The following is a 141,419-nucleotide window of genomic DNA, read 5'->3' on the forward strand; positions in this document are numbered from 1 at the left end:
AAGCTTGAGAGAAGCTGCAGTTACCTCTTCAGATGACTTTATAATGAAGGAAATGGAGAAGAGCCTAATTGATGGAAGATTATTCATGAAGAGGGTGGCATACAATGATTTATAGTAACTGAGATTCAATTATCTTGATTTATTGTTGTTTACAGCAGAGGATAATTTAGAATGTCAAAGCGAAATTAGTAGATGAAGCTTTGTCTTCCAGGTAAGACCACATAAAAATTGGCTAGTAGCTATAGTAAAGCGTAATGCTTTAGATGCCTTGGTTCACAATAACAGCTCGTCCTCACTTTCATTTGTTCCATGTCTTGAAAGCACAGGTCAGAGCGGTTTTCTGATTTCTGGGCACAGGTCCAAGCGGTTATGCCTTTGCCCTGCTGCTTTCTCCCAGAAAACATGCTTTTTAGCGCTAAATTGGAACAAACGGCTATCTGTGGAAAACCTGGTTGCCATTTGTTCTGATTTGGCGCTAAAGCGTGGCTTTTCCTGGGGGAAGGCAGCAGGGCAAATGGAAATGAACCTTAAGTGGTTCCAGTTACAGGTGGGTAGCCGTTTTGGTCTGCCATAGTCAAAACAAAATAAAAAAATTCTTTCCAGTAGCACCTTAGAGACCAACTAAGTTTGTTCTTGGTATGAGCTTTCGTGTGCATGCACACTTGGGGAAATGACACATGTATACATGTGTATTTGTAAGGCGACAAGATAATGTTTCACAAATTTTTGCCAACCAACGTTCACTATTATCTCTCCGCACTCAAGAGGCAAAATATCATGATGTGTTTTTCTTTCTTTTCCTGGCCCCTTGGAAATGGCTGGACACCCACCAATCAAAGTGGCTCACAGAGGACTGGTCGCTTGTGCATCCAGCCCTCCTGTTGGGTCCACTTTCCCACCCTGGAAATCAGATGTGAGCTCTTCCAAGCATCACTAACAATGGCAGGCAGTTAATGGGAGAAATGGGTGCTGGGAGCCCACCCACCTCCAGGGTGCCAGCAGCTGTACACCAGATGTCGTAATCAAGGTATGTCATGCCAAACCTATGACAGGAAACTCCCAGCAGTAAGGAAATACTTCTAGGTCTAGATGGGCCACGGCTCAGTGGGTGAGCATCTGCTTTGACTACAGAAAGTTCCAGGTTCAATCCTGGGCATCTGCAGGTAGGGCTGGGAGAGAACTCTGCTTGAAAACTTGAAGAGCCACTGCCAGTCTAGAGAATACTGAGCTAGTTGGACCATTGCGCTGATTCAGTAGAAGGCAACTTCCTATGATCCTATGAAGCCTATACACACCTAATGCCTTTTTCCTTATCCCCTATATAGTATTCAGTCTTCTTGGTGGGAGGCCTGCATTGTGTCATGGGGCTCTTTCTAGGTCTAGCTTCCCCAAGCTCTTGCTCTCCAGATGTTTTGGGCTCAGCTCTGATCAACCCCAGCTAGCATAGCAAGCACTTGCAGGGCTTCATGCCTTCTGGGTCTTTTGTTGTTGTTGTTGTTCAGTCGTTCAGTCGTGTCCGACTCTTCGTGACCCCATGGACCAGAGCACGCCAGGCACGCCTATCCTTCACTGCCTCTCGCAGTTTGGCCAAACTCATGTTAGTAGCTTCGAGAACACTGTCCAACCATCTCATCCTCTGTCGCCCCCTTCTCCTTGTGCCCTCCATCTTTCCCAACATCAGGGTCTTTTCTAGGGAGTCTTCTCTTCTCATGAGGTGGCCAAAGTACTGGAGCCTCAACTTCAGGATCTGTCCTTCTAGTGAGCACTCAGGGCTGATTTCTTTGAGAATGGATAGGTTTGATCTTCTTGCAGTCTCAAGAGTCTCCTCCAGCACCATTCTGGGTCTTACCCGTGTGAAAAACAGGTGAAAAGTCTTATTATAGCTGCGCTAGTAGGAGCTAATGGGAGTTATAAACAGAGGGCACCAAGTTTTGGGAAGACTGCTCTAGGTGAAAAATCCCTCTTCCTCTCTGCCCCTCCCTTTCCTACCCTGCCCCAAACCTGCCGAAGCCCACAAAAGCAGTTGGGAATTGCAACTGAAAAGACAGCATCAATTGGTGCCTTGCTGCCTTTGAAAGGGTTTATGGCTTTGGGTTTCAATAGACCCCCTGAACTCATCCCCAATTTCCCTGGGTCCTCTATTCATTGAGGATGTAGGCTCTTGGGCCTGCCACTTTGGCCAAAGGGAAATGGAAGTTAGCAAGTACTTGAGAAGGTGTGAAATGGAGGGTGAAGCCATGGGGGAGGGTGCTGGCAGAGGCGTGAGAACCATTTGAGAAGCTGGTCCCTCCGCTAATGACCCCCTGTAAATGCGACAGAGGTGGTTGCATTGCCACCCACCCCCCAATAGTCAGAACTACTCTAACCCTGTCATCATCTCCACCTGAGAGAAGATCCCTAGGCTAAAGCTGATAATGCCAGAAGACATTTTTGCATTACTATAACCTGCCCCACCCCCTCAAATATCACACCATAGGGTGAATAGGGTGGGTGTTTCCCCTCTGCCTTTGATGTGGGCCCATTACATTTGCTGGGAACCAGTGGTGCATAACGTGGGTTTTGTAATAATTCATTATTTTGCACCTAAAGTATAAATCTTGTTAAAATATATGTAGCATGTAGGAGAGGTCAAACACACACACACAAAGGGAAGAAAAGGGGAGAAGCATGCAAATGATAACAAAGCTTTCTGATGCATCCAAATCATATATTATTCCACATTGCAGAAATGAAAATTAGAAATGGCCTCACTGCATCAGGCCACAAGTCCATCATGCCTAGTGTTCTGTCTCCATCAATGGATAGCCAGGCATCCTGAGAAGCTCACAAGCATGGTGGTGTTTCTTCCTTGGCAACTGGAAATAAGAAGTACCAGGCCCCGAACAAGCAACATTTTTTTCAGCCGCTGAAACCTTCTGAATTTCCTTACTCTTCTTTTCATGCTGTTTAAGCTAATAGCCGTCACAGTACGTTTCCGAGCACAATTCAAAGTGTTGGTGCTGACCTTTAAAGCCCTAAATGGCCTCGGTCCAGTATATCTGAAGGAGCGTCTCCACCCCCATTGATCTACCCGGACACTGAGGTCCAGCGCCGAGGGCCTTCTGGCGGTTCCCTCGTTACGAGAAGCCAAGTTACAGGGAACCAGGCAGAGACCAGCCAATGGCTCATCTAGTCATCCTTTTCTCAACCAGATGCCCATAGGAAACTTACAAGCAGGACACAAGCACAAAAGCACTCTTCGCAGCACGTGGTATTCAGAAGCATGCCTGCATTGACCGTGGAGGCAGAGGACAGCCATCATGGCTTGTAGCCATTAATAATATTTTCCTCCATGAGTTTGAATCCCTGGCTGTCCGTGAAGGTCCCTGGGTACCAATATAAGCAATTCAAAAGTCAGATATGTTGAGGATGTTCAACAGCTACAAGCTGTCTGTCCGTGATAGTCAAGACAAGATAAATAGAAGTGGGGTGGGGTGGGGGGGGTGGAACTGATGCTATGCCCACCCAGGTGTGGTTCAAGGAGGCCGCAGAAGGGATGTGTGTCAATGCTCTGGTCTGTTGTGAGTATTTTAGGCTAGAGGCAGGAGTCTCGCCTGCCACACTCTCCTTGCCCTCTGATGGACGGCACTGACCTTTCCTTAACTCCCACCACAGAGTTCATTGCTTAACACTTTTCACCTGCTGACACACACAGGTAAGCCCCAGAGTAGCTTGTAGCCCCAAGGAATGCATTCTGGCTGAGTGCCTAAGAGTGCATTTATAATGGAACACACACATTGACTCTCCACCTGCCAATAAGGGTAAGGTATCCTTAGCAAGCAAATTCCAGAGCCAGGGCACGGAGACGTCCAGTTGCTGGTTACGTTCTAAGACTGGGTTCACACAGGCAAAGTCAAACAGTGTTTGGTGTTTCTGTAGAGGATGGGGCTCTGTGGGAGAATGAATGGGGCAATTAATTAATTAAATTATTAATTATCATGACATTTATATCCCACCTTTCCTCCAAGGAGCTCAAGGTGATATGCATGTCCCCCACCCCGATTTTTATCCTCAGAACCGCCGTGTGAGATGCATTTCAGTTTCTCATTTTCCCAATCTTCAGTTCTCCACATTTCAGCGTGTACGTTTAAAAAAAAGCCAAAGTCCTCATCGAAATTCATTAGAATTTTAGTCCTGATTTCTCCTAACATGCACAATTTTGCATGTAAGTTTGTCTAATCTACACATTTTGTATAGCATTTTCCCCAATATAATGTATTTTTATATGTTATTTATTTTTTTACCAATGAATGCATTCTATGCGCACTTCATCCAGTTTATATGCATTCTTGTGCATATTACTCGGCTCGAGAGCCGCACTGCAAAATTTGGAGAAGTGCGACTTTTGAAAGGGACCAATGGTAGGAGAGGACTATTGCTTAGGGATTTCCCAGAGGCATCTGATGGATGATTGTGAGAAACAGGATATTGGACTAGTGGGAAAGACCCCTGTCTACCTGAGACCCTGGACAGATGCTGCCAATCAAAGGGCTAGATTGGACTGCCCTCATATGTCAGCTTCTTATATTCCAGGGGACTTTAATTGGCTGCTTGCATCAATGGCTACTAGCCATAACTTGAGAGAAAAATATGCAAAACACACAACAAACATAACCGGCTGATAAATTAGTCTCAATATAGCATCATTTTACATATAAACGGTATAATATAGAACTAGAAACCAATATACAAAGATGCAAACATTCTACCGAAATCTGTGACATCAAATGTCAGCACGTCTTGCGCAACCCACATAAATTCAGATAAAAGTTCCAAGGTACAAAGGTTGCTCCTTGTGGCAACTACACTCCTATGTTGCGGACTGGCAAGACTATATAAAACCTTTGTAGAATGTTTGCATCTATGTATATTGGTTTCTAGTTCTATATTATACCGTTCATATGTAAAATGATGCTATATTGAGACTCATTTATCAGCCGGTTACGTTTGTTGTGCGTTTTGCATATTGTTGTACGTGACCTTGGTTTTTTGGGTATTATTCATAACTTGAGAGAATGCACAAGAGGAGAGAGTGCTGTTGTGCTCAGCTCCTGCTTGCCAACTTCCCATGGGGCATCTGGTTGGTGAGTGAGAGAACAGAGTGCTGGGCCAGATGGGCCTTTGGACTGATTCAGCAGCCAGACTCTTCATATGCTCTTAGGTTCTTAACAGGGAGACTGTTGAAAGAGCCAGTGTGGTGTAGTGGTTAAGAGCGGTAGACTTGTAATCTGGTGAACCGGGTTCGCGTCTCTGCTCCTCCACATGCAGCTGCTGGGTGACCTTGGGCTAGTCACACTTCTCTGAAGTCTCTCAGCCCCACTCACCTCACAGAGTGTTTGTTGTGGGGGTGGAAGGGAAAGGAGAATGTGAGCCGCTTTGAGACTCCTTCGGGTAGTGATAAAGCGGGGTATCAAATCCACACTCCTCCTCCTCCTCCTCCTCCTCCTCCTCCTCTTCTTCTTCTTCTTCTTCTTCTTCTTCTTCTTCTTCTTCTTCTGCAACAATAAAGACCATTGATCTACATCAGCATGGCAGTGGGCAGACTTCAAGGCCCAGATGACGTGTGACACTAATCACATAGTTCCTCCTTGAATGGAATGGGATGAGACATCAGTGGTGGTATGATATAACTCTTTGCTTCTGCTGTGAGTCTGATCTGGATTGGGGTCCTGCTGTTCCTACAAATGCATTGTGTGTGTGTGTGTGGGGGGAAGAACCTCTCAGTAGATCAAAGGGGAGTCCCTCATCCAATGCAAATTACAGGTTTGAGGAGGGGGTCTCATCCAGATGAGAACCACAGCAGGGTGCAACCCCCTCCATGCAGACCTTCCAAGTGTCCCTATTTTCCAGGGGCAGTCCCAGATTTACAGAAGCCATCCCGGTTTCTGATTTGATCCCGGAATGTCCTGCTTTCCCATAGGATGTCCCTATTTTCATTGGGACATCCTAAGGGAGGATGAAGGATGGAGGAGGAGGAGGAGGAGAAGGGGACAACAGAGGATGAGATGGTTGGACAGTGTTCTCGAAGCGACTAGCATGAGTTTGGCCAAACTGCGGGAGGCAGTGAAAGACAAGAGTGCCTGGCGTGCTCTGGTCCATGGGGTCACGAAGAGTCAGACACGACTGAACGACTGAACAACAACAACAAATTTTCATTGGAGAAATGTTGAAGGGCATGGTAGGAAATCCCTGTTTTCATTGGAGGAATGTTGGAGGGGACACCTCTATTTTCATCAGAGAAATGTTGGAGGATATGCAGTGTCCTGTTGTGAGCTGGGCCCCAGCACTGGCACTCGAGGCCAAACTAAATGATAAACACCATGTGTATAATTTGGCTTTTAAAACAATATAACTCCTCTGTTTCCCCCCAGTACAATAACTTTTAAGGCAACAAAATTAAAATTAATGCATATTCTTTTAATTTTCATTATAAAGTTAAACACATCTATGAAACATAACTGGTAAAAAAAAAATACAAGACATTGCTAGCAGGTTGTCGGTAAAAAACAGGATAAAAAGACAAGGGGCCACGATCCAGGACTCTGCAGACTGCAACACACAAATGGAAGGGCTCCACTTGAGCAAAGGGTGGCCCACCCCATTTTCAACAGCATTGTACAAGCATCTCCAAAGTGTGCGCAGGATATTTCTAAACACAGGGAAATAGTAGCAGGCCCTGTTCAGGCTGAGTTTCACGTGATCTACTAGATCGCTGCTTACTCAGATGACAAGTCAAGTAGCAGATTGACAACACTGTCCCCAAAGAGTTATTTCTGCAAATATATACTCTTACTAATATATACATTTATTCATAAAATAAATAATCATAAAAAACCCATCAGACTTAACAAAATACCAAGGGGGGGGGGAAGGAGAGAGATAAAGAGACAAAGGTGGCGACTCTTCTTTTGTACAATAGCTTTGGAATTTCAGGATTTGCTTTATTTTTGATAATACGTGGGTAAATAAAGGATAATAAAGGGTGACTCTGAACAGGAAATAGGGGCGACTGCTAAGATGTTCTGAGCTGGGCCAGTCATGAAGCAATGGGAAGCAGCTGCTTGTGGCCACAGATTCCAGATGGGGGTGCCATTTCCCGGCTCAAATCTCTAGATATACATTATATATGTGTGTGTGTGGTGGGTGGGTTTCGGGATTACAGTACATGGAGAAAGTGTTAAACCCCACTGTTCCGTTCACCATGGTCCCATTCCTCGTCCATTGCGGCTGCTAATTCACAGCAACAAAAATAACCAGCATTCCTCCTCTTTATTCAACATTCATCTTGATTTGCTCGCACAAACTTCATGAGGAAGTTAAATTTTATCTGGTCTTTATTGAGTGTCCATTCTGATTTGTTTGCAGGGAGGGCTATACAATAATGGCCATTCATCCTGTGTCTTCCCCATTAGTCATTTGTTCCTCTCACACTTTTTAGTGCATTTAACCATTGCTTTCCTAACTGCACAATTCACTTCCCCCAAAGAAATCTGGGAGCTGTAGTTTACCCTTCACTGAGCTACCATTCTCAGCACCCTTAACAAACCACAGTTCCCAAGATTCCTTTTTGGGGATGGGGGGGTGCTTTTAAATGTATGGTGTGGATTCAGCTCCAGGACAACAAAACTCTTTAATCCCCTTTAATTCTACAAATCTAAATTTGCTGGTATGCACATGAATCCCTCCCGCAAAATACTGACTGGGGACACCCTCCCTACATGCAATCTATATAATCCGTCACTAAGAATGGTAGATTCTTAAGGCTGTGACCTCATTATTCTCACACAGGCAGAAAATTTTTGTATGGGGTCTACCACCTCAGACTTGACTACGTGTCCAGAAGAGGGCAACCAAAATGGTCAAAGGCCTGGAAACGATGCCTTATGAGGAACGGCTTAGGGAGCTGGGTATGTTTAGCCTGGAGAAGAGAAGGTTAAGGGGTGATATGACAGCCATGTTCAAATATATCAAAGGATGTCATATAGAGGAGGGAGAAAGGTTGTTCTCTGCTGCTCCAGAGAAGCGGACATGGGGCAATGGATTCAAACTACAAGAAAGAAGATTCCACCTAAACATTAGGAAGAACTTCCTGACAGTGAGAGCTGTTCGGCAGTGGAATTTGCTGCCAAGGAGTGTGGTGGAGTCTCCTTCTTTGGAGGTCTTTAAGCAGAAGCTTGACAGACATCTGTCAGGAATGCTTTGATGGTGTTTCCTGCTTGACAGGGGGTTGGATTGGATGGCCCTTGTGGTCTCTTCCAACTCTAGGATTCTATGATTCTATACAGTATTACCCCCTATCAGCACACGCACAACACACATATAAACTAGATGTTAAGAGGACATTTTGTGACCCACTCCACCCCACCCTTGCAGTTGCAATGCAGCTTCACCACCTCAATCTAAACCAGGTCTGTGACAGTCCATGTCAGAAATGGAGAACCTGTGACCTTTTAGATGTTGTTGGACTACAGCTCCCATAATCCTTGACCATTAGCAACAAAAAATAGCATCTGGAGGATCGCCGTTTTCTGGTCTTTGTGCTGCCCAGATGTTGTGGACTACAACCCCCTTCTGCCCTGTTTATTGAATATGCTGGAAGAAGCTGGTGGGAGTTGGGCATCTGCCACACTTGGAAGGCACAATGTTGGCTACTCTGTCATAGATCACAACTGTGTGGGCCTAGAGTGGCTGCTAAGCACAAGAGATTTGGTTTATTAAAGTTGCAGAATCAAGGTAGTTCTGCCCATGGTTGCCTGGGAACAGGGTGGGGGGTTCCCCGGGAGCTCCTCATGACCTACAAAGGGCCCCTACAAGGTTGATGCTACATTAAGGCTCCTCATATTCACCCTGAGATGTCTTTCCAGCTAAAGAATAAGGAGCTACTGACTGGGAAAGGCCATTTGTAACAGCGAGAGATGATTCCAAGATGTCAGTTTGTAGGAACAAATAAATACAAAATAAATAGAGTTGAGAATTCTGGAAAAATGGAAACAAAAGGATTTTAAAATGTTTCTCAGCAGGGCTGCTGAGCCTTCTCCAGGGTCCTTTGAAAGCCTCCTGGGACGCTGGAATGAGAGGGAGAGAGATGTCTAATCAAAAGTAAAAGAAACAACCTCACTGAAGAGGACCTCATTCATTTTGAGACTCGGCATATCATATTTCCTCTATGATTGCAGCTGTGTTTCTGCCCTGGGGTGAATACAGAGGGATTCCTAAGCTCTCTACCATTTAAACTACCTGTGATCACTGGAAGAGTGCAGAAAATTCATTTCAAGTCCGTCGAGGGCACTGAAAATATCTATGCCTCTTTACCGCATAGTCCAGCATATATCTACACTTGTGTTGGGGCACAATCCTGCTGACACTGAGAAACTTGTAAAGGAGGGGTCAGCAAACTTTTTCAGCAGGGGGCCGGTCCACTGTCCCTCAGACCATGTGGTGGGCTGGACTATATTTTGAAAAAAAATAAATGAACGAATTCCTATGCCCCACAAATAACCCAGAGATGCATTTTAAATAAAAGCACACATTTTACTCATGTAAAAACACCAGGCAGGCCCCACAAATAACCCAGAGATGCATTTTAAATAAAAGGACACATTCTACTCATGTAAAAACACGCTGATTCCCAGGCCGTCTGTGGGCTGGACTGAGAAGGCGATTGGGCTGCATCCGGCCCCGGGCCTTAGGTTGCGTACCCCTGTTGTAAAGTCTCATTTCAGTAGGAGATAATTAAGTGTGTGCTTAACTTTGTCATGGTTGCAACTTTGACTGGATTCAACTTGTCATATCCCCCCACCCCCGATTCATATCAAACCATTACAGTGGTACCTCAGGTTAAGAACTTAATTCATTCTGGAGGTCCGTTCTTAACCTGAAACTGATCTTAAGCTGAGGTACCACTTTAGCTAATGGGGCCACCGTGCCGCCAGAGCACGATTTCTATTCTCATCCTGAAGCAAAGTTCTTAACCCGAGGTACGATTGCTGGGTTGGCGGAGTCTGTAACCTGAAGCGTCTGTAACCTGAAGCATCTGTAACCCGAGGTACCACTGTAGTTGAGATTATAGAAGACGTGTCGACACCCTCCCCAATAATGCTTTCCCTCCCCTTCTCTGCCTCCCTTTACATGGACTGTAGCTCAGTGGTAGAGCTGACTGGGGTTGCTAGGGGTCGGAGTTCAATAACATTTGGAGACACCAGGTTGGCTGTCCCTGCCACACACACGATAAATCCAGAAATGTGTGGAAAGGCTATTGAGCATATTTTCAGTGGGTTTCTCTGGACACCTTTGCAAGGCTAAGGTAAATGGCTATCTGTCTTCACCCTCAAATACATCTCCACAGCCAACACATCATTCCATCTTGGAAGGGCTTCCATAACTTTTGCTTGAGTGTTTGCAGGGCACACTAGGAACTTGGGGAGTGTGCCAGGGAAAGATAGATACTTCTCCCCCCTCAGAGATCTATGTCCTCAATGTGGGAGGCCAGCTTTGTTGACTGGAGCGACTTCTGTTGGCCCCTGTATATATCAACAAGGAAAACCTCCAACAAGTTATCTGCTGAGGAAATTGAACCATCGGGGTGGGGGTGCGGGGCCCATACCTGTCAAGTTTCGGATTTGAAAATAAGGGATCAGCAGTCTCACCTATCCCGGGGACAGTCACATGTCAGTGGTGGGCGGAGCCAGAAGCAAAAGTGGGCGGAGCAGCAATGTAAACTCCAAGCGGGCTCAGGCTCGGAGCGGAGCAAAGAGGAGGGCAGCCAGCAAAGAGGAGGGCAGCCATGTGCTCCGTGCGATGGAGCCCCATCGTCTTCTTGTCTGATCCCATCAAAACAGGACAGGAAGCAGCAGCTGCTCAAAGGCAGCCAGGCTCCGCCCGCCAGCTAACCCTATTGGCCGGCTGAGGGGCTCGGGGGGAACGGATAGGGGCTGGTGCAGGGGGAGGAATACCCCCCCCCCTGTAAGCACGGGAAATGGCTCCCACTTGCTTTGAGGGCTGAGGCTTTTCTCTCCAAGTAGGCGAGGTCTTCCCACCCAGTCCCTGGTCAGCAGGGGAGGAGCTGCTTCCATTAAAAATGGGAAATTTAAGGGAAATAAAAAATAAGGGAGAGCAGTGGGAAACTGCTTGAAATAAGGGAGAATCCCGGGGAAAACGGGATACTTGACAGCACTGGGGGGGAAGTGTTTGCAATGTCTGCAATTTCAGCCATCTGATCACACAAATAGTCATACAATGAAAAAAAGAGGAAATATGCATCTTTGCCTTGGAAAATGGAAATGGTACAAACTCCCTAGGTTAGCTTTGAAGGATTTTCTTCTGAAAACATGACCTACAGGAAAAAGGAGCCAGTTACCAAGTTTTTTTGGTCTTGTGGGAACTGCAGATACGCCATTCTGGGGTTATGCTTGACGGGGTATGTCTAGATAAAGGACAATTTGCACATATCAGTTGAGAAACTCTGGCTGAAATGGTTTCATTGGTCAGAAACCTGCCTGAACATTCATGATGGCTGCAAAGAATGCCCCTTCAACATTTCACTTCTCATATCGCATGGCTTGGATGAAGACCCAGGGTATGCAGGTGAAAGGGTGTAATTTCCTATCCTCTTGATTACTGCGATTTAATGACATTTAACAATCTATCTACTGCAGTAAGGCCTGGCAGCCATTTTGTCCTCAGAGGCCTGCTGTTGATCCTGAGGGAGCCAACTGTTTAAGTCACAATGTTATATTCCCAGTAGACAGCCCACAACTGTGACATTATTTCCTATGGTAAAAATCCTACCCGGTACAAGTGGGCAAATAAGCAGTGCCTTAACAGTGCCCACTTGAAATTGTGACATGGTGTACATATGTATGTATGTACATATGTAGCAGAGAGAGAGAGAGAGAGAGAGAGAGAGAGAGAGTCTATATATATATATATATATATATATATATATATATATATATACACATACATACTGTTTAACAAGCATAACACACGTGCCACCTCACTTCCTGTTTCCTTCTCCCATAGTAGAAGCATTGTCTGAATCGTCAATCCATTCAGGATTTGAATATATTACAAAGAGTTTGGCAGTTCCACAGAGCGAAGAGTCATTTGCAAGTTCCTCCAGTTCTTGTGAGAGGTTGAACAAGGGCCTTTAAAAAAACAAACAACACACCACCTGTTGTTAATTCTATACATAGAAACTTAGCTACAGGCTGGGCTGGAACATCAAGAGTCATTGCGCTAGAAGCTTCTTCCATGCTCATAATGCACAAATAGGCCATGTTTCAGGAAGACGCACAACATTCAAAGGACACTTAATAGCACGAGTTTTGTCATGTGAGTTGAAAGGAAAGAGCAGAGACTCCAGAACCTTCTGGGAAACCTGCTCGCCATCCGCTATCCAGCTCTATGTTCTTGACTAGTTAAAGAAACCGGTCTCCTGCGGGGCGAAAGGTCAAAAACAGCTGGTTGGCTGGCATCTCGGTTTGTCAGGAATTGCAAGGTTAACATCCAGATGTGATGGTTGAGAAGAAATGATACATATTCTAGCCAACCAATGCTAGCTTCTGCGTGTGTGTGTGTGTGTGTGTATCTCAAGAAGTCAACTTTCTCCTATAGAAAAAAAAGTAATCTTTGATTCTTTTTCCGTGGCCATCCCATCTTACTTGCACGTGTGGACATCATAGACCCGTATGCACTCCTGACAGCTGACGTAGCAGCACCAGTGGAAGATACAATGGCACTTCTCCTTCCTCTTCTCAGTCCGTGTGTTGTGTCCTCGCCCGCAGCACAAGAGGTCGCAACCATCAATCCCATGGGAAGTGACGTTGCAGATCCTGTCGCGGGTGCCAAAGGAGCCAGTCTCAGGGTTTGGCTCGCAGAAGTTGGGCGAGTTCTCGTAATAGACCAAATCCCTCTCGGTCGGTGCTTTGAAGAAGTTATATTTGGGCCGCAGTGTCTCCACCCAGCCGCGGGACTCCCTGTGCTTCTCCACCACCATTTCTGAAGCGCTGTCATATTTGTCCTTGAGGTAGTCACCAATAACCCGGAAGTCAGGCTGGGACCACCAACAGGTCTTTACCTCACAGCTGCCAGACAATCCGTGACACTTGCATTTGAGGTGCATGTGGTCAATAATGGACTGGAAAAGGAAAGGGGGGGAATGGCAAGGAAGGCAGAAGAAGGAGAGACAACATTAGCTTGCAGCATGAGGAAACATTCAATATGGCATTTTTAAACTTTGGAGAGTTGGCAGTTCCGAATTATCCAGTAGTGGTTGGTGGTGCAATGCTGCTTACCTAACCTCCTGTCATTGTCTCTGTGGTTTACCTGGAGGGGGAGCAGAGAGGTGGCAGCACGGTTGCTGCGGTGCAAATGCACCAGCTGGAATGGCAGATTGGCTCCGCTGGTGCATTTGCACCGCACCGACCTCACCCCTTTCCCTTGGTAAACAGCAACGACACTTGTGGCAGGAAGTCAGGCGTGTGCCGCAGCTCTGCCAGTGGCTACAACAAATATCTCAGCATTTTCGGATGCTGGCACAGTACCAGTTTACAGTCTAATATTCGTGCATTTGATGGACCCAGAAATCTTCCCTCACTGTAGTACTTCTGTTATGTCCATGTCCTGAGAGTTGCCAATTGATTTTAAGGTGTAAGGTCAGATTTTGAAGCTCAGTCAGGCAGATTAGGGGTAAAACCCCTTTCAGCTGTACCAGGCTTTTACCTCCCCTGCACCAGATGTCACATATGACAACAGGTGTAAGGCAGGTGGGTGTAGCTTGGACATAATGTCCTCCAGTGTGGTGTAGCCAGTGTGGTGTAGTGGTTAAGAGCGGTAGTCTCGTAATCTGGTGAACCAGGTTCGCGTCTCCTCTCCTCCACATGCAGCTGCTGGGTGACCTTGGGCTAGTCACACTTCTCTGAAGTCTCTCAGCCCCACTCACCTCACAGAGTGTTTGTTGTGGGGGAGGAAGGGAAAGGAGAATGTTAGCCGCTTTGAGACTCCTTCGGGTAGTGATAAAGCGGGATATCAAATCCAAACTCTTCTTCTACTCTTCTTCTCCTGGATGTGCCTAATTAGACCCACAGGCCAGAGGTTCCTCCTTTCTGCTCCACAAAGCAATTTGAATGTTCCTGCCACCATTACTTGTTACTGTTGCAGTTGGCCACCATGGGGATGTCTTTATTGACATTTGGAAGAGCATCTGCTTTGCATGCAGAAGGTCCCTGGCATTTTCAGGTAGGGCTGGGGAAGACTTGTCTGAAATCCTGCTGCCAATGTGGACAATACTGAGCTAGAGGACAAGGGGTCTGACTTGGTATAAGAAGAAGAAGAAGAAGAAGAAGAAGAAGAAGAAGAAGAAGAAGAAGAAGAAGAAGAAGAAGAGTTTGGATTTGATATCCTGCTTTTCACTACCCGAAGTAGTCTCAAAGCGGCTAACATTCTCCTTTCCCATTCCTCCCCCACAACAAACACTCTGTGAGGTGAGTGGGGCTGAGAGACTTCAGAGAAGTGTGACTAGCCCAAGGTCACCCAGCAGCTGCATGTGGAGGAGCGGAGACGCGAACCCGGTTCCTCAGATAACAAGTCTACCGCTCTTAACCACTACACCACACTGGCTCTTCCAGCTTCCAATATGTTTGACAGTAAAACCTCAGCTAGATGTAGAGTAGAAGTATAGTGAAAGCAATGAGATTGTTAGGTGACTATGCAACTTGCTTGTTTTTCCCCCCTTCTTTCCTCCTCTGACCATGGAGCAGAAGTTTGTCAGTCAGACGATTGCCCCCTAGCAGCCTTAAATGGTGCAGTCAAGGAGAACAGGATCAACTGGATTCGCTGATTGTGCAATTTGGTGCCTGCTTTTATACCTGAAGCAAGTTGCTAAATTATTATAGTGTTGCAGTCATCACTGAGGGAATAGAGCAAAACCACGGTTTTCCTTACCGTCCTTCCAGCTTCATTATTGTGTCTGTTCATGGCCGACCGAGCATCTGGCCTGTTCTCTCGTGCATCCGCAAACTCCCGAGACACCATGCTCCCAAACTCCACATCCTCGCTGCAGCCTCCCCATTTCCAGCCTTCTCCCGGAGGACCCTTGTGCCGTGTGTCGCAGCCACAGATGGTGGCCGATCCTTCCGCACAGGATCTGGTCACTGCAAAAGCCACACCAGCAGAGGCAATAGCATGAACGAAGGCTGACTCTCTGGTGGCTGTGGGAAGAAAATTAACATCATGCTCATCATCACCGTTACTCAAGGACAATGGGGTCACTTTCGCAAATATAGCTTGGAGACTGGAAGGTTGGAGTAGAAAATTCATCAGCCACATTGAGAGGAAATTATTTATATATATTAATATTATACACAGGAGTTAAATGTACCAGTTAGAAATACTGGAAGCCAGAATTATTTCCAGTATGCTGCTGGTTGCAGCTCTGGATGAATTACTGCTCTGGGCTTATGTCCAATCAGAATCCACACTCAGGTGTGGACCCTTAACCTTAAGCTCCCCTTTAATATTGGAGGCTGTTCATTAAAAACCTATAGCCAACCCAGGATATGATTGTTTAAGACTCACAGAGCCCTTTTCATGTCTACAGTACAAATTGAATCCAATACCTAACCTGTTTAATAGCTGTGACCTCCAATGAATGAATGAATGAATGAATGAATACCTTAACACAGGGTGGTCCAACATCAGTTTGCATTTACTTAAAAAAATTAAGTCCTCGGGAAAATTCACCAGCATTTCAGTGCTGATTTATCTTTGTTATACACACATTTTGTATGGAATTTTGCCTGATTTACACATTTTTGCAAGGAATTGCCCCTAACACAATGCATTTTCACACATTGTGTTCATTAATATAAGCATGTTAATGTGTGCTTTTTTGTAGTTATTGCGTGCCCACGCTCTGCACTCCTACCTTCCCTGAGTGGTTATGAATGATGGACACAACAACTTAGATTGGATCAAATAATTTCATAGGTTTCCATGAAAATGTAAGCCAAACCAAATTTCTTCCCCACTCCTATCTCTGGAGCAAGCAATCCGGGTTCAGCTTTGACGCAGAGAAGGAGAAGCGGGGAGAGAGAAAAGGCCTCTGAGACTTGTGAATTGTTTCCTATGCCCGATAAAGGGTTTGGCTCTGTCTGTCTAACCCTCCCCTCCCCACACACCACCATCGATGGCTAATAGCTGGCCTGACCCTCTTTAGCTTTGGTGAGCTCACCTGAGGCGTCCTGGGCCTCAGGGCCAAGAGAAAGGCTGGCCTTGGAGATGAAGATAAACAGGAGGAAAAGCACGCACTTGTAATGGAAATGAGGGGTTATTTAGCTGCCATATAAAAATGTAAGAGCCTCAGCCGAGATAAGAGGAGGGAGAGGGAGAATGGCAGGGCTTGTTTTTGTCAGCCAGCCTGGGTGGTTCTTGGTAGCTGCAGAAGAGACAGGCAGCAGGTCGCGACTTGAGAGAGACGAGGCCTTTCTGGAAAGTCAGCTGTCAGTGAACAGAAGTACAGGGAGGAATCCTTACCTAGAGGGAACAGAGAGCATTCCTAACAGAGGAGTGAAAAAGAAAGAGAGAGAAAAGCCAGCCTACACCATTTCACACACCTTGGCGAATTCACAGAGGGAAAGGCTATCAATGGTTACTAGCCACGATGGCTATGTTCTACCTCAAAGGCAACGTGCTTCCATATGCCAGTTGCTAGGAACTGCAGGTGGGGAGAGCAGCTGTGGCACCCAATTCCTGCTTGTGAGCTTCCCATTGGGGCATCTGTTTGGCCACTGTGAGAACAGGATGCTGGACTAGATCAGGCTTCCTCAACCTCGACCCTCCAGATGTTTTGAGACTACAATTTCCATCATCCCTGACCACTGGTCCTGCTAGCTAGGGATCATTAGAGTTGTAGGCCAAATATATCTGGAGGGGCGAGGTTGAGGAAGCCTGGACTAGATGGATCTTTGGCTTGATCAAGCACGATTCTTCTTTAGTTCTCATGAAGCCTCCAAAGGAGCTCCTTCCAGGGCTCTGAGGAAATTTGGGGGTTAACTGAACATCTGTGGGGTGCACTTTATGAAGAGGCTTGGCTGTGGCGATGGAGGGTGAGGCCCTGAAAAGTACAGTCATACCTTGGAAGTCGAATGGAATACGTTCCGGAAGTCCGTTCGACTTCCAAAACTGTCAAAAACCAAATTGCAGCTTCTGATTGGCTGCAGGAAGCTTCTGCAGTCAATCAGAAGCCCTGTTGGAAGTTCGGGTTCCAAAATAACATTCGCAAACCAGAACAATCACTTCCGGGTCTGCAGCGTTCAGGAGCCAAAATGTCCAAGTTCCAGGATGTTCGGGATCCAAGGTACGACTGTACTGGTAACTTGCATCTTACACCAAATACCTGAAAAAAACTTTCTGACAGTAAGAGCTGTTCGACAGTGGAATGGTCTTCCTTGGAAGGTTATGGCCTCTCTTTCCTTGGAGGTTTTTAAGCAGAGGTTGGCTGGCCACCTGTCATGGATACTTTAGCTGAGATTCCTGCATTGCAGGGGGTTGGACTAGATGACCCTCAGTGTCTCTTCCAACTGTACGGTTCTACTTATTTTACTTACGTGATTGCAGCTTTGTGCGGGTTAGGGGGGAAATAAATAAAAGGTGTTTGGAGGAAACTTATTCTTCAATTATTCCCTCCCTAACACCCCCCCACACACACACCAAGCTATGATGGTGGGCTTACCCAGCTTTGCAAAGGACAAAGGCAGTAAGTGAGGAGCTGGGCTTTGGAAAGAAGATGCAAGGTCTCTGCAGGGTCCTAGAGTAGTGCTGTCTCCTCCCCAAAGCCAGTCAACTGCTTACCAGGCTTTGGGAAGGAGGTGGGAAGGCTCTGGGACCATGCCAGAGCCCTTGCGCCTCCTTCCCAAAGCTGAGTAGGCAGCTGTCCACCTGGCACGATGGCGGTTCTGGGAGGTTCCTGGCTTTGCATGTCCTTGCATTTATGTGTGGACATCTGGAACAGAATCCTCACATGAGATGCAAGCTACCTGTATTACAGACCCAGTAGGCGGGCTAGGAGAAGTTAGGCTTGTGAAACTAGTTTGCTTTGGATTGGTAGCATCAGCACCTGGAATTTCTGGGTTGCTTGCTGCACCCCCCAAACTCTAGTAGGGTCCACGGCAGATTTGGGGCTTGGCCTGGTGCTCCAAGCCATTTTAAATTTTGCACAATGCTCCCAATGTGGCAGCAGCACTCTGGAGCATTGTGGACAATTCCAGCGTCAGTGTTGCTGATCCCACAGCCTTTGACAGATAAACCTGACAAGGCCCACCGACAGAGAAGAAGAAGAAGAGTTTGGATTTGATATCCCGCTTTTCACTACCCGAAGGAGTCTCAAAGCGGCTAACATTCTCCTTTCCCTTCCTCCCCCACAACAAACACTCTGTGAGGTGAGTGGGGCTGAGAGACTTCAGAGAAGTGTGACTAGCCCAAGGTCACCCAGCAGCTGCATGTGGAGGAGTGCAGAAACGAACCCGGTTCCCCAGATTACGAGTCTGCCGCTCTTAACCACTACACCAAACTGGCTCTCAGAGGGTACAGTACTTGGCTCATAGCCTTTCAAAAAAGTTTATTCCGCTTTTAAAGTCAGCTATGATAGGGTTGGGGAACCTTGGGCCTAGAGGTCAAGTGCAGCCCTCTGGGCCTCTATTTCCAGCCCTTTGGACTCTCTGCAAGCAAAACCACCAGGACAGGGAACAACCCCTCTTCCCAGATTTCCATTCCTAACCTGTCCTGCTCCCCTTGAGTGCTTTTGAGTGTCCTTGAACTAGGATGATGCCTCTTGCTGGCCTGGATAGAGAGAGGGGTGTATAGGAACCTCTGACTTTTCTGTGGCTGGAATGTAGCTTCTGGATAAAGGTAGTTGTCACATCTGTTGCTCCACCCACTTTTGCCTCTGGCTCCACCCATGCAGCTGCTGGAAAGTTGTCCATAAGACAATGTGGCCCATAGACTTAAAAAGGTTCCCCACCCCTGCTAAAAGCTAATGCTACAGAGAAACCATCCTTGTCACACTATCAGTGGCGTAGTGAGGGCGGGGCGATGGGGGCGGACTGCCCCGGGTACCGCCCTGGAGAGCGTGACACTCTGGGCGCCCTCCCCCGCGATCAGCGACTCCCAAGCTGATCCCAAAACCTCGCTCAGCGTGCGGCGGCGACTGGCTTGTGCTTGCTTGCAGGCTCGCTCGCTCTGCCGGCTCCCGCTTTCCTTTATTTTTTATTTGTTTTTGGGGGGCGCTGGGGTGGGCCCTGGGCAGAGCTGCGTGCTGAGGCGAGGGGTGGGCCAGCGAGGAGGGGCATCACACTTGTGGCTGGCACGACGCCCCTCCTCGCTGGCCCACCCTTCGCCTCAGCACACAGCTCCGCCCAGGGCCCACCCCAGCGCCGAAAAAACCCAAAAAGAACAGAAAAGAGGAAAGCGTGAGCTGAGAGAGTGGGCAAGCAAGCACAAGCCAGCCGCTGCCGCACGCCGTGCAAGGTTTTGGGATTGGTTCTCTCTCTCTGCCGGCTAGCGCTTTCCTTTTTTTTGTTTTTTTTTGGCACTGGGGTGGGCCCTGGGCAGAACTGCACACGGAGATGAGGGGGGGCCAGCGAGGCGGTGTCATGCTTGTGGCCTGTGTGACGCCCCTCGCTGGCCCGCCCCTCGCCTCTGCGGCTCCGCCCAGGGCCCAGCAGCAGGAAGGGAGAGCGCGCGCCGGCTTGCTCGAGCCCCGCCACCTGGCGCGTGCTCTCCCTTCCTGCTGCCGCCTTGCTGGCCCGCCCCTCGCCTCTGCGGCGCATTTGTCATGACATCACGACACACGACGCATGTGTCAGGACGCATGCATGCTGCGGAGCAACGCACCACCCCCAGAGGTGCCTCCGCAGCTTCCTCCGCCCTTGCACAGTATGCAATACCAATGCACCTTGGTGTGCAGTATAATATTCCTTAGATGTACTAGAGATGAGAGAAAAGTTTGATTCAGTTTGCATGTAAAGCTAAACATTTCTAATTTGCATTTTCCAAAACACAATGTGCACTGAAAATTTGAACTTCTTTGAGTTTTGCAAGGCAGTATTCTAGTAATGTGTACAAAAACTAGGGTAAAGTGTGCATAAAAATGCATATATTCATGAAGATAACACAGAAAAAGCATTATTTTAGGGGAAATTGCTTTGCAAAGATGTGTATATTAGGCAAAATTATATTCAAAAAACCCTGTATATTAGGAGAAATTTCTACTAAAATGCTGATGAATTTTCATGAGAATTCAAAATAATAATAATTCACAAACTGAACCTAAGACTGGAAAAATAAGAAACGCAGAGAAACAAATATTGGCAGATTCGCCCAATCCTAGAAGTCAGTCTCAAAAAATATTCTTTAAAATTATTTTTAAAAGCAAGTCTTACGGTTTTCACATAATCAATTTAGAAGCAAAACCCACTAAACAAACAAACAAAATCCCAGATATAGGACTGTTCATAATGTATATACCGTAATGCCTTTGTTTACTTAAAGCAACTCTTTTCGGACTCTGAACTCTTTGCTACCTGTGTTTGGAACTGCTATTTTTAATACTGATTTTATATAATATTTTAAAAATTGCATTGTATTCGTAAGCCATATCAAGTGGCCTTGTAGGACAGCTGTGCAGGATTTGACTACTGTTCACCCAGCCAGCCAATCAGCAATATTTACATCCCATTTATTTAGGTATCCTGAGGCCTCATTCTTTGCCATTTGTGCAGAATTCAAATGATAAAAACCACCCAACTAAAACCATCATAAACTAAATTGCCATATATAAAGCGGAAAACTCCAACTGTAAGAAAACTACGTTACATCACCACTGCTTTAAAGCAAGCTTAAAGAAGATAAAATCAACCAATAGAGAACAATTTCAAAAATAAGCTGCCTTTTAACCTGTTGGCAAAATTCCACCTGAGAATGAGGCTGGTACCACTCCTTGGGAAATGCGTTTCCCTAAATGCTCATGATTAATTTCCCTGGGCCCCACTCACCAAGTCACTAATATGCTCCATTTTCTGTTTTAGAAAACTAGAGGATTGATTGGTGGGTGTCCTATTGCTTCTTTAAGCCCCTTTGTTTAAGCTAATAATAATAATAATAATAATAATAATAATAATAATAATAGTAATTTATTTATTCCCCGCCATACCGGGCTCAGGGCGGCTAACACCAATAAAATCACAACAAAAACATAAAACAATTCATTAAAATACAGATTAAAATACAATTTAAAATTTAATCTAGACTGCAGCCTCATTTTTAAGTAGCCCAGCAATCACACCAAAAGAATGAAACATCAGGGTTAAACTGAAACCAACCCAAAGGCCAGGTGGAACAGCTCCGTCTTGCAGGCCCTGTGGAAAGATGCCAGATCCCGCAGGGCCCTGGTCTCTTGCGACAGACCGTTCCACCAAGTCGGGGCCAGTACTGAGAAGGCCCTGGCCCTAGTTGAAGCCAACCTAGTATCATTGTGGCTTGGGACCTCCAAAAAGTTATTGAGGACCTTAAGGTCCTACCCGGGACAATTGGTATGCAATTGGTTGCTTGATTTCCAGCTGGGCAGCCCCCCAAAAGTGCAAAGTGTGTGTGTGTGTGGATGCATATTTAAAAACAATTTCTATAATTCAAATAGAAATACAATACATCTTATCCTAGCGGAGAAGACTGCGACCAGGTGACCTGCCTACCTGCTACTAACTGTTGATAGGCAACTTCAAGGCCCCTCCTGCCCCTTCCAGCAGTTCATTATCATTAAACTGGACCGCTCAACCCTTCAAATATCTTCAAATGAAGGACTAGCATAACAGCCAATGGCCCAGCCAGTCCAGAATCCTGTTCTCACAGTGGCCAACCAGATTCCTATGGCAAGCCCACAAACAGGACTCAAGTGCATTCATTGTGGTTTCCAGCAACTGGTTTTGAAGGTGTCTTGGGTTGGTTATGGTTAGTGCCCATGCCTCCTGTTGACCATGCATTTGTGAAGGGGCCATACATGCATTGCATATGCCACCTACACACAACCAAAATATGTGTGCAATGGGAAGGTGATGTCTGCAAATGTGCCTTGGCAAGGGTCTGCGGGTAATCTAAACAGTACAACCCTACAAACCCCTCACATGTGCTTTCAGTGTGTGAGGGGGGTGAACCCCCTTTCTGTCTCTCAGACTGCAAACTCTCTCTCTCTCTCTCTCTCTCTCTCTCTCTCTCTCTCTCTCTCTCTCTCTCTCATGCTCATCACATGTCTGCATGCTGTGGAGCAAGCAGATCTAGGTTCTGAATATTGCGTTTTCTGTTCAAAAGCAAATCTAGTAAGATCTGGACAGTCCAAATAATAAAGAGTCCCAAGGGCTAGGTAGAGAGGCCTTGGGGGCAACATTTGGCCCATGAGCCTGAGTTTCCTCACCCCATTCTACAATTATGCCTTGGGGTTTCCCCCCACCTGGTAATGGGCCTGCAGGCCCATGAAAAGCTCCACCTCCCCATCTTGGGTCCTGCATTTCTCACCAGGATTGTCACCATAGAAAAGGCACAGCTCTGAGACAAAGAGAAGAGAAGAGCTTCCTGTGTGAGCACCCTCCACAATCTAGTAGAACTGTCCCGAGGCCCCCATGTAATCGCTTATAATAGTGATGGGCAGTCTGGCTCTCTGCAGATATTGGGACACCACTGATAATCATTCCTGACCATTATCCATGTTGTCTGAGGCTGGTGGGAGTTGGAGGTGACATTCCATATACAAGAAGTGGGATAGTATGTCATGTGAACATTACATCTACAGGATTTACCTCCTTATTTTAACTTGGTCAACTGCAATGGGAGTCACAAGTTTTATGCATTTGAAGAAAAACCGTTCTTCACTTTATTCCAGTTGAGTTCACTACCTCAGTTGAGTTCACCCTAAAAAAGCAGCTTCGTGTCAATATTTGGTTTCCAACGTTCCCAATATTTTTGCCATAAGCGAAGTCAACTTCCCAACAGCTTGGATCTTCCTCTCTTTTTTTGGATGGAAGCAACAGATTACTCCCTTCCCGCCTTTGGGCACTCCCTCCCACACATTCCCAGCATTCTCCATAAATTACATACATGCCAAAGACTTCCAAGTCTCTTCTAACTCTTTTTTTGTTTTGTTTTTTGTTTTCTGGGATGATCTCCATCTCGGCTTGGTGCCCTGCCAAGGTTTAATAGTTTTGATTACCAAACTATCTGTTCCTGTGTAAGCATAAAAGCCTTTAAAAAATACATGTATTCTCTATCTTTGCTATGCCCCAGGAAAAAAAGGTGCCTGGGTGAGGGAATTTCCCATGTACCTTCATGACTTCACAGCCAAATCAATAGGATGTGTACCAGCAAAATATAGCCTTGGGCCTATGAAAGGGGGAAAAAATGGGGTGGTGTATTGACAGGTGGCTTTTAGCTGTAACTTTAGCCAGATCCAGGAAGGACTTCTATCAGATAGATAATCAGAGGTGAGGATGAAGTTTTATGATACTACCTCCACTGTTGGATGCAATATGCCCCTGAATACTAATTGCTAGGAGTTGCTGTTGCAGTCACGAAATTAGAAGACGCCTGCTTCTTGGGAGAAAAGCAATGACAAACCTAGACAGCATCTTAAAAAGCAGAGACATCACCTTGCCGACAAAGGTCCGTATAGTTAAAGCTATGGTTTTCCCAGTAGTAATGTACGGAAGCGAGAGCTGGACCATCAAGAAGGCTGATCGACGAAGAATTGATACTTTTGAATTATGGTGCTGGAGGAGACTCTTGAGAGTCCCATGGACTGCAAGAAGATCAGACCTATCCATTCTTAAAGAAATCAGCCCTGAGTGCTCACTAGAAGGACAAATCCTGAAGTTGAGGCTCCAGTACTTTGGCCACCTCATGAGAAGAGAAGACTCCCTGGGAAAGACCCTGATGTTGGGAAAGATGGAGGGCACAAGGAGAAGGGGGCGACAGAGGATGAGATGGTTGGACAGTGTTCTCGAAGCGACTAGCATGAGTTTGGCCAAACTGCGAGAGGCAGTGAAGGATAGGTGTGCCTGGCGTGCTCTGGTCCATGGGGTCACGAAGAGTCGGACACGACTGAACGACTGAACAACAACAACAAGCTGTTGCATTCAAGTTCTGCTTGCCTGATTCCTACCTGATTGGCCAGTGGGAGGAAAGGGTGCTGGACCTGATGGGCCACAAGTCTGATACAGCAGCCAGACTCTTCTTATGGACCCCTCCCTGGTGTACATTCTGGACCAGCTTTTGAGTCAAGAAGAAAATGAAACCCTGAACCAAGATCCCATGTTTGTGCTCATGAGCTCACCCTTCTTGTGCATGGCAACTCTCTAAAATGTGCAGCGCCTTGTGGTACTCTGACTGAAAACAAGAGATGTTCTTGAGAGCCAGTGTGGTGTAGTGGTTAAGAGCGGTAGACTCGTAAGCTGGGGAACAGGGTTCGCTTCCCCGCTCCTCCACATGCAGCTGCTGGGTGACCTTGGGCTAGTCACACTTCTTTGAAGTCTCTCAGCCCCACTCACCCCACAGAGTGTTTGTTGTGGGGGAGGAAGGGAAAGGAGAATGTGAGCCACTTTGAGACTCCTTCGGGTAGTGATAAAGCGGGATATCAAATCCAAACTCTTCTTCTTATTATTCTACTGTGCATGGGTGACAAATGCCCACTTCAGAGAGCAGTGGTGGGTGATGCCCTTAGGATTTGTAGGGTGAAAGGTAGGGAGATTGACAGTAGGTGGAACCCGAGCCAATGACAGGCAGAGCCACACAACCCCTGACTGCTTGTAAGGAAGAACGCTGGTAGGGTGGGGGGGCTGGTTGAAGGCAGACGAAGCGTGGTGGGGGCTGGGGCAGCTCTCCACGCCTCCTAATGCACCAACCTTCACTGTGAGACTTGTGTAGGGTATTATGAAGATTTCTGCTGGTTTCCAAGTTCCATCTCTGATTTGGTGCCTGCAATTCTTGATAAGGCCTTGTTATGTCTGAGGTCTGAATGCACCAAATTACCCTCAGGAGGCATAATGCTTCCATCAGATAAACAGCCACGCAAATAATTAAGGAAAAAATATTAAGGGAGCAAATCATGCCAGGAATACCACACAGACAATTGACTAAAGATGAGACATATGGTTGGGTTAAAGAGATATCAGTATAAAACATGGGTGGGGGACCCGTGATGCTTCAGATGTAGCTGGGTGACAACTCCCATCATTCCTGACAGTTGGCCATAGTGGTTGAAGGTGGCCATGCTTGCTGGTCAGAGGATCCATCTTCCTGACCACCTGGTTCTCAAGCCCATCTCGTTTTTAAAAAGAACCCATGCATGATAAAAGATCTGTTCAAGCTAAATAAATAAGAATATCTTAAGCCACCTCATAACAAGTCGCAGCATTGGTCCATTTGGCTCAGTATTGTTCCATTGACTAGGCAGAGGATCAGCAGAGTTTCAGGCAATCCTTCACAGCCTTGCCCAGAGATTGAACCTGGGACCTTCTGCATGCAAAGTTGTATGCTCTACCAGTGAGTCATAGCAATTTCTGTGTCATGAATTTCCATATGCTTTGCAGGGAGGGGTTATGGGGCAGCCAATGAAATTGCCAGGCTTTGTGCCCTCGTAGCCCAAGTTAGTAGCCTTGGCAGATCTGAGAGATTGCAATGGGATGTAAGGAATGCTTCAGTTCATGCAATATGCAGGGCCCAGATTGCTTAGGAGTTGTTTTTAAAGTCTGCTGAACATATTTACTTAAGGCAGTAGAAAATGAAGTTTAAATTATAGGAAAATTATATATAATATTAGAAGCCTATAACCAAAATTGTTTTTGTCCATGGAGTTTTCTTGGCAGGGAGTGGCTTGCCAGTTTGAATTATGGTGCTGGAGGAGACTCTTGAGAGTCCCATGGACTGCAAGAAGATCAAACCTATCCATTCTTAAAGAAATCAGCCCTGAGTGCTCTCTAGAAGGACAGATCCTGAAGTGGAGGCTCCAGTACTTTGGCCACCTCATGAGAAGAGAAGACTCCCTGGAAAAGACCCTGATGTTGGGAAAGATGGAGGGCACAAGGAGAAGGGTACGGCAGAGGATGAGATGGTTGGACAGTGTTCTCGAAGCTACTAACATGAGTTTGGCCAAACTGCGGGAGGCAGTGAAGAATAGGCGTGCCTGGCGTGCTCTGGTCCATGGGGTCACGAAGAGTCGGACACGACTGAACGAATGAACAACAACAACAACATAACCAAAATTATTAGTTGGCTCATTCAATATATGAAGTTCCTTTATTTGTCACCTCTGCCCATGTCCTTAAGCATACTTTCACTACACATCCTGTTTCTCAATATGGTGGCTCCTCTGCATCCTCCTTACCGCCACCTTGCTTCTGGGTTTCTTGCCCTTTAGGTCCCCTAACTCCTAGAACCTCTTAACTTTGGCCTGTCCCAGTGCTGTCTCCCAACCAACCACTATTTTCTTCCCTCACAGAAATCAGACTGTAAACATTCTTTGTTCACTGAGAAGTTAGAATGTTTGTGAATATTCTCTACCATCACACCAGCTCAGCCAATCTATATAAGAGACTTTACTGCTCAAAATCACAATATAATATAAGTACTGTATAAGTAACATTTGGGTCCACTTCCAAAGTCTAAGAGGTAGTTCAACAATGGGACAGGCTACCTTGGGAGGTTAGAGAATACACTCCCTGGGAGGTGTCAAGAGAAAAATATGGACAAATAATTGTCAGGGAATACAAAGATAGTTGTGGGGAATGGCATGGGCTACCTGTAGGACACAGTTTCCCATGGGAAAACTTGGTGGATGGGGTTGGTCAAGCTCAGGAACAGGCTCATCATCATATAGGAGCGAGGGTTTCATTTATATATTCTTGGGGGAGTAGGGAGCTGGTGTGTAGCTAAATAAGCAGGAATATGCTGTGCTGAATCATACCAGGGTTCCATCTGGCACAAGGGTGAGGAACCTTTCTCAGCCCAAAGGCTACATCCATTCTCTCCTGGCCAACCATCCAGAGGCAAAAGTGGGTGGAACAAAGAATGCAAATGATACTTTTGTACAGTAGACTATTTTCTACACACACACACACACACACACACACACACACACCCTCCTCCTCCTCCTCTTCCTGACAGTAAGAGCTGTTCGGCAGTGGAATTTGCTGCCAAGGAGTGTGGTGGAGTCTCCTTCTTTGGAGGTCTTTAAGCAGAGGCTTGACAGCCATCTGTCAGGAATGCTTTGATGGTATTTCCTGCTTGGCAGGGGGTTGGACTGGATGGCCCTTGTGGTCTCTTCCAACTCTAGGATTCTATGATTCTATGATTCCTCCTCCTCCAACCAGGCAAGCAAGAGGCATTATCAGAGTTCAAGGGCACATTCCAGAAAGGCAAAAACACAGAAGAAGGGTACAAAGAAAGGGCTAGTCCGGGGAGGTGCTTAGTCCGGGGAGAGGGAGGTGACCTGGGCCTGCTAGAGATGCCTGGAGGGCCACAAACTGCCCCCAGACCTGAGGTTCCCCACTCCTGGCCTAGCACAATGTTTTATTTCTAAAAGTAGCAGCTAGATGGCTTTGGGAAACACACAAGAAGAGCATGCACAGAAGGTCCTTAACTGTATCCCTTGCCCCTGAATCTGATATCCAGAGACACAGTTCTCCTGTAGTGCAACCATTCCCTGGGCTAGGCCACAAAGGGTAGTGGTTGACCGTTTCAGCCCATCAGTTGTTTCCCTTTTTGCCCACCCCACAGGGTTGGAATGAAGACGGAATGAAGGGAGGGGGGATAGTATTTGGAAGGACAGAATATATGGGTAATGAAGGTGGGAGAGAAATTTGGTTTGGTTCACATTTGAAAGCGAACCTATCTGATTTGCAGTTCTCTAAACAACATCAAACATATCCATCCTTAAAGAAATCAGCCCTGAGTGCTCACTGGAAGGACAGATCCTGAAGCTGAGGTTCCAGTACTTTGGCCACCTCATGAGAAGAGAAGACTCCCTGGAAAAGACCCTGATGTTGGGAAAGATGGAGGGCACAAGGAGAAGGAGACGACAGAGGATGAGATGGTTGGACAGTGTTCTCGAAGCGACCAGCATGAGTTTGGCCAAACTGCGGGAGGCAGTGGAGGATAGGGGTGCCTGGTGTGCTCTGGTCCATGGGGTCACGAAGAGTCGGACACGACTGGACAACAACAACAAAACAACATGCATATCAAAAGACTAGCAGCTCTCCAAATTTTGTGATACAATCCTCCAACCAAATGTGTACAAAACTCCATCTATTAAGGGGAAGTGTGCATAAAAATACATATATTAAGGAAACTTCCTTGCAAAAATGTGTACGTCGGGAGAAATACACACTAAAACGCTGGTGATTTTTTTTTAAAAAAATTGCAGACTAATGTGGAAATGTGACTGATTCAACTTAAGGTTGGAAAAACGAGAAACCGAGAGGAACCTAAACTGACAGATTTGCCAATCCCTTGCGTCTAATCCTTTTTAAAAAGCCACTTGAGGTAGAAGCCGCCACCGCAAGGCCATTTTGAAGCCTGGTGATCCTTGTTCTCCCAACCCTTGTGATGCTGGGTAGGGCAGCATCCTGTCCCAGGACAATCTGCATATTTCCAGCCCCATGAGTCTTCCTCTGCAGTTCTTCTGGGGTCTGCACAGCAACTTTAAAAAAACATAATCAAAACAAGAAACCCCCCCAACAACCAACCAGCCAGCCAACCAACCAAAACAATTCCCTTCCCCCATTCATTCTACAGAAAATCATTTTCTGTGATCAGCAGACTCTGGTAAACAAAAGGATCACCCTCAGCCCACCTGAGAACGGAATGCAAGAGCTCCTTCACCCTTGGCATGATCCTTCTTGACAGCCCAGCTTGGTTGGTATGGCAAGTCGTCCTTATTACCTGCTGGGGTGAATGAATCCCCCTTTGTGATGGAGGTGTCACGGCACGTTAGGCTAACAATGGCCCAAGATATTTTATATGAAGTTCGCCCTTGCACTGATTAGCAAGAACCAACCAAGTCATAGCAACCTAGAACTATGCGTTGGGCCGGGCCCCGTTGCCGGCCGCAAGGGAAATCCCTATTCAAGTGGTTTAATAAAACAATCTAAAGGGCGTGTGAATCGTGAAAAGCACTTTCACTTTTTCTCTTTAGCTTAATCTCCTGGTCTCTGGGATATTGTGCTCCTGGCAGACCCCAGCAGGGTGTGGGCTAAGGTCCCCCATCAAGTCCTTTTACGGCCCCTTTTCTCTGCAAGTTAATGATATACTGGTGTGATTGCCTCCCACCGCCAGGAGAAACACGCATTTGATGAAAAGGATGGTCCTACTAACACATCCTAAAAGGCAACAATTTCTCATAGGAAGGTCACAGGTCATAACCTGTGTTTTTTGGGATGTCTGCCAGCCCCCCCCCCCCTTTCAAAAGATGACTGAAGCTCAGAGTTGTTCCCAAGGTCCTGTCTTAAACACACACATCCCTCCTGAAACTCATTTCCGACAATTAATTTCCTTGATCTCCTTTTTATTGCTCTGTTAATTTCTGCCTTTCTGGTAGTGTTTTAAATTTTTTTTTTTCTGGGTGGACTGAATAGTAAAGACCACCAGCACGAACAGCTTTTAAGCAAAATTATTGTGGACAGCAGTCACCAATGACTGTTGGCCCCAATCACTACAAATGGAGCCTCCAGGATCAGAGGCAGTGTACCCCTAATTATTAAATGGTAGAGACAGGCAGCAGAGGATGCTCATCCCATTTCAAGCTCTGTTCAGACTTACATTGGAGACCGGCCTTTGTTCTGACCCACTAGAACTACTCTTAAATTTTTATGGTTCAGTCTGAGGTATCTGGGACGCTATGGAATAGGGTAGGAAGCATTTGTGTAAAAATAACATTAGATGCATTAGATTTCACACCACTGGGCGATTCCTTGGTCTCTACTTGTTCAGCTTTATTTATTGTTTGATTGCTGTTGGTTTATTATGTTTCTTTTCTTTTTTCCATTTTTTTGTATTATTTGATTGTTATATCTTGATCTACCAATAATAATAATAATAATAATAATAATAATAATAGTAATATTTATTATTTGTACCCCACCCATCTGGCTGGATTTCCCCAGCCACTCAGGGCGGCTTCCAACAAAAAACAGATATTTGTTTGTTTGCTTGCTTGCTCATGATTCATATAGGCCAGGCATGTCAGGTAGATTGTGATCTACCAGTAGATCACTGGACATCTGCAGTAGATCACTGGTAGATCATTGGCTCCCCCAAAGAAGCTGAACAACTGTGGCTCCCTTAAAGAAAGCTCAACATTTTACCTCCTCCCTGAAAAAACTCAACAACTTTGACCCGAACCCCCCCCCCAATGGGCCTTCCTCCTTCCTAAAAAAAGCTCAGCAACTATGACCTGAACCCCCCCAAAAGGGGGTAGATCATTGCCAGTTTTTAACTCTGTGAGTAGATCGCAGTCTCTTGGGAGTTGAAACAAAATAGAAAATTCTTTCCAGTAGCACCTTAGAGACCAACTGAGTTTATTCTTGGTGTGAGCTTTCGTGTGCATGCACACTTCTTCAGATACACTGAAACAGAAGTCACCAGATCCTTAAATATAGTGAGGGAGTGGGGAGGGGTATTACTCAGAAGGGTGGTGGGAATGGGTGATCAGCTGATAGGTGTGGAAAACCTGTTGACGACTCTTAACGGCTGCAATTAGTCTTGCAGGGAAAGGCAAGGGGTGAGATGGCTAAAGATAGCTATGTTATGTATAATGAGATAAGAATCCAATGTCTTTGTTCAGACCAGGTTTCTCCATGGTTTTAAGTTTGGTTCAGACCAGGTTTCTCCATGGTTTTAAGTCTTGGGAGTTGGTCATCCCTGCTATATGGGTACCACTTTGGGGTTATTTTTTTATGGAAGGTAGCCTATATCAGGCACATCCAACTCCCAAGAGACTGTGATCTACTCACAATATAAAAAGACTGGCTGTGATCTACCCATTGTCATGCCGTGATCTACCTGGGACACCCCCGCGATCTACTGGTAGATCACGGTCTACCTGTTGGACATGCCTGGCCTATATGAATCATGAGCAAGCAAGCAAGCAAGCAAACAAACAAACAAACAAACAAACAAACACACACATATATTGAAAAGAAATATGGAAAAACACCTAACAGTCCAGTTATACTCTGCATGCTTACTCAAAGCCAAGCCAGTGGGGCCCAATGGGGAAACATGGGGTTGCTTCTTAAGCTTCCATGTGCATCCCACCCCCTCTGATCATTAAGAATTTCTATGGATCTAGATACAGGTAGGTAGACATAGTGTTGGTCTGCCATAGTCAAAACAAAATAAAAAATAAAAATATTCCTTCCAGTAGCACCTTAGAGACCAACTAAGTTTGTTCTTGGTATGAGCTTCCGTGTGCATGCACACTACTTCAGATAGTCTCTGAGAGCCAGTGTGGTGTAGTGGTTAAGAGCGGTAGACTTGTAATCTGGGGAACCGGGTTCGCGTCCCCGCTCCTCCACATGCAGCTGCTGGGTGACCTTGGGCCAGTCACACTTCTCTGAAGTCTCTCAGCCCCACTCACCTCACAGAGTGTTTGTTGTGGGGGAGGAAGGGAAAGGAGAATGTGAGCCGCTTTGAGACTCCTTCGGGTAGTGATAAAGTGGGATATCAAATGCAAACTCTTTCTTCTTGTTCTTCTTGTTCTTCTTGTTCTTGTTCTTCTTGTTCTTCTTCTTCTTGTTCTTCTTCTTCTTCTTCTTCTTCTTCTTCCTTTTTCCTAGCCTGTTTACAACACTCCTTATATATAAGAGAGCATTGCTCATTTGCTTTTCACAAATATCCTGTAGGGAAATGCCCCAACTGCATACAGAAGGTCCCTGTTTAAAACTCTGGCATCCTTAGGTGGGACTGGGAAAGACTCCTGCCTGAGACCCTGAAGAACTGCTGCCACTAAGGGTAGACTACACTGAACCGGATGGCCCAATGGCCTTACACTGTATAAGGCAGCTTCCTATGTGCCTATCTGATGAAGTAGGTTCTCACTTAGAATCATAGAATCCTAGAGTTGGAAGAGACCCCAAGGGCCATCCAGTCCAACCCCCTTCCAAGCAGGAAACACCATCAAAGCATTCCTGACAGATGGCTGTCAAGCCTCCGCTTAAAGACCTCCAAAGAAGGAGACTCCACCACACTCCTTGGCAGCAAATCCCACTGGCCAACAGCTCTCACTGTCAGGAAGTTCTTCCTAATGTTTAGGTGGAATCTTCTTTCTTGTAGTTTGAATCCATTGCCCCGTGTCCGCTTCTCTGGAGCAGCAGAAAACAACCTTTCTCCCTCCTCTATATGACATCCTTTGATATATTTGAACATGGCTATCATATCACCCCTTAACCTTCTCTTCTCCAGGCTAAACCTACCCAGCTCCCTAAGCCGTTCCTCATAAGGCATCACTTGTGATTATTTATTATCATTTAAAACAGGGGTGAGGAACTGCAGGCCTGGGGAGGCGGGAAATGGGCCCTCCAGGATTCTCAGGTGCCTCCTCGGGTCATAAAAGCACAGGTAAAGGGTTAGGATACCTGTTAAAGAGGGGGGGGGGAATGGTTGTGTTAGGATAATACCCAACATTAGTCATACTCAGAGCAGTACCACGGCAATCAGTGGACTTAAGTTGGATATATTACCCTTTGTATTCTGCATAAAATTACCCATTGTTCTGAATGTTCTGTTCCCTAATTAGAATTAATGTTGCAATGACAGGAGTGGTTTCTAAAGTTAGTAAAGCTCACCCCTTGCATATTGCGTGAATCTGTTCAAATAAGGATATATAAAGGGCATCCTGTTGCTCCCCTGTAATTCTGTAGGTGGTGACACTGTGAGAACCACTGCTTTTTCTGGGGGTACGCAGGGGTACGCATACCCCTAAACATTTTGTAAATCTAAGTTTGGCCTCACTGAGGGGCAGTATTTCAATATAAGTAGGAAAATGAGAGTAACCCTAAACATTTTTAAAAAAAAGAAAAAAAGCACTGGTGAGGACCATTCATGGAAGGGTGCACTCATCGCAGTAGGGGACTCCAGGAATTTCTCAAAAACCAATGCAATAAAGTACCATGAATGAGCATTGTGCAGGTTTCAAGAATGCCAGGAGTACCCAAACAGGCTGGTTAAATAAAATCTGGGACATTGCCCAAATGATCAACTTCATAAATATTTTTAGGGTTAGTGAGGGAAGACAAAGTGATAACACCGTGATTAAAGAATGGAGTTTGTTTCCTATTGGAATGAGAGAATGAAGCATGAATGAAACCCTCATTTGCTATTGACGAAATAGTATAAATTGAATAATATTGGGAATCATTTCCTTAGTTTATCCTGTTAAACTGTATGTTTATATCATTTTAAACTTATTTATATAGGTATACATGTTCTACATTTTAATTTGTATTCTGCATCTTCATATTTAAGGAATAAAAAAAAATCCAGCCATCTACAACTCAAAAGCCGTTTTGAAAAGGAAAGTTTGACTAACCTTCCTTTTCCTCTCTGCACATTCCCCAAGTTAACGAAGAAGGAAGTGGAGATTGTGATATTGGTATATGCCCACCCATACCATTGGGCAGGTGTGGATACACCCCCAAATATAGGCTGGGATCGCCTATGTGTGTTTTCAAATGGGCACACCGTGGAGTAATGCAGACTCAATCTGCAGCAAGCTTTTTTAAAAAAAGAAAAAAAGAAACCAGTTTCTCAAGAATGAAGAGTTGGAAGGGACCCTGAGGATCATCTAGTCCAACCCCCTGCAATGCAGGGATATGCAGCTTTCCCATATGGGGATCGAACTTGCAACCTTGGCAATATCTGCACCACACTGCAATAGACTGGATTTTGTGTGGACTGTGTAGGAAAAACAAGTACCCCATCTCCACTGATGCTAGAATAAAATGTTGTGTGTACACAACATTTGACTACTGGAAAGCATGTTATCAAGTTCAAGCTAAACACATATGCGTCTGGATTGGAGACACTTGTAAGCTGATCTCCTTGAAAGAGGAGTGGGATAAACCACACAGTCCTATCCATGCGCATCTCATAAATCCCGCCAAGTTCAATGCTGAATGCCAAACTAGATGCGAGTAGCAGACCTTAACGCAACTTAATATGGGAGACCTTAAGGGGGCGCAGGGAGGAGAGAGATGCTTCACTCCTTTCCCGGTGAATCCTTTCCACATTCAAAGCTACAATTGCCTCAACTGCTTTTATCCCTACAAGGAGAAAGGTGGCCATGTACCATCAGTTCCATGGGTAGAACTGATGCACCTGGAAGGATGTTTTGATTGGGAAAACACACCATGGGAACATAGCTGTCAAGCTTCGGATTTGAAAATAAGGGATCAGCACCCTCACCTGTCCCGTCCCGGGGACAGTCTACGTTTCTCAGTGACAGTCCACGCCGCGGTAATCCCCCCCAGGCTACAAATAAATTTAAACCAGGAAAGAGCTCCCAGAAAAGAGAAATCAGGGCAGAGAAAAGAAAGCACTTATTCACGCAGCACACGGTTAACCTCTGGAACTCCCTGCCACAGGGAGCAGCGATGGCCACCAACTTGGATGGCTTTGGAAAAGGATTAGGCCAATTCATGCAGGAGGAGAGGACCACTGATGGCTTCTGGCCAGGTTGTCTCTGCTCTGCCTCCAGTTAGGGGCAGCAATGCTTAATCTGAGCACCTGTTGCCGAGAAACATTCGTCTATTTTATCTTCTTCTTCTTTATATATCTGTCTGTCTGTCTGTTTGTTATTAGGTATTTATATTCCACCTTTTTCTCCAAGGAGCTCCCTGGTCCTAGTCCTCATTTAAAATCCCCACAACAGTCCTGTGAGGTAGGCAGGCAGGCAGGGCTGAGAAATGCAGGGACCCAAGGAGTCCAACTCTCCTTCCCGGAAATAAGGGAAATTCAAGGGATATCAACAATAAGGGATAGCAGCGGGAAACTGCTTGGAATAAGGGAGTTTCCCGCAAAAAAGGGAGACTTGACAGCTATGCATGGGAAAAGAGTTAAAACTATGCATGGGAAAAGAGTTAAAAAATTTTCTCTCCTCTACTGCTCTGGTACCATTCAGAACCCGATCCCACACACCTGCAGCCAAGTAAACCCCAAAAACCGTATGTCACATGCATTTCTAGTTTGTTGGCCCTGAGTGAAAATAGTTACAAACCAGTGGTGGGGAACCATGTTAGCCGTCCTGGACATCTTTAGGATGAAGAACAGGATATAAATTCAATAAACAGAAAATGATGGCAGTTGTAGTCCAACAACATATGTATTATTATTTAATGAAATTTATACACCGCTTGATTGAGGAGGGGGGAAAAACACACATACCCTGAAAGCAGTTTACAAAAAAGATAAAACAATACAATGATCAATGAGAAAAAAAATAACAATAATTGAAGTCGAAATGACAATAGACTAAGGGCACCAGAGTCCCCGGCCTTGCTGTAAGCAGTTAACTGAATCATGGGGGATGTGGGTGGGTGGAAGAAAAGACTGATGCAGTGCTCAATTGGCTGTATATACAGGTGCAATTTCAGTTGCAAAGGCCAGGATCATGCTGGTGCTGTACCAAGTGGTAATTAGTAATAATAATAATAATAATAATAATAATAATAATAATAATAATTTATTATTTGTACCCCGCCCATCTGGCTGGGTCTCCCCAGCCACTCTGGGCGGCTTCCACCAAACATTAAAATACATTTAAAATATCACCGATTAAAAACTTCCCTAAGCAGGGCTGCCTTCAGGTATTTTCTGAATGTCAGGTAGTTGTTTATTCCCTTGACTTCTGATGGGAGGGCGTTCCACAGGGTGGGCGCCACTACCGAGAAGGCCCTCTGCCTGGTTCCCTGTAGTTTTGCTTCTCGCAGTGAGGGAACCGACAGATGGCCCTCGGCGCTGGATCTCAGTGTCCGGGCTGAATGATGGGGCTGGAGACGCTCCTTCAGGTATACTGGACCGAGGCCGTTTAGGGCTTTAAAGGTCAGCACCAACACTTTGAATTGTGCTCGGAAACGTACTGGGAGCCAATGCAGATCTCTCAGGACCGGTGTTATGTGGTCCCGGCGGCCACTCCCAGTCACCAGTCTAGCTGCCGCATTGGGACTGGTCAGGCATAAGGCAGGGAGACCAACAGTAGATGGAGCCAAAGCCAATTGCAGGCAAAGCTGGCTAATTTTAGTTTTGTTGCCATCCTCGTCCCTGCTGATTTTTGCACGTGCACCACTGAGACCAAAGAGAAGGAAGCTGATAGGCATTGCCACCCCTTGGACTGGCTTTAAGCAAGACATCAGGCAAGTGGGGGCTGGCTGAGGGCAGTCTGAAGTTATTGGGCAGTGCCCCATTTGCCCTGATGGGTCAGCCTCCACTGGCTGTACCCAGTGTTTAAATATGTCTGCCTTCACCCGAAAGGGGAAAGAAACACAGGTAGAGAGAGGGCTGGGGGCAATAGATAAATATAAACATCTTTAGCAGGGATGCCAACTAATTAAAAAACATCTTAGCTGATTAATCTTCTTTAACCTCAGAACACTCCTGATCCCCTGACCTAGTTTGGGGCCATTTTTCTGCGGCTGGACCTGCATATCAACCTCAATATCTCTTTTTAAGTGCAGAAAGCTTTCACCGAACGATTTTGCAGCATCCTTTGTGGTTCCAAATGTTTCCTACTCAGACTTCCCTACACCCCTCAGCACACACACACTTTATCTCCTATCGTTTGTATCCATCTCCCATTTTAATTATTTGCCTTGCTCTTCCAGCATCCTCTACATCACCTTCAAAGGAAAGGGTGTTTCCTAAGCTTCTGTTAATGTATGCTTGCTCGGACTGACTCACTTGTACGTGATTAATGCTTGTGCCATTTGCCTAACTATTTCTCCTGCTGCATGCTAAATATGTAAAAATTTAATTAAAGCGTTATTCATTAAAGACCATATCTGGGCCAATTTTCAAATATCCAAAGGGCATATTCCAATTAGGAGCTATATGCCAGCAAAGTATGTTGCAAAGTCTCTCTCTGCCTCTCTCTCTCTCTGCCTCTCTCTCTCCCTCTCCCTTTGCCAGAATCAAAGCCACCAAGTTCAGTATGATAAAGAATCTTGCTTTTAAAATAAAAATAAACCACAACCATACTTTCAGGAATGTATTATAAAGAAAGTTTCAGCAAGACACCTCTATCATTTCAATGTGGTTGCTGCCCATTGGGGGCTGGTAGGGCAGAAGCCAGGAGCCCGACAATAGGTGGAGCCAGAGTGAGTGTTGTTGTTGTTGTTGTTGTTGTTGAGTCGTTCAGTCGTGTCCGACTCTTCGTGACCCCATGGACCAGAGCACGCCAGGCACGCCTATCCTCCACTGCCTCCCGCAGTTTGGCCAAACTCATGTTAGTAGCTTCGAGAACACTGTCCAACCATCTCATCCTCTGTCGTCCCCTTCTCCTTGTGCCCTCCATCTTTCCCAACATCAGGGTCTTTTCCAGGGAGTCTTCTCTTCTCATGAGGTGGCCAAAGTACTGGAGCCTCAACTTCAGGATATGTCCTTCTAGTGAGCACTCAGGGTCGATTTCCTTGAGAATGGATAGGTTTGATCTTCTTGCAGTCCATGGGACTCTCAAGGGTCTCCTCCAGCACCATAATTCAAAAGCATCAATTGTTCGGCGATCAGTCTTCTTGATGGTCCAGCTCTGCTGCTATCATTTTGAGTTGTTTTACTTGAATTGCCGTAATTGATCTGTAATCTGTTGCCATGAAGTATTTGATTTGAAAATAAAAATAAAAATACTGTACATACTGGTGAATGGCTGCTGAATGACATGTCCTCTGTAGTGCATGAAATTAAGCAGTGGCTCAAGGGTGGCTATTTGATACTTCATGTATTGCTTTGCAGACAGTGATGATTGATGCCCATTGGGGCTGATGGGGCAGAAAGCAGGGAGCCCAACAGTAGGTGGCGCTAGAGCCAATGACAGATAGAACCAACTAATTCTCCTTTTGTCCACTTCATCCTCCCTGCGTGGTTCTACTAGGGCAACACTGAGATGAAGGAGGAGGAAGAAGGCAGTGCCACCCGCTGGACTGTTTGTAAGTAGGAAGGGCAGATTGATGGGGGCTGGCTGAGTTTTGGTGGGGGTAGTGTCCCATTTGCAGAGGCGGATTTAGGAGAGCATGGCTGGTTTGGTCACACTGGACGCAGAGACTCAGGGGCACCACAACTATTATGTAGACTGGGAGGTGGAAGGTGGAGGGACACCAAATTTTGGCATTTCACAGGATGCTGTTAAAATTTGAGACCCCAAAGTCCGACCCTGCCATTTGCCATGATGGACCACCCAACCAGCTCTGCAATCTGAAGTAACTAGTGTCATTAGTGAATGTCACCTAAAATGAAATTATGAGATATAATAATAATAATAATAATAATAATAATAATAATAATAATAATATATTTATACCCCACCCATCTGGCTGGGTTTGGAGAACTTCTTTGAGCGGAACATCCCACTCAAAAATATTTGTCGAATGTAGGAAGGGACTCTCCTCTGCATTCTTATTTAAAGTCAAATGGTGACAAGCTGTTAAGTAAATAACCTGAGATTTACCACCATCATCACGTCCAGCAGCTTCTAGAATCCATGGGAAGGGGAAGTAAAAGCTCATATGATATCTTCATGAAACCAATGGGCCTAACCCTAACTGGAGACGCTACTGAATCTTCTTGCAACTGGTGAAATGCATAACTGGTCAATCCTTTTCTGAAATGAAATTGCTACTTTAAGAGCTCCAAAGTGTGCAATGCAATGATCTCATGGGGCTGTAATGCTGATGGTATCGACGCAGCTTGGTTTTTATTGTATCTTTCGCCATCACCAAAGAAACAAAGAAAAAGGAGCTGTTCAACAATGGAAACCCAGTGCCTGATGAAGTCTCATTCCACCTCATGCTGTTGTGTACAGTTATTGCCAACTTCCTTTTTTTCCTGATCTGCTCCTATGCTTTTAGCAGTAACCTGAGACAAACACATTCAGCAAGTGATTCAGGTAAGCCCCGCACCTGCATTAGTCATGTGCGCTGGTCTGCTAAAATGAAAAATGTGGGGCCAGGATACCAGTGATGGGCAGGACCAGAGTCCAAAATGCACAATGCAATTAATGTAAATTCTACCTTGGTACCACAGGCTAGTTTCTATCTACATACAGTTCCACGCCTTTAGGGAAAAGGTCATATTTATCAGAGGATCATGTTTATAGGAACAGAGAAAGCAGCCTTACACCAGCCAGTCCATTGGTCCATCTAGCTCAGTATTGTCTACACTGATCGGCAGTTTCAGACAGTCTTACCTGGAGATGCCAGGGATTGAACCTGCGTCCTTTGCATGCAAGATGATAGGGAGTTGATGTGGCCTGAGGAGGAGAACCCTAAGGGCCAGATAGAGAGGCCTGGTGGGTGATGAGTAGTGGGAGCAAGCCTTGCTCCAAAAGCACAAACTTTAAGCAGTCTCTAGGAAAGTTTGGGAGGTGAGTGGGCTCCATTTTAGTAGCAGAAAAGTGAAGGAAACGTTTGATGTTTGATCTTCCCACATTTCCATTCCAGTGGCACAATTTGCTTTAGATATTGGGGCCCTGACTCAGCTGTTATCCTGACTTTTGAGGAAGCTCCAAAGATTCAGGGGAACTGACTAGGGCAAAACTGGAGCGACTTGCGAGTGATTAAGGCCCAGCCATGATTTATGGGAAGGGAAATTCCTGACAGTTAATGACCGGCTTGGGTTGAAGGCCTGAGGCCTTTGGGAGGGTTCTCAATTATTTCATTGGTTTGTCTGTTGCCAGGAAAGGCCCAACCCCAAAAAATACAGATCCTTTATTAGAAACTTTGGCAATATGCATGTGAAGGGTACCCTGACCTCATTTGGCTGACTAAAGCTGTGGAAGGCACAGCCATTTTGAGACCAGGCTACCATACCTGAAGTACGTGAAATGATTCACCAAATATCACAGTGCCAACCGTTTCTCAGCCTTTTCGCCTTATACATGCCCCTACAATTAAACACAAATTTAGTGGTGATTAATTGCCCGAACACCTCTTTTTCTCTCATCCTTCTTTCATTTCCAGTTCATGAGAACATGACATTCCATGTCAATGGGACCAGTGGGAAAAGAATGTTCTGGAAAAGATTCGTGAGCCAGTGTGGTGTAGTGGTTAAGAGCGGTAGACTCGTAATCTGGGGAACCGGGTTCGTGTCTCCACTCCTCCACATGCAGCTGCTGGGTGACCTTGGGCTAGTCACACTTCTTTGAAGTCTCTCAGCCCCACTCACCTCACAGAGTGTTTGTTGTGGGGGAGGAAGGGGAAGGAGAATGTTAGCCGCTTTGAGACTCCTTCGGGTAGTGAAAAGCGGGATATCAAATCCAAACTCTTCTTCTTCTTCTTCTTCTTCGTGCTAATGGGACAACTGAAAAAGAAAATTCTGGAAAACATGTAACGTTCTGGTGTCTTCTGACACAATTTAACCAGTTAGCACAGAAGAGAAGGGCCATCACTTTCTTTCTCACTTATGACTGGACTTTTACAACTACCGAAATAGTTCTAACCCAAAATATCCTTTTTGTGATATCTCCTAGGCATTTGGCATACAGCTTAATATCATTTCTTCCCATGTTCTTATCTATCTGTCAGACACCATTATCTCCCATTTCTCTCAGAAACATACTCCTCAGATGATCATCAGTTTTCCCTTCCTCAGTCTACCATATTCAAGATGTTGCCAAGTCCTCTGGATTTCCCTTCAACATCTCAAACACGCTTTCTACTACTAAGAAAATCTTCCTCCAGGGCTGGCCATCTCTCAGAGCTGGCCTAAGACATATTGCACCGTGAGTTGAAGGACAAGATGGTGCTCCCCCCATCTTCTACCAGATTGGTGGTTGATCTTACAAGGGGAGCAGGCTAGCTTAGTAGGTGTAGAACAGAGCATATGGAAACACACAGCTCTGTCATCTAATAACTCACCACTTCTCACTGCCTCCCCCATTTTGCCACTTACAACTGAGCTGCTTAGGCACTAGAAATCCTGCCACTGCATCACTGCACCCGCACAATATGCATAGAAATGCCCCAATGTGATCAGGAACCTAGGACCATGAGTGTGGCTCATGCATAGCTCAGAACATTGTGCAATGTGTATGAGCAGACACCGGTGGAGGATGGTTCATTTGGACAAATGGGGCACTTGCTCCACCGACCTGATTCTGTCCTCAGCCAGCTCTCAGTTGCCTGCCTTCTTACTTAACAGCCAGGGCCGTCTTAAGCATATGCAGCGCCGGGGTGCAAAGATCTGCCCGGTGCCTCCCCAGGTTGCCCAGATCTTTTTTTAAGGCAGGGGGAACCCCAATGTTGTTGACCTTTTTTTTAGGGAGGAAGCTGACACCACGCTTATCTCTGCTCAGGAAAAGAAAACAGGAGACATATGGAGCCCAGTGCAACAAACCAGCCCAAAGCGTCGGCGACAGAGTGGAGCCAGGCACCTCATGGTGTAAGCAGCGGGCGCTGTGCGGGTCTCTCCATGTCCCTATGCCAATCCCAGGCGCACAGGAGGGCGGAGCTGGCCGGCTGTCTCAGTGCCTTCCTGGCTCATTTGCCCCCGAACTTGCAGTGCAGAGCCACCCGCAGCAGAACAGCTCACCACGGCGCTCCAACCGACGGGTGGGCTCTTCCCCGGACTCCAACTCTCGAGCCCTGGACTCTCAGCCTGGCGCTCCTGAGAGCCCGGTGCCCGGGTGCCCCGTGTTAGGGCGCCAACCCTGACATCCCACACCCCTGGCGCCTATGGTTAACACGGCCCTGTTAACAACCAATCAAGACTCTGTTATTCAATACAATGTCCCTTTTCACACAATTTTATTTCAAAGGAGGATAATGATGAACATTAGTTACTCATAGGATCCCAGGACGGAGTACATCTAAACAATATAAGACAGTCAACCAAATTAAGAGAAGCCCATCCAAAAATACCTACCTATCAACAAAGCAGTAGGTATATAGGAGGAACACTAACAATAGTTCAACTGTCAAAGGTCAAGGAGAAAGAGGTACATTTTCAGTGACTGTGAAAAGCTTGCAAACAGATGGTGACTGCCTGATGCATCTTTATACAGAAGGAGTTCCACCGTTTTGAGGCCATTATGGAGAAGGCTCTCTAATGGGCCATCAAATTCATAGATAAATCCATAGTGGTGATTAGCCACCATTGCTCAGTGGTGCATCAATATTCAGAGGCATCTTACTTGTGAATATAAGTTGATAGAGGGGGACATACAATGGGAAAAGGCCCCGTGGCCTGCCTGTGGGCTATGCACATATAGGGTGGTCCCAGGTTCAACCCACATCACCTGCAGATAAGGCTAGGAAAGACACCCTGGAGAGCCAATCCCAGTTGACATAGAGAAAAGTGAGCTAGATAGACCAAGGGTCTGGTTCAGTATAAGACAGCTTCCCATGTTCTTGTGGACTGACCATCACTGGAGACAGAATACAGGACTAGATGGAATCTTGGTCCATCCCTGCAGGACTCTTATTAAATTAGGAGCTATTAAAAATGGAATGCATGCTGGAAAAGGTATAAAGGCGCACCATTGAGTCTCTATTTTGTAGTGCTGCGTTCCTGAGGAGTTCCTTGGAAGCTTATTACTGGATCCTCAATGAGGAGACCAGTGTACAAGCAGAGCTATTGGCAGCCTACCTATTGGTTTACTCCATTTAATCACAGGTCTTCTCTCCCTTTCAGTCTCCAAACATTTACAGGTGACCCATTTTTAAATAGAGATAAGTACCAGGAGCTATGTTTTCTTATGAAAACAGCTAAATAAAATTAGTCAAAGGTTGGGTGGAGCCTGTATTCCACCCTTGTCCCACAACCACAACCCTTAGCTCCAGGTTGGGTTTTTTATTATTATTTAAATGATATTTAATTAGTAAATTTGTATACTTCCGTACAGTAGAATAAGTGTGTGTGCGGGCACACACACACATACACAGAGCATAACAAGAGTCCTGTGGGTTCAGGGCAAGAGTCCATTTATTCCAGCATCCTGTCTCTCACAGTGGTCAGCCTGATATCACTAGGAAGCTCACAAGCAGAACTTGATGGTAATAAGCTGTTGCTCCCTTGCAACTGGTACACAGAGGGATAGGGGGTTTGTAGTCAGAGTGACTAAAAGCCATTGACTGACTGACTGGCCTTTGGGATTTTTAAGGCATTGTGGAAAGTTTCTACCATGTGAATCTGTCTCAGAAAAAACAACAACATTCAATTCCACAATATGAAACCAATCATAGAATCATAGAGTTGGAAGAGACCACAAGGGCTATCCAGTCCAACCCCCTGCCAAGCAAGAAACACCATCAAAGCATTCCTGACAGATGGCTGTCAAGCCTCCGCTTAAAGACCTCCAAAGAAGGAGACTCCACCACACTCCCTGTTAGCAAATTCCACTGCCGAACAGCTCTCACTGTCAGGAAGTTCTTCCTCATGTTTAGGTGGAATCTTCTTTCTTGTAGTGTTTGGTGTGCATCAGATGTATGTGTTCTGAAGGCCAGCCTGAACACCTAAGTGTGGCGGACGTACAACCCTTCTCCCCTCCCTCCTTCTTTCCTCTCACATGGGCAAAGACATAAGGCCACAGAAAGGGACTCTGTTTCCCTCAAAGGTGGTGGGAGTGTTAAACGCTAATCAACAAGCTTCATCCCCAAGCGCTGAAAGGATACGGGCTACCTCTCAACAAAGCTTCTAATCCCATTGGGCGCGACCTTTGACACTATTAGGGGTCGCAGTGACCCTAATCCAATCACATTGATTAACTGGAGCAGAGACCTATAAGTTACCCCCTTCTGTCCTCTCCTCTTCAACCCCGGCCAAACAGTAGGAGGGGCTGGGTTGCATTTACACCACAATAGCCTGAGACTGAGAACTGGTTTCTTTTACCAGGGTGACTTCAACACCCATCACTGTATATCCACTTTCCAATAGTTCATTAAAAGCTGCTTCTCCACAATGACTCCTGGCCATTTCTCAGTCCGTCTGGCAGGTTTAGAGCTCTGGCCAGTGTGTAGCGGAGCGAGAGGAGGCAAGCTGGGAGGGGCTGGAACAAGAGGAAACTGATGGAGAAGGCTTCCCTTTTGAAACATTTAAATGAATGGGCTGGGAAGGGGGTGAAAAGAAGGGGGCGTTTAAATACTCGGTGAGTAATTTACTCTGAGTGGAAAGGGGAGGGCTGAGGGGAAGGGAAACTTTTTTATTCTGGGTTAATTATCTGCTGTGAGGACTTTTAAAGGGCTGGAGTTTTCTGAGCGAAGGAATTTTCCAATAAAAGCTGTTTTAGGAGATCAGTGGTCATTTGAAAACACTGGAGCAGTTGGCATCTTGTAAATGGGTGGATGAGGGGATTTAATTGAATAATGAGAGTCTGTCTCTCTCTCTAAAGGAGGACCAGGATTGCTAGTGTAATGTAGTTGCTGAGGGCAGCTCTGGATGTCTTCCTGAAGCTGCCATGGAGAGAATGGTTGATTGAAGAAGGGTATCAGCGCTTGGGACTTTTTAGTTTGGAGAAAAGGCAAGTGAGAGGCAACATGATAGAAGTTTATAAAATTATGCATGGCATGAATAAAATTGAGAGAGAAAAGTTCCCTCTTGGATAACACTAGAAAAAAAATGGACATCAGAGAAAGCATCATGCAGCACATAGTTTAAACTATGGAACTTGTAGCTACCGAATGCGATAGTGGCCACCTGCTTAGAAGAAGAAGAAGAGTTTGGATTTGAAATCCCACTTTATCACTACCCTAAAGAGTCTCAATTCAGTTCTTCACCAAATAATTGATGCTTTTGAATTATGGTGCTGGAGTCCCAAGGACTGCAAGAAGATCAAACCTATCCATTCTGAAGGAAATGAGCCCTGAGTGTTCACTGGAAGGACAGATCCTGAAGCTAAGGCTCCAATACTTTGGCCACCTCATGAGAAGAGAAGACTCCCTGGAAAAGACCCTGAGGGCACAAGGAGAAGGGGACAACAGAGGATGAGATGGTTGGACAGCGTTCTTGAAGCTACCAACATGAGTCTGACCAAACTGTGGGAGGCAGTGGAAGACAGGAGTGCCTGGTGTGCTCTGGTCCATGGGGTCACGAAGAGTCGGACACGACTAAATGACTAAACAACAACAATGAGTCTCAAAAGTGGCTAAGAATCTCCTTTCCCTTCCTACCCCACAACAAACACTCTGTGAGGTGAGTGAGGCTGAGAGACTTCAGAGAAGTGTGACTAGCCCAAGGTCACCCAGCAGCTGCATGTGGAGGAGCAGGGAATTGAACCCGGTTCACCAGATTACGAGTCCACTGCTCTTAACCACTACACCACACTGGCTCTTAGATGTTCTTAAGGAGGCTTAGACAAATTCAGGGAGGAGAAGGCTATTGACAGCAACATGCCATGATGGCTATGGTCTGCCTCCATAGTCAGAGGCAGAAATGATTCTGAATACCAGTTGCTGGAGGAACCACAGGAAGAGAGAGTTGCTTCCCCACTCTACATGTATGGGAAATGCACATTTTAGCATAGGAAATAAGATGCGCATTTTCACTCCCCCTTTTCTTGAGACTCAGAAGTGGTTGTTGACACCAGTCAGCTGTGTGGGGAAAGGGCAAATTCCATGCTAGGGATATTTAGGACTGAAAATAAAATTGCCACGATTATAATGCTGTTATATACAAATCTATGGTGTGGCCACATATGGATTAGTACTGTGTACAGTTCTGGGTGCCTCACCTCATGACAGATACAGCATTGTGAAAGGTTCAGAGATGAGCAACCAAAATGTTGCTTTAACCATCAACCCCTCTTCTGGAAATTGCAGCTATTTGAGGGAAATAGGGGTCTCCTAACAATTCCCAGCACCCTTAACAAACTACAGCACCCAGAATTTTCTGGGGGCAGCCATGCCTGTTTAAAAGCTTAAAATGTATGGTGTGAATGTGGTCTTGGACCGGAGAAGAATTTTAGCTTCTGTGAGTGTGTTGGCGGTTGCTTTAAGCTCTGAAATCCAGCCCTTTCTTGGGTAGCTCAAGTATGTTTTCCCCCTGAGGGAGCTCTGAAGAAGGCGTCTGAGTTGTTTATTCCTTTATCTTCCTCCCTCCCCACTGCCACCGCTGTAGGTGAAGCAGAGCTGAAGGGTGGCTTGATTCTCCCTTGAGGGACAACATTTTACAATTATGAAATAGTAGCAACACCCCCCACCTGCCCCGACATACACACTGCCCCACCCTCCTTGCTCTCTACTTTTTGCCCAACAGGTTTGTGGTGGGGGTGGGGAATGAAGACATTTCACTTTCCAGTGTGGTGAGGTGGCCACTGGTAGGTAAAGGCATGGATGCGTCAGAGCTCAGGATCAATCTCTTGCTCAGGTGTGAAGGCACTTAAGTGGCTCCTCTGGGCAAGTCACCATCTTTCTCAGCCTAACCAGGTAAGCAAGGTTCTTGTGAAAATGGCACAAAAGGATGTGCTGTAAAATCATCTCCCTAAGGCCAAAGTTTGCCACTTCACTGTGTCACAGGTGGATGTTTTCAGAAAACAATACTAGGGGAGCCTTCAGTATTCTAGTACAGTGGTACCTCAGGTTACATACGCTTCAGGTTAAGAACTTTGCTTCAGGATAAGAACAGAAATTGTGCTCTGGCGGCACAGCAGCAGCGGGAGGCCCCATTAGCTAAAGTGGTGCTTCAGGTTAAGAACAGTTTCAGGTTAAGAACGGACCTCCGGAACGAATTAAGTACTTAACCCGAGGTACCACTGTAGTCTAGTCTTGCTGTCCTAATCCTGCAACATCTCCTCAAGACAGCACTGGGCACTTAATTTTTTAAGGTTATATGCTCTTTCCTTGGTTAGGCCCTGGTCACACCCAATGTAGCCCATTATGGAGCCAGTGTGTAGAATTCAGTTGGGCAGAACAACGGGAACTTCAGTAGTGCATACATAAACTTTCTCTCACCATTCCTGATTCCTACTACACTCTAATTCCCATCGTCTTGGTCATTAATTGAATAGTATTATATGGGCAACCCACTTTCCACCCTCATGGTTCAAATTTCAACATTATTCAGGGGGTTGATTTACGCTGGTGCTTAAGGGCACTGCTATACCCAAGTATGCTTCATTGGGATCTCTGGGAAGCCCGGCAAACAAGAAAGGTTTGAAAATTGCAATGACTATGATCGCTGCACCTAGGATAGTCATAGCAAGAAACTGGAAATTATATAAACCAGATGATACCTTGCAATGGTATAAAAGTGCATGGGATATAGCTTTGTTGACAAAGCTGACATATTTTAAAAGGGAACGTGCATGAAACAAATTCATTGAAAAATGTGGTCCGGTTATAGTGCAATTATAGGAAGGCAAAATCACAAAGCAGTGTCTAACCTTATATATTACTTTCACTCACATAATTTAACATTCTGCTTAAAACCAAATAATAAATAAGGGCACTTAATAAGTGTGTGCAAAGCTCTTTAAAGCATTATTTAATTTACAGTTGAATACATAAATATTCATATATAATATGAATATTATTAGACATATATAGATGCCATTTTGTACAGTGGTGTCCCGCTAGACGAATGCCTCGCTAGACGAAAAACTCGCTAGACGAAGGCATTCGTCTAGCGGAAGGCTGCCCTGCTAGACGAAAAAGTCTATGGGGCTGCCTCGCAAGACGAAAAATTTTCGTCTTTTTTTCCATTTTGCGGAGTGCGGCTGCCATTGCCGCTCCGCAAGACGAAAAACCCGCTAGACGAAAATTTTCGCAGAACGAATTATTTTCGTCTAGCGGGGCACCACTGTATTCTTTGTGGTAATCTTATTTTTTGAGTAAAAAGGTAGGGTGTGTGTGAATAATAATAATAATAATAATAATAATAATAATAATAATTGTTAGGCTTTTCAGCGGCTGCTCATGAGTAACCAGGCTCACGCAGAAACGTCTAAACTAAGTTTCTTTATTGTGCAGATATATACAGTGCAGCTACAAAAAAGAACGTCCAACTCATCCTTCGGCAGAGTCCGGAATGGCCCCTTCCGGTTCTTACCCCAGCATAACAGGCACGGGACGCGGACCCCGCCTCCCCCCACTGTGTCTTTCCCCCCTGCGTAAGTGGGGAGACGGAAGCGGTGCTTCCTTTCCCGCCTCTGCCTGATGCTCTGACAAGGTAGCAGAGCCCTGACTCCTACTTTCCACTCCCATCTCCTCCTCCCCACTGGAAGACCTGTTCTCCTCTTCACTGGAAGAGGAGGAGTTACTCAGCAAAGGAGGTGGGGGCTGGCGATACTGGAAAAGCCCCGCCAACTCCTCTCCTGTTGACGGAGGCAGCCCCCTGACAATAATAATAATAATAATAATAATAATAATAATAATAATAATAATAATAATAATATCCCACCCATCTGGCTGGGTTTCCCCAGCCACTCAGAGCAGCTTGCAGCATATCCAAAACAAAAACAAAAGCATTAAGCCTTAAAAACCTCCTAATACAGGGCTGCCTACTTTGCAGAGGCCTCTGACTATGGTTCCCATATGCAGAGTGATCATAAATGTTGTTGTTGTTGTTCAGTCGTTTCAGTCGTGTCCGACTCTTCGTGACCCCATGGACCAGAGCACGCCAGGCACGCCTATCCTTCACTGCCTCCCGCAGTTGGGTCAGACTCATGCCAGTCGCTTCGAGAACACTGTCCAACCATCTCATCCTGTGTCATCCCCTTCTCCTTGTGCCCTCCATCTTTCCCAACATCAGGGTCTTTCCCAGGGAGTCTTCTCTTCTCATGAGGTGGCCAAAGTACTGGAGCCTCAGCTTCAGGATCTGCCCTTCCAGTGAGCACTCAGGGCTGATTTCTTTAAGAATGGATAGGTTTGATCTTCTTGCAGTCCATGGGACTCTCAAGAGTCTCCTCCAGCACCATAATTCAAAAGCATCAATTCTTCGGCGATCAGCCTTCTTGATGGTCCAGCTCTCACTTTCATACATTACTACTGGGAAAACCATAGCTTTAACTATACGGACCTTTGATCATAAATGTACCATGCAGCAATGGAAGTATGAAGCAGGGTATCTCTAGAGATGGCAGGCAATTTGGCACAGATTGGGCCCTCCCCACATCACCTTCGTTGGAGGCCCTGATCCATACTTTGAAGGGTGGAGGATACACAGAACTTCCTAGGCCAGTGAGAAGATGGGCTCCTCCTGACGGGTGTGCTGTTTTGTTTGTTTGTTTGTTTGTTTGTTTGTGGTTGCTTCCTGCAACAAGGTCACTGAGGCAATAGTGCCTCAGTCACTTCCTTGGGTTTTCGGGAATGCTCCCTAAATGTTATTGCATGAGTGCCCTTTTGTGCCACAGCACAACAAAAATTGGGACAAAAAACAAACTGGAACATTTGTGGTATTATTATTATTTTACAGGATTTCAGCAGGAAGTTACAGGACATACCGGTACACCAACAGAAAAGGAAGCAGTATGTCTGCCCTGAAACTCTTGCAGGCATTAATAGTATTGAAAGTGGGATAGCGTATAACAACTCTGATACCAGAATTAGCACAAATCCTCATGCATGCACAATAGAAAGGATGTCCGGAGAGACCCGGTGTCTTTGCAAAAGCCCATCAAGTCGCAGAGAAGAAGATTCCAAAGCCAAGCACAGACCTGATAGTAGTTTCCCCAAAGGACTCACAAATTGTTTGGAACCCACAGATCACTGCTTTCCAGTGCAACAAATCTCAAATATAATTTAAAATCAAACTATACATAGTTCTTGTGCAAATCACAAAATACGGGTTGGGTATTGGTCAGCTGTGGTGTTAGAGGGCCTAGGAAATGTGGGACCTACAGGATGGCGGTAGGTTTATTGAGGACCCAGGTAGGAGAAATTTGATTCAATTTGCATTCAAAGGCAAAATTATCAAATATGCACTTTCGGAAACAACACACAAGCCAAAACGCAGCCACCCTTTGAAATTCGCATTTCTCTGAATTTTTCAATGCAGTTCTTCAGCCTAGTAACGTGTACAAAAATACATATACTATAGCAGTATGCCTTAAAAAAGCATACATTCAATAAAAATAACATATATTAGGGGAAACTGCTTTGCAGAAATATGTATATTAGGAGAAATGGGCACTAAAATGCCAATGAATTTTCACAAATGTAATTTTGTAAATTGCAAACTGATGTGGAAGGGTGGGGGACTGAATTTTAGATTGGAAAAATGAGAAAATGGAAGATATTGAAATGGGCAGATTTGATCATCACTGGAGCCAGACCATGAAATCAAACCCTCATAAGCAAAGAAGCTGGGAGTCAGAGTGGGATGCTCTGTACATAGGAGGACAGCAGATGAGGCCCTACTGGTGTTGCTTGTTGTAAAGGAACCTGGAGTAGGGCCTTCTCTGCAGTGGCTCCCGAGTTGTGGAACGCCTCCCCTTGAAAGCATGCATGGCCACAACATCAATGTGCTTTCATTGGTTGGTGAAAGCTCATTTGTTTTTTTAAAAATCTCTGTTTTTCTCTGTTGGTACTGCTGTTAAACGGCATGAAATGGTTATAAAGTAAGGCGTGCATTTTGTATTTTATGAAATTTTTTTGATTTTGTAATTATAATTGTATGGAAACTGCCTTGAGGTCTGTGTGACACACAGTGGTATCAAAGAACCTGGGACTTTCTGTCCCAGTTAGTGCTCTGCCTCAGAGCTACAGCCCTTTCCCATACTAGATCATAGGAAGCTGGATTGTACTAAATCAGATCATTGGTCCCTCTAGCTCAGTATTTGGTATTGGCAGTGACTATTCAGAGAGGATTTCGGAGAGGATTTTTTCCCAACCCTACCTGCAGACACCAGTGATTGGACCGGAGACCTTCCATGTTCAAATTGGGCGCTCTACCGCTAAGTTTCCTTATTGGATACTAGTGGGTATTATGCCCGTTAAATTAACGGGCTCTAGGACACTGCATCACGCTCGGCTGCAAGATCTCGAGCCACGGGCGCAGCTGCGAGAAGCGAGCGGCGTTGTTGCTGGGGAGGGGGAGGCGACGTCGACGCTCTCAGCCCGGTCTCTTCCGCGCGCGCGCCCAGCCTTGCAGACACGCCCCCTCGCTCTCGTCCCTGCCCCCGCCCCTTCCCGCTCTCACGTCCAGGCATTCCCTGGCTGGCTTGCCGCCTCCTCGCTTACTGACAGCCAGCCGGCCCCGCCCTTCCTTCCTCCCTCCCTCCCTCCCACCTTCTCCTCGCGCCGACCTTTCCCTAAGTGTCTCTGCGTTCCAAGTCCCAACGGCTGTCCGTGGGGCACATGCGCAGTAGCGCACACCCACGGACACAGGGACTGGACGCAGAGACACTTGGACTTTATTATATAGGATGTATGAAGTACGTATACAATATGGACTGGTTGCAAGAACAAGGTTGCTGCATCCACTGGGCTACAACTATTTTCCTAGATCTTATCTAGGGAATTTGCTGAGCAGCTTCTTGCGTTCTTAAGGCTTAAGGGCAGTCTGCGGGGCAGAGTCAGCTGATGGTGGAGATATATAATTTTGGGGTAGTTTAGGGCTTATTTTCAGGTACAGAGATGTCCAGGCTAGCCTCCACTAGCCTCCACTACAACTGAATCAAAACTGGGAACTAGGAATAGCTATTAACAAATTGCTATAACCAACTTCATAGCCTCGTTCATTACACGTAAAGAAGGAAAGGAGAGTCCTTTCTGCAATTTCCCTATATACTGTTTGCTAGTGAAAACCCTAGCCTTTCTCTCCCCCAAGGCTGAACTTAGAACGTCAACCGTACAAATCACCATCAAGATGGACTCTCTTTAACATATTCTAAGGGTCGCCTTGCACTTCTGACGGGAGGTCAATTGGTGTTTGCTCTAGCATTAGGGTAAGCTAATCTTAACAGCGGCGTCAGTCCCTTGGGGAAGTGTATGAGGCTGCTAACTATTTCCATAATTACACCCAGAGAGGCTTAAGTTCAGTCCAGTTAAACCAGAGCTGTGTTTATGCTAAAGTTGCTTCCTCCCTTATTTCTTCTGCAGGACTCTGGCTTTTGATCTCAACAGAGGTCATGTTCAAAAAATGAATTTGGGGATACGTATAACTGAATGCAGAGATGCTGCAATGCATTCTGTGGGCTTGTCCACACTTCCACTTGTACCGTGCTTAGAAAGCACGAATTCGAGAGGATTTCCGCTTGTGCTGTGCTTTCTGGCCATGGGACTGAGTGGTTCTCTGTTTGCCTTCTGCTTTCCCTGGGGAAAACCCCTCTTTACCACTGGATGCTTTAGTTGAGATTTCTGCATTGGAAGGGGTTGGACTAGATGACCCTTGGGATACCTTCCAACTCTACAATTCTGTGTGTGATGGCCTGGGAGTCAGACTCAGATGCTGAACCTGAGGGATCCCAGCCTTCACAGGATTCCCCGCCTCCAGAACCAGAAGAGCCAGGGCTAAGGCTTGAGCCTGAAGGATCCCCACCTGTGCTGGATCCCCAGGTGCAGGCATCAGCGGAGTCTGCTCTGGCTCCTGATGGGAGGGAGGACCCATTGCCTGCAGGTGCTCCACTCCCAGACTCATCAGAGGAAGCTGAGGCGGCCCCTGGGTCCAGTAACCCACCAGCCTCTCCTGAGCTGCAGAGGCTCAGGACAGAGAGGCGAAGAGAGCTAAGTGCCTACAGGAGGAGTGCTCACCTCCAGGCCCGGAGGAGAGGCGAGTCTCCAGAGGATCGGGGCCACCCTAAGCATAGGGCCAGATAAAAGCCAGCCAGCCCCAGCCCAAGTTGCATGAGCAACATAGCTGCAAACGTATGTTGACCTGCAACCTTGTGCCTGCACCTGCCTTGGACCTTGACCTGCTCTCTGCCTTGCTCCCCGCCGGACTGACCTCCTTTGGACCCCTAGACACAGGACTGGACTTGGACCACGCTTCACGGACAAACCCCTGGGGCCAGCACACTGTGATTCTGTGCATAAAACCCGGTGGACATTTGCTCTGAGTGGACTTTCCTGGCAGAAAATGGCAGAACAAGTAGCCCTATGTGGGATTCCCTTTCACTTAGCCCAGGAAGTAGCAGTTAATGCAAAATGTTGCGGTGCTATTGCTGACAGAAGTGAGGCTCTGTCAGCATGTTGCATCTCAGCTCAGAGTTCCTGACTGGCTGCTGTTTTGTTACTGGGCAAAATTCAATGTATATAAAGCCTAGTACAGCTTAGAAACAGTTTACTTGAAGGGTTCCCTTAGCCTATAATATGCTCACCTGACCATATTACTTGACCTGCCTGATGTTATTCAGCAGAGTCCTTCACTGGACTATTTTTAGCATCTGCTAATATATATATATATATGTGTGTTTAAGCAAACCTACTTTGGCCACCTCATGAGAAGAGAGGACTCCCTAGAAAAGACCCTGATGTTGGGAAAGATGGAGGGCACAAGGAGAAGGGGACGACAGAGGATGAGATGGTAATGGACAGTGTTCTCGAAGCGACTGGCATGAGTTTGGCCAAACTGTGGGAGGCAGTGAAGGATAGGCGTGCCTGGCGTGCTCTGGTCCATGGGGTCACGAAGAGTCGGACACAACTGAACGACTGAACAACAACAACTCAGACATGTATTTTAATATGTAATTTCATTTTTATAATCCCCCCCTCTCTGTGTGTGTACTGCTGACTTTATTTTGAAGAAAGTTAGGCTAACTTGTGTTATTGGGAACTTTATATTTTATATTTCATGCAAATCGCTAACTGGTAGATAAATGAATAAGCTAAATCAAAAAACGAATGCCAACATAAGGAAGTCTAAGTCCCATTTAATGCATTACACGCCAGCAAACCTTATTACTGAGTGCACATTTGAGAACAAATCCTGATTCCCCAACCAGCATTTCTATATCTTTTGTGATATTTTCAAAGCCATATAGAGCATTCAGCCTTCCAACCTGTGTTTTGGACACCGTATCCTTTTGGTTTACTTCCATCTGAATTCACTTGGCACCCAGACTTCCTCAATATTTGGACTTTGGTGCTTCCTTCCTATCAAAAACACATAGACATTCTTGACCCAACATCCTGTGGAAGGTTTACCTCCCATCCAAGCCGGTCTTATATTTCCGTCATCAAATCTGCACGTGGTCAAACATCTCTAATTGTCAACTTGCATCTAATCAGTGAGAATGTTTGGGAACATTCCACAACATTATCCAAACCCGGCACTGTGAGTACAGTGGTGGCAACCAGATGGTGATAGCCACCATATCACCTTAGAAGGAGTTCCACCCTTGGCCATCTGCCCTTGGCCACTGCACTCCCCAGCTACCCTCCCTGGGTATAATACTCATATTTTTTAGGTACCAATGCTAGCTTACCACTGTCTTCAAAATGCTACTACTGCATGCGACAGCAGCCACACCCCAGGAAACTGTTTCGACTGCCTGACTAAACTAGGTGAGGATACCTGGTGGGTCTCAAACCCTTGTTGAGTTAGGAACATCTCCTGCTCCAGCAGATTGAGTGGACGAGACCAATAGTGGGTCCAAAGGTCAAGAAGTTAGTTTCTGCATGTGCTGTAGAGGGAAGTGAGGGGCAGGTGGGGCTCATCAACCTGGGAAAGTAGCCCATGTAGGAGAAGGAAAGCTTAGTCCATGTAGGAGAAAGTAGCCCATGTAGGAGAAGGAAAGCTTTGATCGTAAGCCTCTGCTGCCTTCTTTGGGAGAAGAAAAGGTTAAGGAGAAAACCCTACATAAATCCAGAGTGGAGTCCCTAAGACAGTTGGAATGGTGCCTTGCATGCCTCCTTCCAGCAACTCCTGGTTCTGTCATCTGGGCAGCTGAGGCCCTACATACAAATGTGACGGATTGGCCCTAGGGTGGAGGAGGTATTACATCCCAGCGCAGAAGGAGTTAATCCACCTTCATCTTGACGGACAGTTCATCCTTTGGGGGCGGGGCGGTCCCCGGTTTAAAAGGAGGGAACGGCTGTTTTGGCAGTTGAGAAGAGGGAGGGTGTGTGTGGAGACAGGGAAGAACAGGGGTATGGGGCCAGGATAGTGGTGGATAGGCTAGGATAGGATGAAGATCAGTCGTTTATACTGAAAGAGTTTATACTTTAGATGTAACTAAGCTGATGAACTATTGAAGTACTTGACACATGATGTTCTGAAATAAATAAAGACTTGTTTTTGTTGAGCCAAGAGAGAAGAGGCATTTATTTGGTCCAGCGATATATGGATGCTCATGAGGAGGTGAACTCAGGGAAAAGACAAAACTGACCTGCAGGGTGATAGTTTGTGTCTTGGCGTTTCACTCAGGAGGGGCAAAAGGGCAGAAACCTCGGTAAGGCTACACAGTGGCTAAAAGGGTTTAGCTAACTGACGCAGTGGGGGGATCTAATGAGAGAGAGACCCGGAACTGATAGAGCTGAGAGGAATTCTTAACCCAGGAGCCCAGAGCAAAATATATAAATTACAGGCCACGACAGTTGGACAAGAGAACCCCGTTACTAAGTTATCCCTAGTTATTATAAAAGGGGGTTATCCACACAGACAGACCTCAAGGATCGAGGTGGGGTGAATAGAAAAAGTGACCCCGAACACCTCAGAAATAATACACTTAGTAACAGAGGGGTAGTTGGCAGGGAGGTTCGTCGCAACACACTGCCCAGGCTTGCACCCAGGGAGGTCACTTTGGTGCTGCTAACGTAGCAGTTTGACTTTACCCCCCGAGGTGCACTCCATTGTATGTCAAGGCAGAGGGATGCCAACAACAACAACAACAACTGCATGGGAGCACAACTGAAACCACAAGCACAGTCTGACTCCCCAGACAGGAAACACACACACAAAAATTGCGCATTCCTCAAGAGATTTCATCATCAGCTAAACTCTCATCCCCAATTCCATTTTCTCAAATTAATAACCTCTGTCATTCATTTTAGAACATTGTGTACTCACCTTTATCCAACACCGGTCCAAAGATAGCCAAGCTGTCGTTTACAGTGGTGCAGTTCCACCTCCTGCCGCGAAACTGGTGCTGGCATTCCTGGATGCCGATTTTCACCCCTTCGGCTACGCTGGGCATGATCTCCACATAGTTCCGACAGAACCGTAGTTGCTTGGGCACCAAGCCAGGGATGCTGCCGCAAAGGATGGGCTGAGTTCCCAAGGAGGAATATTGGTGGCCAATGGCCAAGGACCTAAAAAGAGAGGGAGAACAGTGTGGTCTTTCCATTCTCAAGAGAAGTGGTCAACTGACTAACAGACAACCAAACCGCTTCCCCAAGCCCATTTGCCTCATCCAGCCTACCTATGCAGATCTGTAATTTCCCAGAGAGGTGGTTCGGTATACATGGTGGAACAGAGGTGCCTAAAATGTGGCCCTCCAGATGTTGTTGGACTCCGATTCAGCAGAAAAAGGGCTGCTTTTCCATGGGGAGAAGTGGTGGGACAAGCGGAAGTATGGGTGAGCCCTAAGAGGTGGTTTCTGATCCATACTCAGTGACAAATTTGTGGCAGATCTTGGCTGCACAATATGCAGACGGCCATAAACTGTCCTAGGAACTTTCACCATTTTTTGATAATTGTATTACAGTGGTGCCCCGCTAGACGAAAATAATTCGTTGTACGAATTTTTTCGTCTAGCAGTTTTTTCATCTAGCGAAGCGGCAATGACAGCCGCGCTCCGCTAAACGGAAAAAAAAAGACGGAAATTTTTCGTCTTGTGAAGCAGCCCCATTGACTTTTTCGTCTTGCAGGGCAGCTTCCGCTAGATGAATGCCGTTCGTCTAGCGAGTTTTTCGTCTAGCGAGGCATTCGTCTAGCAGGGCACCACTGTATAATACATTTAAATTTTATGTAAACTGGTTTTTTTATGATTCAGTGGGGCGCAAATTCTGTCAAATAAAACAAATTTTATTTTATGTACACTTTTTGATTACACACTTTATAAACATTTCTACATAACATTAATAAATGGAGACCCTCTGAGGCACTGAGTGGACATGAGAGAGGGGAGACCCTCTCAGGTATGGCCCCATTTGATGGACCAGCTTGCCAAGGGAGGTGCAGCTGGCTTCCACGTTGTCCCATTCCCCTGAGCATTGATTTAATCTGGCTTCTCTAGTAATATTTTAATTGCTGAATGTTTAAATCATTATTTTGTTGATCTGCTTTTACAATTTGTATTTAAGCATCTTAGTTGTTGGTGTTTTGCTGCAGGACACCTTATGAACACCTCAGTGTGGAAAGGTGAGAAATAAATGGTTGGTTTATGTGTTCAAGCGGTGAGTCAGAGGTCGGAATGAGTTGGAAAAGAATCACCAGCCAACCCCAATGGGTTTTGATTCACTTCTTCTTCCTCTTAGAATTTATGATCATGCAAAGCAGGGGTGGGTGACCTCTGGCCCACCAGGCCTCCCCATTTGGCTTGTCCCAGCCAAGCCACACCCACCTGCCCCAAAGGAGGAGGGTTTGCTGTGCTTGGAAAGGGGCTTCTGAAACTGCTTGTTGGGTTTTCAACAGCTCCTTTCAAAGTGCTGCATAGGATGCATTCTTTCCCAAAGTAATGATCATGTTTGATACCTGGAATTCCCTACTCCCTGAAGCTACTGACCTGCAAGTGAACCACAAGGGTCTGGAAAGGTTGTGTGTGTGTCTGCTAGACATGCTCAGGGACTCCTTGATTGTGTAGACAAGGGCTGTAAGAATGCTGTTCCACCTGACCAGCTCCCTCGTGGCAAGTGGGCACCTGGCTTTCCAGATTGGCTCATCCAGAAGACTTTTGTCTCTGGTTTCACATCGGCTCCTCCGACTGCCAGTATGTGGCCCCTGACAGATTGCTCTGAATGCAGACCTCGCCAGAAAAAAAAAATGTTTAAGAAGAGTTTGGATTTGATATCCCACTTTATCACTACCCGAAGGAGTCTCAAAGCAGCTAAGATTCTCCTTTCCCTTCCTCCCCCACAACAAACACTCTGTGAGGTGAGTGGGGCTGAGAGACTTCAGAGAAGTGTGACTAGCCCAAGGTCACCCAGCAGCTGCATGTGGAGGAGTGGAGACGCGAACCCGGTTCCCCAGATTACGAGTCTACCGCTCTTAACCACTACACCACACTGGCTCTCACACTTAAGTAGTGAATTGCTATTGTAATCTCCCGCATGTTTGAACAGCAACTGATTGTAGAGATGATTTTAACTTTTTTAAGATGAGGATGCTTATTGCGTTTTCAAAAAAATGTTGTCAACTGTTTTGGGTATTGGGAGAAGACAAATTAAATCAGCCACCATGGTGAGAAATGGAATGTGTTGGTCTGGACACACCTTTAGACAGGTAGTTTCCCTATTTTTCACCCAGCCTTCTGAAAGGCGCTTCACTAGATAATGAGTAATGAGCTGATTAGTGATTTATTTTCCAAAGAAATGCAGTGTGACACTTTGGGGGGTAGGAGCTACAAGGGACTGGCAATTCCATACTGGAGTCATCATCGTGCCTTTACAAAGCACATCTCTTTCCAGACGAGCCTGGAGCAATTCATGAAGTGAGGTGGTAAGTCAAGATTAGTTGGCTTTTTCGGGGAAATGTTGGCATGCTTGGAATCATTCCTCATCATAGCTGCAGACCAGAACTTGCCACAGGTTTGTGTCATAGACCAGGACGTCCCCCACGCCCCACAACCCCCAGAGAAGAGCTCCAAGGACTCAGTGACTATGGTCCTGAATCATTGCAGTGTGGTGCAGTGGCAGGCCTCTCTTACTATTAGATGATCATCTTAGTACTGGAAAGATCCAGGTTTGAATCTCTACTTGGTCATGAATCTCATTGTGGGGACCTTGAACCAGGGCCATCTCATAATAGGGGCTAGGTGGCGCGGTGCACCAAGGCACCAGGCCCCCCAGGGGCGCCCCGCGAGCCCGTCGGCATACCAGGCGCCCCCTCCCCAACCCACGTCCACCCCCATGGGCGGGCGGGCGCTCGCACGCCGGCGGGCAAGCTACAAGCCGGCTGCCCTCCAGAGCCCCAGCTGGAGCGCTGGGAAGAGCGCGCAAAGCCCCGCGCCGCTCCAGCGCACACCCCTCATCCCCCGCTCGCCCACCTCCCTCCCGCGCTGGCCGCCCCTCGGGGGATGAGGGGCGTAGCGCTGGAGCGGCGCGGGGCTTTGCGCGCCATTCCCAGCGCTCAAGCTGGGGCTCCGGAGGGCGGGCGGCTTGCAGCACCATGCCCCTCATCCCCTGCTTGGCCACCCCCCCTCCTGAGGGGCGGCCAGCGCAGGAGGGACGTGGGCGGAGAGGCGGCCCACCGGGGGCGCCGAGGGATCGTCGCGCCAGGGCGCCCGATCCCTTTAAGATGGCGCTGCCCATCACTCTCCCTTAGCTTAACCTTCCTGGGTGATCGTGAGAAAAAACCTGTGTGTAGGGGGTGGGGGGGGGGAATATAGGCTGCTTCGAGCTCATTGGAAGAAAAGTGGGGCAGAAATGAAACGAATACTTATTTAAGTAAATGGGGTAATCAGTGAAGTAGCTGTCCCACTAGAAATGTCTACTGATGAAAAATTCTAGGGGGCGGTGAGACCTCTATCCTTTGCTTTGAGGGAGGTACCTGACTCTCCAACCTCCCCAGACCCATCTGCTGTCCAGGAAGGCCCACCCATCCACCAAGCACATGGGCCATAAGCATCCCGGCCATGCTGGGATACAACCAGACCTGGTGTCAGCACCTGGCCTACTCAAGCAACTGCCAGGGCCCACCAGGGAAAATACCACCTTGTCAGGGTCCCTGCTGCCACCATAATAATAATAATAATAATAATAATAATAATAATAATTTTTTATTTATACCCCGCCCTTCCCAGCCAAAAACCGGGCTCAGGGCGGCTAACACTAATTAAAATCACAGCAAACATAAAAACAATCAATTTAAAATACAGATTAAAATATAATTCAAAATTCAAAATTAAAACTGCAGTCTCATTTTCAAATAGCCCACCCATAAGAGAATGAAGCATATGCATCAAACAGAACCAACCCAAAGGCCAGGTGGAACAGCTCCGTCTTGCAGGCCCTGCGGAAAGATGCCAAATCACGCAGGGCCCTGGTCTCTTGTGATAGACTGTTCCACCAAGTCGGGGCCAATACTGAGAAGTCCCTGGCCCTAGTTGAGGCCAACCTAGCATCTTTGTTGCTCGGGACCTCCAAAAGATTATTATTTGAGGACCTTAAGGTCCTACACGGGACATACCAGGGGAGGCGGTCCCTTAGGTATTGTCATTGCCTGCCAACACTTGTCAATCCTGACTGTCTGGGTGATGATTCTGGTTGGTTCTGCACCTGCTAGGAACACACACACACACACACACACACACACACACACACACACACTTTCCTTGGCTGGGTATTGCATCATGGGTGTAGTATATCAGGAATACAGGAAGCTGCCTTATAAAGGAACAGACCATTGGTTCATCTAGTCCAATATTATCTACACCAACTGGTAGCAGCTTTCCAGGGAATCTCTTCCAGCCTTATCTGGAAATGCTGAGGTTTGAATTTTGAAACTTCTGTATGTAAAGCAGATGATCTACCCTGCTTGGCTTCCAGTAACAATCTTGCTGCACCAGTTCAGGTATGCCTATCCGGGGCTAGGGAGTTTCTAGTGGCTAGAAAGTGCAGGCACTGGGCCAAAGTAATGGTGGACACTGGCATGTGATGTGCCAGAGGAGTGGTCAGGACTAGGAGGGGAGCTATTAGCTACACTATGCCAAGAGTCCATTGAGACTAGGCCCACACATGCTGCCATAATAGAGTACTGCCCCTTTAAATCCTGGGCAGGTTCCTCATAGAATCCTAGAGTTGGAAGAGACCCCAAGGGCCATCCAGTCCAACCCCCTGCCAAGCAGGAAACACCATCAAAGCATTCCTGACAGATGGCTGTCAAGCCTCTGCTTAAAGACCTCCAAAGAAGGAGACTCCACCACACTCCTTGGTAGCAAATTCCACTGTCGAACAGCTCTCACTGTCAGGAAGTTCTTCCTAATGTTTAGGTGGAATCTTCTTTCTTGTAGTTTGAATCCATTGCCCCGTGTCCGCTTCTCTGGAGCAGCAGAAAACAACCTTTCACCCTCCTCTATATGACATCCTTTGATATATTTGAACATGGCTATCATATCACCCCTTAAGCTTCTCTTCTCCAGGCTAGCTCGGGGGTTGCATAACTAGGGGCAGTGGAGTTTTAAACTCACATGCACACCTCTTTCCCACACTTCTTCAACTCTCAGTCAACAGCAGACCAGTGGTTACCCTCCAAGCCCCCAGCTTGGTATCAAGCCTGTTTGTGCATCCAGATCCCCAGTGAGCTCTCCGTGGTTCTGATTAGTCACTTGCTAATCTCCCAGGGACCACATGGCAATGGTGGGTGGGGCCCGATGCAAAAGTGGGTGGAGCATTTGATGTGATTTTTCCCCCCTTTGTACAGTAGGCTAATTTCTTTACACACATGCATAGCCTTCTCTAGCCATCTATCCACTTGTCCGGCCATCCAAGCAAGCAATAACTATTATCAAAGTCAAAAATACATTCCAGTCAGGCAAAAACATTCAAGGAGGGTGTAAAGCAAGGCAGGTGATGGGTGTGATCTTGGGAGAAGGGGTGTAGCTGAGGAAGAGCCCCAGAGGCCAGACTGGCCTGGATGGCTGCATTTGGCCCCCATGCCTGAAGCCCCCATCTGTGCACTGACCTGAATCTTAGACATGCCTAGCCAGAGTTCCCCAATAGGGGAATTCCCCAAAGGCACCCAGCCCAAAATGGGACACTTTGGATTCAACAACACATTGCTAAATGACTCTGTGTGCACCTCCAGGCTGTCAGTAATTTTCAGGATGGATGAAAACTTGAGGTTTGCACAACTGTAGCAGATTACATGCACTCTGTCATCCTACCTTTGCTGCTGCAGATGTTGCTGAACTACAACTTCCACCCTCCCTGCCTATTGGCCTCACTTTCTGGGCTTGATGGGAGTTGGAGTTCAGCAATGTCTGGAGAGGCAAATATTCCCCAAGCCTGGAGTAGAAGAACAAATCCTTTTCTCCCCACAAAACAACAACAACAACCACCATCAGAATCTTTGCAGTTTGGGAAGTGGAGGGAAAACGTATGGGATGAACAAACGACTCATGGGAAGGCATGTAAATTAGTGTTTTTCAACCTTTTTTGGGCAAAGGCACACTTGTTTCATGAAAAAAATCACGAGGCACACCACCATTAGAAAATGTTAAAAAATTTAACTCTGTGCCTATATTGACTATATATAAAGTAATTCTCTTGAATAGGAATCAAATAAACAAATTTTTCCCACGGCACACCAGGCAACATCTCGCGGCACACTAGTGTGCCGCGGAACAGTGGTTGAAAAACACTGATGTAAATCACCCTGCAAGCAAATCAGGATGAAGGAAGTATGAGTGCTACCTCTTTGTTCCAACATTTTAAATGTTTCCGTCTGCTCTGCTGTTTTGCAGTTGCCCTATTTGCATGTACTTTTAATGAGCTTTCTGGTTGTTTTATTATGTTTATGTATAAATTCAGCCGAGCAATTTATTTTATGTTGCATGGTATAGGTGTCTTTTAAAATGAATAATAATAATAACTCCCCTCTGGCCGTGGTCTAGATCCAGATAATTCCTTCTGTGGCTGTTCTTAGTTTTAAAAGGGGGAGAGGATGAGAATCTCATAAATCACAGGATTCGTACAGAGTCTTCTCTGGTTTGCAATGGGTTTCCCAGCCTTCAGAACTGTGCATACCACCTCTCCTCCACACTCTCATAACAAGAAATAAATAAATATACATAGCAAATTGATTTTTCTCTTGCAGGCCAGAGCATGCTGTATAATTGGAGGCATTGCCTTGTCAACGTAGACCGGTCCGACTCGACTCGAGACATACCTTACAGCTGTTTATGGAACCACAAATGTTATCCTCCTTGAGTTTTCCCCTCGCCCTGTGCTTGAATTCAGAGGCTGATTCATACTGAGCCAGACCAATGGTCCATCCAGCTCAGTATTAGACAGTGGCTCTTCAGGGGTCCAGGCAGGAGATACTCCCAGCCTTACCTGGAGATGCCAGGGATTCAATCTAGGACCTTCTGCATGCAAAGCAGATGCTCTGCCACTGAACTATTCCTTTTTCCAGTAGTATTCCCATATTTGGGGAAAGGGGCTTTGGACAGAATCTGTCCACTGGTCCCAAGAGATATGAAGCTGTGGTTTTGCCTGCAGCTGGCACTGCAAAACAAATCATCAAATAAGGCACAACAAGGGGTAGTCCAGCCAAACAGATCAATAAGAAAATGACAATAGATCAGAATGTGCGGTTATGTGGTTCCTACCTGACCCCCCCCCCCAAAAAAAGCTTCCTGGACACCTGGAATACTGTGTCCAGTTCTGGGCACCACAGTTCAAGAAGGATACTGACAAGCTGGAACGAGTCCAGAGGAGGGCAACCAAAATGGTCAAAGGCCTAGAAACGATGCCTTATGAGGAACGGCTTAGGGAGCTGGGTATGTTTAGCCTGGAGAAGAAAAGGTTAAGGGGTGATATGATAGCCATGTTCAAATATATCAAAGGATGTCATATAGAGGAGGGTGAAAGGTTGTTTTCTGCTGCTCCAGAGAAGCGGACACGGGGCAATGGATTCAAACTACAAGAAAGAAGATTCCACCTAAACATTAGGAAGAACTTCCTGACAGTGAGAGCTGTTCGGCAGTGGAATTTGCTGCCAAGGAGTGTGGTGGAGTCTCCTTCTTTGGAGGTCTTTAAGCGGAGGCTTGACAGCCATCTGTCAGGAATGCTTTGATGGTGTTTCCTGCTTGGCAGGGGGTTGGACTGGATGGCCCTTGTGGTCTCTTCCAACTCTATGATTCTATGACTTCCAACAGTTGCTAAGTCTCCAGTGACAGACTACCCTTGTCTCTCTGGTTGCCATCCCTGCCTCCAATGGGAGCGAGTTCCATGGTTTAACTATGTGTTATGTGAAGAAGTACTGTACTTTCCTTTTATCTGTCCTGAATCTTCTGGGTTCATCACACACTCCACTGTACTACACAACAACCCATTAGGGATGGACTGGGAAGTAAGATTGCAAAATAAAAAAGGTATACGTGTTTTTGTGTATATGTGCCACCCCCGGAACATAACCTTGTGCAAGACACGATCAGACTGTAGTTTGTTTTTATTACCTTGTACATAATTTTGTATACCATCTGGGCTGGGAGTCCTGGAAAACCAACTCCCTGCCTTGCAGGCCTGTTTCCACCTGACCTGGGAGTGCGGGGCCCCGATTGACTCCAGCTACAAAAGCTGAGGCTGGTGAACAGACTCTTGGGTTGAGGTATTGTTTGGAGGGTGTTGTTGCTGTTTTTGATGTGAATGTTTCGTATCTCTATTTTAGATCTCATTATGATTTATGTGCAAATTGTTTATTTGGCTGTGTACTTTTTGATAGTTTATTTATTATTTATGACTACTTTTGTTTTGTTCATACTTTTGTGTTTTATTTTGTAAGCCACCTTGAGCATGATTTTGTCTATGGAAAAGCAGCATACAAATAAAATTATGTAACGTATTTTTCGCTCCATAGGGTGCACCGGACCATAGGGCGCACCTCGTTTTTAGAGGAGGAAACAAGAAAAAAATTCTGGTTTTCCTCCTCTAAAAGCCCTGGTTTTTTTTTTTGAGGATCAGCTAAAAATTTTGTAGCTTTTTTGCAAAGGGAAAAGCCCTCGTGGTTTTTTTTGGATCAGCTAAAAGTTTTGCAGTTTTTTTGCAAAGGGAGAAAAGCAAAGCTCCTTTTGCAAAGGGGGAAAAGCAAAGAGGAAAAGCCCCATTTTTTATGGGGTTTAGTTCACATTTCTGCAGCTTCTGAAGGAAAGGGAGCCATTTCTACAGTTTCCAGACAGATAATCTAATCAGCCAGTCACATGTCACTGGGGAAACAAACAACCTCCCTCTGCAGCACATTCAACAAAGGAGGGCGGGGCTGAAAGGGAGCCGGGACTCTTATCTCTCTCCCCATCTCTTGCTGATCAGCTGCTGAGCAGGGTCCTTTCAACACCCCCTTTTCTCTTTGTAAAATAAAAAGCACGATCTGCTTTTGGCCCCTGGGCAATTCAGCTCCAGGGACCGCCATTTGCTCCATAAGATGCACAGATATTTCCCCTTACTTTTTAGGAGGAAAAAAAGTGTGTCTTATGGAGCGAAAAATACGGTATGTATGTATGTATGTATGTATGTATGTATGTATGTTGTAGGCCACCTTGAATTCCAAATGCCATGGACGCATTAGTGGTATATTTTTACTGGATCATCCATACAGTATTCTGCTTTATTAGTTGTTCCTCAGTGCTACTGCATTACTGCCGTCTAGAGGGGCACTTTTGCACTATAGCACAACAAAAGCAGTATAATCCTCCCACCCCTGCAGAGGATTTGTGGTTATAAAAAGTTACAAGATTTCAGCAGGAAGTTATGCAACATGCGCTGATTGAGAGCAAAGGAGTATACCCATCCCGAAACCTTTACAGGCAGAAACACTATTGAAAGCAAGATCACATGTAACTGCCCCAATACCATCATGAGCACAAATCATCATATACGTGCAATAAAAGTGATGTCTAGAAGCGCCCCCAGACGTCTTCCTGCATAAATGCACATGTACTGGACTATACGTTGTGCTGGCATGATGAAAACCCACAGAAATCTATAGATTTGCAAAACATATCTTACACCGTGGACTGTGTGGAGCACCACAAAACCGCCGGCTTTTAACACGGTACTTAGGGGGTACTTGCAATTTCTGTGGCATCTTAGCTTTCCAACTGTCTTCCCTTAAATGTCAGTTGGAAGAGCATTCATAAAAGGAAATCCACAGTGGCACAAAAACAAAGATGGCTTGCAAGCATTTTAGAGGACAAAATGGAATAGCAATTTGCTTCAAATGTCCCAAAGAATGGAAAGGGCACCAGATCAGTTCTTTATTTTGAAGGGGAGTGGGCAGATCAATTTTTGGTCATCGTGCCTCCTTCACTAATATTTTAGTTAAAAACTAGATAGGTGGTGGGAAGTGCGCCCAGTTCTTAAGACAATGATCTACAACCAGTGAAATGTGCCACCTTTTCAATTGGCAGAGAGGCAAGAGGAGGCTGTACATGCCTGTTCACCAAACTACAGAATACATCACTTGGCACCTCGTGGGTGACTCAGCGGCCTGTTGTCTCTCATCGCCACGGGGCTTTATTGGGACTGGGTAAGTCTTAGTTCTGATGATGAGTCAGTACTTTGCAATACAGAAGGCTGGTGGTGAAGATTGATGGAATACTGCTGAATCCTAACACTGGACAGGAACGCTAGAGGTGGATTCCCCAAGGGTGGTGGTGAGTCAGAGCTGAGCATCTGGGCTGAGATGGACCAATATTTATTTATTTTATATGATTGATTGCTTGGCCTTCCCGGTCGGTACAAGTTACAACAACGATAGAATAATGCAGTTTTTAAATTCAGTATCCCGGGCAAATAATTAGAGTAGCTAATAATAATAATACTAAAGTAAGAGCAGCCTGCTGGATCAGGCCAATGCAAAAAAGATACCCCTGTGTTGCAAACTTCAAGCAGGATATGAAAAAAGGCAACACGTGGACCAAATAATGTAGGGCAAAATGTTTCTTTATAATGTCAAATAATATACAGCGAAATTTCTTTATAATGTCAAATGATATGCAGCGAAGACAGCGTTCCGGTTAAGTAAATTGTTTCGGTGTAATCTTCTTCAGTTCATAACTTAATATACATGCTCCTTACGTGGAGTAGTGGTCATAGCTGCATATCATTTGACATTATAAAGAAATTTCGCTGTATATTATTTGACATTATAAAGAAACATTTTGCCCTACATTATTTGGTCCACGTGTTGCCTTTTTTTCATATCCTGGATCAGGCCAATGGCCCATCCAGTCCAGCATCCTGTTCTCACAATGGCCAACCAGATGCCTGTAGAAAATGCAAAGTATGACCTGAGCACAAGAGCCCCCTCCCCTCCTTTCTTCTGAAAGCATTACTGCCTCAGACAGTGGCATAGCCGTTGTGGCTAGTAGCCATTGATAGCCTTCTCCTCCATGAATTTGTCCGGTCCACTTTTAAAGTCACCCAATATGACCATCAGTGCCTCTTGTGGGAGCGAGTTCCTACCATCATCATCATCATCAACAACAACAACATATACCCTATGAGAGAGAGAGAGATACTTGCTATTAAAATACTCTGACTAGGTATAAGGACGATTAGCAAATCTCTCTGAGAAAGCCATGGCCTTTGCTAGACAAGGTGCAAGGCAAGGCCATGAACAAATGTGAGGAAAGAGAAAGGGACAGGAAGGGAAAGAAAAGGAATGAGGTGAAAAAATAAAATAGAATAAAAGGTGTATTGGGAGGGAAAGCACAGGACAAAAGATGCTTAGGGTCCTCGAGCCTGGGTGCTATTTTTTGTGAGTATATTCTGCAATATGTCATTGACATTTCCACTTGTGCCATGCCTGGAAAGCACAGGTCCAAGCAGTTCTCCCCTTGCCCTTCTCCTTTGCAAGGGAAAACCTGCTCTTTAGTGGTAGATCAGAACAAATGGCAATCTGGGGAAATCCCAAATTGCCATTTGCTCTGATTGAGCACTAAAGAGCAGCCGTCCCGTCCGCCACAGGGGAGAGCAGCAGGGCAAGGGATGTGTGGATAAACTCTTAGTGGTGGATTTATACTGGACCATCTACACATCATTCTGCTTTATTAGTTTTTTTTCTGCATTGCTTCCCCATTAGTGCCATATGGAGGGGCACTCTTTCATTATAGCACAACAGAAGTAGGGCAAACACACCCAACCTGGAACATTTGCAGTATGAAAAGTTTCAGAATTTCAGCACAGAATTTGGGGGGTATACGCTGGTTGGAAATGAAGCAGAATCTCCACACCAAAACTTTTGCAGGCACAAACGGTATTAAAAGTGGGTTTGCATATAGCTGTCCCAATACAACCTAAGCACAAATCATCATGAATGCACCATAAAAAGAAGGCCTAGATGGGCCCTTACACAGGTTGTGGTTTTCCAAGCCTTGATGGAGCAGGCCAATGACTCATCTGTTCTCATAGTGGCCGACCAGAGATGCATGTGGAAAACCCTCAAGCAAGACTCAAGCACAAGACCAGTCTCATCTTCTGTGGTTTCCAACAACTGGCACATTAGCCAAGTACAAGGGTCCATCAGGAGATTGATAAACACCCTGTTTTTCTATTCCCCCAGCCCACTCCAACATCCCTCACCAGGTTACAATATGTATAGCAACGGGAGAACTTTCCCTGTTGCTTTCATCCAGCTGGTCCATTTCTTACTTAGTCAAATCCCCCAGTTGAGAGGGCTGGCTGCAGGATGTGTGAAAATTAGCACACAGCTATCAGCTTGGGAGACTCACAAATTGAGCAGGTCTGGCAGAAGACTGGGTAGATGTTGGATGTGACACTTCTTTGTCAATGGGTGCTTTTCACAACGCCTGGGAGGACACCACCCACTCCTGCCTCCCCTGCCGAGACCCTTCTGTGTCTGTGCAACACCCTGTTCACACACTTCATTTTATTTACAATGTTTACTCCACCTAAGCTCCCAGAGAGCTTACAAAATAGAAAACAGTTTTTTTTAAAAAATAGAACAATAAACAAAGAGTAACAAGATTAAAACACCCAGAGAAAGCATCAGTATCTCTCTAAAATTTTGCATGGGTATTTTGAGGGACAAAATGACTGAGGTTCAAGCTAGGGATATTCCATTGGATGTGGGTAGATGGAGAGAAAACATCAAACGTTCTAGATTAAGAGGAGCACATAACACATAAGATGGGACTGGCTGCTGGATCTGATGAATGGACCGTATTGTCCAGCACTTTGTTCTCACTGTGGACCACCAGATGCCTAGGAAGTTTGAAAGCAGAACCCGACCCGCACATCCCCATCCAAGCAAGCAAGAAGCATCATTGGCGTCCAGGAATACATTCCAGCCAGACAAAAAACATTTGAGGATTGTGCAAAGCCAGGCTAGTAATGGGTGCAGCCTGGGGAGAAGAGGTATAAGAACATAAGAACACGAGAAGAGAAGAAGAAGAAGAAGAAGAAGAAGAAGAAGAAGAAGAAGAAGAAGAAGAAGAAGAAGAAGAAGAAGAGTTTGGATTTGATATCCCGCTTTTCACTACCCGAAGGAGTCTCAAAGTGGCTAACATTCTCCTTTCCCTTCCTCCCCCACAACAAACACTCTGTGAGGTGAGTGGGGCTGAGAGACTTCAGAGAAGTGTGACTAGCCCAAGGTCACCCAGCAACTGCATGTGGAGGAGTGGAGACGCGAACCCGGTTCCCCAGATAACGAGTCTACCGCTCTTAACCACTACACCACACTGGCTCTCTCCAACAGAGCCTGTTAGATCAGGCCAGTGGCCCATCTAGTCCACCATCCTGTTCTCAAAGTTGCCAACCAGATGCCTGTGGGAAGCCTGCAAGCAAGACATGAGTCCGACAGCACTCTGCCCACCTGCATTTCCCAGCAGCTGGTATTCAACATCATACTGCAACCAGCAGTGAAGGTAAAACATAGCTATTGTGGCTATTAGCCACTGATAGCCTTCTCCATGGTTTTGTCTAATTCTCTTTCAAGGCCACCCAACTTGGTTGGTGGCCACCATTACCATTTGTGGCTTCAAATTCCATATTTCTAAGTATGTACTTTCTGTCTTGCAATGCTCAGCTTCATGCAGCGTGGAGACACCACAGCACCCAACTGTCTTTCAGCAATGCAACTCCCAATAATGATTTCTTTCACAGAGCACTGCAGAAGCTCTGGCTGGCCTCCAGCTAGTGATCTGCTAGCACACACAGCCACTTGCTCACGGTTAGCTAGAGATACCAGCTTTGACTTGCCAAAGGAGGGGAAGAAGCAGCGATCCTGCATTGAGCGAATCCGCAAAGGCCTGTGCCAAGATCCCGTGTGTGTTTGCTTTAGAAACCAGAGACAAACCCTCTCCTCCTCCTCCTCCTCCTCCTCCTGATAAAAGTGGCAGGGTTATTGGGTTTGACAGATGGCTCCTCGTGTGTTACCTGTCAGTCTGATGGCACTTGGAGGATTATGCAATAAGGGCCATGATTAGACTACTTGAGTGAGAAGAATGGACAGAAAACCAGCAGCTTCTAGGGCTTAGGGTGTCAATATCCTACTTTCATCTCACAAGTGCTGGAGATCGAGTGGAACAGCCTTGGCAACCTGGGGCCATACAACTCCCACCAGCCTCAGGTTGGCCAGGGCTGCAATGGAGGTTGTTTAGAAAGGGGCCTTAAGTGGTAAAGGTTCCTTTGGGGATCAGTGTGTTTCCATCCCCTGCTGGTTGCGTGTGTTGCAAAACTGGCTCCATTTCATCCCATTTGTGGGCAGAATTTTTAAAAGGACTAAATCATTTTAAAAATCTGCCCTTTTAAAGAAAGAAAGAAAAGTACTTCAGAGGTGGTATGTGGACTGGCTATTTCTACCTGCAATCTTTTACGGCTGCTTAGAGCAGCTCTATGGTCATGTTGTTAATTTCCCCCCAAAATGTTCCAAGTAAGCAACTCTCATAAGAACAGATCATAGAATCATAGAATCATAGAGTTGGAAGAGACCACAAGGGCCATCCAGTCCAACCCCCTGCCAAGCAGGAAACACCATCAAAGCATTCCTGACAGATGGCTGTCAAGCCTCCGCTTAAAGACCTCCAAAGAAGGAGACTCCACCACACTCCTTGGCAGCAAATCCCACTGTCAAACAGCTCTTACTGTCAGGAAGTTCTTCCTAATGTTTAGGTGGAATCTTCTTTCTTGTAGTTTGAATCCATTGTCCCGTGTCCGCTTCTCTGGAGCAGCAGAAAACAACCTTTCACCCTCCTCTAGATGACATCCTTTTATATATTTGAACATGGCTATCATATCACCCCTTAACCTTCTCTTCTCCAGGCTAAACATACCCAGCTCCCTAAGCCGTTCCTCATAAGGCATCGTTTCCAGGCCTTGGACCATTTGGGTTGCCCTCCTCTGGACACGTTCCATTTCAAAAGAGGTGGAAACGGATACAGTATAGGTGGTCCTAGCAATGGAGGCTACTAGCCAGACAGGTGGTCCTAGCCCCTGCCCAGTGACTTTGATCACAATCCCCACTTCCTTCTTCATTCACCTGGGGCAGGTGCAGGAGGAAAGAAGTGGGAATATCCTACTCAAGAGGAGGGTTTTCAAACATGTATCAGGCGCCACACCCACCCTTGTAGGAGGCAGCAACTAGAATCAATCAATTCCTGATTAAGAAAAAGTATATTTTTTGTGCTATAATGGGTTGGTGTGTACACAGCCTTGGAGAGAGAGGGGGGAAATACAGATGAATTTTGCACATGTTGACTGTTCTATTTTGTTGTAAGGTTTGCATTTTTATGTCACATAATGCTTTGGGGTTACTTTGCCCAAACCCCTCTTTTAACCATAAGAAAATGGAAATGCAATTATTTTTGCATCTTCCTCCTTAAAACTCTTCTCCTGACCCTAGTTTCTAATCGACAGAGGGAGGCACACAAATGTTCAACTTCGGCCCAACTAAGGAAGGATCATCTCCACTGGAGTCCCACATGGTTCCGTTGAGTGGTGGGAGATCTCCGTTAGGCAAGGAATCTACCCTTGAGGAATCTCAGCTTGCAAAAAAGCCGTTCTCTTGACCTGGGTCACAAATGAGTACTTGGAGGCAATTCTCCAGGAGGCCAAAGCTAATGCAAATATTGGTTCTCAAAAACAAATTGAGGAGACCCGTGCTTGTTCCGTTCCTTGAGATACTTGAACCTGTGCCAGCCTGACAGCTGCTAAACTAACATTTGTACCAGAGGAGGAGGAGGAATTAAGACTCTTGGGAGGATGCCGTAAGACTTCCAGGATTGCGGAACAGAGCTTTGGAATCCAGAAGGAGAACAACAAACACTCCTTTCACAGCTCCAAAGCACCGGAGGATTAGGGATGGGGTGAAGAATGTTGTCAGGGGAAGATCTGGCAGGGTGGGGACATAAAAAAGTCAGGTGCAGAACTAAAGGTGCTTGTGAAGGCCTAAGGGCGTGGAAGCCACCTTGGTAGGATGTGCAGAGAGGGTTGGACCCAAAAGAAACCTGCAGAACTCTGGTGAAGGAACTTTGTGAACTGAAGCTGACCTAATGAGCTACTTTGGACAGTCGGGGTTCAAACCTCAGAGCCCCCTTCAAGCACAGAGAGGAACAGGTGTGCAACATTTGACTTCTATGATTGGTTGGCAAGATGAAGGCTCTGGATTGGCCATGCCTAATGCCAATAAGGACTAAGCTGTAGGCAGCCATTGGAGCAGGAGCAGATGGGCTTTTTCACCCTGAGGACCACATTCCTTTCTGGGGAGTCTTCTGAGGGCCACAGGTCACTGGTAAGCAGGGCAAGAGGCAAAAGTGGGTAGAGTAATGGACGTGAATTTTTTCCTTTGTAAACTAGGCTAGTTTCTAACTCACACACCCCTCTCCGTCCCCCATCCAGGTGAACAAGAGACATTATCAGAGTTCAACAACACATTCCAGCAAGACAAAAACACTCAGGGTGTGAAGCAGGGTCAGTGAGGGGATCTGGGCCCAGTACAGAGGTCTAGGGCAGCACATTCATTCCCCCCTGGCCTGAGGTTCTACGCTCAGAGGTAAGGTTGGGGCTGGAATTTAGGAGCCAAGGCTAAATCTTGATATCTCACAGGAAGGTGCCGTATGTCATTCTCTGAGCGTAACCAAAAAAGCCTAACAAAATCCAGTTAGACATGCCTATGACTCTCAACTTCAACACAGGGAGCAACCGAAGACAGTATCAGAGTTCAGGGACACATTTTACTTTGGCAAAATTGTTCAAGGGGGAGGGTGCGTGGCCTGGGGACACAGTCCCGATATTTAGGCAGACAGGTTTGGAGGGCCGCATTTGAAGTTCCCCAGCCACAATCTAGCCCAGCATTTTCTACTCTGAATGTAGTTATGGTAAATGCCAGGGTTGAAAGTTGGGAGGCAAGCAAGGCATGTGCTCCACCCACTGAGCTACGACTAGTTCCCTCTTTAGCATCCCCATCATTGATGAAGATAAAGTCAAGAGGCTGTGCTCAGTTGATCCTGAAAAGTACAATGGAATAAGTGCTCGAGAACACTTTTCTAGGCTTCCCCACTTCCCCATAGACTTTTCCCAAGCTGCCACCACCACAGAAGCTTTGGGCTGCAGCGGCGAGGCTGATCAGTTGGGCTCTTCCTACCAATCACCACCCTCTCTTTTAGTTGCGTGGCCTTCATGTGGGAAGGACCCACACAACTGGCTCCTTTCATCCTATGTGGTTCTGGGCTTTTAAACATCTGCGGGGTGACCCGAGACAACGTCATGGCGAAGTCAGAAGCAGCTCTGCTATGGTGATGTGTGAAGGAGACCTACGCCATATGCATATCTCTTTCAATATACATAAAAAATGTTAGGCTGTCGTTGCACAGCTCCCATTGGAGGATTTGTACTGCTGCTTCAATCCTGGATTTGCATGAAGAAATGGGAGTTTGGAAGGTAAAAAGTGAACTTAATAGTTGCTTAAGAGTGGGAGGAGAGAATTTGTAGGGAGTTAATATGGGAGGAATGGCGGGGGGTGGGGATTGGTGATCAGAGGCACAGCCCCAAGTATACACACACACACATATACATACACACAGAGCATATGCGTGCTTGTGTGTGCATATAAACATATATAAGATATAATATATACATATCGCACGCACACACACTTGGATAGATATGTACTTAGGTGTGTTTAAGAGTGTCCTGCTAAATGCCAGGCATGGCACCCCCATTCACCTCCCTGCTGATCTGCTTGCTTGACCAAACTGGGATGATTCTCCCCACCTCCCCCGCTTTCCTTCCAAGCAGAAGACAGCTACTTCGGCTGCTGTTGCTGCATATTTCAAACAAGCCCGTGCAAAGGATCGGAGACGCTTTCCTTTGCACATGGTGCCCCGGGCCACAGATTTTGCCTCCTTACTTTGACAGCATTTTTTTCTTTTTGCTTAATAAAGAATGTACAGCAGCAGGCCTTCACCCCAAGCTATTTATCCGGAGCACACAGGAAAAAGCCACAGCGAGCAAAAAAAAAAAGGGGGGGAGAGACATCCAGGTGAGCGGCGGCTGTGCAGAGGTTGTAACATCCTTGCACAACTGGCCTGTGAAGGAAGCCCTATGGCGTTCTGGGCTTGGAAAGTGGTGGTCCCAGGGGCTTGGAGAACCTCAGCGTCATTGACTGAGCAAAGCCAGAATGAGATAAAGCCCAGTATCCTGCTCCCTATAGCAGCTACTGGTCATATGCCTATAGGATGCTCTCAAAGCAGGGCATAACGGAATAGATGTCTTCCATTGTTTTGCCCCTAACATCAGGCCATCAGAAGAATCATGCCCCAAAACATGGAGGTTCTATTTCACAGCTAATAGCTGATAGTTGACCTTTCCTCCACCATTCATGTCTCTAACCCCGCTTTAAAAGCAACCAAGAGTCCCTCCAGGTGTCTTTTTAATTGCTCATCCGTGATGATTTGTGCTCATGATGCTATCAGGGCAATCATATGCATCCCGTTTTCAATAATACTTGCAGGTTTGCGGCAGTCACATGGCTTCATTTCCAATCAGTGCACATCTCATAATTTCCTGTTGAAATCTCGTAACTTTTTAGGCCACATATTTTCTGGTTTTATTTTTCTGATTTTTCTGGTTATTTTTGTCCCACTTCTGTTTCTGAATCTGCTCCATCAGCTGATCCTCCTGAGTTCTAGCATTTTGAGACGTGGAGAAACACTCTTACCCATTTCCCACAGAGCATGCATCATTTCATAAACCTCAGTAATGTTTGGTGTCTTTTCAGTAGTGTTCCCAGTTGTTATAGCTCTATTTGGATGCCCTTTCTTTCAGCTTTCCCCACCCTTTTTGAGATACCGAAGGGTTGGAGCAGTGTTTCCCAACCTTGGGCCTCCAGCTGTTTTCAGACTACAATTCCCATCATCCCTGGCCACTGGTCTTGCTAGCTAGGGATGTTGGGAGTTGTAGTCCAAAAACATCTGGAGGCCCAAGGTTGGGGAACACTGGGTTGGAGAACCGTGGCAGTCCAGATGGTGTCTCAGACAACATAACCCAGCAGCCACCAGCAGCCATCATGGTCAGTGGTCAGGGATGGTGGAAGTTGTAGTCCAGTAACATATGAAGGCAGTGAGAGATTTCACTTTCTTGGGTTCCATGATCACTGCAGATGGTGACAGCAGTCACGAAATTAGAAGATGCCTGCTTCTTGGGAGAAAAGCAATGACAAACCTAGACAGCATCTTAAAAAGCAAAGACATCACCTTGCCGACAAAGGTCCGTATAGTTCAAGCTATGGTTTTCCCAGTAGTAATGTACGGAAGTGAGAGCTGGACCATCAAGAAGGCTGGTCGCCGAAGAATTGATGCTTTTGAATTATGGTGCTGGAGGAGACTCTTGAGAGTCCCATGGACTGCAAGAAGATCAAACCTATCTATTCTCAAGGAAATCGGCCCTGAGTGCTCACTAGAAGGACAGATCCTGAAGTTGAGGCTCCAGTACTTTGGCCACCTCATGAGAAGAGAAGACTCCCTGGAAAAGACCCTGATGTTGGGAAAGATGGAGGGCACAAGGAGAAGGGGACGACAGAGGATGAGATGGTTGGACAGTGTTCTCGAAGCTACTAACATGAGTTTGGCCAAACTGCGGGAGGCAGTGAAGGATAGGCGTGCCTGGCGTGCTCTGGTCCATGGGGTCACGAGGAGTTGGACACGACTGAACGACTGAACAACAACAACAAAAACATATGGAGGGCTACAGATTCCCCATCCTTGAGAGGTCAACCACACTTGCCCATTTAGCATGTGTATGTCTGTCCCTTAGGATATCCCTTGTAAACCACAACAGAAGAAGGGCACAATTCTATATTTATGCTCAAACAGTAGCTGGAGCCCTGTGCCTGTTTTCCATAATGTGAGGACTTGACCATCTTAGAAACAAAAACAAAACTGATGTGGAAATGTGGGGGACTGAACTTAAGAGTGGGAAAAGGAGGAACTGAGTGAAAGTGACAGATCTGCTGATCCTTACCTGGAACGCACACAACATTCTCCTGGGTCTGCAGGAAAAATGGGAGCTGTGGGCAAGCTGTTTCTCGTGAACGTTTGCTCACTACTACTGATCTTCTGGCTATGGTTCTATGAAAGCTGGGTCGGTGCTTCCAACCCCAGCAGGGAGGATCGGGGATTGGGATGGCTCTCCTAGTTCTCATGGAGGAGAACAACATCTGAGGGTCGATTACACCATTTCAGACTGCTGGGAGGGGGGGGGGACTCTATGCAAAATAAAATTTGAATGCACAGAGAGAGAGGAAGCAGTGCCCAACCTGGTGATAACAGAATAAACTAAGCAAGGATGGAGCTGCATCCCAAGATAGAAAAAGAGATGGTAAGGGAACACGTAGCTACTTCAAATGAGGAGCTGCACTGATGAGCTGCACCCTAAGGTACTAAAGGAGCTTGCAGATGTAATCTCAGATCCTGTGTCTATCATCTTTGTGATTTCTTAGAGAACAGGTGACATCCTTGCAGACTGGAGTGGCCAAATGCAGACCCCAGCTTCAGAAAGGATAAAAAGAAGACTCATATAACCACTGACCTGTCAGCTTGACATTGATACGAGGAAAGGTTCTAGAACAGATAATTAAACTGTCAGTCTGTGAGCACTCAGAAAAGGATCCTGAGGTTACTAAGATCCAGCATGGGTCAAAAATAAGTCATTTCTTTTTTTGGATAGAGTTACAAATTTGGTGGATCAGGGGAATGCTGTGGATATAGTATATCTTGATTTCAGTAAGGCTTTTAATGAAGTACCGAAATGTATTTTTTTTTTTTTTTGCATAGAATGGTAAAATGTTGGCTGGATGAGATAACTGTTAGCTGGTTGACTGACCAAACTCAAATAGTTCCTCATCTTCCTGGGGGGAAAAGGATAAGTGCGGTGCTACAGGGTTCTGTCCTGGGCCTATTGCTGTTCAACACCTTTCTAAATGTGACAAAGGAATTCAGAGAATGCTCATCAAATTTGCAGATGACACCAAAACTAGGAAGAGTAGCTAATGCTGCAGAAGACTGAATCGGGATTCAAAATGACCTTAACAGATTGGAGAACTGAGCCCAAACTAACAACTTCAGATATCTAAAGGACTGTCACATGGAACATGGACCAAACTTGTTTTCTCCTGCTCCAGAGGGTACAATGTGAAATAATGGCTTCAAGTTACAAGAACGGAGATGTCAACTAAACATCGCAAAGAACTTTCTGGTGGTAAGAGCTGTTTTACAGTGGAATGGACTCCCTTGGAAGGTGATGGACTCTCCTTCCTTGGAGGTTTTTAAGCAGAGGTTGGATGGCCATCTGTCATGGATGCTTTAGTTGAGATTCCTGCATTGCAGGGGGTTGGACTAGATGACCCTCAGGGTCTCTTCCAACTGTACACTTCTGTGATTCCAAGAGAGAGATCTACCCCATCAGTGAGATGGAGTCTAACCTAAAGGTGAAAGGTAAAGGATTCCTGGACGGTTAAGTCCAGTCAAAGGTGACTATGGCACTCATCTCGCTGTCAGGCCAAGGGAGCCAGCGTTTGTCCACAGACAGCTTTCCAGGTCATGTGGCCAGCATGACTAAACTACTTCTGGTGCAACGGAACACTGTGACTGAAACCAGAGCACACGGAAATGCCATTTACCTTCCCGCCACATGGGTACCTATTTATCTACTTGCACTGGCGTAGCTTTCGAACTGCTAGGTAGGCAGGAGCTGGGACAGAGCAACAGGAGCTCACCCCTTTGTGCGGATTCGAACCGCCGACCTTCTGATCGGCAAGCCCAAGAGGCTCAGTGGTTTAGACCACAGCGCCACCCGCATCCCTTATCTAACCTAACACTGGCCACATCTACACAATATATCTAAAGCACATGGCTTCTCCCAAAGATTCCTGGGAACTGTCGTTTGTTAAGCGTTCTGGTGATTGTAGGATAAACTACAGTGCACAGGATTTTTTGGGAAGGGATGTGTTTCAAATGTGCCCTAAATATATGGTGTGCGTGTGAGCAGTAGGATTTACTTAGTAAATTGTAAGTTACAGGTGGGACAGTGTTCTGTGGCCACTCAGCACTTTCACTCCTCACTGCTCTGTCTTGACAATCCCCCACCCACCCACTTATGATTTTTTTTTAATTAAAAAAACTTCTTTTCGGTTTTTTTTACTTCTGTTCTCCTGAGTCTGCCGATTCCTTTCTCTTGTGCTGTTTTGGCTCCCTAATTATTGGCACTTGCAGCCTGAACTTTGGAAATCAAGGGGAAGTTCCTATTCTTCTTTAGTTGTGCTTAAAAGACATGTTAATTGAAGTGCTGGCAGATATATTTTGATGTAATCAACTGAACAACTGATTATTCTGTTAATGGGCATATTAATCAACCACTCAGCCCAGATGTTGATTGAAATAAAAGCAACTTGTGCGAATTATATATTTGCTTACATTGCTGGAGCCCCATTGACATGGATTTTGGAGGATTCCCTGCACCATCCTCTAGACTGCTTCATTGCAGATGGGCGGATCTGGCTTTTCAGTTTCTAAACTTCAGTTCTTCATATTTCTTCATCAGTTTGCATTTTTAAAAAAGCCCTCATGAAAATTCATCAGTATTTTAGTGTGGATTTCTCCTAATATGTAATAATAATATTTAATAATATTTATTATTTGTACCCCGCCCATCTGGCTGGATACTCATGTACATGTTTGCATGCAGTTCTGTCTAATGTTCACATTTATGCAAAGCAATTTCTCCAAAATAATGTTTCCTTCCAGTTACTCATTTTAATGGACCCTTCTGTATGCATTTTTGTACACATTACCTGCCTGGAGAACTGCGTTGAAAATTCAGCAAAGTGTGGATTTTGAAGGACGGCTGCTTTGGAAAGTGTGAATTAAGCAGGTTCACCTTTAAGACGCCTGCTTCTTGGGAGAAAAGCAATGACAACCTAGACAGCATCTTAAAAGCAAAGACATCACCTTGCTGACAAAGGTCCGTATAGTTAAAGCTATGGTTTTCCCAGTAGTAATGTACGGAAGTGAGAGCTGGACCATAAAGAAGGCTGAGCGCCGAAGAATTGATGCTTTTGAATTATGGTGCTGGAGGAGACTCTTGAGAGTCCCATGGACTGCAAGTAGATCAAATCTATCCATTCTCAAAGAAATCGGCCCTGAGTGCTCACTGGAAGAGCAGATCCTGAAGTTGAGGCTCCAGTACTTTGGCCACCTCATGAGAAGAGAAGACTCCCTGGAAAAGACCCTGATGTTGGGAAAGATGGAGGGCACAAGGAGAAGGAGACGACAGAGGATGAGATGGTTGGACAGTGTTCTCGAAGCTACTAACATGAGTTTGGCCAAACTGTGGGAGGCAGTGAAGGATAGGCATGCCTGGCGTGCTCTGGTCCATGGGGTCACAAAGAGTCGGACACGACTGAACGACTGAACAACAACAACAACCTTTAAATGTAAACTGAATCATATTTCTCCTCACCCCTAGCTGCAGATTACCTCTGTCCTCAACAAAACACCTTACTACTTTCTCCTGACTCAGTCTCCCTCTCTTCTCTTCCCGGCTGAAATCTCCAGGATCCATGCTCCAGCACCACACAGCATCATGAACTGAGCTCCCAATGTATGCAATCAACAACTGTTCCCCCCCCTTGCAAAACATCCTTGGGTGGGGGGTAAAGCGTTAAGATAAGAGGAATGATCCAGTAAGCATGTCCTGTCATAAATAACTGCCCAGATGAGCACTGGATAAGCCTCCCCATAGCTTCCAGCCATATAAGCCTTTTCCAGACTGTTTCTTTTTATAAAAGGGCCACAGTCAGGGTTCAGCATTAAGAGTGAGATGACTCAATCCCATCCCATCATTACAATGTCCTCTTGCCAGCCTTTCAATGTAGTTAGAGGACTGCTCCTCTAATGAAGGATGCGTGGCCACCCTACCGGTATTGCAGCTAACTAAAATAACACATGCTGGAAGATTCAAGAGAAACCAAACACACAAAGATCGTAACCGGCTGCTAAAGTAATCTCAATTTTCATCAATTGTACATATAAACAGATTCAAGAGAGGCAAGAGAAAGCGTCTGTTCACACAGCGCATAGTTAAACTCTGGAGTTCACTAAAAACACACTGTTATGTACTGAGCTGAATCCTAGAACAATAGGATCCAGAATGCAGCAGCCTGATTGGTCGGCAGGAGCCACCCAATCCAGCTCCAGGTGGAAGTGAATCAGTGACCTGATTGGACTGCAAGAGCAGCCAATCAGGCTCCTGGAGGAAGTGAATCCGCAACCTGAGTGGCCTACAGGAGTAGCTCAGAATTAGCCAATCACGTGGGGCCCGTTGTGTAAATAATGTATATATAGCAGACGTTTTGGGGAAAGACTCATTCCTTGCTACTATGAGCTGAATAAAGAGCATGAAATTCACACTTGACTCTGAGTATATTTCATACATACACACACATCCATAGCATGTTTAAAGCACTGCATCCCCGCAAAATCCTGGAAACTGTCCTTTGTTAAAGGTGCTGGGAACTGTAGCTGTGTGAAGGGTAAACTAGAGTTTGCAGGATTCTTTTAGGGAAGCCAGATCATTTAAATATATGGTGCAAATGTGATATCCAGGGTAAAGAGTTACATCTTCAGCGTATACGACAAAAGCTATACAATGAAGGTGCCAGACACACCTAGGTGGGGTTGATCATGGACTTCATACGGTGAGCCAGAACGTCTTAACTTCAGTCTGTTGTTGTGCCATATCCTTCTGAACATGGGTCAATCCCTCAACAGGAGTAGAGTTAAAGATCTCAAGTCAGAAAAAGCTCTTCTGAGCTTTTCACAACAATTATTCCAAGTTTTAATTCTTCCCATACTCAAGAAACACACTGGACTTATCTCCACCACCCTGAGGGCTAGAAGCCTACTTACCAGCTTTTAGCAAGAAAGTTGTGGGTGCCAAATCACACAACTTCAGCTCCTCTCCATGTGTGATGGGCCCACAGACATGTGAAATACAGCCAGATAATTTGATAACCACCTGAACTATAAGGCTGATCACCTGAGCTAAAATATGTGTCCTTTATTGTTATCTATCTGATATGGATTTTTGAAAAGGATAGAAACAGCCTGTAGCAAAATCTTGCCATTCATGAGAGTTTTCTGTCTTCTGTCAATGCAGTTATTTCTCCCTTTGGGTCCTTTTGCAAAGATCAAATGATGAAAGTCAATGAAGTTTGGGGCATTTTGAGATAAGCACCCAAAATTATTCAGATGCTTCACTAAGAGACCAGGTCCCCAGGTGCTTTAAACTTTGGGTTGGAAATTTCCAAAGAGCAACCTCTTGTGAAATTCCCTCTCTGAGGTGGCCTTGACACTCTCCCTGCAGCTCATCTCCAGTGGCTCCTTGGATACCTTGCAGGTTTTATTGTTTGAAATTAAAAGTGATGAGTTTCAAATCTGCTTGGAAAGTGGATCTCCTCCCAAGGAAACCCTTTCCCTGAATTCCACACAGGAAGCTATTCACTGGTTGTGAATCAGGATGGACAAATCTGTCAATTTCTGTTTCTCCCAGTTTCTCATTCTTACAGTGTTAAGTTCCATGACATTTCTGCATCCGCCTGCAAATTTCCTAAACTTTTGGCTTATCCACACCTCCACTTGTCCTGCTGCTTTTCCCCAGGGGAAACTACTCTTTAGCGCTCAACTGAAGAAAATGGCAATTTGGGTTTTCCCCAGATTGCCATTTGTTCCAATCTAATGCTAAAGAGTGGGTTTTCTCTTGGAAAGGAGCAGAGCAAGGGGGAACCTGCTTGGACCCATACATTCTAGGCACAACACAAGGAGAAGTGTGGATGAACCATTTAAAAACATGTGCAGCTGATAAACTTTCTTGGGCTCCATGATCACTGCAGATGGTGACAGCAGTCACAAAATTAAAAGACGCCTGCTTCTTGGGAGGAAAGCAATGACAAACCTAGACAGCATCTTAAAAAGCAGAGACATCACCTTGTCGACAAAGGTCTGTATAGTTAAAGCTATGGTTTTCCCAGTAGTAATGTATGGAAGTGAGAGCTGGACGATAAAGAAGACTGATCGCCGAAGAATTGATGCTTTTGAATTATGATACTGGAGGAGACTCTTGGGAGTCCCATGGACTGCAAAAGGATCAAACTTATCCATCCTTAAATAAATCAGCCCTGAGTGCTCACTGGAAGGACAGATCCTGAAGTTGAGGCTCCAGTACTTTGGCCACCTCATGAGAAGAGAAGACTCCTGATGTTGAGAAAGATGGAGGGCACAAGGAGAAGGGGACGACAGAGGACGAGATGGTTGGACAGTGTTCTCGAAGCTACCAACATGAGTCTGACCAAACTGCAGGAGGCAGTGGAAGACAGGAGTGCCTGGCGTGCTCTGGTCCATGGGGTCACGAAGAGTCGGACATGACTGAACGACTGAACAACAACAAGCAGCTGATACAACCATGCATTGCCTCTCCAATGTTTACCCCTGCCTCCCCTCCCCCTCCCTCCATTTCAGTGTACACCCACTACCCTGTCTCTAATTTTCGATTGTAAACTCATCAGGAAAGAGTATTGCTACGTAAAAGATTCAGGGCATGGTCTGATAGATACAAATGTGCATAAAACTGGCATATGATTATAAACACACACATATATTGATAATACAAATGTCACAGAAGCAACCCAAGTAATTTGCCTCTCCAAATCACACCAGGTAAATTCTTCAGTTCGGTTGCATCCCACCCTGATAGAATTCTTCCTCCATTCATTACTCCCAATTAATTCCCAACAGATGCTGCCTCAAATCAATTCAACTCCTCTTCGCTCCACCCATTTCACTAGCCCCCACAAATCCTCTCTTAAAAGTTTCTGAAATTAAATTGATTTCCCAAATTAATATCCCCCACTCAACTCATTTCCCATAAATTCATACCACACCAGAAACAGTTGGTTCCCAGCTCTACAGAAGTGCCTCCCCCATGTTAGACACTATTCCCACTGAGTTTCAGGTGCCTGGTCAAACTGTTTTCTTTCAGGAGGCCTTTGCATCCTGAATGCTTCTCAGATGTTTACAAAAAATTTTTAATGAGGTTTTAAATATTGAAAGTTCTATTTCAATCAGGGGTCAGCAAACTTTTTCAACAGGGGGCTGGTCCAATGTCCCTCAGACCTTGTGGGGGGGGGCGGCGGACTATATTTTGAAAAAAAAATATGAATGAATTCCTATGCCCCACAAATAACCCAGAGATGCATTTTAAATAAAAGCACACATTCTACTCATGCAAAAACACACTGATTCCAGACTGTCCGCGGGCTGCATTTAGAAGGTGATTGGGCTGCATCCGGCCCCCGGTCCTTAGTTTGGGGACCCCTGTTTTAAATTTTATATGTTGCGTATTTTATTGTTGAAGCTGCTTTGAGGCCTACATGATGAAACGCAGGATATGGATTTAAAAATAAATAAATAAAATGATTTGGGTCCTGTGCCCCATAGGCGTATTTCTACCAACCCCTTTGTCCTCACGGCAGGGACCTGTCGTATGTAAAGCACAATGAGCACGGATGGTGTTACAACAACATGATTCTCTCCCTTCATTGATATTTTCCTCCCTCCCCCACTATACTTGCACCCAGTGAAGCTGAATGTTGGAAGGAACAATCAAAGAAAGTACCTATTTACATAGTGCATAATTAAAACTAGGGAGCTCACCCTCACAAGAGGTACTGATGATGGCAATAAACATGGATGACTAGAGATGTAAGAAAGCAACATTTCCATTCTGCCCTGCATTCACACATCCCTGCAGCGGCGTTTCTGTTCTCCTGCAATTTGCCTTTCATCAAAAAACTACGTCAATTCATTGTGCTGACCATTGCAGCAAAATCATGTAACGTAACATTGTCATTACATTATTCCACTCCATTAGTTTCAAGGCGAGGGAAACCCAATGTAAATAAGGCAGAGGATGTAATCAATTACATATTGCTTGTGGGTGGAAGAAGAAGAGGAAGAAGAAGAAGAAGAAGAAGAAGAAGAAGAAGAAGAAGAAGAAGAGGAGGAGGAGGAGGAGGAGGAGTAGTTTGGATTTGATATCCCGCTTTTCACTACCCGAAGGAGTCTCAAAGCGGCTCACATTCTCCTTTCACTTCCTCCCCCACAACAAACACTCTGTGAGGTGAGTGGGGCTGAGAGACTTCAGAGAAGTGTGACTAGCCCAAGGTCACCCAGCAGCTGCATGTGGAGGAGCGGGGGAAGCGAACCCGGTTCACCAGATTATGAGTCTACCGCTCTAACCACTACACCACACTGGAAAGCAACAACAACAGATGACTTCCATTCCAGACATGGGATCAATAACCAAACACTGGCAATTGGTGCTCCTGTTTTTTGTTCTGTTTCCTCTGGAATCCTCCCTACTCAACCCTACTCATAGCGGATGAAATAAAAAAAGTCACAATAGTGGCTACAGTTTAAAGTGTGGTGGGCCTTGATTGGCCCAGCCGTACCCCAAGCTGCAACTGCAAAACACACACACCCCATACACAATCACCATGGCTCAAATCACAAAGCAGTGGTGGAGAAGATGTGACCCTCCAGATGTTGCTGGAGCTCAGCTCCCAACATCCCTGACCGTTAGCTATGCTGTCTGGGACTGGTGAGTGTGAGCATCCCACGCTGCTTCCGGAGGACCACAGATCCCCCATCCCTGCCACATGAGGAGAGCCTCCATTGTGGGTGTAGGATATTAATGCAGGATTAAATACAACAGGCCGGTTTTTTTGCCCACCAAATTCTCTTCCCCCCCCCGCAGCTTCTAAGAGGCCCTTCGTAGACCAGGACGGAGGCCCCCCCAAGCTTTGTAGTAAGGATTTTTGCACCTGGGATGGTTGCATTGATTCTGCGTTTGTGTTGGTGCCAGATAGGTGCAGACAGACTGGAGGGAGTTCAAGGTGCTGAAAGCAAGGCCAGAGGGGCTGAGGACTTTCAAAGAGCAAAATATGTGTAGCTCGGCCAAACCATCACATGGTAATAGATCACAAACACGGGTCGGGTGCAAGTTACACTCACTCTCTCACACACACATCGGGAGAGAGTAATAAATGGGATTCAGTTCCATGTAATATAGGATTGGGGTGGCTTGTCTGTTGTTTGCATGATCTCTGCACTGCAAGAAAATGCAGCGACGATCTCCTTGCAGAAATCTGTATTCAGTCCAAAACAGATTCAAAAACAGATTCAGGATTCCCTGAAAATACACGCAGAGAAGCTGAGAGGGCTGTGATTGCCTCCACAAATGGAGGCAGGAAAGCTTCTGAATCCCAGTTGCTGGAAACCTCCGTTCCTGCCTGCAGGCTTCCCATAATTGGCATCTGCTTGGCCACTGTGAGAACAGGATGCTGGGCTAGGTGGGACATTGGCCTGATCCAGAAGGCTCTTCTTATGTTTCCTTATGCTTACTGTAAACTTTATAAGTGTCTTGGCAATGGCTGGGGTAGTCTCTGGAACCAGAGAGTGAAGTGCTTGGAAAATGAGGCTTCTGTGACCTGTGTTCCTTATTGCTCACCCCCCCCCCTTAAAAAAAAATCTACCAGAAGCTGCAGATATTACACAAGTTAAGGAAATGTATGTAAACTGTTTAAGCTGCATGATGTACACAGGTAGTAGAATTCAGGGATAGCCCAATCACAAAATGGTGCCCCCTTCCCACCGGGAAAGAAGGGGTGTGTGAAGATCAACATCAGGAACAATGGCAGGGGAAAATAAAAGATATACCGGTACATTAGGATCTGATGCTGTATGAGGCAGTAACCTCATCTTGCCTCGTGGGTGGCCTGGCCCTGATAGAATCCCACTTCCGGAGGGCACAGTATTTTAATTAATAATACTTGGCATCTATCTAATACTTGAATGTTTTCAGAGCACTTCACAAATATTATTTTGGTAATAATTGGTAATTATATTTGGTAATTCCTGCCAACCTAGCAGTTCGAAAGCACGTCAAAGTGCAAGTAGATAAATAGGTACCGCTCTGGCGGGAAGGTAAACGGCATTTCCGTGCGCTGCTGTGGTTCGCCAGAAGCGGCTTAATCATGCTGGCCACATCACCCGGAAGCCAGCTCCCTCGGCCAATAAAGCGAGATGAGCGTCGCAGCCCCAGAGTCGTCCACGACTGGACTGAACGGTCAGGGGTCCCTTTACCTTATATTTGGTAATCACCCTGGAAGGTCGGCCAGTAGCATACTGCAGCTGGGAGGTTGAGGCTCAGCGATCAAGGTTGTTCTGAGACCATCGTCTGAGTCCCTGAGATTAGAATTCAGAATCTCTTAGCTTACTGTCTTTGCGACTATCTGCAGCAGCTCTAAGGAATCACACAGTTTATGGATCAGGACTATTAAGCTTAGCCACTCAAATCCACACATCACCTCCCCTGTTCCAATCATGTAGCCTATCTTCACCTGTGGTGCTCTCTTTTTGTCCAGATAACAGCACAGTCAGCAGTATAGAGGTGTTAGAAAGTGATATGGAATAGAGGGTCCGTATCACCCTTTTCTTCAACAGAGAGTCTTTGAGTTGAAGGGAAGATGGAAACCAAAGCCCAGCTGTATAGAAGCAGTTTGGGGAAAGGTGGATAATCCAGCAGGAAACAGAAGGTGGAAAGTAAGTCACTGAGGTCATGCAAGGTCACTCAAGGACCCTTGACCTCTCCCAATCAACCTGGATTTTTGCCCACAGCAGATTGCTATATCTTTCATGGGAGGCTTCTTTCTGGGAACATTTCATGGTTTTGGAGTGTCCTGAACACAAAAAATTATGCACCTGTATTATTGCACTTGACTGGACATTAAGACATCAACTGGACATTAAGACATCAACTGGACATTAAGACATGCAAAGGGAAAAGCCCTGGTTTTTTGAGGATCAGCTAAAAATTTTGCAGCTTTTTTGCAAAGGGAGAAAAGCCAAGCTTCTTTTGCAAAGGAAAGAGGGAGCCATTTCTACAGTTTCCAGACAGATAATCTAATCAGCCAGTCCCATGTCGCTGGGGAAACAAACAACCTCCCTCTGCAGCACATTCAACAATGGAGGGCGGGGCTGAAAGGGAGCCGGGACTCTTATCTCTCTCCCAATCTCTTGCTGATCAGCTGCTGAGCGGGGTCCTTTCAGCACCCCTTTTTCTCTTTGTAAAATAAAAGCACTATCTGCTTTTGGCCCCTGGGCAATTCAGCTCCAGGGACCACCATTCGCTCCATAAGACGCACAGATATTTCCCCTTAATTTTTAAGAGGGAAAAAAGTGCATCTTATGGAGCGAAAAATACGGTATTTTATTTATTTTAATGTTTATCTGCTTTGCTTTTGGGAGGGGACTGGAAGGTCCACCCACCCCGTGTGGCAACCTGCTTTGTGGAGGCCCTAGGAACACTAGGTCTCGGCAGCTCCAGAATGTGGAGGGAAACCCACAAATTAATGGCGTAGATCAGTAGCTTGCTCCTCTTGGCACAGACACCTCCGTGCTGTAACTTAATATGACTTTGTTAGAGCTAAGCTGATATCATAATAGCGATGGCGGTGGCCCACTCTGTCTGCTTGCCAACATCAACTGAAGACAGCTATTAACCGCTTTTCATTCCACACTGGAAGATGATGCCAGCATTTAGCTCCACACTGTCGGAAAAGAGCAACACACAAAGCCTTCGTTTGCAATCATGCCTTTGCCGTTTCAGTTAGTGAAATGCCTGTCACTCTGATGGGCAGGACTATGTGATGCAGACCTAGGATGCAAGGTGCCTGCTACACTCCATATTCAGAGGCAGGTTTTGTTCTCACTGCAACGTCCCTGTGTCTGTATGTTTGTATATCTCCATTATGGCCCCCATAATATGGATGTGCGGTGTTTGTGTGTCCCCTTCCTTTCATTCTACAAATCATCTCACTATTGTCTGCACTCAGCAGCCTTACTGGGTGCCTGTACTTCCATTAAAGAACACGGAAAGACATTACTAAACAACTCCTTGTTGTTCAGTCAGTTCAGTCGTGTCCGACTCTTCGTGACCCCATGGACCAGAGCACGCCAGGCACGCCTATCCTTCACTGCCTCCCGCAGTTTGGCCAAACTCATGTTAGTAGCTTCGAGAACACTGTCCAACCATCTCATCCTCTGTCGTCCCCTTCTCCTTGTGCCCTCCATCTTTCCCAACATCAGGGTCTTTTCTAGGGAGTCTTCTCTTCTCACGAGGTGGCCAAAGTACTGGAGCCTCAACTTCAGGATCTGTCCTTCTAGTGAGCACTCAGGGCTGATTTCTTTGAGAATGGATAGGTTTGATCTTCTTGCAGTCCATGGGACTCTCAAGAGTGTCCTCCAGCACCATAATTCAAAAGCATCAATTCTTCGGCGATCAGCCTTCTTTAGGTCCAGCTCTCACTTCCGTACATTACTACTGGGAAAACCATAGCTTTAACTATACGGACCTTTGTCGGCAAGGTGATGTCTTTGCTTTTTAAGATGTTGTCTAGGTTTGTCATCGCTTTTCTCCCAAGAAGCAGGCGTCTTCTAATTTCGTGACTGCTGTCACCATCTGCAGTGATCATGGAACCCAAGAAAGTGAAATCTCTCACTGCCTCCATTTCTTCCCCTTCTACTTGCCAGGAGGTGATGGGACCAGTGGCCATGATCTTAGTTTTTTTGATGTTGAGCTTCAGACCATATTTAGCGCTCTCTCTTTCACCCTCATTAAAATGTTCTTTAATTCCTCCTCACTTTCTGCCATCAGGGTAGTATCATCAGCATATCTGAGGTTGTTGATATTTTTTCCGGCAATCTTAATTCCGGTTTGGGATTCAAACAACTCCTACCCTGGGGCTTTTCCAGATTAGGCAGGCAGGGAGGCTGCAGAGAGCTGGCGATTTTTTTATTTATTTTTACAGGAGGAATAGAGAACCTGTGGCCTTCCAGACAGTGTTGGACCACAATTCTGATCATCTCCCACCATTAACCATGCTGGTTGGGCAGGTTGACCAAACGTACACATTGGGAAGGACCGTAGCTCAGTGGTAGAGCATCTGACTTGGACGCAGAAGGTCCTGGTTCAAACCCCAGCATCTCCGGTAGCATTTGGCAGTACTGTTGTCTGGAACTCTGAAGAGCCACTGCCACTCAGTGAAGACAATACTGAGCTAGATGGACCAATAGTCTGTATTATTATAAAGCAGCTTATACTATACACCACCCCTAGTCAGTGCTGTCAAGTATCCCATTTTCCCCGGGATTCTCCCTTATTTCAAGCAGTTTCCCGCTGCTCTCCCTTATTTTTTATTTCCCTTAAATTTCCCGTTTTTAATGGAAGCAGCTCCTCCCCTGCTGGCCAGGGACTGGGTGGGAAGATCTCACCTACTTGGAGAGAAAAGCCTCAGACCTCAAAGCAAGTGGGAGCCGTTTCCCTTGCTTACAGGGGGGTGTATTCCTCCCCCTGCACCAGCCCCTATCCGAGCACCTCAGCCGGCCAATAGGGTTAGTTAGCTGGCGGGCGGAGCCTGGCTGCCTTTGAGCAGCTGCTGCTTCCTGTCCTGTTTTGATGGGATCAGACAAGAAGACGATGGGGCTCCATCGCGCGGAGCACATGGCTGCCCTCCTCTTTGCTGGCTGCCCTCCTCTTTGCTCCGCTCCGAGCCTGAGCCCGCTTGGAGTTTACATTGCTGCTCCGCCCACTTTTGCTTCTGGCTCCGCCCACCACTGACGTGTGACTGTCCCCGGGATAGGTGAGACTACGGATCCCTTATTTTCAAATCCGAAACTTGACAGCTATGCCCCCAGTTAGGGTTGCCAGGTCAGGAGCACCCCAGACTCTCAGATTTCATGGCACAAACATGAGACCTAGTGGCACCCCCTAATGATATCGTGGGGGTGAGCTGTACTGATTCTTCCTCTGTTCTCCCTCTCACCACTGAGCCCTGGAGATGGAGGTTAATTGGGAGACGGGAGGAGGGAGCAGAAGAGGACAGGAACCCCCCCCCCCTGAGACGATGGAATAATTGGCTGAAGCTGCAAGTTGCATGCATGGCCTTCTTAATTTTTTAAAAAACTTAAAAGACACTCCTGTCCACCTGGAGATTCAAGCCCTCCCTCTGCCACCTGGTGGGGGCCAGGCAAATTTGGAAGCTTCAGGTCAGCGCCAGATGTCTGGCAACCCTACTCCCAATTCGCCTTTTAATGATAAGGGGAACTGAAAAACCCTCAAAAGAAATGCTTCAGTGCCTGAAAAAGGAGGCCGAAAAATGGAAGCCTCTTTGGGGGAGGGAGGAAGCTTTCGACAAAACAGAGGCCAGATTTCTGCAAAGCACAGGCCTAGCTTAAGAAACATCCAGCGGTGTCTATGGACAGACCGTGGAATGCCATATTCTCATTCATGTGCCCCAGCACCTGCACACCTGGTGGGAGTAAAAACCTCAGCCATCCAAACATGATGCAGTGTGACTCAGAGAGGATTTCCCCTTTGCGACACGTGCTTGTGAAATGTTTGGTAAATGCTGTTATTATGGCTCATAAAGTCCTTTTCAGGTCAGCTGGCTTGTTACTCAAACCATGCATTCTAGGAACAGGAACCAATGTAGAGACATCTCCAGTGAAGATGTTGTGTTCTTTCTTTTCCTGCTCATTGCTATTCTCCTAAGGATGTGAGAAGAGCCTTCGTGGATCAGAGCAGTGGCCCATCTAGTCCAGCATCCTGTTCTCACAGTGACGAACCAGGTGCCCATGTGAAGCCTGCAAGCAGGACATGAATGCAAGCACACACACACACACACACAACACTCCTCCTGCAGTTTCTTGTAGCTGATGCTCAGAAGCATTGCTGCCTCCAACAGTGGAGGTAGAACATAGCCATCACCCTTTCTGAAGAAGTGTGCATGCACACAAAGCTCATACCAAGAACAAACTTTGTTGTTGTTCAGTCGTTCAGTCGTGTCCGACTCTTCGTGACTCCATGGACCAGAGCACGCCAGGCACCCCTATCCTTCACTGCCTCTCGCAGTTTGGCCAAACTCATGTTAGTAGCTTCGAGAACACTGTCCAACCATCTCATCCTCTGTCGTCCCCTTCTCCTTGTGCCCTCCATCTTTCCCAACATCAGGGTCTTTTCTAGGGAGTCTTCTCTTCTCATGAGGTGGCCAAAGTACTGGAGCCTCAACTTCAGGATCTGTCCTTCTAGTGAGCACTCAGGGCCGATTTCTTGAGAACAAACTTGAGAACTTGAGAACAAACTTAGTTGGCCTCTAAGGTGCTACTGGAAAGATTTTTTTGTTTTGTTTTGACCCTTTACAAAGGTATGGCACTTGCCATGATCCCTACCTAGCCTGTGTTTTTTTGTGACAACATTGCAGCTCCCATAAACTTAAAAAGACACTTCCTTCCCTGACTCACATACCTGAGTGCAGTGTGGAAGGCTTACGATGAGCTCATGCGTTCCATTCTCCCCGGGGACGTGTTTCCTACTGTAAATTCTTTAGGGCTTTGTCCTATCCAGTTTTAAATAGTTCCAGAAAGAGTGATTCTAACTCCTTCAACTCAATGCATACCTTTGATGGGAATACTTCAGGTGAGGGCCGTTCAACCTCTGGCATCTCCAGGGAGGGCTGGGAAAGACTCCTTTCCTGGGACCCTAGAGAGCCGCTGCTGGCCAGTGCAGACCATACTGAGCAAGATAGACCAACATTCTGGTGGTGCAGGCAATCACTATGTTCCTTGTATGGAGGAGGGCTGTAGCTGAGTGGTACTGCAGCTGACTTGCATGCTGATGTTCCTGGGTTCAATCAGTGGCATCTCCAGGTAGGGCTGCGAGAGACCCCTGTCCTGGAACCACAAAGAACCACTTCCAGTCATCTGGTTCCCTCAAGTCACCTTCAGTAGTCTAAGGCTACTCAAAAGTAACTCCTATTGAGCTCAGTGCAGCTTACTTCAAGGTGAAGGGGGGAGGGGCTGGGCGCAGCCTTAGAAGAAGAAGAAGAAGAGTTTGGATTTGATATCCCGCTTTATCACTACCCGAAGGAGTCTCAAAGCGGCTCACGTTCTCCTTTCCCTTCCTCCCCCACAACAAACACTCTGTGAGGTGAGTGGGGCTGAGAGACTTCAAAGAAGTGTGACTAGCCCAAGGTCACCCAGATGCTGCATGTGGAGGAGCGGAGACGCGAACCCGGTTCCCAGATTACGAGTCTACCGCTCTTAACCACTACACCACACTGGCTCTCCCTAGGATTTGTGCAAAGGACTAAGCTTTCCACCAGAGTAGAGCTGAGAAGAAGCCATTCAGAGAATGTATATCTTGAGAACATTTATGATATTTTTATTCCACCCCCCCCCAAAAAAAGGGCTTTGCGGTTTTTACTCTGAATAGTCTCAACCATGTTCTGGTGACAGAGACCATTCCCTCCACTCCCCATGCCAGGAATGAAGCCAGGGTCCTGGGCATTACAGGTGATGCAAAATGATGGCCGTGGGATGCCAACATGGTTGCTGCTGGTGTCACGGCGGAAGGGGAACATAAGAACAGCCTGCTGGATAATGCCAGTGTCCCATCAAGTCCAGTATCCTGTTCTCACATTGGCCAAGCAGATGCCCATTGTGGGAAGCCTGCAAACAGGATTTGAGCACAAGAGCGCTCTCCTATTCTGTGGTTTCCAGCAACTGTGGAGGCAGAGTGGAGGCCATTGATAGCCCTCTTCCACGAATTTGTCTAAATCCTCTTCTAAAAGCCGTTGTTGGTGGCCATCACTGCTCCATGTGAGAGCAAGTTCCATAATTTATGTGCCCTGTAAAAAAAGTACTTCCTGCTAAACCCTTAGGAGAAAAAATAGAAACTGTTGGGACAGTTTCTCCTCCATTTCTGGAGGTAAAATGGACTGAGCTGGTCCCCCAGGTTTCCATGCCCACAAAACAGGGTGGAGATTCCGAGAGGCCGCGTGACCTGGGCTCCGACCCCAACTCTCAAGGCAGATGTGCGCGCACAGAGCTGAAATGGGTAAAGGGTAAAAAGAAGCTGAATTAACTAACTGTCCAGGACAGTTTGCCTATTCACACAAACACACACACCCAAAAATAATAATAAATGTCATTAACTATCCAGAAACTAGTTTACACAGGGAAACAAATTAGGTGTGTGGGGGTGGCTGCTCGGCAGGCAGGTGACTGCATTTTCTGCAACATCCACCGCCAGACACGCCCCCCCCTCCGCCCTTTGCAGTTCAAATCTTGGTCTGATGGAGAAGAAATGTGCACACCAAGAAATGCAAGATTTGATGTCCTTCTCTCTTCTCTCTTTTTTTCTTCTCTCTCTCCCCCCCCCTGCTTTTCTATAAGAGAAAACGTCATTGTTCTTTAAAAAACCAACAACCCACAATTTGTTCTTTAAAAAATAATAATTCAAAAGAGACGTGACTCCGGATGCGTTAATAAAAAATAGCACAGGTTTCTAGAGGCGGCAGGAGCTACAGGGTTATATATTATGATTGTTAAAATGTTTTCGCTTTTTTTGCGTGGTGGTGATGGAATGGCAGCCTTGGTTTTGCTGGATTTTTCCACTCAGGCCAGTTAAAACAACAACAAAAAAAAGCTGTTTGTGGATCTTGCTGCTGAAATCGTTTTTTGGATAAGGTTCCTAAATCAAATGGAAATGGCTGGGTTTCGGGGGGAGAGGAGGGTTTGGACAAAGGTAACGAGGGCTGCTAATGATCGGTGTGACTTTTACAACCACTTTTAGAGAATGCAGAATTGGGGCAAGAAAGCGGAGGATTCCTGGGCTACAATCCTAGACCCATTCAATGCAATAAGACCTTTTCTGAGTCAAAATGCTGATGATGCTGTGTTATTCTGAACCCAGTGGAAATAAACATGCATAGGATCAGGCCGGGAGTGAGCAAAGGTACTCTCTAAAGGGATCCCATCATTTCAAGTTCAATTTATAGACCAGCTGCTCACAGCGATGATGTCTACTCACAAGAAGAGAGTGGTGAATCAGGCTAAAGGGCCCACCTAGTCCAGCATCCTCTTCTCACAGATGCCAGCCAGTTGTTGGTTAAATTCTTGAGGTTTACTCCTGTGTAAGTGAACTAAGTGGAACTTATCATGCTTCCCCCCCAAAAAAATGGTCCCCATCACATCCCAAGAGTTTAGAATTCTTCTGAACGTGACATTTCACTGCGGATTCCAAAGGCAGACACAGTCACATCTAGCGTGTGTTTACTCGAAAGTAAATCCTGCTGTATTCATCCATGAGCGTTATTTACTCTCAAGGAAGGGTGCATGGCGAGGATTTTGTCTGGAAATAAGTCTAGTAGGTTTCAATGGTGTGTAATCGTAAATAGGAGCGTTTGGATCTTAACATTAAAACTGTGCCCTCCAGTCTACTTACTCCCAAGCAATCATGTTTAGGAGGATGAGGTATGAGATAAGCTACCTGAATTTAATATGAGTGGTTACTTTACAAATCTGAGTTCCTTCCGTCCTTTGGTTTTTATTTCATTTTTAAGCAGGGTTTTATTTATTACAGCAGGTCTGAGCCGGTTTTAAAAGCTGCAGACGGTAGTAAAGTAAAACCGCAGTTCAATGAAATCTACTAGTCTTCTGTCGAAAACAATAGCCAGGTTTCAACACCTGAAGTCTGTTTTCTCACGTGCCCCCGAAAGCAAATTGCCTGTTTACTACACGTGTGAATGTGATAGCACGTGTTGAAAGAGAGCCTTTTTCTTCAGTCGGTCTGTGACGGAGTTGTAGAAACTTGGCTACAGTGCATAGCTTCGATGCCTCCTCAGCTTTCTTGCTCGGATTAACAACATCCACACGTGCCACAAATAGCAGAGCTTCAAAGTCACTTTTAGCATATGGTGTGAAAAGACTCTAAAATGTATGTTTTTGTTGACAATGGGTTTGCATTTGCAACGCGCACGTTTTTAAACAAGCAAACAAACGTCACGTGTGAAAAGGTGCAAATGTAAGGGTTCCAGGCAGACTGTAAACTGGGGCACCTAATTCGCCGGATTATACCTTGATGGAGACCTTCGCCACGATACCCCACCACCCCAGGTTGGAAGAACACTAGTAAGATTTCAGATCTCTCTCTACCTCATAAATAAAATAAATACAGTGCGTGTTTGGTGGCGTGGCAGAGATGCTTAATATAAATTGTTCGCTATATAACCTGTTTTGGACGGCAATGGGTATAAAATAAACTTTGATTTCAGCGTTTCAATCTGATTTTAGTGCCTTTGAGCATGTACAGAGCGCCTGCCGACTAAACTGCCGTCTCATTTGGAGACTGGGGGGGCAAAGACAGCGAGTACCACATTTCCAGGCGGGTTTGAACTCCCGCCTTAAGAAACAGAAGCTACATATTTATCTGGAACATAAATCCCAGGACTGCTGGGATCCGAAAGATTTCCTTCTGAATAAATACGATTAGGATTACCCTGTAAAGATCACGCTTGCACAGAGGGTTCTGGTCTTGACTTGCAAGTGCAAGTCTAGCCATGCCTACTCAGAAGTAAGCCCACTGACTTCAATGACAGATAAGTGGGTGTAGGGTCGTAACCTATTTTTTTAGGGCGGGGTAGGGGGCGGGTTGAGCGAAATATAAGGAAATTGCCCTCTTCTTCCTTGTCGCTTTCCGTAGTTTTTTTTTGGGGGGGGCATTTATAGTGAAATTGAAGGGCTGCGCGCTTATTGGGGCTTTCTCGAATTTAAATAATATGTACTTGCTTGCTTCCCCCCCCCCCCCACGTTGCTTGCAGCCCAGGTGTGCGAGGTAACCTGTCTTATCAAGGATTTAATATTTACATTTATTATCTTGTGCCCTCTGTCATACCTGAACTATTTGGGGAATTCTGCCGTCGACGACGCCCGCCTCCCCCCCCCCGAAAGAAAATGAGAGAGAGAGGGAGGGAGAATGTATGTTCAGAGACGTGTACATTATAGGAGTCCAGACAAAACAAACGCGCTTGACAGACGCGGTGGCCTTTTCCTCACACGCCCGCCTTGCTACTTCCTCCCCGCAGCGCGTTCCTTTACGGGTCTACTCAGAAGCAAGCCCCATAGATCTCAGTGGCTATAGGATTGCAGCCTTAATCGATCTCGTTGTCTAAAAGGAGACATTCTCCCTCCTTCCCCCTGCCCACCCAGTTTCCTATATATTAATTAAATATCGTTCTTTAAGGAATGGGGGGAAAACTAATGTTTTTTCCGAAGTGGGGAGGGAATGTTTGTAAGCGATTTTTAAGTAGAGTATTTTGGATTTTGGGTCGAAGTCGTATTTGCAATCTGGCACATAATTCATAGCTGTCAACTTTTGCCTTTCCTGCGAGGAATCCTATTCGTAATAAGGGAATTTCCCTTAAAAAGGGGGGAAAGTTGACAGCTATGGCACATATTGCTGATCGTTTAGGCTGCAGTCATATGCTTACTGACCCGGGAGCAATTCCTATTGAATTCAATGGATTTACTTCTGAGTAGACATGTAAAAGATTGCATTGCTAGCAAAGGGAGCCGCTTCTTTCAAATTGCTTTATACGTGCCTCTAAAACACACAAACAATGTATTAAAAGCCCTCAAAATTCTGTAACCACTTTCGGACCTGCTATAAAAGGAGCCTTTTTTCAGCTGATTCCCATAAACACGGTTACTTGCAATAAATGGTCTGTTGTTTTCAATGAAAACTGAACGTGCAAGTCAAGTGTGCTTCGGTCTGCCACTGTCCTACGCACATATATAGAGTTGTAGAAGCAGTAATTCATTATACACCTGAGTACTGAATTACTCTCAAGAAACCGTCTTAACTCCTTTCTGTTTCCTCTTAACGAGACTACTGGGAATCTGGGTGACCCTAGTTCTCAGCCCGCATCTTGACATAAAGGCGTGAGTACAAACACATACACGAGCTTTTTAGGAGATGCCAGTTTTGTCCTTTCCTGCGGATTTTAAAAAAAAGCAAGGTGACTTAAGGAGACTACAGCGGCTTTTTTTTTAAGTGTGCAGGGGGAATTGCGTTTTTGTACACCAGCAGAAGAAATTCCTGTATTTCCTACACAGACTTTATGACCGCATACAAAAAGAGACTGATCGAGTGTATCAACCTTCTTCTGTCTTTAGATCACCCTAACGAAATGAACATCCATTCCTTATATTCATAGCTGTCAACTTTTCCCTTTTTTTTTTTAAAAAAAGGGAAATTCCCTTATTCCCAATAGGATTCCTCGCAAGAAAAGGGAAAAGTTGACAGCTATGCTTATATTGCCCTGGGTTTCAGACAGTAGCCGGGCTTAATATTTTAATACAACTGTGCAAGGTGCTCTTCAAAAATCGTCTTCGCCAATGATCACGCCTGCATATATCTGATACAAGTCATCACTCATGAGATTCAAATCTAATTTAATTTTTAAAATGTCTTAAAGGTTATCCCCAGAAGCAGAACACTGAGAGATCAGGAAAATCCATGTATGTGTAAACCAGCTGCCTTTAGTCCTTTTACACACTTTTTGACATTTTCAGAAACGGAATTGAGCTACAAACAGGCAGGTGGATTTGCGCACAGAGGGCCTTTTCATACGCAAACTGAGAGCAAGTGGTAAAGCTAACCCCGGACTGCACCACTTGGGCGGTGGGGAGGCTTGCGCGCTCGGTGTGCGCTCTCTCCTTCTCTCCCTCTTACACACACAAACACCCTTTTCTTGTACTCCCGAAGACGCTTCTATCCCGAGGTGCTATTTTTCGATGTGCAAGGAAATTTGCCGGTGGGACGACGGTCGTGCGGATCCATTCCCCTCCCCCCCCCCCCACGGCTGCCTAAAGTGTCCCAGTCCGTGGAAACCTTATACCGCTTTATTCTACCGAGTGCACCAACTGCTCCAGCGGAGCCTCTGCCGGGAGCACGTGCGTGTGGGGCTTCTGTGTGTGGGGTTGTCTGCGGGGCGACTTGACACAAGACTCGGGTCTGCAGCTTGCTAGTTCGGTGGTGCTCAGGCAATACCTCCGGGCATGGGGGTGGCGGAGGGGCTATTAAAATTCCAGGAACGCCCCCAGCAGTCTCTAGTAAGAACTTGCAGCGCTCGGCAAGGCCTCGATTCCTTCTGCGCTCGTGTGAATGCGAGCCCCGGCGGGCTAAGAGCGCTACCCGTCCCACCCTCGAAGCCTTCTCTCGGGTTCGCTCCTGCGGCGCTCGGCTCGGGGGCGCACTTTTCGCCCGGTTGAAGCCCGCGAACGACCGCGGTGGCTTCGCCGCCGCCGCCGCTCCTTCCTCCTACCCGACTCCCTGGAGTCTGTAATTACCGCCGATCGGGCTGATGTGCCGCAACACGCCCGCGCGCCTAGCTCTCCTCTCCTCTCCCTCTCTCTCTCTTCCTTAGTCCCTTCACATTTGGCCGCAAAAAGCCCCAAACCCGAGCTCTTAAAGGGGCAGGGCGCAACGTCGCCAGCCTTTCCCAGTTAACTTTCCCAGTCTTTTTATCAGAACATTAACACCAACTGAAACATTGGGCAAGCACTTGATGGAGGAAACAAGCGGCTGACAGCCATCCATTTAAGAGTCTGGATGATTTCTCCATTCCGAGGGCAATCCTTCCCCTCCCCAAAACCTAATCTTTGCCTAACCTTTCGCCACCAGCGCCACCCACCCCAATCAGATTTCCTTCTTGGTCGCGTTTCTCTTTGCTTCCAGGAATCATTGGGAATGGTTTCGGGACGGGGGCGGGACGGGACGGGGTGGGGAGAGAAAAAGAGGCTTTGCCTTCCGGACACCCGCAGAAGCCTGACTCAATTTCGCCTCCCTTCCCGAAGTCTTTAGTTCGAGGCTGGTCAGTTTCAAACGCCGCCGCCTACAGTTTTGTGCAGCCTTGGCGCGGCTCCTGGAAGGAGTCGAGGACTCCCCAGACCGAACCAGCGAGTCGCACAAGCCTCTCAGCTGTTTCCTTGGAGGAAGAGCCGGATCCGAAAGGTGCCTCGACCCAGGCGTAAAAGAGGCATCGAATAGCCTAAAACCAAGTAGGACCATCTCTGATATACCGAAGGAGAGAGGACGCCGGTAGTTAGGAATATAGGTACAGAATCCATATCTCTGCACTGAGTGCTTAAAGAACCTTCACTGTCTCAAATAGGAATAGAGGATTTTTTTGGGGGGGGGGGTGTCGATGATGCCCTGTCCCCACCGAATCTGCCTGCAGCCGCTATAAAGACCAAGGAAAATCTGTGTACATTTTGGCGATAGGTATCTACAGACACACACCTCTCAGTTCTACGGAAAGAAGGAGCATTGACGCAGGTCCTGGCACCCACATGTTGACAGAATTTCATCCAGGCACAATATTTAGGGATTTCGTTCCAAGTTTCAAGATCCCATGATTGTCGGCTGCTGTTTTTTGTTGTTATTTAAAAAGCGGGCGGGGAGGCTCCACCTTACCAAGGGGAAGGAAGGCAAGTCCATCTCGGTCGCCACGAGAAAAAAAAAATATTTCGCGGCTTGTACAATATTTTGCTCGTGCTTTTAAAAAAAACACACGTACACATTATTTTGCACGTTTAAATATATACATATATTCCTCTTGTCGGAGAGGGTTTGCTTTCCTCCTCCTCTCCTTCCACATGACTAGCTTAAAATCACCTTGAAAAACTCGTGTCGACTTGTATCATTATCTGTTTAATTCACTCAGTACCTTTTGTTCTTGGCAGGAGAGGATCAAAGCAAGTTTTTTAAAAAAACACAACCCAGCAACTCTGATCTCTTTTCTCTCTCACACACCCCCTCCCCACCTTTTCAGGCTTTCTTTTTTTACTTTACAGTAGGAGAACGGTAGATCAGGGTTAACACCGTCAAAATAAACACACGCAGCTTAAATAAATAAAAAGACTTTCGACCGGGGAGGGGGAGCGCGTTCTTAAAAACCCCTTTTAGGAACCACCATCTCCTTTCCCTCCACATTCAACATATTCGGGAACTGGAGGGATCCGACAACATCTTTTTAAAAAGCGAGCGCTAGAGGGAGAAAAAGGCGTTCACCCCACAAATAATCAATCGATAAGAAAGTCAACTTACCACCAGATGGGATAGCTTGAGAGACCTTGGGTCAACCCACACAGAAACAGGAAATATCCCAAAAGGGCCATCTCGCTCCCCAAAAGTTGGCAAAAAAAACCACACACCTTTTAATATCTCCACCCTCTAAAACCAGCAAAACGTCCAACTTTCTCTTCTTGGATGCAGGGGAGGGGGGCGGAGAAAATACCCCCACCCCCCAGAAAAAATTAAAAACCAACCCAGCCCAAGCAGGTAGCTAGTTCTCCCTTCTCTCTCCCTGTATATATCTATCTATGGGTGTATATAGGTATATATAAATATCTATATAGAAATTATCTTCTTTCTCGTCTTCTCTCTCAAAGAAGACGAAAATAATAAATAAGAAAAATAAATATCGGAGAGGTGGGTTTTTTTTAAGGGGGGGGAAATCCCTCTTCTCGCAGCCAAGAGACACTAAAGGCAAACATTTAGCAGGGGAGAGAGGAGGAGAAGAAGAAAAAAAGTTTGGAGCAGCCTTGCTTGAGCGAGAGACCCAATCAGCACTTATCGCCAAAGGGGAAATTGCCCGGGCTTCTCCTGCTCCTTCTGCGCCGTGCGTCAATCCAGCAAGCCAGGCGAAGGAATGAGCTAATTGCGAAGAGATAGTGTTTTAATACTCATTAAGGACATGTTGGCCCACCAGCCCCGGAGGGGTGGGGAGGATGGGAAGTAGAGAGAGGGGGTTGGTTTAAGAAAGGGGGGGGGGGAGAGAAGAAAAGGGGAAAGGAAGATTTAAGGGGTTTAAATAGACAGGGGGGGGACCCCTGTGGCTCAGGGTAGCTATAACAACCTGTCCGGACTTCACTCCCTGGGTAGAAGGAGCCACTAAAATGCTTTAAAAGAAGAAGAAGAGAGAAGAGGGGGAGGGGGAACCCACCTATAAAATATGGGGAAAAAGTAGGGCTGGGTCCTTATAAAGACCCGAGTCGCCGATATTTTCCTTGCATGTGGGAGCGGGTGTGCTTTCACTCCCCCGAAATAAATAAATAAATATTTATTATATGTGTTTTAACGCTCCCACACGCCAGCATTAGGCTCCTGCTCAATGTTAAAAGTCGCTTTCCCTCTCTATTAATAATCATTTTCAAGGGACTTTCCCTCCTCCTTCAGCCCCCACCGGCAAGCCAACCCTCCTGTTTTACATTTCAACAAAACCGGAGGAATTCGGGAACTTTCAGCCAAGGGGAGACATCCATTGAGGAACCGGTGTGAGATGAGGTGGGGGGAATCTTTCTTTCTCTCTCTTTCTCCCCCCCCCCCCGCACGCTCGCCCGCCCCCCACGGCGGAACGTTCCAGTCATCGCTCAAACGATCTCTGCTTTTACCCGACTAAATCACCGCTAGGTTGGCGTTTGGATGCAATGGTTTTTTAAATTATTATTATTATTATATATTATTATATTATTATTATTATTATTATTATTATTATTGATGTGTGAGGGGAAGGAAATACTCGCCCCCAACAGCGTCATTCCCAAGCAGCCGGCTTAAGTGTGTATGTGAGAGAGCTGCACGACCGCGTTGAGGCGGAGTACACGGGTCCCCGAAACGCAACTCTTTGCTTTCAAAGGCTCCTTTTCCGGTTTACTTCCAAGACAGAACTTGGAGGCGACCCTCTGCCCTCTTACTCTGGAGTAAGCCCCTTAAAAAACACCAGGGAGTTACTTTTGAGCTGCGCGCGTGGTTAGGATCGGGACGGTTAAGCGGAGCAGGACCGAATCCGTTGCGCTCCGAATTCTTTAGCTGTACCGGGCAGTGAAGTTGGTGCGGCAGATTGCTTCAGTGTCTAGGGATGGAGAGTCAAAATTTCCTTGTGGCACCCGGGGCGGGGGAGAGACACTTCTCATCCACAACACATCCAAGTTGAGGAATCGGATTTAAACCGGTTTCGTGCGGATGAATCCCTCAGGAGCCCACATTCCAGACCAAGAGAGACATGTTTACCTGGGAGGAAGTCCCCTGATTTCCACCACACATAATTTCCATATCCTCTAGTTCGGCGGGGCGCTTAAATCGCTGCCTAGCTGAACTCTGAACAGATCACCTTTGCAGCGTTAAGGGAGGTGGAGTGGAATCTCACTCCGTGATCCAGAACTCAATTAAGCCGCGCGCGGGCTAAATTGAGATGTAGTTCCTCGGAGGTACAGGTAAGTCCTCGCTGTGAGTTCCTCCCAGCTCCAGTAAACATGGGGAGTAGGACGGCAGCCTTGCTTCGGCTTAGCTTTTTGAGGCTGAATTCTTACAGTTACTCGAAAGTAAGCCCCATTGAGTTCAAATGGACTACCTTCCGAGGAGGCGTGTATAGGAGTGCGCTCTTAGAGAATTTGGTTTACACGTGTTCTATTAAACGTCTGGAACTAACGCCAATAAGGCAAACCAAGAGACAGAGAGAGGGAGGGGGATAGTTTCACAGTACAGATTCAGAGGATCGAGTGCATGTAGCCTTAGCCGTTTGGGAGAATAAAGGGTGGATCTCTTCAGCCTCCCCCGCCAGCAACGATCCTTCCCAAATCTCCTCGGTTCCTGCAAGCACCAGAGTCCATTACCCCACAGAGGAAGGAAGACCCGCTAGAAAAAGAAGTCTATCCACCCAAGCGTGCCAAAACAACACCCAACCACCCCGGTTAAAACCCACCAGATCCTCTGTTTGCTATTTGCTGGGCGTTAGACAAAGAGGTGTAGACGGCGGTGTGTTTTGACAGATTTCGGCCGTAATGGAGACCTTCCTTGCCACTCCCCATCGCCCAGACTTTTCTTGACCCCTACATAGAAGGTCCCATATAGGTTTGGAGATGGAACTTTTCAGAGCCTGGGTTTCTGAGCGTTTACTTGGAAGTAAAACCCAGCCATCGGTGGGATTACTCCCTCACATCCTCCATGCCTTGAAAGACGTACCAGAAATTCCACCTCAACTTAATATGGACATTAAAATTTAATTTTTAATCATTATACAAACGAGGCCTGAAAAAAAAAATTTTTAAAGTCCACCTCCCCATGCGATTATATTTTGCGGGTATTTTAAAACCTTGATGTGTTAAGGAATCCGAGATATTGATATTGATATAGACATGAATGAATCTGTGGTGGATGTGAGTTCCTTAGTCCCAAAATCCTTCTTTAAAAAAACAATTGTACTCTTTCTTACGTTTCCCAGCGTTCAGAGATCCCGATCCGCGGCCTATTTAACATTTCAGTCGTATGTATGCTTATCTATAGGAATCCGGGCGCGACTGTGCGCTAATTTGTTTGAACTGAATCAACTAAAAGTTCCAATCAGCTTTAGACTCCGATTCTAAAACCAACCCTTTAGGCTGCAGTCCTCTACCCGGTTACCTGAGAGTAAGCCACATCGAACACAATGGATTTACTTCTGAGTAGCCCGCGAATACGGTTGCCCTGTCAGCCTCTTAAACACGCCCACTCGGAAGTAGCTTCTGTTGCGGACCAGTGTGTGGTTTGACACCCGAGTAGACGCATTTAACTTTGCGATACCTAGTTCACAGCTCAACCCCCTATGCAAAGAAATCCCATTGTGGCCAACGGGGCTTACGCCCATACCAGGAGAGTGTGTTTGGGATCACAGCCTAGATCTGTGTTGCGGGGCGACCCTCACCAATCTGGAGTCAATCCGGTTTCACATCGGAAGCCCCGCTGGCGCTTAAATATGGCCGGGGAGGGGGGAGCTCTTTTTGAATGGCGTGGGATGGCCAGCTACGTAGTCTAAACGCCTTGTCTGGTGTGTCTCAGCGATTGCGACCCCCTTAGTTTTGGACCCACACTTGCATGCATCTTTTCGGGTGACGCTCCCAGAACCCCACCCGTGCCTTCTGCTGTATGCGCTTCTGGTGTGGTGATGGTTGGCGGTGGGGATAATGGAAAAGAGCGGCGGGGGGGGGTGATGGAGAGAGAGAGGGAGAGAGAGAGAGAGAGAGAGAGAGAGAGAGAGAGAGAGAGAGACTCTTTTCTAGGACTTTCCCTCTGCATTAGGTGAAAATCCCAGGCAATTATAGCATTACAGGGAAAGGAGCGAGTGCCTCCGCGTTCAAAGGCAGGGGGATTTTCACAGCCTTTTCAAGGGAAATTGCTTCTATTTCAGACTGAAATGCACACACCCAAACACGCGTCCTTCTAATACACAAGCCGAGCGAAGCAGAAAGAAAGGGACGTGGGGGGGGGGGGGAGGTAGACAACCGGCTGGATGGCGGGGTGTGTCTCCTTCCCTCTACAATGGGATGCTTCTTCAAACAGACATCAACCCTTGGTGGACTTATCTTCGCCACTCCTTTTTTAAGCTCCTCTGAAAATTAATGATTTTTTTTTTTTAAAAAAAAAACCTGGAAATCATAACTGAAATTCATAACTGAAAACAACCTTGCTTTGCAAGACATCAGTTCCACAGCAGGTGGTTTAAGACTGCCACTGCTAAACCTGGGCTGCAGATGCCCCCTTTGAAGCTTAAATTGAGGCGCACCCGGTGCCACTGACACAAGAGTAGGGTTGATTGTGCTGGCTGGGGCTTACATACATCTGAGCAAATCTACATAGGGTTGAGTTGGAGCTTTAAAAACAAACAAACAAACAAACAAACAAACAACAACGACCTATTTACAGAAATAGAAGCATTTGATCAACCTATATTTAGGGAAACTGGAATCTCCCCAATGGAAAGACACTGGCTTGCTTTACTTTGATTTGACAAAGCTGAGAGCTGTTTTTGCTACAACGGATGTTCTCTTCCTGCTTTCAGCTCTGATCTTTGTCTGCAAGTTAAACCTTGCTTAGGCTGCCCAATCAGACTTGTGAGTGTGGCTCCTAACCATTTCTAGGCATAAGCAACTCTCATTTTCAACGGCATTTGCTTCCAAGAAGGGGTGTATAAGTTAACAGTCCTCCATTCCTATTGTTATTGGCACCCGTCTGTCTCAGGAGACAATGGAGGAGTGTGCCTTTTGGGGTGTACTCAAACCGTTGGAAGGTTGCAGTATCTGCTGTGGCGGTGGACCCCAATACAGGAGAGACATGTTTGTTGCAGCTGGGGCAGATGAAGGCACCCAGTTGTTCTGCTGCGGATGCACCATGGCGTTTCTTCTCTCTGCGCTCCCCCCCAGCGGTCCTTCCCTCTGGTTACTGCTATGAATGCATAACCTGTCTGCCTGTCTCCAGGCACTGCAAGTCGTCTGCAAGGGATTCCCAAAGGGTGAAGTTGATGCTGCCAGCTTTCATGTCACATTTGCAGACATCTTTGTAATGCAGAGTTGGTGCCTGAAGCCAGCTCATCCTTGGGGATCCTGCCATCTTCCATTCTGTGGACATGGCCAAGCCATTGTAGAGGCACCATTGCTGAAAACCACACGAGGGCGACTAGCTACCTTCTGCTTCCAGTGTTGGAGGCAGTATGCCTGGGAACCTCAGTTGGTGAGAGAGCATGCTCAGGAGATGCTTGTGGGCTTCCAATGGGCACCTGGTTGGCCACTGGATTAGATGAGCCCAGTGACGCTCTTCTTGGGGTCTTATGTAAAGCAAGAATGAGGACTCCATGGCTCTTTAGAACAGGCAAACCCAACCTGCAGCCCTCCCGGTGTTTTGGCCTACAGCTCCCATGACCCCTAGCTAACAGGACCAGTGGTCAGGGATGATGGGAACTGTAGTCCAAAACATCTGGAGGGTCGAAGGTTGCGGGTGCCTGCTTTAGAACTTGATGCACTCCAGCTTCCACAACACCTTCAAGTATGGCCAATGGTCAGAGATCATTAAAGTTTACAGTGGTACCTCTGGTTACGTACTTAATTTGTTCCGGAGGTCCGTTCTTAACCTGGAACTGTTCTTAACCTGAAGCACCACTTTAGCTAATGGGACCTCCCGCTGCGCCACCAGAGCAAGACTTCTGTCTTATCCTGAAGCAAAGTCCTTAACCTGAAGCATTATTTCTGGGTTAGTGGAGTATGTAACCTGAAGCGTATGTAACCTGAGGTACCACTGTATTTATTATGCTTCTCTCTCACCTAATCAGTTAGATGCTAGCCCCTGTCCTTCAAGCAACGGAAGACCAGCTTCATAACCCACCCCCAGAAAAACGGGTTGTTGGCACCTCTCTGTCTCATGAGACATTGGAGTCCACCTTCTGGGGTGAAGTCACATTGCTGCACTAGCAACACCCAAGTGACCTCCCTGGAGCACAAGCCTGGGCAGTGTGTATGGAGGTTCTGGGCTGCCCAAAGGAAAGCAGAGCAATATGTTTGGCATCAGCTTGGCTGCAGGAGTCTCCAGAAGGAGGCATACAAGGTGCTGTCCAACTGCCTTAGGCTTCCTTAGCCTTTTCTTCTCCTGAAGATCCTGCAAGGAGGTTTGGGACCAGAGTTTTCCTTCTCCTAGATGGGCTACCTTTCCCAGGTATTTTATTACTGGTATTTTGGAGTAATAATAAGCACTCTGGCGACTTCCAGATAGGGGATTAATAATGTAAGGATATTACATTATTAATCCCCAATCTGAGATATTGCACTGAGATATTGCAAATGGGTCATTGGCAACAGGCTTTTTAAAAAATGTGCATGCACAAGAGCACTGCATAAAATGTGCATGCACAAAGAGCACTGCATAAAATTTTTGTGTATGGCCCTTGTGGTCTCTTCCAACTCTAGGATTCTATGATTCTAGGTGATGGCTTGTCTCAAGCCACCTTCTCTACTCAAAGCTAAGGTGGCATTTTCACCCAGGGCTCCCTTGGCTGTCAGGCAACACATCTGCTATGCGGGACATATCTGTGTTAAGGGCAAATGCATACCATTCACAGCATCCTCACACAGAGCAGGGGTGGGGAACGTGCTTTCAACGCAAGGGCCCCATTATCATCCCAGAGTTTCCCAAACTTGGGTCTCCAGCTGTTTTTGGACTACAACTCCCAGCAACCTTAGCTAGCAGGACCAATGGTCAGGGATGATGGAAATTGTAGTCCCAAAACAACTGCAGACCCAAGTTTGGGAAACCCTGATCTAGGCAACGTTCCAAGGGCTACGTGCCAGTGGCAGGCAGGGTCAGAGGGAGAAGTGGGTAGAGCAATTCATGTAATGTTATCTTTGTAAAGTAGGCTAATTTCTTCCATCCAGGGCCGTCTTAAGGGGATCGGGCGCCCTGGTGCGACGATCCCTCGGCGCCCCGGTGGGCCGCCTCTCCGCCCACCTCCCTTCCGCGCTGGGGAGGGGGCGCCTGGTATGCCGGCAGGCTCGCGGGGACGCCCCTGGGGGGCCTGGCGCCCTGGTGCACCGTGCCACCCAGCTCCTATGACGAGAAAGCCCTGCTTCCATCCAGAGTCCCAGGGATGGCCAAACCTGGCCCTCCAGCTGTTTTGGGACTACAATTCCCATCATCCCTGACCACTGGTCCTTTTAGCTAGGGATGATGGGAGTTGTAGTTGTAGAGCCGAGTTTGGCCATCACTGAGATTCCAGACAAAAGAGAGGCATCGGCAGAGTTCAGGGACACATTCCAGCTTGTGGGGGGATATTCAGGGTACAAATTGAGCTGTGTCATGCGGAGAGATCTGAGGGCCAAGTAAAGAGGTCTAGAAGGCTACATTTGGTTCCCAGGGCTGAGGCTCCCCCCCCCAAAAGAAAACTGATTTAGGGTTGCCATATGTCCAGATTCTCCCAGACATATTCGGAATACTGCAGTCAGCAGCAGTGTCTGGGCGGAAATCGGGGGAAAGTCTGGGTAAATCCAGACGTATTGCAGCCCATGTTGGCAGTGCCGTGTTTGCTCGAAAACAGCATTTTTTTGCGATTTTGCACAACAAGTTCAACAACTTTTCTGTTCGGATTACCACTGTTTGAAATATGGCAACCCAACTCTATCAGGTTAGGAGAATCAAAATAGAAAATTCTTTCCAGTAGCACCTTAGAGACCAACTGAGTTTGTTCTTGGTATGAGCTTTCGTGTGCATGCACACTTCTTCAGATCTCTCCACATGACACTTCTTCTGAAGAAGTGTGCATGCACACGAAAGCTCATACCAAGAACAAACTCAGTTGGTCTCTAAGGTGCTACTGGAAAGAATTTTCTATTTTGTTTCGACTATGGCAGACCAAGACGGCTACCCACCTGTAACAGGTTAGGAGAATGACCCCCTGAGCCATTTCTAGCAAGAGTAGTGGACATTTCTTACTTATTTACATTCTGCTGACCACTCGGTCAATAACCCAAGTTCTCTGGGTGCAACGCAGGTGGAGAAAGACTTCAAAACCACAGTTTAAAGCATGAGTCGATAACAGCACAAACACACAGGACAGCCACATCAAAGCAGAGCTTAACGCTATTTTCAGCAATGATACACAGAGCCACATGATACAGAGATAGATACATGATACAGGGAGCCGCAAGAAAAAGTTATTTGCTGAGCTAAAAGCCGCAGTGCTTAAACTACATCGAAATGCAGGCATTGCAGTAATAAAATAATTGTTTTTAAAGGCTTGAAAAGATGTTATAGGAGGGGCCAGGTGAACCCCTCTGAGGACAGCCTTTCGTTATACTGATTTATTGTAATAATATGAAAATAATATCTACCTTTCAGAGCCTTTATCACCCTCACAATTAAGTTGTTTTAAGTTGTTTTAAGTAGTGTGTTGTAATGCTGTAACCCATCCTGGGACCTTAGGGTGAAAGTCAGGTAATATAAGTAGCAATAATCTCAAAGTGTCCTCCAGAATATTATATCATCTGTGCTGAAGAAAACCAAGCATCACCAGTTTAAAACGTTTCCCTCAAAACAGGTAAATAACCCACACAGCAAACCATTTTCCTGGACCAGATTCTAAAACGGGGTGGGGTTTTTTTTGGGGGGGGGTTGTATGGAGATGCTATGTTCTGAAACCTCAGCTCTAGGAGACAGGATGACTATGAATGCCAGCTGTTGCTGTATTCGGATCCTGCTCCCAGGCAGGAACCCAGAAGAAGCATCAGGATGGTCATGCTGAGAACAAGATGCTGGACAGGGCGGGCCTTTGGCCTGAACCAGCAGCCAGGTTCTTCCTGGGTTCTTAAGATGGAGAGTCCAAAAGACCTGGTCATATAATCTGACATGTGCAGAGAGAGAGGGAACATCATCACTCCACTTTTTACCATACATCTCCCCTTCAGGAAAGCTCTCCTCCCACTGCTTCTGGTTTGACTCAGCTCACTTGCAGGCAGTCTTTTTATTGAGCACAGGTCCTGATTTGTAAATCTGGGAGGAGGTTATACAATGTCGCCGTCGTGGTAGTTATTCCACACTTTGCAGTGCTTTTTTTTTTTCGTTTGGAAAAGATTTGTTGCCAGGAAGGTGCTTCCAGATAGGTTTTTATTATGGAACAGATGCCCTTTGTGCGTGCACATGTTATGCAGTGTTCTTTGTGCATGCACATTTTATGCAGTGTTCTTTTGCATGCACATTTCATGCAGTGCTCTTTGTGTATTACTTCCCTTGATCTAGATGCTATACTCCTATTGATGCAGCCCAGAACTGCATTGGCTTTTTTAGCTGCTGCATCACACTGTTGACTCATGTCAAGTTTATGGTCTACCAAGACCATAAGTTTATGGTCTACCAAGACCTCTGCCCTGTTGGTAATAGGAATACTTATCCACTAGTGGGGGCAGCCAACACAATGCCCCCACAAAGTGGTTGGACTCCCACGTCCCTCCAAGCCCCAGCCAGATGTGATCGATGCTCAGGAATGATGATGATTTAATTAATATCCTAGCTATATGCCAAAATGGCCTCTTCTGAGCAGTTTACGGCCATAAAATAATGCATAATTAAAACACAGTAGCAAATCCACTAGGGCATTAAATCAGCCTTAATTAAAATATACAAAAAGACAAACAATTAAAAAGCATAACAATTAAAACATTTTTTAAATAAAAACCCATTTAAAACAATGAAACCAGAAGTTCATTTCAGGGAAATGCTTGCCTAAACAGGTGGTGTCTTCAAGAGATGGCAGAATGCCAACACTGAGGGAACATCTCGCATTTCAGCAGGCGGGGGGCATTCCACATCACTGGTGCCAATAATCACCAGGCTGTGGCAAAACCAAGTGGGTTCGTTAGTTAGCTGAGCACAATGCGCTTACCAGGCAGTGATAGGGATTATGGGAGTTGTAGTCCAGCAACATCTGAATGGCACCATGTTGGCTAACCCTCCTCTGTAGGGTTGTTGTGAAGTATTATGCCTGCCCAAATGGCACGATGCAAACTATGGTAGGGCCCCAGATGATTTGTTGTTTGTTGTTGTTCAGTCGTTCAGTCGTGTCCGACTCTTCGTGACTCCATGGACCAGAGCACGCCAGGCACGCCTATCCTTCACTGCCTCCCGCAGTTTGGCCAAACTCATACCAGTCGCTTCGAGAACACTGTCCAACCATCTCATCCTCTGTCGTCCCCTTCTCCTTGTGCCCTCCATCTTTCCCAACATCAGGGTCTTTTCCAGGGAGTCTTCTCTTCTCATGAGGTGGCCAAAGTACTGGAGCCTCAGCTTCAGGATCTGTCCTTCTAGTGAGCACTCAGGGCTGATTTCTTTGAGAATGGATAGGTTTGATCTTCTTGCAGTCCATGGGACTCTCAAGAGTCTCCTCCAGCACCAGAATTCAAAGCATCAATTCTTCGGCGATCAGCCTTCTTGATGGTCCAGCTCTCACTTCTGTACATTACTACTGGGAAAACCATAGCTTTAACTATACGGACCTTTGTCGGCAAGGTGATGTCTTTGCTCATATTTTTTGCTCTGCTAATAATCAGCCACCTTTGAAGAGCAGAGATGCGGAGCTCTGGGTTTTAACCCTTTTCTTCTCATGCCATCTCCCTCGCTCCTCTGCCCCAAGCTCCTGTTACTTTCATAGGGGATAAAAGACACGGAAAATATTTTTCTTGTGGCCGTTATAGATGCTGACATGGCCCTTATTAACTGAGTAGAGTAGATTAATATTGGAGCAGTTGTTCCTCTCTATAGAACTGTGCTACCAGAAAAAAAACAAAGAAGGTCTTCTCTGCACCACATACGGTTCCTCAATGATGAGGGAAAGGTACTCTACATACACCCAGAGGCAATAATAATTGCAAATAGCTTGCAAAAATGGGCTCTCGTGGTTAAGGAAAGGCGAATCCACACTCCTGCTATGCTCCGCCTTCTGAGACATTTGTGATGCTCCCCTTAATGACCCCCAAACTGGTGGAAGCTCTCTTAAGAAAACAAATGCCTTTGGAGGTGTGTGTGTGGGGGGGGGATGGACAAGAAACAGGGCCTTCTCGCTGCCTGCCCCTTGTGATAGAACACAGCTGGCCCCAGCTTTGAGAGGTGCAAAATGTCTGCTGGCTTGTTTCAAGGGAAAAGCTAGCATTGATATTTTTTTTCATCATATTTCACAGAGGGAACAGACCTTTGAGTGTATGAAGCGGTGTAAGAATGTGGTTAAAAGCCTAGAGTTATGAAATAGGAAAGCCACAATTCAGGTCTTGTGGCTGACATGAAAGGGGCTTCTACATCTTTCTGTGGGGCTGCATTCCTTTTAAAGGAATGCGATGATGTAATGCACGAGAAACGTTTTGAATGCTCTGTGGCAGCCTTTCCCAACCTGGGGCTCTCCACGTTTTGGACTACAACTGTCATCAGCCCCAGACAGCATGATGGAGGATAGTTTGTAGAAACCAGCACAATGTACAAAAATAAATTTTATATTCCTTGCTCCACCCACTTTGCATATGCACATCATTGGTGACCACACACAATAGGCGGTAGACGATTTTGTCTGAGTTCCACCATAACCAGCAACTTTCCATCAGTGCTGAGCTGGACACATGCCTTTCCAAGGCAGCTACGGCAATGGTTTGCCTCTGTAAATGGGTATGGAAGAATGCAAGATGCTAACATACAGTATCATAGAATCCTAGAGTTGGAAGAGACCACAAGGGCCATCCAGTCCAACCCCCTGCCAAGCAGGAAACACCATCAAAGCATTCCTGACAGATGGCTGTCAAGCCTCCGCTTAAAGACCTCCAAAGAAGGAGACTCCACCACACTCCTTGGTAGCAAATTCCACTGCCGAACAGCTCTCACTGTCAGCAAGTCTTCCTAATGTTTAGGTGGAATCTTCTTTCTTGTAGTTTGAATCCATTGTCCCGTGTCCGCTTCTCTGGAGCAGCAGAAAACAACCTTTCCCTCCTCTATATGACATCCTTTTATATTTGAACATGGCTATCATATCACCCCTTAACCTTCTCTTCTCCAGGCTAAACATACCCAGCTCCCTAAGCCGTTCCTCATAAGGCATCGTTTCCAGGCCTTTGACCATTTTGGTTGCCCTCTTCTGGACACGTTCCAGCTTGTCAGTATCCTTCTTGAACTGTGGTGCCAGAACTGGACACAGTATTCCAGGTGAGGTCTGACCAGAGCAGAATATAGTGGTACTATTACCTCCCTTGATCTAGACACTATACTCCTATTGATGCAGCCCAGAATTGCATTGGTAGAGTTGGAAGCATAGGAGTCAACTCCTAGAGGCCGAGGTGCCTTCAGCCCCCCAATAAAATATTTATTTAAGTTTATGAGCACTGCCATTCAAATGGTGTGTATGTGTGACCGATTATGTGGGGTGGGGCTTGCCTGTCCCCTCCAATATTTTATTAAAGTTGGCACCTTTCGTTGGAAGGGACCTGATCTAGTCCAAACCTTGCAATGCAGGATTCTCAATTCAAGCATCCCGGACAGATGGCCATCTGCATAAGAACCTTCAAGGAAGGAGAACCCACCAGCTTCCACTGTTGAACAGCTCTTACCTTTAGAAATACCTCTTGATGTTTAGTCGGAATCTCCTTTCTTATAACCTGAAGGGAACCCAAGGGTCATCTATTCCAATCGCCTACAATGCAGGAATCTCAACACACAGTCCCCTGTCCAATTTGAACCAGACCTTGCTTAGCTTTGCAAATGTGCTAGCAGTTTTATTGCTGCACCACTAGGAGGACAGCTTTTTTGAAAGAAGGTTTCCAAAACTGGAATGTATGGAAAGTTTGCATTTAAAAATATAATTTTTTTTGGGGGGGGGACTCAACATGAAATGGTGTTTGGAAGGGAAGATGTGTCTCTTGTTGGTGGAGGTAAAGACATTTCCTTTTAGTAAGAACTTCCCTGCCATAGACAATTGTTGTTGTTCAGTCGTTCAGTCATGTCCGCTCTTCGTGACCCCATGGACCAGAGCACGCCACGCACCCCTATCCTCCACTGCCTCCCACAGTTTGGCCAAACTCATGCCAGTCGCTTCGAGAACACTGTCCAACCATCTCATCCTCTGTCGTCCCCTTCTTGTGCCCTCCATCTTTCCCAACATCAGGGTCTTTTCCAGGGAGTCTTCTCTTCTCATGAGGTGGCCAAAGTATTGGAGCCTCAACTTCAGGATCTGTCCTTCCAGTGAGCACTCAGGGCTGATTCTTTAAGGATGGATAAGATTGATCTTTTTGCAGTCCATGGGACTCTCAAGAGGCTCCTCCAGCACCATAATTGAAAAGCATTAATTCTTTGGCGATCAGTCTTCTTTATGGTCCAACTCTCACTTCCATACATTACTACTGGGAAAACCATAGCTTTAACTATACGGACCTTTGTCGGCAAGGTGATGTCTCTGCTTTTTAAGATGCTGTCTAGGTTTGTCATTGCTTTCCTCCCAAGAAGCAGGCGTCTTCTAATTTCGTGACTGCTGTCACCATCTGCAGTGATCATGGAACCCAAGAAAGTGAAATCTCTCACTGCCTCCATTACTTCCCCTTCTATTTGCCAGGAGGTGATGGGACCAGTGGCCATGACCTTAGTTTTTTGATGTTGAGCTTCAGACCATATTTTCAGTACTCTATTTTTTTCTTTTATGAACCCCACTTCCCTAATCAGGAACATGTGTCTTCCTGCCCCATTCAGACCGGAAGGATATTTGAATTTGAAATATTTGGAATATATGCACCAGGGCTTTTAGCTTGGCATTTTTGCTCCCAGGGATTCTTTCAAGCCAACACACACAGAAACACACACACACACACCACAACACACACACACACACACACTACTGGTAACCATGCCAGTGATTCCACCCTATTGAGAGGGACAAAGGTACGGCCTTCTGATCTGCAGGCTGGTGCCCCCTAGTGGTGATCCATGCAAAGCTGGCTAGAGATTTTTCTTTCTTTTTCTTTTCTTTTTCTGCTTTGATTCTTTATTGTTTAAATCAAAAACATACATACAAATACAAATACTTCATATACATTTTATACCTTTTTGTAGAAGTGTACATATAGCTAGTATTCCAATAAGTTTTCGCCTATTCTTAAACTTCCAATTATTCTCATTGCATTCTGTTTTATTGTATACTATACTGTACAGTTATATATTTCCTTTGTTTATCCATTTTTCTTCTTCTTAATTCTTCATTCATTCATTTAAAGGTTCAGTCGATATCTGCCTTTAGGATTTCTTTTAAACCATTACTCTCTAAGTATTTAAAGGCTAGAGATTTTTCTTAACTCACGCAAGATCTTTGTTGGGGCAATTGCAGTGGCAGACCTTGGCGTCTCGAATTTCAGTTGTGCCCTGTGCAATGCCGAAATCTGGTGCCCTCCTCTGCCTCTTGCCTTTCATTGGCGGAGCCTGATCTGGCGTCCCAGAAGCTCTGTGCTCAGTGTTACTGCACCGGGCACACTAGAGCTGCCTCTGGCAATTGTCTGGTATTCTTTTGGTTATTCTGTGACATAGGAAGGTGCCTTATACTGAGTCAGACCATTGGCCCACCTAGCTCAGTATTGTCTAAACTGACTGGCCATGGCTCTTCAGTGGCAGAAGTTTCTCCCAGTCCTGCTTGGAGATTCTGGGAACTGAACCTGGGACCTTCTCAGTGCCGGATTTACGTACAAGCTAAACAAGATGGATGGCCCTTGTGGTCTCTTCCAACTCTATGATTCTAAGCTGTAGCTTAGGGCCCCACAGTCTTGGGGGCCCCATAAAAGTTAAAGAAAAAAACCCCACTGGATGTACAGTTCCAAAATATAAGATAAAAAATATAAAATAAAACCTACATGCAGCAACAGTGTTTGTGTTGTGTAGGCTCCTATGATGTAAGTAATGGGCCCCGCCTGCTAGCCTGCTCCCTAAAATATCACTGGTTTGTTCATTTCTATATCAATTACTTTGATAAAACACATATTTTGTTATGTGCAAATGGCTTTAGATCCCTATTAGGTCCATAAATTACCATATAGCATATATTCAACACAAAAAACAGCAACAATTTGTTGTTGACAAAGGACAGCTGGACATATAAAGGGCCCCATCACCTTCAGTAGCTCAGGGCCTCATCCAACCTAAATCCGGCCCTGGATCTTCTGCATACAGTGAGTGCTCAAACACTGAGCTAAGGCCATTAAAGCTACCATTTAGCCAACAACACTGTGTTGTTCCCCGTTTTTCTCCATTTAGACCATAGCCAGAGAGCTGTCATTTCAGACTACCCTTTCTACATGATACCTTGGGTATCTCTGATTGACCCAGCACTCCCTGAAAATGTTGGTCCTTGATCCTTGAAAACTGCAGGCACTCTGTGCCCACTTGCCTTGCCCCTACTGACAGGGCACCCCTGAGATTATCGGTCCACCTTTTCCCATTGCTGAAAAGGTGGCCCCTCACCCAAATTGCCACTTCTAAAAGCCTTCAGCTGAGTCACGGACTCTGCCCTGAAAAAACCTTTTTGGAATGCCCCAGATGCATAGACAAGGGAGAAAGCACCTCTGAGCATGTGCAGAGTTGCCTTCTTCTTTACCAAGATCCTGCCAGATCTCCTACAGCTTAGAGGGCCGCATGCCCTACTCAAAGGATAGAAATTCTTGGTGGGGGTTGAACCCTGGCTTAATAGTCTATGTCAGTTTTCTAGAATGAAATTCCAGGCATAAGGAGCAGAACGGGAAAATGGAGAGTGTTCAGTGTGGTTTAAAAAACAATCCCTCTTCCCAGGGAACTCAGGAATTTGTAGCTATGTAAGGACGCGGGTGGCACTGTGGGTTTAAACCACAGAGCCTAGGGCTTGCTGATCAGGAGGTCGGCGGTTCGAATCCCCGACAGGGTGAGCTCCCGTTGCTCGGTCCCTGCTCCTGCCCACCTAGCAGTTCGAAAGCACGTCAAAGTGCAAGTAGATAAATAGGTACCACTCCAGCGGGAAGGTAAACGGTGTTTCCGTGTGCTGCTGTGGTTCGCCAGAAGCGGCTTTGTCATGCTGGTCACATGACCCGGAAGCTGGACGCCGGCTCCCTCGGCCAGTAACACGAGATAAGCGCCTCAACCCCAGAGTCGGACACAACTGGACCTAATGGTCAGGGGTCCCTTTACCTTTTAAGGAGAATAAGGGTCTTCTAAAAATTCTCCGCACTCTCTGCAAACCAGAGGTCCAAGAATTATTTTGGGGGGCGCCATGGCTATTTAAAGTGGTAAATATTGTTTTTAAAAATGTATGGTTTAAAAGCTGCCTAGCTTGTCTCAGTATAAAGCTGCTTCCTGTATCCACATAGTGATGGAATATACACACATGAATCTCTACTGCCACCTCCTGGCCAGAACTATTGAATACCCATTTGCTCCCAGCCAGGAACTGCAGTTTGATGTAAAAGCTATAAAAGTCGCTTTCACAAGTGATATTATTTGGCTACTGTATTTGCATTTCTCATGCATGTTGTTCTAGCGTAACACTGATATGGGCTGGAAATGGACGGTCACACAAAAACACCTGACTCCCACCCTCCGTCTCATATGGCCAACACGTAAAATGGATCTAAACAGTGTAATAAATGAATAGAACAGGTGGCATAATCTTACTTGAAGGAATCATCCCCCCCCCCAAAAAAAACCCTGTGCTTTGCACCCTCTTTGAGTGTTTTTGCCTGGCTGGGATATGTCCTTGAACTCTGCTAATGCTTGTTGCCCAAATAGAGAATAAAGAGGGGTATGTCTAGAAACTAGCCTAACTGTGCAAAGGTAGAATTTACGGTACATCAATGCCTCCTCCCAATTTTGCCTCTGGCCCTGCCCACTGCGGGGGTGTGACCCCTGGAGGATTGTCCAGAGGGGAATGCAGCCCTTGAATAAGGGTCTTAAGCCTGCTCTTAAAGATGTTACCAGTGGGAGCAGACTGAATGTCACACATGATGTGGGTTGTACCATAAATGAGCTGCCACCACCGAGAGTGACCAGTCCTGTGTTACTAACCGCCAAGCTTCTGCTATGGATAGAACCACAAGTAGGGAATCTCCTGCTGATCGCAACACCCAGGTCACCTGCTAGTGAGGAAGACAGGCCCCCCCGGGCTTTCTGTGCCCATAGCAAAATTTAAGCTCAGTAGTTCACTGCCAGCCAGGGCAGTGTACATTCAGGATTGGATGCTATGATTCCTCTTGCCTGCACCCTCTTGCAAATGGGCAGCTGTATTTTCCGCCAACTGAAGCTTCTGAACAGTCTTCAAGCACTTCAAGTGCCACTACAGTAATCTATCCAGGATCTTTCAAGGAAAGGCAGTAGCCCTGCATAGGTGCCCCTAGGCAATGAGGTCTCTCTCTCTCACACACACACACAGCAACACAGCCTAGCATAAATGCATTTGCAACCACAAGGTGGTGATAGATCTCTATGAGCTATCCCCACAAAAGTTGCAAGCGTAGTTCTGATGGCCAAGCGTGTAAGAGAAAGCTCCAAAGTGACAGTACAGTGGTAACTCGGGTTAAGAACTTAATTCGTTCTGGAGGTCCGTTCTTAACCTGAAAATGTTCTTAACCTGAGGTACCACTTTAGCTAATTGGGCCTCCCGCCATCGCCCCGCCGCCACCGTGCAATTTCTGTTCTCATCCTGAAGCAAAGTTCTTAACCCGAGGTACTATTTCTGGGTCATGGAGTCTGTAACCTGAAGGTCTGTAACCCGAGGTACCACTGTAGTGTAATAACCTCATTAGCGTTTATTAAAAAGTCACAAAGTAGCAAGAGAACTTGAGAGGCCCTTTGCACCATTTCTCCAGGTGATTTGGTTAGGCCATGCTGATAAAGAGAGGAGCCCGGATCTCCCCAACAGCTGCTCCCCCCTTGAAAACATAAATGCCAGCTGTTATGCATATCTGGCTCTAGCGCACACATCCCTTGCAAGGCAAAGAGCAGAAGTCAACGGAAAGGTAGCAATCCGTATTGGGCAGAAGAATACCAGTTCCTGGGAAACTACGGAAAGGGAGGGTTCTCATGTGCTTGGGTCCTGCTTGTAGGTTTCCACCAGGCATATCTGTTTGGCCATTTGAGGAGAGGATTCTGGACTAGATGGGCCACTGGCTAGATCTTATGGTCTTACGTTTCTGTACAAGCATACACACACTGCTCCACCCCAAGGAAGCAAGAAGCACGGTCACAGTTCAAGTACACATTCAAACCAGACAAAAAACGCCTGGAGATAAGGGAGTAGGGACACTGATGGATGTACGGCCTGGGAAGGGAGTGTCCCAAGGATCAGATATGGAGGCCTTGAGGGCCTAAATTCACCCTTAGATAAGAACAATAGCATTGAGCTAGGTGGACCAGGCTTGGTAGAAGGCAGCTTCCTAAACTACTTGTCCTGTCTGACTGCTTGTCCTCAGTCTTAAGATTTAGTGTCAGGAATATAACGTAGTCCTGGACACAGCAGAGTTAACCGCAGGTTTTCTGGAAGCTTCTGGCTGTTGAGCATTGACTGGACAGCACAATGCAGGAACTCAGCAACTCACTTGGATAACTATATACAGTATTTATTGAAGCAACTAGTATCTATAAGTTACTATGTACAGACTTTACAAATAAAAGAAACAAAGCATAAAATCTCTCCTCTCTGTCTCTCTCTCTCAACCTTCAGTACACCACTAACAACCAACAACACAGCTCTCACACAGAGCTCATTCTTTAGGAACTCATAGACCAATCACAGGCCGTTGCTAAGGGTCTGAAGAGAGAGCAGACCTTGGCTTTCTGCCAACTGGTAATTGCTACAGAAGGTGATAAGCTGACTTTCTGCACGTAGGCACTTTGAATCTCTAACACTCAGATCCTTTTGAAGTGTTGGCGTATAGCTGATGCCTGGGACTCTGGCCTGCAGCAACCTCCAGGCAAGAGCTGAGGAGGCCTTGCCCACCTCAACACCTCACCACAGGCCATTTATTTGGACCTTGGTGGGGGATGCAGGAGAGGGCCTTCTTGGTGGCTGCTCCCAGACTCAGGAACTCCCTACCTAGAGAAGCCAGACTGGCTCTCTCCTTGTAGACCTTTTGCCGGCAGCTGAAGACCTTGTTCCAACAGGTTTTTGGGAACTGACTGCTTGTAATGAAAGGGCTGATGCCGTGCTGTTTTTATCGAAACTATCTGTATGTTTTAATATCTTTTATATATACATATAGCTTTTATTCTATTAATGTTTATTTTTTATATTATTATATGAAAATAAATACATACAAACCAACATACATACAAACATACCAACCAACAATACAATACAAATACAAAAAAAACTATCCACATGCAATATACTTACATCATGTCTTCCATATTCATTTTTGACAAATATCACATTATGACACTAATTTATTTAAATCCATATATTCATACTTTTTAGCCATCCGTTCGTAACAGTAAGGCTAAATTATTAGATAATTTTGTTCTTTGACTTCCCTAATCCATCTCTTCATTAAATTCTAATAAGTATTTAATAAATATATAAGAAACATATGAAAGTGTGACTCTTACCTTGATTACCTTTTCTTTCTTTTTTTATTCCATTCCTTTACTTTTTAACTTCATTTCATACTATACCATTTTTAAACCATACAAGAGTTATTCTAGAGCCAAAACTGTGTTGATGTTGCACCGCTTTTTGAGATAGTACAAAAAGCTGTTCCATTCCTCAATGAATTTTTCCCTCGGATTGTCCTTTACCTTTTCTGAAAGATAAGCTAGCTCTGTATACTCTAGGATTTTATAAAAACCATTCTTTTTTTGCTACGTATTGTTGCACTTTTCCAGTTTGACCCTATCAAGGTTTTTGCAGCTGTTGAGGCATAAAGAAAAAAGTTCCCCATCTTTTTTTGGTATATCTGGGGTTGTTATCTCTATAAGGTAAACTTCTGGTGTTTTAAGGAATTTGATTCTATTAATGTTTAATTGTTTTTTAACGATTATTATTGTTATTATTAATTAAATTTGTATACCACCCTTCATCTGAAGATCACAGGGCAGTTCACAACATAAAATACAAAAGGAGACACACAAATGCATAACAGAAAAAACCAAACAAAAACAACCAACTAAAATAATTTTAGCTGTTTCTGTTTTATCTGTAAGCTGCTTTGAGTTCCTTTCTGGGGGAAAGGTGGGGTATAAATGAATATAGGATGAGAATGAGGATGGTGATAATTTTATATTTCAGCTGAAACATACTTGACGAAAGCCCCAACAAATTGGGCCACACAAGGTGAGCTCCATGAACACACCCAGCCCGAAGAAGTTCTGGTCCTTGTAGCCCCATCTGACTGAATTATTTTGACGTAGGCTGTTAGGGGAGAAGGCCAAGGCCAAACCTGGGCTATGTGACCTTCTCTTCCAGGCAGGGCCTACCAAGGAGGCCCACATTACAGTTTTAACTTTCTGCCCTGCCAACAAAGTCTGCAGAATCTCACTCCTAAGGACGAGCTGAGGAAAACACGAGAGAACAGAGGGTTTCCTCAGCGGCCTGAGCTTGAACTGTTGGTAGCCGCCGGGGGAAGCGAACTCTGTCATGCTGAAGGAATCCAGGCCCATCCTCTCATCTTGCCCGGTCATGTTTTCAATGTTCACGTTGGGTAGCAGCGCCGCAGGGCCCTCTGGTACCAACCCCATGACCAAACGGGTTACAGGTCAACCTCGACTCAATTTCACGACTGGTCAGCGCCATCTGATCAGCAAAACATTCCTCCCTGCCGAACCAAAACCAGAAAGGCTGTAAGCTTGGGTTGCCTGCCAGTGAGATTTTGCCTCAAGCCACAACCAGCTCCATATTTGAGGGAGACCCTCTCTTGCATTGATGGGACCCCAGCTGCAGATGGTTCTGAAGTCGTATTTTGGAATTTCCCACTCTGAGGCACTGTAGGAGATTCAAAAGGGCAGTTCGCAGACCCAGCCACATGTTGTCAAGGGCCTAGGGACGGTTGGGCTCTAAACCTGGGTGCTGTTGATAGCATACTATTGATGTTTAAGGGGCAGATTGGGCTTGTCAACCTTGGAAGGTAGCCCATCTAGAAGGAAAACTCTGGTCCTAAACCTACGCTGCCTTGAGGGATATCTTCGGGAGAAGAAAAAAGCTCAGGAGGAAACCCAGGCAAAAGCCAGAGATGGCTATATACACAAATGTGAACAAGAATCATAGAATCCTAGAGTTGGAAGAGACCCCAAGGGCCATCCAGTCCAACCCCCTGCCAAGCAGGAAACACCATCAAAGCATTCCTGACAGATGGCTGTCAAGCCTCCGCTTAAAGACCTCCAAAGAAGGAGACTCCACCACACTCCTTGGTAGCAAATTCCACTGCCGAACAGCTCTCACTGTCAGGAGGTTCTTCCTAATGTTTAGGTGGAATCTTCTTTCTTTTAGTTTGAATCCATTGCTCCGTGTCCGCTTCTCTGGAGCAGCAGAAATCAACCTTCCTCTATATGACATCCTTTGATATATTTGAACATGGCTATCATATCACCCCTTAACCTTCTCTTCTCCAGGCTAAACATACCCAGCTCCCTAAGCCGTTCCTCATAAGGCATCGTTTCCAGGCCTTTGACCATTTTGGTTGCCCTCTTCTGGACACGTTCCAGCTTGTCAGTATCCTTCTTGAACTGTGGTGCCCAGAACTGGACACAGTATTCCAGGTGAGGTCTGACCAGAGCAGAATATAGTGGTACTATTACCTCCCTTAATCTAGACGCTATACTCCTATTGATGCAGCCCAGAATTGCATTGGTCACAGTTAAGGACACATTTCAGACAAGAGGGTGCAAAACAGGGATGTGATTGGAGAGGAGTGTGTGGCTTCGAGAGTGGGGTTCTGTTTGTAGAGAGTTCTGAGGACTGGATAGAACAATCTCATCCAATTTTTTAAAAAGTTTTTTTTGGGGGGGGGGGTCCTTTCCATTTTAAAAATGCAGGTGTGTGGTTGAATTCATCATGCTCTTCAGCTTTCCAAACATGGGACGCTTCATTTGCTAGTTCCTGACCTTTGGACCCAGGTGGGCAGGCATGTGCTGCTAGCAATGATTTACAGGGTGTTCACTGCCCGGCATATTTCTTGATTGAAACCACAGAGGTTTTTGCTACCTGGTGCTGCACACAGTGATTGAATCCTAGGTCTTGGTTGACAAGCTACTGATTGAATCCCACTGGGGCCCGCCCTCCTTCCATAACCTGAAGAACCCATGAAAACAAGGAAGCACAACCAGATCTTCCGAGGGCTGCTTTTGATGTTATGGGATGGTTATAGGGGAAGAAAGAACCCTCTTCTGGAGGAATTAATATGTGTCAAGCAAAGCCCCGTTGCAACGAACAGGTGTCCCCAACATTGCAAATTGCCATTATCTCCATAACACTAGATGTCTCTCTTTATCATGCAGAAGAAGGAGCAGGGTTGCAATAAACTACTGATTGTGGTTACAGGTAGGTAGCCGTGTTTGGTCTGCCATAGTCGAAACAAAATAAAAATAAAAAAAATCCTTCCAGTAGCACCTTAAAGACCAACTAAGATTGTTTTTGGTATGAGCTTTCGTGTGCATGCACTGATGCCAGTTTTAAACGGTCATATAGCTCCCTGCAAGGAATTCTGGGAGCTGTAGTTTGTTAAGGGAGCCGAGAATCATTAGGAAACCGCTGTTCAGAGAGCTACAATTCCCGGAGTGGCTTAACAGTCAATGCCTCGTCACAGGGACCTTAGGAAATTGTAGCTCTGTGAGGGGAATAGGGTCTCCTGACAGCTCTCAGCTCCCTTTACAAACTACAGTTCCCAGGATTCTTTGTGGGGAAGCCCTCGCTGCTCAAAGTGGTATGATACTGGTTTACATTTATTGTGCAGATGGGGCCCGAGGAAAGGAGGATGTCAGATTGCATTAGGCCCCCATTAGGCGAGAATTTTACAGAATTTTGAAGGTTCACGGCCAAGAAAGAGAATCTTAGTAGATGTAAATGGCGAAAGATTTATACAATCTGACGGTACTTTTTTCTGATGGAGTGATCCAAAGTGACTGACTTTAAAAGCAATGAAGAACAACCAATAAAAAGCTAAAATACAGCTATACAGCTTGAATGCCATGGCACAACCCTTCAAATTTTTTTAAAATTGGATGATTGTGGTGCCAGATGTGCCCATTCTCATCACATTGCTGTCCCCTGAACCTCCCATGAAGGAGGCCCACAAAGAAGGACCTCATTTGATGATTGAAGTTGGTCTGGGTTGGTTCATGTGGGAAGAGGTGGTCTTTGAGGTACAAGGGTCCTGAGTCAGATGCGTTATAGGTCAAAATCTATTGTGCTTGAATTGGTGATACATGTTGGATGGTTCTGAGCCAGTCAACAACCTGGTTGCCAATTCCTGCACCACTTGCAGTTTCTAAACTGTTTTCCAAGGCAGCGCAATGTAATAATAGTAGTAGTAGTAGTAATAATAATAATAATAATAATAATTTATTTGTACCCCGCCCATCTGACTGGTTCTCCCCAGCCACTCTGGATAGCTTCCAACCAGGGCCGGCACATCCATTTAGGCGAACTAGGCAATCGCCTAGGGTGCCAAAATGGAGGGGGCGCTGGCCAGGCTTTGGCGGGGGGCCGGGTGGGCGAGCAGCGGCTTCTCCGCTACAGCGGAGAAACCGCTGCTTGCCTCTCCACCCCCCCTGCTCCCACTAAAGCTGGCTTTGGCAGGGGCGGGGGGGGGGCACCAGAAGATTGGACTCGCCTAGGGCACCAGAAGCCCTAGCACCAGTCCTGCTTCCAACCAATATTAAAATACATTAAAATATCACAGATTAAAAACTTCCCTAAACAGGGCTGCCTTCAGGTATTTTCTGAATGTCAGGTAGTTGTTTATCTCCTTGACCTCTGATGGGAGGGCGTTCCACAGGGTGGGCACATAGGCGCGATCGGGGGCACAGGCGCGATCCGGCCCATGGAGGGATCTCCACGGGACCAATCCCCCAGGCAAGATAAACCTTGCTGACCCCTGTTTTACATTCATTGAAATGTTTAGCCCACCCTAAGCATAAACTTTGGGGCGCGGGTGGCACCGTGGTCTAAACCACAGAGCCTAAGGCTTGCCGATCAGAAGGTCGGCGGTTCGAATCCCTGCAGCGGGGTGAGCTCCCGTTGCTCGGTCCCAGCTCCTGCCAACCTAGCAGTTCGAAAGCACGTCAAAGTGCAAGTAGATAAATAGGTACCGCTCCGGCGGGAAGGTAAACGCCGTTTCCGTGCGCTGCTCTGGTTTCGCCAGAAGCGGCTTTGTCATGCTGGCCACATGACCCGGAAGCTGTACGCCCGCTCCCTCGGCCAGTAAAGCGAGATGAGCGCCGCAACCCGAGAGTTGCGGTCAGGGGTCCCTTTACCTTTAAGCATAAACTTGGGGCAAAAAACCCCACAAATATACAGTATATTATCCTCTACAAACAAGATAAAATGCAGCAGGATCTAATAAAATCCAAACCGATTGTGCTGATAGCAGGCTGAACAGCTGTTCAAGCAGCAGTGGTTGGCATTCCCTTTTTCAGACATTAACTTCTGGCAAGCAAGAGTCATTATCGGAGTTCAAAGGCACGTTCTATTCAGACAGGAACACTTGAGGGGTGGGGCTGTAAAGCAGGGTCCATGAGGGGTGTGGCACGGGGACAAGAGGTGTTTCCTGGGAAGAGCTCCGAGGGCCAAATAGGGAGACCTGGAGGGCCACATTTGGGCCTGGGCTTTCCCACTCTTGCCCTAAAGACCTATCAGTTCAAGAGAGCAGCACTCCATGACAACTCTGCTCTCCATTTATTAAGAAGCACTGTCTCGTTTCTTCCCTAAAAACGTCAAGCAACACAGCAGCTCTGCATTCTTTCTCTGCTAGGCCCTGGCTGTACTGATTTCCAGATGTTTCCAGTGCACCAGCTGTGGGTCACCTGCAGGCTAAATCAACTTCAACTCAGGACTGACCTGCGATAAACTAGTAATGTAAACAAGCCGAGGCTGGAAGGACGTGTCGATTTATTTATTTAGGGTTTTCTTTTCTTTTCTTATATATATATAAAAGCTTGTCCTATTCCCAAGGCTCAGGGAGAATATCGGGCTCCTTGCAGAATATAAATGTAAAAATCTTCAATTATGAAATATTCAAAGTCAAGATAAAGCTGCAGCGCTTGAATGATTCCTGCCCAAAATCATGGGGCAGATTTCCGTACTGTGGCATCAGTGTCCCTTTATACAAGCTTTGTTAACCTGGTGCCTTCCAGATGTTTTTTGGGCTGCAACATCCATCGGTCCTGACTCTTGAGTATGCTGGCTGGGGCTAATGGGGGTTGGAGTCCACAGCATCTGGAGGGCACCAGGTTGGCTGCCCTGTCATATACTATGACAGTCTGTGTGGGCCCAAGGCTGATGGGAGTTGTGATCTAAAAACATCTGGAGGGCACCAGGTTGGCAAAGCTTCCTTCTGTGTTGCCTGGCTCTCTCCAGTAGGGTTGCCAGACCTCCAGGTATGACCATAAGTCTCCAAGTTTGCCTGGCCCCCTCCAGGTGGCAGGTGGAGCGCTTGAATCTCCAGGAGAGTGATAGTGCCTTTAATAATAATAATTGTTATTATTATAATAAATTACGAAGAATCATAGAATTGTAGAGTTGGAAGGGACCCCCAACGGTCATCTAGTCCTATCCCCCCTGTGAACACCTTTGTGTGGGGTAAAGACAATTCCACGGGCTGTCTCCCCAGAGTGCTGCATGCTCTGGTTATCTCCCGCTTGGACTACTGCAATGCACTCTACGTGGGGCTACCTTTGAAGGTGATCTGGAAACTACAACTAATCCAGAATGCGGAAGCTATTCTGGTGACTGGGAGCGGCCGCCGAGACCACATAACACCAGTCCTGAAAGACCTACATTGGCTCCCAGTACGTTTCCGAGCACAATTCAGAGTGTTGGTGCTGACCTTTAAAGCCCTAAACGGCCTCGGCCCGGTATACCCGAAGGAGCGTCTTCACCCCCATCGTTCAGCCCGGACACTGAGGTCCACCTCTAAGGGCCTTCTGGCAGTTCCCTCCCTACGAGAAGTGAAGTTACAGGGAACCAGGCAGAGGGCCTTCTTGGTGGTGGCGCCCGCCCTGTGGAACGCCCTCCCATCAGATGTCAAGGAGATAAACAACTACCTGATTTTTAGAAGACATCTGAAGGCAGCCCTCTTTAGGGAAGTTTTTAATGTTTGATGTTTCATTGTGTTTTTAATATCCTGTTGGAATATCCTTGGGGAGGCCCAGCCAGATGGGTGGGGTTTTAATAATAATAATAATAATAATAATAATAATAATAATAATAATAATAATAATAATTTATACCCCACCCATCTGGCTGGGTTTCCCCAGCCACTCTGGGCAGCTTTAAACCGAATATTAATTTTTTAAAAAATAAGAATTTATTAAATTTTGATAATACAACAAAAACAAAACACTACAAAAATTACAAAAAAACAAACAAAAACAAAATACAATTCATACAAATACAAAATACAAAAACAAAAATCACAACAAAAACAACAACACTTATTTAATTATACTCATACTATTTCTTAACATTATTAAGTGACCTCCTCACATCCTCTCTTTCTGCGTTCCTTGTATATCATCTTTAGTAATTTCAAAACATTATATAATCATCGTTCTCTTCTAATCTTATTTAACACTAACGAATTCTGTTACCTAATTCTTATCTTCTATCTTAAAACTAATTTCCCAACTGTAACCTAGTATATCTTCTGATTTCATTATCTAATAACAATCTTTGCATACTTTTTCAAATAATCTTTAAATTTCTTCCAATCTTCCTGTACCGCTTCTTCCCTCTGGTCTCGGAGATTCCCGGTCAGTTCTGCGAGTTCCATGTATTCAATCATTTTAAACCGAATATTAAAAACAATACAGTATCAACTTCCCTAAACAGGGCTGCCTTCAGTTTATAAGTAATAAGTAATAATAATAAGAGGGTGAAAGAGGAAAGCGCAAAATATGGTCTGAAGCGCAACATCAAAAAAACTAAGATCATGGCCACTGGTCCCATCACCTCCTGGCAAATAGAAGGGGAAGAAATGGAGGCAGTGAGAGATTTCACTTTCTTGGGTTCCATGATCACCGCAGATGGTGACAGCAGTCACGAAATCAGAAGACGCCTGCTTCTTGGGAGAAAAGCAATGACAAACCTAGACAGCATCTTAAAAAGCAAAGACATCACCCTGCCGACAAAGGTCCCTATAGTTAAAGCTATGGTTTTCCCAGTAGTAATGTACGGAAGTGAGAGCTGGACCATAAAGAAGGCTGGTCGCCGAAGAATTGATGCTTTTGAATTATAGTGCTGGAGGAGACTCTTGACAGTCCCATGGACTGCAAGAAGACCAAACCTATCCATTCTCAAGGAAATCGGCCCTGAGTGCTCACTAGAAGGACAGATCCTGAAGTTGAGGCTCCAGTACTTTGGCCACCTCATGAGAAGAGAAGACTCCCTGGAAAAGACCCTGATGCTGGGAAAGATGGAGGGCACAAGGAGAAGGGGACGACAGAGGATGAGATGGTTGGACAGTGTTCTCGAAGCTACTAACATGAGTTTGGCCAAACTACGAGAGGCAGTGAAGGATAGGCGTGCCTGGCGTGCTCTGGTCCATGGGGTCACAAAGAGTCGGACACGACTGAATGACTGAACAACTAATAATAATAATAATAATAATAATAATAATAATAATAATAATATATTTATTATTCCCCCTATCAATGTTTCCTGGTATGGACACCAATGGAAACAAATTGGTCACTAATGAAGCCATGCTGATGTGAACAGCAAGTGAGGACACAGCGATTCAACACTCTGAAACCAGCCACAAATTTGCTGCACTTGAAGGAAGCGAACACACACCTTACTTATCGAGGATATTCCTGGTTTGGTTTTTCCAGTTTCAACCACGTCTCAATAAGACACCTGCTCAGTAAGTAGCATTTCACTGATGGAAAGAACCAGTGGGGCTTATCATGCATGACCCATAGACACCCAGAGCTTCATCTGGAGGTGGGGGTTAACTCACTTTAACCACGTGGATAGATGATTAACCATTAAAGCAATAGAGGTTGCCAGCCCATTAACCAGATAGGAAGGCTTTCTAGCTGGGGTGGGGGCTGCTTTGGATGCCCCCAAACTCCCAACCTAAATTGCTTTCATTTACCACCTCCTTACTATCATCTCTTCTCTGCCATCTGCTCTGAGGTGTTACCTCTTTCCAGCTATCATAATTTTGGCTGCATGCTCCTGAGGGCAGAGACCTGCTTTTGCGGCTGTTGCATGTGTGAAGCAACACTACAGCTGCTTTGTACTGCAGTGCCAAATGGTCCCAGGCAGGTTGGCGGAAGCTGAGATAGCCTGATCGGGCAATGATAACGATGATGATATGCTAAGCGGTTTCTGCCGTAGGTGCTCATTTTATCTTCAGTTGTGGGTTTTTTTTTGGGGGGGGGTACTTCAAATAAACAAACAAATAAATTGATTTCATGGTGCGTTTGTAAATCGCCCCGAGACATAGATAAAAGGTGATTTGTTAATTTGTAAATAGTAATAATAATTCCAGTTACGGGTAGGTAGCCGTGTTGGTCTGCCATAGTCAAAACAAAACAAAATAAAAAATTCCTTCCAGTAGCACCTTAGAGACCAACTAAGTTTGTTCTTGTTATGAGCTTTCGTGTGCATGCATACTTCTGAAGAAATGTGCATGCACACGAAAGCTCATACCAAGAACAAACTTAGTTGGTGTCTAAGGTGCTACTGGAAGGATTTTTTAAAATTTTATTTAGTAATAATAATGTTGCTGTGACTGTTTCTACAGCTGTTCTCTGATCTGTTGCAGAGCATCTACACAGATAGCTGACATGCAGGGGCATAGCTAGGATTTTTGTTGGGGGGGCGGGCAGACAGGCTTTTGTTTGGGGGGGGAGGCAGAACCTCAGATCTGTATTGATTTTTACTGATTTAGGTGGGGCAGCTGCTCTCCCGCCCCCTGGCTACACCCATGCTGGCATGGGTGCATATTGACCTGGTCAGCCAGTCTGTTCTGAACTTGATAAGAAGGGTGTGTGTGTATTTCCATTCACACCCATCGCTGCACCTGGAACTGGGTCGAGCCCATGGGACATATACTGTAGAGTAGAAACTTATGGGTCTGAAAGAGAGTGGTTGCCAGATTGCACATGTCTCAGGCCCCAGATATGAAGGAAAGGCAGAGAATCATGAGCAGGATTCATATAATGTGCCCTGTGAGTGGAAGCCCTGTGGAAGGACTTCCACTTGTGTAATGGGACTTCCACTGTGCCCCTTTCAATTGGCTCTGAGACAGGAGAACCCCCAGAACAGGGGTGCATGGGGGTTGGTGCGAGGAGAGGAAGACTCATTCCATCTGGAAAACTGCAAGACTTTGCAGAGGGAACATTTACAATTGTAAGACGTTGACATTCCACCCTATATAGTATTCGGTTTAGCGATGATGTTACCTTTTGAGCGTGGGACGCGGGTGGCGCTGTGGGTTAAACCACAGAGCCTAGGGCTTGCTGATCAGAAGGTCGGCGGTTCGAATCCCCACGACGGGGTGAGCTGCCGTTGCTCGGTCCCTGCTCCTGCCCACCTAGCAGTTTGAAAGCACGTCAAAGTACAAGTAGATAAATAGGTACCGCTCTGGCGGGAAGGTAAACGGCGTTTCCGTGCGCTGCTCTGGTTCGCCAGAAGCGGCTTAGTCATGCTGGCCACATGACCCGGAAGCTGTACGCCGGCTCCCTCGGCCAGTAAAGCTAGATGAGCGCCACAACCCCAGAGTCATCCGCGACTGGACCTAACGGTCAGGGGTCTCTTTACCCACCTTTCGAGCAGAGGCCCCTCATCCCAGGAGAGGTGTCTTGCCCCATGGGAAGAGACCATTGGTGTACTGCCTCTTCCGAGATGGTGCCTGTCAGTCACAGTCAGCCATTCATATTATTGTGGTAACTATCTGTACTAAAAATAACAAATAATTACAAAAAATGTGCTTTCCAATTGCTTGGGATCAACCGTTTCATCTGTCAGAAAGCTTGTTGGTTCAATCAGTTTATTGGATATTATTTTTGTTTTCAAACCCCTCTTTTTATTATAGATTTTTGTGGTCACAGTTTAAAACGCAATTCCCTCTTTTTGGGTGGCACAATTTAGAATAACAAGAATGGGTAAGTGAATGAATGAACACCAAGAAAAGGCAATTCATTGCAGGAGAGCTACTGCCTGGGCCAGGATCACACCAGAGGAAACTCACAAGGTGCAGAAATCGACACGAACCCCAAATTTCATTAGCAGGTTTCTGTCCCTCATGCCTATGGTGGTAACCTTGAGAATGTGTGGGCAATTTGAAAGTATGGCAAATTTTAGAAGCCAAGATCGGGAGCTAAGGGGGTCCGCTGTGTATATCTGAGGGTGAGGTTTCATCGCCCAGCGCTGCATCATGTTCCCCCATGATTGACATTAAGAAACCAAGCAAATTTTGAAAAAGTAAACAGACGCATGCATGAATAGCTTGATTTGCAAATACAAGGACTGCAATTTGGAGTGATTTACTAGAACCTCGCCCTTTAGCCAAAAGAAACGGCTCCTGGAGTGGCTTACAAAAATTAGCATTAAAATGGTTCCTGCCTTCAGGTTTAAAATCTAAAAGATAGGACATGCTAGGAAAATGGAATGGGTGGGGTGAAAGCAAGCTCAAACACAGGTTCTGAAATTAGACTTCTTATACTGCAAAGAAGAGCAACAACTCCTTGCCAAGGTCAGTGATGGTCTCAGTACTTCTGGAGTTCTTCTGGAGTAACAGCCTGGGCTGGATGAATCCCAAACCGGAATTAAGATTGCCGGAAAAAATATCAACAACCTCAGATATGCTGATGACACAACCTTGATGGCAGAAAGTGAGGAGGAATTAAAGAAACTTTTAATGAGGGTGAAAGAGGAGAGCGCAAAATATGGTCTGAAGCTTAACATCAAAAAAACTAAGATCATGGCCACTGGTCCCATCACCTCCTGGCAAATAGAAGGGGAAGAAATGGAGGCAGTGAGAGATTTCACTTTCTTGGGTTCTATGATCACTGCAGATGGTGACAGCAGTCATGAAATTAGAAGACGCCTGCTTCTTGGGAGAAAAGCAATGACAAACCTAGACAGCATCTTAAAAAGCAAAGACATCACCTTGCCGACAAAGGTCTGTATAGTTCAAGCTGTGGTTTTCCCAATAGTAATGTACGGAAGTGAGAGCTGGACCATAAAGAAGGCTAATCGCCGAAGAATTGATGCTTTTGAATTATGTTGCTGGAGGAGACTCTTGAGAGTCCCATGGACTGCAAGAAGATCAAACCTATCCATCCTTAAAGAAATCAGCCCTGAGTGCTCACTGGAAGGACAGATCCTGAAGTTGAGGCTCCAGTACTTTGGCCACCTCATGAGAAGAGAAGACTCCCTGGAAAAGACCCTGATGTTGGGAAAGATGGAGGGCACAAGGAGAAGGGGATGACAGAGGATGAGATGGTTGGACAGTGATCTCAAAGCTACTAACATGAGTTTAGCCAAACTGTGAGAGGCAGTGAAGGATAGGCGTGCCTGGCATGCTCTGGTCCATGGGGTCACGAAGAGTCGGACATGACTGAACAACTGGACAACAACAACAAACTGATGAAAATCTGAAGTTCTTATCTCATAGCCCTGCATCAATTACATGTGCTTTTAGGTAGGGATGGACAGGCCTGTCAATTCTGGTTCTCTCAATTTCTCATTTTTCCAACCTTAAATTTAGTAAAGGTAAAGGTACCCCTGACCGTTAGGTCCAGGTGAGGACGACTCTGGGGTTGCAACGGTCATCTTGCTCTATAGGCCGAGGGAGCCGGTGTTTGTCCTCAGACAGCTTCCGGGTCATGTGGCCAGCATGACTAAGCCACTTCTGGCAAACCAGAGCAGCGCACGGAAACGCTGTTTACCTTCCCGCCGGAGTGGTACCTGTTTATCTACTTGCACTTTGACATGCTTTCAAACTGCTAGGTGGGCAGGAGCTGGGACTGAACAACGGGAGCTCACCTCGTCGCGGGGATTCGAACTGCCGACCTTCTGCTCGGCAAGCCCTAGGCTCAGTGGTTTAGACCACAGTGCCACCCACGTCCCTTAACCTTAAATTTACTTCTCCACATTTCCAAAACAATCTGTGTTTTTCTTTTTTTCTTTTTTCTTTAAAAAATATCCTCATGACATCTGAAGGCAGCCCTGTTTAGGGAAGCTTTCAATGTTTAATAGACTATTGCATTTTAATATTCTGTTGGAAGCTGCCCAGAGTGGCTGGGGAAACCCAGCCAGATGGGCGGGGTATAAATAATAAATTATTATTATTGTTATGAAAATTTGTCAACATTTTAACACCAATGTAACCGAATATTCACATTTTGCTGATTTTTATTAATACAACACATTCTTGCAAGCCATTTCCCCATATATAATGCATTCTGCATGTCATCCTCACTGATATCTGCATTGTTCCCCACGCTGTCCCCAAATATAAAGCATGATTGTACCCATTGCTGAGGCAGGAGAACTGAGTTGCAAAATTTTGGAGCTGTGCGAATTTGAAAGGATGGCTTCGGTTTGGTTTGCGTATCGCTCCGAGAAGTGCGATTTAGGTCATTTCTCATTAAAACGTGAACCAAATTGACTTTCCCTAGGCAATCTAGGAATGAATACTAATGAAAAATGCCATGCATTTGCTATGGAGCCGGGGTCATGCTGATTCTGTGACCTCCCTGCTTGGATAATTCCACTCCTCCTCCTCCTCCTCCTTGGGTCTCCCTCTCCCCTCCATCTCTTCGAAGCTCCCCTTTGCCTTCCAAGAGCAACAAGGAAACCCAAGGGGGGCTGGGGTTGCAGAGGAGGGCAACGCAAAGCCTTGGCAGCCCTCAGCGGCGTTACCCGCTTGCAGCCACGTCACATTGAGTTTCCAGAGTTTGTTGTGATTCACAGCAACTGCTGTGCACAAGATACCATCCCTTCCTGGCACACCCTACTGGGAGGGCACTTAAGGGCTCTGCAACAGCCAAAACATAATAACCACGCGTGAGGATTATTATTATTATTTTAAAAAGGGAGAAAAGCTCTTCTAGAGAATGTATGGTATAACAATGACAACTGATTTCTGCAGGGTGGCAATATTCCTGACTGCAGTTGGTCTGGGGTGGCTCAGAGGGGTAGGAGGTGGAAGCCAGAAACTAACTCCTACGCCACACTGGCTCTCCAGATGCATTTAGGGGTTAATTATAAGGGATGTGGAAGTTTGGTGATGTTCCTTTTCCTTCTCCTCCTGTGCCCAGGAGGTCCAACTTCTGGCGGTTCCCTCGTTGCGAGAAGTGAGGTTACAGGGAACCAGGCAGAGGGCCTTCTCGGTGGTGGCGCCCTCCCTGTGGAACGCCCTCCCAGCAGATGTCAAGGCAATAAGCAACTATCTTACTTTAAAAAGACATCTGAAGGCAGCCCTGTTTAGGGAAGTTTTTGATGTTTAATGCTGTATTGCGTTTTTAATATTCGGTTGGGAGCCGCCCAGAGTGGCTGGGGAAACCCAGCCAGATGGGCGGGGTATAAATAAATTATTATTATTATTATTATTATTATTATTATTATTATTATTATGACACCTGGGTCTGGCATTACTGTATCTAGTTCTGCAATGCCAGGCAAGTCTCTTAGGAGCTTTTTGTCCAGCAAGTTTTTTTTTGAATGAATGAATGATTTGCTTGGCCAGTTCACAAAGTAACAAAAGAAAGAGAGTGTGTGTTTGTATGGGCCATGTAAAATATGGCTGGTTGTAGTTTAAATAGATTCTTACTGATAATTTCACTTGAATATGATTCTTTATAGTGTATTTTTTTTAAAAAAATCCCCCCAAAGGGTTTGTTATATGTGTGATTTAGCAATTGTTGTATTGTTGCAATTTTTATACAAGCAATACAAACACTTCTTGCATTATTATCTCTTGGGGGACCAAAGTTCAGTTCCCACTTGGCCCTAAAGCTCGCTGGGTGACCTTGGGCCTGTCACTGCCCCACAGCCTGACCGACCTCACAGGGCTGTTGTGGGGATTAAATGAGGAGCCCCTTGGGAGGAAATTGTGAGACACAAGTGCAATAAATAAATAAATGCACATTCTTGCTTAAGGCTAAGCCACCATGCCAAAATATCTGTATCTGAAGAAGTGTGCATGCACACGAAAGCTCATACCAAGAACAAACTTAGTTGGTCTCTAAGGTGCTACTGGAAGGAATTTTTTATTTTATTTTGTTTCGACTATGGCAGACCAACACGGCTACCTACCTGTAATGCCAAAATACGTTGAGCATATTTAACAATTAAAATAAACCCCATGGGGGGGGCATATTCGAGACGCATTTCTTGTTTGTTCGACATCTTTTGATGCTTCCTGGAGTGTGTGTGTGTGTCCTAAAGGCAAAACAGTACCATTATGGACGAAACTCAACTTGTTCTGAAATATCCATGATTAAATTTTCCTGGGTCTTTACTGATTAGATTTTTCAACAGCCAGTGGCAGAGTAGCAGTGGAGTAATCAAATCCCAGACACAATGCTGGGTGTGTTCTTTTGTCTTTCTTCCTTCTGGGGTGGGGTGGGGTGGGGGAGCCAGATATCTAGGGAGGGGTGAGGATAACCAAGCAGTGTGGTCTTTCAATTTACACAGTGTCTCCCTTTGAGCAGCCGCCACAGTGCTCCCAATTCACATGTGCTGTTCCTTTCTTAAATATTGCAAGTAACTAGTGTGCATGCACACGAAAGCTCACCCCTATCCTCCACTGCCTCCCACAGTTTGGCCAAACTCATGCCAGTCGCTTCGAGAACACTGTCTAACCATCTCGTCCTCTGCCATCCCCTTCTCCTTGTGCCCTCCATCTTTCCCAACATCAGGGTCTTTTCCAGGGAGTCTTCTCTTCTCATGAGGTGGCCAAAGTATTGGAGCCTCAGCTTCAGGATTTGTCCTTCCAGTGAGCACTCAGGGCTGATTTCTTTAAGAATGGATAGGTTTGATCTTCTTGCAGTCCATGGGACTCTCAAGAGTCTCCTCCAGCACCATAATTCAAAAGCATCCATTCTTCGGCGATCAGCCTTCTTTATGGTCCAGCTCTCACTTCCATATATCGCTACTGGGAAAACCATAGCTTTAACTATACGGACCTTTGATGGCAAGGTGATGTCTTTGCTTTTTAAGATGCTGTCTAGGTTTGTCATTGCTTTCAGATACCATGCATAGAAAAGCATGCACACGAAAGCTCATACCAAGAACAAATTTAGTTGGTCTCTAAGTTGCTACTGGTAGGAATTTTTTATTTTATTTTGCTTTGACTATGGCAGACCAACACAGCTACCTACCTGTAAACAAAACATGCAAAACCATGTTAATGGATCAAATTGAGAAACAAGGACACACGAGTTGTAAAACTAACCCCTCCCCCCCGAACCAAACAGATTCAAGTCCCGGAGTGGAAGATTTTACATGTGCCCTGAAGTTCTTCCTTAAAATGGAGCAAGCATGGATGCCTGAGATTCCAAAACCAATTCCGTTGCAACAATGCCACAGATCAAGACATCAGAAGCCGACACACCTTTGATTTGATGATGTAGGCGTCAGGCTACCCTTTGTGGAAATTGTTGGTGGCTGATTCTGGATTGCGTGGATGTTTGGTTTAAACAGGCAAGTGATCCAGCTCAGCTATTGGCTGAGTGGGCCTAGCCCACGCCACTGCGTTACCTGATGAAATTAAATCCAACAGAAGTGAACCGGTGTAGACAGGTCGCCCAACACAATCTTAAGAGCAATCTGGCTGAAGTGAATTGCGCCAGCTCAAAAATCTATCAGAAGCAAGTTCAACCCCGGTGGAGTTTGTTCAGCCCAAATCAATAATCATTCACCCTAGGGTTGCCTGGGAAAGCAATCCTAGAGTTAAATCAAATTAATGCGTTCAAACTGAATTACGCCTAATCATCCTAAAAGGCAAAGCTCTCTCTTTTAAATGCACAATAGCGAATTTCTGAAAGGTTAAATATTTGAGACCCTCTCAGTTCTTTTCGGTAAAGGAAACAAATATTTGAATTCCAGGCACACAGAGAGGGACCGCTTCCAAAAACAGGCCGATATTGTTTTCCGAAAATGAAATGCATTTTAATTTTGGGTTGCTGGCTGCGTGTACCGTCCTTTCACAACCGCATGGCATGTAGAAATTAAAACAAAAAAAGGCATGCTCTTCTTGGAAAGGAGAAATGTCTGAAGTGCGGGGGCTGTTAAGGAAGGTGGCATTGACCTTTATTTCCTTCTCCGAAAATCAGCCTATGGATGTAACGTTTTGGCATGGGATTCCGCCAAGTACTGTCAGAGGCTCAGTTCCTCTATAGAACAGTTGCTGGGAATCAACAACTGATTAAGGAAGAGGCCGCTGGATCAGGACTGTGGCCAGTGGCGGAGCTTTATGCTCCGGCACTGGGGGCGGAAAGCAGACGGGGGCGGGGCTGGCATGCGTTCTGGGGGTGGGACGCACCGCCTGCAGGGGCATGGCGTGCCACCCACAGGGGCGTGACGCACATTCTGGGGGCAGGGCACGCTGCCCACAGGGGTGTGGCACACATTCTGGGGGCGTGGCGCGCAGCGTGGGTGGGGGAGCAGGTGAGATGGAACGCTACTGGGATCGCGCTGCCTGGGGCGCCCCGCCTCCTACGCCCCACCCTTCCTACGCCAGTGACTGTGGCCCATCCGTCCAGCAACCAGTGTGGTGTAGTGGTTAAGAGCGGTAGACTCGTAATCTGGGGAACCGGGTTCGTGTCCCCCCTCCTCCACATGCAGCTGCTGGGTGACCTTGGGCTAGTCACACTTCTCTGAAGTCTCTCAGCCCCACTCACCTCACAGAGTGTTTGTTGTGGGGGAGGAAGGGAAAGGAGATTGTGAGCCGCTTTGAGACTCTTTTGGGTAGTGAAAAGTGGGATATCAAATCCAAACTCCTCCTCCTCCTCCTCTTCTTCTTCTTCTTCTTCTTCTTCTTCTCCTCACAGTGGCCTGTGGGAAACCAGCAAGCAGGATCTGAGCAAAAGAGCCCTCTCCCCATCTTCTCTTCTCTTCTCTTCTCTTCTCTTCTCTTCTCTTCTCAGTCTTTCTTTCATGGAGGAAGCTCCAGTCATGTAGTGTAGAATCCAAAGCCATTCTTGTGAATAGGAAGTAACGCAGGGCCTGTGCAAGAAAAGGGTGAGAGAAGACCGATCAGCAGTACAAGAACCTGCTGGATCTTCTGCCATGGCCTCTCAGAAGATACCAACATTTGGGAACTGGCATTCTACGGTGAGAGAAGAGGGAGGCAGAGAGGCACAGGCAGGCATGCAGAGCCTCATGAGATACCATGACCAAACCTGATAAGGTGGTCCCTGAGAGGGAGGAGGCAGTTTTTGGATACCGGTACTGTATCATAAAGAAGACTGATCACCGAAGAATTGATGCTTTTGAATTCTGGTGCTGGAGGAGACTCTTGAGAGTCCCATGGACTGCAAAAAGATCAAACCTATCCATTCTGAAGGAAATCAGCCCTGAGTGCTCACTGGAAGGGCAGATCCTGAAGTTGAGGCTCCAATACTTTGGCCACCTCATGAGAAGAGAAGACTCCCTGGAAAAGATCCTGATGTTGGGAAAGATGGAGGGCACAAGGAGAAGGGGACGACAGAGGATGAGATGGTTGGACAGTGTTCTCGAAGCGACTGGTATGAGTTTGGCCAAACTGCGGGAGGCAGTGGAGGATAGGCGTTCCCGGCGTGCTCTGGTCCATGGGGTCACGAAGAGTCGGACACGACTGAACGACTGAACAACAAGAACAACAACTTATTGCATGCTATTTTGAATCAATATGGTGGACCGAAACATTCTGAACTTCGCCACTTCAGTTGCTTCTGGAAATATTGCTGCCCAACTAAGTAGGTCTGTTCCCAAGATCGAGGAGTGGATTTTGGCCTATGCTTGACTGCCATCAGACACTGTTTTGAATTCAGCTGGTGGACCAAACAGTTTCAAACCGCGCCAATCTGGATGCCTCTGAAGATATCGCTGCCCAATTTGATGTAGCAGCTCCAAACTGTGCTGATGTGGACATCTCCAAAGATATCTCTCGCCATTGGTTTTGGCCCCCTTTGTAACAGTGACAGCTGATACAGGAATTGAGCCATTTACCAAGTGTGTAATCCTGCAGGGGTCTGCTCCACCATGATGTTTAGGGAAGTTTTTAATGACTGATATTTTAATGTATTTTTAATATTTTGTTGGAAGCCGCCCAGAGTGGCTGGAGAAACCCAGCCAGATGGATGGGGTATAAAAAAATAAAAAAATATTATATTATATTATATTATATTATATTATATTATATTATATTATATTATAATTATTTGGATTCCAGCTACTGCTATTCAGAAGCAAGCAGCCTCTGACTGTGGAGGAAAAGCATAGCCACCGTGGCTAGCAACCATGAATGAATCATGCTGCAAATGAAGCCACTTAATGAATAAACCGGGTCCAAACTCTGCAAACAGTATCCCACCAGGCTGCAGGTGGGAAGATCCCCTTTCTTTCTTTTTCTTCCTTTTTATAAATAATAATGCTTATTAAAGATTTCCTTGGTTTACAAAAGTACATGCATTGTCTCGGGAGATTCCATTTCTGAACGGTTCCTTGCATTACCTCCCCACCCCCCAAAAGCAACCCTCCCTGGAAGAAGAAATCTAGCACAGCAGGAAACAGAACCGTCTTCTTATTGGTGCAGCAATAAAACCGCTAGCACATTCACAAAGCTAAGCAGAGTCCGGTCTGGTTACAAAGCTAAGCAGAGTCTGGTCTGGTTTCAAATTGGATGGGTGAGCATTCCTGTATTGCAGGGGGTTGGGCTGGATGACCCTTGGGGTCCCTCCCAACTCTTCTGTCTATGATTCTATGAACTTTAAACTGTCAAGGAGCTTTCCCATTTTCTTCTTCTCTAGGTATGGGGCAGCATTCAGTACTTCCACCCCTTCCCTCTGTTAGGTGCCCTTGCAGAGCAGGCCTAATCTAATCGTCACCCACAGCACAGTTTTTTCTGCTGGCAGGTGAAGAGGTTTTTGGGAACTGGCCACTTTTAATGAGGGCCATGCTGTTTCTGTTGAGATTGTCTGTATGCTTTTGTTTTTAATTACTGATTTTTCTTTCTTTCTATGTCCTTAGATGTTCTTATTTTATCTGCTAGTTGCCTTAAGATTGCCTTTCCCCCAACAGCTGCTGCCACACAAGATTTATGCAATATTTAATTACTGTTATTCTTAATTGTTAATCACCTTCCACATGCGCGTCTCCAGGCAATGAAAAAGGGATCAAATCTTCACTTGACCATGCAGCTCACTGGGTGATCCTAGGCCATTCAGTGGCTCTCAGCCAATAGCCTGCCTCACACGGGAAAACCATGTACACCACTTTGAGCTTTTTGGAGAAAAAAGGTGAGAGATAAATGCCAAAAAAGAGAACAACCTATAATAAAAAACAGCAAAGAAAATACAATATATTATTATTATTAATTGAATTTATATACCAATAGTAATGTATGGAAGTGAGAGCTGGACCATAAAGAAGACTGATTGCCGAAGAATAAATGGTTTTGAATTATGGTGCTAGAGGAGACTCTTGAGAGTCCCAAGGACTGCAAGGAGATCAAACTTATCCATCCTTAAAGAAATCAGCCCTGAGTGCTCACTGGAAGGGCAGATCCTGAAGTTGAGGCTCCAGTACTTTGGCCACCTCATGAGAAGAGAAGACCCCCTAGAAAAGACCCTGATGTTGGGAAAGATGGAGGGCACAAGGAGAAGGAGACGACAGAGGATGAGATGGTTGGACAGTGTTCTCGAAGCGACTGGCATGAGTTTGGCCAAACTGCGGGAGGCAGTGGAAGACAGGAGTGCCTGGCGTGCTCTGGTCCATGGGGTCACAAAGAGTCGGACACGACTGAACAACAACCACCACCACCCTATACCCGGAGGTCTCAGTGCTTGATTAAACCCCTCCCCAAAAATATACCTCTAAGGGGGTTACATAACATGATGCAGTGTAGTGGTTAGAGCAGGCTTCCTCAACCTCGGCCCTCCAGATGTTTTGAGACTACAATTCCCATCATCCCTGACCACTGGTCCTGCTAGCTAGGGATCATGGGAGTTGTAGGCCAAAAACATCTGGAGGGTCGAGGTTGAGGAAGCCTGGGTTAGAGTGTGGAACTAGGATATGAGAGAAACAAGGTTGAAATCCACGCTCGGCCATGAAACTCACTGCGTGACTTGGGGCCAGTCACTGCCTCTCAGCCTAGCCTACCTCACAGGGTTGTTGTGAGGATTAAATGAGGTGGAGCAATGTACACCACTTTGAGCTCCTTGGAGGATATATAT

The 141,419-nt window shown here is 46.1% G+C and overlaps 1 protein-coding gene across 1 annotated transcript; it reads right to left on the reverse strand.

Annotated features, from left to right (window-relative positions):
* Nucleotides 1-12,011: 12,011 nt before the first annotated feature.
* Nucleotides 12,012-100,716, reverse strand: WNT3A (Wnt family member 3A). The gene is made up of 4 exons (XM_033165651.1): nt 100,602-100,716; nt 56,215-56,456; nt 14,983-15,248; nt 12,012-13,177 (listed from the first exon to the last, which is right to left on the reverse strand). The coding sequence occupies exons 1-4, from the start codon at nt 100,670-100,672 to the stop codon at nt 12,698-12,700; spliced, it is 1,059 nt and encodes a 352-aa protein (XP_033021542.1). The 5' UTR covers nt 100,673-100,716; the 3' UTR covers nt 12,012-12,697.
* Between the last annotated feature and the right edge of the window lie 40,703 nt (nt 100,717-141,419).

The sequence above is a fragment of the Lacerta agilis genome, chromosome 12 (assembly GCF_009819535.1).
Source record: "Lacerta agilis isolate rLacAgi1 chromosome 12, rLacAgi1.pri, whole genome shotgun sequence".
In the NCBI taxonomy this organism is placed as follows: domain Eukaryota; kingdom Metazoa; phylum Chordata; class Lepidosauria; order Squamata; family Lacertidae; genus Lacerta; species Lacerta agilis.

Bases quoted from the DNA above. Each gene is read 5' to 3' on its own strand.
- WNT3A (XM_033165651.1), bottom strand. From the start codon at position 100,672: ATGGCCCTTTTGGGATATTTCCTGTTTCTGTGTGGGTTGACCCAAGGT. The intron at 56,457-100,601 runs GTAAGTTGACTT...CTCTCTTTTTAG, and splicing joins TCAAGCTATCCCATCTGGTG to GTCCTTGGCCATTGGCCACC. The intron at 15,249-56,214 runs GTGAGTACACAA...TTCTTCCCACAG, and splicing joins TGGACCGGTGTTGGATAAAG to CCACCAGAGAGTCAGCCTTC.